The 135,000-nt window shown below is 46.4% G+C and overlaps 9 protein-coding genes and 4 non-coding genes across 22 annotated transcripts in view; 5 read left to right on the top strand and 8 right to left on the bottom strand.

Moving 5' to 3' along the window:
• Positions 1–14,744, bottom strand: part of LOC143483320 (paired box protein Pax-3-like) — a 27,682-nt gene extending 12,938 nt beyond the window's left edge. Inside the window, exons 1-4 of the mRNA XM_076982163.1 lie at positions 14,000–14,744; positions 13,154–13,389; positions 12,383–12,512; positions 11,773–11,916 (exon numbers count right to left, since the gene is read on the bottom strand). Coding sequence (XP_076838278.1) covers positions 11,773–11,916; positions 12,383–12,512; positions 13,154–13,389; positions 14,000–14,084 — 595 coding nt within the window. The 5' untranslated portion in view covers positions 14,085–14,744. The remainder of the gene's footprint in view (positions 1–11,772; positions 11,917–12,382; positions 12,513–13,153; positions 13,390–13,999) is intronic.
• Positions 14,745–28,574: 13,830 nt separating this feature from the next.
• Positions 28,575–28,645, bottom strand: trnag-ccc (transfer RNA glycine (anticodon CCC)). The gene has a single exon. It is a non-coding gene; the product is annotated as a tRNA-Gly (tRNA).
• Positions 28,646–28,941: 296 nt separating this feature from the next.
• acsl3b (acyl-CoA synthetase long chain family member 3b) lies at positions 28,942–44,695 on the top strand. Of its 2 annotated transcripts, XM_076981297.1 has the most exons (17): positions 28,942–29,156; positions 32,420–32,482; positions 32,597–33,112; positions 33,219–33,419; positions 34,009–34,186; positions 36,148–36,257; positions 36,383–36,521; positions 36,703–36,844; positions 36,946–37,069; positions 37,398–37,469; positions 37,581–37,720; positions 37,897–38,069; positions 38,252–38,326; positions 38,765–38,956; positions 39,095–39,209; positions 41,487–41,644; positions 41,770–44,695. In XM_076981297.1, exons 3-17 carry the CDS (start codon positions 32,963–32,965, stop codon positions 41,925–41,927), a joined length of 2,127 nt encoding a protein of 708 aa, XP_076837412.1. In that variant the 5' UTR covers positions 28,942–29,156; positions 32,420–32,482; positions 32,597–32,962; the 3' UTR covers positions 41,928–44,695. The 2 variants fall into 2 exon arrangements, with proteins under 2 accessions (XP_076837412.1, XP_076837411.1); XM_076981296.1 differs by lacking the exon at positions 32,420–32,482.
• Positions 44,696–45,965: 1,270 nt separating this feature from the next.
• On the bottom strand, positions 45,966–46,039 carry trnai-aau (transfer RNA isoleucine (anticodon AAU)). Its single transcript has one exon. It is a non-coding gene; the product is annotated as a tRNA-Ile (tRNA).
• A 5,479-nt stretch (positions 46,040–51,518) lies between these two features.
• Positions 51,519–51,590, top strand: trnaw-cca (transfer RNA tryptophan (anticodon CCA)). The gene has a single exon. It is a non-coding gene; the product is annotated as a tRNA-Trp (tRNA).
• A 272-nt stretch (positions 51,591–51,862) lies between these two features.
• trnap-agg (transfer RNA proline (anticodon AGG)) lies at positions 51,863–51,934 on the bottom strand. Its single transcript has one exon. It is a non-coding gene; the product is annotated as a tRNA-Pro (tRNA).
• Positions 51,935–53,186: 1,252 nt separating this feature from the next.
• snorc (secondary ossification center associated regulator of chondrocyte maturation) lies at positions 53,187–60,580 on the bottom strand. Its single transcript, XM_076981002.1, has 3 exons — positions 59,390–60,580; positions 54,788–54,952; positions 53,187–54,406 (listed from the first exon to the last, which is right to left on the bottom strand). Exons 1-3 carry the CDS (start codon positions 59,475–59,477, stop codon positions 54,297–54,299), a joined length of 363 nt encoding a protein of 120 aa, XP_076837117.1. The 5' UTR covers positions 59,478–60,580; the 3' UTR covers positions 53,187–54,296.
• Positions 60,581–60,718: 138 nt separating this feature from the next.
• gigyf2 (GRB10 interacting GYF protein 2) lies at positions 60,719–84,946 on the bottom strand. Of its 3 annotated transcripts, none has more exons than XM_076980993.1 (29): positions 84,849–84,946; positions 82,688–82,739; positions 82,269–82,407; positions 81,986–82,081; positions 80,643–80,751; positions 80,272–80,380; positions 79,583–79,623; positions 79,456–79,488; positions 79,150–79,332; positions 78,116–78,333; positions 77,803–77,947; positions 77,408–77,680; positions 76,643–76,938; positions 73,954–74,107; positions 73,667–73,833; positions 72,122–72,213; positions 71,677–71,784; positions 71,131–71,270; positions 69,355–69,443; positions 68,848–68,943; positions 67,716–67,868; positions 65,534–65,854; positions 65,019–65,135; positions 64,213–64,428; positions 63,027–63,217; positions 62,565–62,707; positions 62,292–62,476; positions 61,698–61,836; positions 60,719–61,535 (listed from the first exon to the last, which is right to left on the bottom strand). In XM_076980993.1, the coding sequence occupies exons 2-29, from the start codon at positions 82,723–82,725 to the stop codon at positions 61,468–61,470; spliced, it is 4,059 nt and encodes a 1,352-aa protein (XP_076837108.1). In that variant the 5' UTR covers positions 82,726–82,739; positions 84,849–84,946; the 3' UTR covers positions 60,719–61,467. The 3 variants fall into 3 exon arrangements, with proteins under 3 accessions (XP_076837108.1, XP_076837109.1, XP_076837107.1); XM_076980994.1 differs by having other exon boundaries at positions 79,270–79,332; XM_076980992.1 differs by lacking the exon at positions 84,849–84,946 and having other exon boundaries at positions 77,408–77,650.
• Positions 84,947–86,185: 1,239 nt separating this feature from the next.
• Positions 86,186–91,622, top strand: LOC143482602 (G-protein coupled receptor 55). Of its 3 annotated transcripts, none has more exons than XM_076980996.1 (3): positions 86,186–86,254; positions 87,450–87,570; positions 89,458–91,621. In XM_076980996.1, the coding sequence occupies exon 3, from the start codon at positions 89,465–89,467 to the stop codon at positions 90,386–90,388; it is 924 nt and encodes a 307-aa protein (XP_076837111.1). In that variant the 5' UTR covers positions 86,186–86,254; positions 87,450–87,570; positions 89,458–89,464; the 3' UTR covers positions 90,389–91,621. The 3 variants fall into 3 exon arrangements, with proteins under 3 accessions (XP_076837111.1, XP_076837112.1, XP_076837113.1); XM_076980997.1 differs by having other exon boundaries at positions 86,210–86,254; positions 87,516–87,570; XM_076980998.1 differs by lacking the exon at positions 87,450–87,570 and having other exon boundaries at positions 86,216–86,254; positions 89,458–91,622.
• Positions 91,623–97,446: 5,824 nt separating this feature from the next.
• On the top strand, positions 97,447–99,827 carry lpar5a (lysophosphatidic acid receptor 5a). Its single transcript, XM_076980995.1, has 2 exons — positions 97,447–98,689; positions 99,118–99,827. Exon 1 carries the CDS (start codon positions 97,616–97,618, stop codon positions 98,603–98,605), a length of 990 nt encoding a protein of 329 aa, XP_076837110.1. The 5' UTR covers positions 97,447–97,615; the 3' UTR covers positions 98,606–98,689; positions 99,118–99,827.
• A 9,658-nt stretch (positions 99,828–109,485) lies between these two features.
• On the bottom strand, positions 109,486–114,731 carry itm2cb (integral membrane protein 2Cb). Its single transcript, XM_076980999.1, has 6 exons — positions 114,534–114,731; positions 113,002–113,139; positions 112,501–112,689; positions 112,122–112,232; positions 111,228–111,378; positions 109,486–110,432 (listed from the first exon to the last, which is right to left on the bottom strand). Exons 1-6 carry the CDS (start codon positions 114,624–114,626, stop codon positions 110,341–110,343), a joined length of 774 nt encoding a protein of 257 aa, XP_076837114.1. The 5' UTR covers positions 114,627–114,731; the 3' UTR covers positions 109,486–110,340.
• A 3,399-nt stretch (positions 114,732–118,130) lies between these two features.
• hes6 (hes family bHLH transcription factor 6) lies at positions 118,131–119,710 on the top strand. Of its 2 annotated transcripts, none has more exons than XM_076981001.1 (4): positions 118,131–118,408; positions 118,507–118,593; positions 118,700–118,781; positions 118,886–119,710. In XM_076981001.1, the coding sequence occupies exons 1-4, from the start codon at positions 118,331–118,333 to the stop codon at positions 119,323–119,325; spliced, it is 687 nt and encodes a 228-aa protein (XP_076837116.1). In that variant the 5' UTR covers positions 118,131–118,330; the 3' UTR covers positions 119,326–119,710. The 2 variants fall into 2 exon arrangements, with proteins under 2 accessions (XP_076837116.1, XP_076837115.1); XM_076981000.1 differs by having other exon boundaries at positions 118,883–119,710.
• Positions 119,711–122,090: 2,380 nt separating this feature from the next.
• The window catches only part of per2 (period circadian clock 2), a 33,444-nt gene continuing 20,534 nt past the window's right edge, over positions 122,091–135,000 (bottom strand). For 3 of the 4 annotated variants that reach the window (XM_076980988.1, XM_076980990.1, XM_076980991.1), the window contains 12 exons: positions 134,698–134,806; positions 134,304–134,438; positions 133,681–133,756; positions 133,373–133,550; positions 133,055–133,182; positions 132,681–132,866; positions 129,700–129,960; positions 128,054–128,946; positions 127,162–127,372; positions 125,043–125,256; positions 124,614–124,764; positions 122,091–123,547 (listed from right to left, as the gene is read on the bottom strand). In XM_076980988.1, coding sequence (XP_076837103.1) covers positions 123,422–123,547; positions 124,614–124,764; positions 125,043–125,256; positions 127,162–127,372; positions 128,054–128,946; positions 129,700–129,960; positions 132,681–132,866; positions 133,055–133,182; positions 133,373–133,550; positions 133,681–133,756; positions 134,304–134,438; positions 134,698–134,806 — 2,668 coding nt within the window. In that variant the 3' untranslated portion in view covers positions 122,091–123,421. The remainder of the gene's footprint in view (positions 123,548–124,613; positions 124,765–125,042; positions 125,257–127,161; positions 127,373–128,053; positions 128,947–129,699; positions 129,961–132,680; positions 132,867–133,054; positions 133,183–133,372; positions 133,551–133,680; positions 133,757–134,303; positions 134,439–134,697; positions 134,807–135,000) is intronic. The other variant, XM_076980989.1, reaches the window with a different exon arrangement.

The raw sequence follows: 135,000 nt of genomic DNA, 5'->3' as shown, positions 1-135,000 counted from the left end.
AGGGGCTAAAAATAAAACGAAAAGAGAGAGAAACGATCAACAAGAGAGAGAGAGAGAGAGGGAAAGAGAGAGAGAGAGAGAGAGAGGGAAAGAGAGAGAGTTGGAGTCAGAGAGAGAGGGAGGGAGGGAGAGAGAGAGAGAGAGAGAGAGAGAGAGAGAGAGAGAGTCGGAGTCAGAGAGACAGTGAGCACCAGTGATTAGGTTGGGGTGAGGGGTGTGTGTGGGGGGGGGGGGGGGGGGGGTCCATCTGGGGCATTTACAGCCCTGGGTAGAGAGAGAGTTATCTCCTCCTGAGGGGCAGTTAAACGGCAGGGTAATTGAGCTAGCGACATGTGTTCAGCTAACGAAACAAAAGGCAGAAGAGACAAATGAAGCATTTATTTGCACAGTGGAGGAGTGCTGGCCCCCTGGACCCCTGGACCCCGGGGCCCCTGCCTGGCCAGGCTGGAGTATATTAAGGAGTATATAGAGGAGAATGGATACAGAGATGATTATGAGTCCATCTGGGGCCTTTAGTTAAGAGGGAGGAACAGAGAGCCAATCCACCCACAAAACACACACGAGTACCCCAGCTGCCATGGGGGAGAGAGAGAGGGAGAGAGAGGGAGGAAAAATGGAGGGAGGGAGGGAGGGAGGGAGAGAGAGGGAGGAAAAATGGAGGGAGGGAGGGAGGGAGGGAGAGAGAGGGAGGAAAAATGGAGGGAGGGAGGGAGGGAGGGAGAGAGGGAGGGAGGAAAAATGGAGGGAGGGAGGGAGGGAGGGAGAGGAGAGGAGAAAGAGGGAGGGAGAGAGAGAGAGAGAGGAGAGAGAGAGAGAGAGAGAGAGAGAGAGAGAGAGAGAGAGGGGAGGTGAGAGGGGAGCAGAGAGGGAGGGGGGAGAGAATAGAATGAGAGAGAAACTGGTGTAAGAAATATAGTTTTATGAGAGTTTGGAACATGCTAGACCATGTGAGATTTTTCTTTCAGACAACACCAACAAACAAACAACAAACAGATAACAGCTTTATAGCAACAGGATGCACTTAACACAATTCCAGTCTCACCACAAACTGGCATTGTGGGTGCACAGCATGTCATCCTCTCTGTGTGTGTGTGTGTGTGTGTGTGTGTGTGTGTGGTGTGTGTGTGTGTGTGTGTGTGTGTGTGTGTGTGTGTGTGTGTGTAGCATAGAAATAACTCCATCAAATCCAATGAATCAGCAAAGCCACACCCACACAAAGCAGAAAAATACACAAAAGGAAATTTCACACACACACACACACACACACACACACACACACACACACACACACACACACACACACACTTTCTATGTCAAAACAAATCGAACAGTTTAACTTTATAAAATGTCATTTCACCACAGAATGTTTGGATTTAAACTAAAGTTCCACCCAGACACACAGACACACACATCATATCTGAGTTATTAAAGCAACTCACTGAAAATACACAATCTGAAGTCAATAAGATGACAAAGTGAATAAAAGTGAGATAAAGGCAGCAAGTTTGAATCGAGCGTCACACTTCCACACAACTTCCCCACACACCTTCCTCACACTTCTACACACCTTCCTCACACTTTCACACAATGGAGGATGGGTTCCCGAGGTTTCTTCCTAATCCCCACCATCATAGGGAGTTTTTTTCCTCACCACTGTCGCCTTTGGCTCATTAGGGATCTGGACCCATACGATTGTAAAGCTGCCTTGTGAAAACATGTGTTGTGAAAAGCGCTATATAAATAAATTTGACAATTTGACATTCCACACACCTTCCTCACACTTCCTCACACTCCCAGCTAAACCTCAGCACTCTCTCCAGCAGTCAGGATGTTTTTTCCAGACTGACATTACCTGTGACTGCATGTCCAAACATTATCTTAACCCTGTTAACACCACCAGTGACCCACAGGTCCCCTGTGACGCAGCCCAGACACAGCTCTCCATCTCTGGGTGTGGGACAGTGGACACCCTGCCCTCCCTCCAAACCACCAGAGCACCAACTCAAGCTGCAGTCACTAGTTCCCTCTCTCTCTCTCTCTCTCTCTCTCTCTCTCTCTCTCTCTCACACACACACACACACACACACCAGTTCAACACATATGTTTCAGTTCCTGTTTCTTATGATTCCACCATCAACATGAATCAGCTTCATGTCACTATAATGAATTATCATTAAGCACATCTCTCTCACGTCTCACACATCTCTCTCACGTCTCACACATCTCTCAAGTCTCTCAGGTATCTCACTTCTCTCTCTGGAGATGAGTCTTCACCGTTGTGTTTTTCAGCATCTTTAATCACACATTTATGAACTCACTTCTTCAATCCACCAAATTACCTCCACAGCAAAGAAGCTAAACCACAGAGTATCATGTAGTATGTAGCATTCAGATCTATGTGATTATGCTTTATGCAGTTATATGCAACATACAATTATAAGTAGTAATGCAATTTTAAGTAGTATGCAATTACAATCAGTATGCAGTATGCAATTCTAAAAAGTATTTCATTATAAGAAGTGTCCATCTAATATAGGAGGGAAACAGAGCGTTCTTGTCCACTTCTCTGCTCTTTACGATGGTTTATAAATGTGTGTTTGTTTCTGTTATAAACCTCTAAAAAGGCTGCAGGCTTGTAGAATTCAGATCCAGAATGACAATGCAGATATTTTCTTAAGCCCAAACCGAAGCTACAGTACATTTATCTGGTCTGTAGAAAATCAGAAGTTGCGTAAGGTAGTGATAGATGTGTGTGAAGTGTTGTGGTGTGGTTTTCATGATGAGGCCGTAGTTACTACCGAGATCTTTCACAGATGTTTTTATTTCCTGGTGACATAAAAAACTCACTCAAAGTTAATCCTACTTGGTTTTCTCTCTCTCTTTCTCTCTCTGTCGGTCTCTCTCTTCCCCTTTCTCTTTCTCTCCCTCTCTCTCTCTTCCTCCCTCTCTGTGAGCATTGTTTTGAGGTGTGTTTTTGAGAGGGTTGTGAAGGTTGTGTTTTTATGGCTGTGAGGGTGTTGTTTGTGGGTGGAGGCGGTCTAGATAACCTGGTCTGAGCTTCAGAGTGGTTTGAACATGTGGACAGAAGGAGGAATGTCTCACTGCTGTCGTCTCACTGCTGTTGTCTCACTGCTGTATTCCTGTGGACCTTTAAGATATTGTGAAAAAATTCCAAGTGAAATGTTTCTATGGGCTTTGTGTCCCATTAAGCATTTGTGATGAATGATTAGACCACAGACTTCACTGCTATACATACACATGGGGTAAATGGTGTCAATCTCTCTCTCTCTCTCTCTCTCTCTTCTCTCCCCCTCTCCTCTCTCTCTCTCTCTCTCTCTCTCTGTGTCTGTGTGTCTCTCTGTGTCTCTGTCTCTCTCTCTCTCTCTCTCTCTCTCTCTCTCTCTCTCTGTGTGTGTGTCTCTCTGTCTCTGTCTCTCTCTCTCTCTCTCCCTCTCTCTCTCTCTCTCTGTGTGTGTGTCTCTCTGTCTCTCTCTCTCTCTGTCTCTCTCTCTCTCTCCCTCCCTGCTTCAATAATGATTTCCTCCTTTTCCTCCTAGTTAAGTAGTTGAGATTGTTGTTTAGCTTTTCTCAATTAACATCTCATTGTGTGTTTAATAGGCTGACAACGCCCTTTGACCTCTCCTCTCACCAACTCTTCATCTACTGCTCACAACAATATCCCCACACACCCCCACACACCCCCCCCACACACACCCACACACCCCCCCCACACACACACACCCCCACACACCCCCACACACACCCACACACCCCCACACACCACCCACACCCCCACACACACACACACCACCACACACACCCACACACCCCCCCCCACACACCACACACCCCCACACACACCCCCACACACCCCCACCCCAAACACCCACACACACCCCCACACACACCCACACACACCCCCACACCCCCCCCCACACCCCCCCCCACACCCACACACCCCCACACACCCCCCCACACACACACCACACACACCACACCACACACACACACACACCCCCACACACACCCCCACACCCACACACACCACACACCACCCACACACACCCCACACACACCCCCACCCACACACACCCACACCCACCCCCACACAAACCACACCCCCACCCACACACCACCTCCCCCACAACCCACACCACACACACCACCCCCACGCAACACACACCACAACCCCACCCCCCCAACCCACACACCCAACCCCACACCACACACACCCCATCCACACACAACCCCCACCCCACACACCCCACCACACCCACAACACCACACACACCCCCACACACCACACCCCCACACACCCACCCCACACCCCCCACAAACCCCCACACCCCACACCCCACACCCACACACACCCCACAACCCCACACACCCCACACCCACACACCCCCACACACCCCCACACCCACATACACCCCACAACCCCACACACCCACACACCCCCACAACCCCACACCCACCCCAAACACCCACACACACCCCCACACACACCCCCACACACCCCCACACCCACATACACCCACAACCCCACACACCCACACACCCCCACAACCCCACACCCACCCCAAACACCCACACACACCCCACACCCACATACCCCCACACACCCACACACCCCCACAACCCCACCCAAACACCCACATACACCCCACAACCCCACACCCCCACACACCCCCACAACCCCACACCCACCCCAAACACCCACACACACCCCCACACACCCCACACACCCACACACCCCCACAACCCCACCCCAAACACCCACATACACCCCACAACCCCACACCCCCACACACCCCCACAACCCCACCCCAAACACCCACATACACCCCACAACCCCACACCCCCACACACCCCCACAACCCCACACCCACCCCAAACACCCACACACACCCCCACACCCACATACACCCCACACACCCACACACCCCCACAACCCCACCCCAAACACCCACATACACCCCACAACCCCACACCCCCACACACCCCCACAACCCCACACCCACCCCAAACACCCACACACACCCCCACAACCCCACACACCCACACACCCCCACAACCCCACACCCACCCCAAACACCCACACACGCCCCACACACCCACATACACCCCACAACCCTACACCCCCACACACCCCCGCAACCCCACAACCCCACATCCACCCCAAACACCCACACACACCCACACACCCCCACAACCTCACACCCCTACACACTTACACCCCCACAGCCCCACACTCCCTCACACACCCCCACACCCACCCCACCCACACACATCCCAAACACCCCCCACACCCCCCTCACCCCCCCCCCACAACCTCACACATCCACACACCCCCCACAGACACCCACACACGCCACCACACCCACACACCCCCTGACACTGACAACCACACAACTCAAACACCCCCACACATCCCCACTAACACACACACCCACACAGACACATCCCCCCACACACACACATCCACCCACACACACACCCACACAGACACATCCCCCCACACACACACACACATCTCCCACACACACACACACCCCATCAAAGACACCTCACATTCATTAATTGTCCTTTGAATTAATACACAATGCGACTACCACAAGAGAAAGAAGGACCGATGAAGCATAGAGACAACTCTGTGTGTGTGTGTGTGTGTGTGTGTGTGCGTGTGTGTGTGTGTGTGTGTGTTTCTTTAAAAAGAAAGAGAGAAAACATGTTGAGAACCAGAACTCAGTCTGGAACCAGTCAGAGTAGAAGAGTTCTGGTGGGCCCGGTAACCACAGCACCTCTTCTGTGCCTCCTGCTTACAGCCCAACTGGAGCTGAAACTCAGAGGCTGATGGGGGGGGGGGGGGGGGGGGGGGGGGGTTTCACCTGAGGTTGTTAAAGCACATCGCTGCCTCACAGACGCAGGTACGTGTTAACAAGGGCAGCACACGCCATGTTCAACAATTCTCTATCACTCCATCATCATACAACACGCCTCATGACACTGAAACAACAAAATTCTTCTGCTCACCAGGTTCAGGATATAAGGCATATTTCTCAAGAGTAGGGAGAACAGAGAGATAGATAGAATGAGAGAAATAAAGAGAGAGAGGGTGGGGGAAATGGAGAGAGAGGAAGATGTAGAGAGAGGATGGGGTGATGGAGAGAGAGAGTGGTGGTGATGGGGAAAGAGGAAGATGGAGAGAGAGGATGGGGTGAAGGAGAGAGAGAGGGTGGGGGTGATGGAGAGAGAGGATGGGGTGATGGAGAGAGAGAGGGTGGGGGTGATGGAGAGAGAGAGGGTGGGGGGTGATGGAGAGAGAGGGTGGGGGGTGATGGAGAGAGAGGGTGGGGGTGATGGAGAGAGAGAGGGTGGGGTGAAGGAGAGAGAGAGGGTGGGGGGTGATGGAGAGAGAGGATGGGGTGATGGAGAGAGAGAGGGTGGGGTGAAGGAGAGAGAGAGGGTGGGGGTGATGGAGAGAGAGGGTGGGGTGATGGAGAGAGGGTGGGGTGAAGGAGAGAGAGAGGGTGGGGGTGATGGAGAGAGAGGGTGGGGGTGATGGAGAGAGAGGGTGGGGGTGATGGAGAGAGAGAGGGTGGGGGTGAAGGAGAGAGAGGAAGATGGAGAGAGAGGATGGGGTGAAGGAGAGAGAGAGGGTGGGGGTGATGGAGAGAGAGGGTGGGGGTGATGGAGAGAGAGAGGGTGGGGTGATGGAGAGAGAGAGGGTGGGGTGATGGAGAGAGGATGGGGTGAAGGAGAGAGAGAGGGTGGGGTGAAGGAGAGAGAGGGTGGGGGTGATGGGGGGTGATGGAGAGAGAGGGTGGGGGTGATGGAGAGAGAGGATGGGGTGAAGGAGAGAGAGAGGATGGGGTGAAGGAGAGAGAGAGGGTGGGGGTGATGGAGAGAGAGGGTGGGGTGATGGAGAGAGAGAGGGTGGGGGTGATGAGAGAGAGGGTGGGGGTGATGGAGAGAGAGGATGGGGTGAAGGAGAGAGAGAGGATGGGGTGAAGGAGAGAGAGAGGGTGGGGGTGATGGAGAGAGAGAGGGTGGGGTGATGGAGAGAGAGAGGGTGGGGGTGATGGAGAGAGAGGGTGGGGTGAAGGAGAGAGAGAGGGTGGGGGTGATGGAGAGAGAGGATGGGGTGAAGGAGAGAGAGAGGGTGGGGGTGATGGAGAGAGAGGGTGGGGTGATAGAGAGAGAGAGGGTGGGGGTGATGGAGAGAGAGAGGGTGGGGTGATGGAGAGAGGAAGCAGAGACACACAGGGTGGGGGTGATGGAGAGAGAGGATGGGGTGATGGAGAGAGAGAGGGTGGGGGTGATGGAGAGAGAGGGTGGGGTGATGGAGAGAGAGGGTGGGGTGATGGAGAGAGAGAGAGGGTGGGGGTGATGGAGAGAGAGAGGGTGGGGGTGATGGAGAGAGAGAGGGTGGGGGTGATGGAGAGAGAGAGGGTGGGGTGATAGAGAGAGAGAGGGTGGTGAAGAGGGGACATGTCTACATCTCTGAAGAGGTTCGACTGGGAGAAGCATTCTAGCAGGAAGACTAGGACTCTTGTTCATTGATAAGCAAAAATATATCTCTCAGTCCCTCTTTCACTGTCTCTCTCTCACGCTCCCTCTTTCTCTCTCTCTTACACACACACACACACACACACACACACACACACACACACACACACACACACACACACACACACACACACACACACACACACATCCAACCATTTAACAGCATAAAAATACTTGAAAAATTACTAAAGCATGTTCAAAAGTACCAGAACACAACATACACTCAAAAATGACAATATCATAAAAACCGTTCTGCAGTACCTCAGCTGTCTCAGACCGGAACTTCTCATAACGTTAGAGCAAGAGCTTTTCATCCCTACAACTCTCTCTCTCTCTCTCTCTCTCTCTCTCTGTGCCACTGTTGCTGTTATTTCTTCTGTCTTTAAATTCAGGCCTTCACCTTTCTCTCTCTCTCTCGCTCTCTCTCTCACTCTCACTCTCTCTATATCTATCTATCTATCTCTCTCTCTCGCACTATTGAGTGAGCTCCTTTCTGGGATAATGGTATGCCAGCACACCCCCACTTTATTTACACAAACAAAGTCCTCCTCGCTTTCCAGGACAAAGGCAGCTAAATCTTTCATGTTTTGTGAGCAGTTGATTCTCTCTGTCTTCCTGGCCATTGGCCGATGGATAGAACAATACCCTCCGCAGAAAGGCAGCAGATTGCTGGAATGCTCCTCAATGAAACCAATTATTACATGTTGACTGCGTTCACCATGACAGAGCTGAAAGAACTGAGCTCATTCAATCAGACACCGCGGGACTCCCTTTCAAAATAAAAGAAAGAAAGAAAGAAAAAGAAAAAAAAAAGGCAAAAACTTCATCCCTTTGACTGTTTGTATTTCTGAGTTTTCTTTTCTTGCCCGCTGTAGAAAGAAAGCTGTTGAGAGCAGGGGCCAGTGCTCTTTGATGACTTTAGTTACTTTTAATTAGCTAAATGAGGCTCAAGGAGTGTCTGTCTTCCCAAAGTTAACAGCACAGGATAATAAAGCGGATGAACCCAGCCAGGAGTGCTTTTGTCCCAATATTTTTATGGATTTGTGCATCGCAACCTTACGGGCACTGGCTGCAAACAGCCTCTCCACAATTGATTTTTAAAAATTTTCTTAAAGTTTCCTTCATCAATTATCATTTTGAAAAAAAATAAATAAATACAAAAAAAAAAATACAATTCATAACTCTGAATGTAATCATTCCGAATTTATTATTAATAAACAAATTCAGAAAATTGTTTAAATATCGCTTAAATAGATAAGAAGGTTGCAAGTTTTACCCTATCCAGTACAGGCCAATGAAGACGAAAGCCTGCATCCTCTCCAGACTCACACACGTCCTACAAACACAGCTCCCCTCCAGACTCACACACGTCCTACAAACACAGCTCCTCTCCAGACTCACACACGTCCTACAAACACAGCTTCTCTCCTGAGCAACAGCCATTAAATGTCAAGCAAACAGTATCCATCACATCAGTGGCGTGAAGTTAGAGAAACTCTCTGCTACAGTGCTGGGTTGCAACAGTCTGCCGGATCAGTCTGCAGGGTCAGTCTGCAGGGTCGGTCTGCCGGGTCGGTCTAAAGATCCTCTGTCTTGGGCTTTTCCCAGACAAATAAATCTAAGGACCCTCTCTTTGATCTCAGCACTTAAAGAGCGCAACAAAAGGAGTGAAGCAGTCACCCGAGTCAACATGGCGTTCCCCTCAACAACTACACTCAGCAAACACCTCCTTCATCAATACTTGGTCAGAACACTCACTCTTGATAGTGCAAAAAACCCCTTTCACACGTGAATATAAAGGAAGAAGACACAAGTAAAGTCGTGACAGCCAGCGAGAGCAGAGTGAAATAGTGCCCATGATAAACAGTGCAGCGGTACAAAGCGGAGTTTGCTGTCAAGTGGCGCTCAGCACACAGAGTATCACTCCGCTTTATTACCCGAACTCATTTGCATACCAACAGAAGGGCCGAGGTCATTGTTTGTTTGTTTGTCAGTTAGATAAATACAAACAATTAAAGTGTCACGTTCATTTTATATTCATATTCTTACAACCTAACGGACTTGTCTGTTACAATAATCTTCATGCATCTAATTGTTTCATTGCTTAGCGTTATTTATTTTTATTTTTTTATTTTTGTTATTACATGTTTTAATGCATATATTTTCCGTTTTGTTGGGGTATTTTGTTGTTGTTGTTTGGGTGGGTCGTTTTTTTGTTTACACAATGATTACATAATTCAATAAAAAGTCGGTAGAATTCTTTGTAGGTCCATGAAAACATCCCAGCAGGAGTCGTTCATAATTACTCACTAATTAGCCCGCGTCACACAATAAAAGCATCCTCAAACTATGTTCCCAAGAGCAAACAGTTTTGGTTCTAGTTAAACTGTATTTTAGTTGTTCTCTGCCAAGCCGAAAGGACTTGAACAGCAATTGAGTTCGGTACGACAAACGTGCAAAAATGGGACTCTTTCAAACATTCATATAAAATGTGTAGTCTACCTGAAAAAGAAACATACTGAAAGTCGTTTGTTAAACTAATTATTAACCGATCTGCGCTAGAAAAGCGCGAGCGAAAAGGCCCAGTGGAGGATGAAGGCGCCCCGGGCCGAGAGGAAGGGGCGGCATTTGTCCCCACATGAAAGTGGATACGAAGAAAGGGCTCGATTTAATCTACTAGACAGGGTTTTCACTGCGATCACTGACTATAATGTGCTGTGATTGTAGCATGGCCCACGACGCGAGGCGATGGCACCGTGTCCCGGACCGGCCCATCTCCAGTGTCCTCTAGACTGGACATCCAGAACAAACTCCTCAAGAATGTGACGAGTTGGAGGTTATAAAAACAGATATGATGTGAAAATTACACAACAGACCTGCATCTAAAACATCTTGGCATTAACATATAATTAAGTGAATATGTCTAGGGTCTATTTAAACCCATTACATGCCTAAATAAGTTTTGATGAAACACCACTAACACGATCTATCAAGTTCCTAAAGCCGTAAACATTTCACACTGTTATTTTCCAGCCGTTTATATCTTTGCATTTTATTCGAAGCTTAACTCGAATTAACTTCTACATACTATATATCCTAATGATATTTTTACAGTAGTAGCCTACTACTGAATTAGCTACTAATAACTCTTGGTTTGTATCATACTCTAAACATGTAACTAAATCTTCAACAGGTCGGTTATCAACAAGTGTTAAGGAGGGTTTTGCTCATTTTTGGTTTCAACTTAACCGCTTTCATAGAGTTATTGTTCCTCTGGATCTGAAAGGCATTTTAAGCTGAGAAGTCTCCATGGAGATATTTTGTAGATGAAAATAGACATTTTATCGAGGCCGCGCGGTGTAAAAACCCACTCTGAGACCAGGGCTATAGTCCTTTCTTGAATAATTCATCTCTCATTGGCCGTCCATAATGTCTTCTCTGCGTCTTTTGTTGGAGCGTTTTTTCTTCCTTTCTCTCCAAATTTTGAAAAGGTTGGTGTCTTTTGTAAGCACCAAGCTGCTGCTCGGCGCGCCTTTGTGCGCGTGAAACCGAAGCGTGAGCTCATGGACTCGCGCGCCTTTGTCTCCCAAGTTCATCCTCAAGTGTCCGATTGTGGACCGCAGGCCCGTCTTTTACCGAGCGGGATTCTTGGACAAATGTTTGATTAACTGATTCAGACAGTTCACCTCCTGGACCGTTTCGTTAACCTGCAAATTTCAAACCACTATCCAGAAGTCTATTTCTTTTTTTACATATAAACAGTTGCTTTAAGTCTACCATATGTTACATGAAACGGCAGTGAAACTTATTAGAAAATGTAAAAAAAAAAACATTTAATGTTAATCCTGCTGAAATATTTGGCCCCGAACTCCCTTTGAACATTTTAAGGGTTTAAGTTTCTCTAAGTTAAGTTAGATCAATATTCCTTTCACAATAATAGGTTTCCTATATATATTCAATTATAATATAAATAACATTATTATTACTATTGCTATAACAACAATAATAGCATTATTATTGTTGTTGTTATTTTTATTCGAGACAATAATAATAATCGTTAGGCAACGGTCATTTGTGGTGTTATCAAACCAACTTGTTGCACAACACTGCTAATGACCAACCAAACACCTGTAGGCGTGTTACTATGCACACGGTAAGAACCGCAAGACATTCACGTGAAGATGGAGATTCGTCAGAACTTACATCTATCCCCGAGTATACCATCGATGCTGTGTTTCGCGCGTCTTTCGTTTTCTTCCAACTCCTTTTTTTCGATCTCGTCGTCGTCGTCGTCGTCGTCTCCATTTCCACCAAACTTGCATCGCATGATTCGGCTGATGGCGCTCACTGTAAAGAACCAAACGTTGTTATGGCGCGACAAAGACGACGTTTCCCCCGGTGTTAATGCAGTTTGCACAAAAAGGTAACAAGATTTGCAGGGTTTCCGTTCAGCACTAGTTATAACCCGTTTAAGCACATTTAAAATAATAAACATAGTAAGTGTTTTTACATTTATTTTGATTGCTTCTTTTCGCTGTTATGTTTGAACGTGCTGTTCACGTGGTTTCACTAAGAAACACGCACAGTCTTGGACCTGTGAGTAAATAAGTACTAACTGAGTAAATACTAAATAATAACTAGGCTACTGCAGGATAGCCCTTCAAACCTGGCAGTGTTTAAACCCTTTAAAGCCGATAATGGAATATAGACGTTAACTTCTTATTTAACAGAGGGATTTTGCCAGATGCATGAAAATCAGAAGTATGATGTGTTTTTAAAAGCAAAAATGGCGAGCGAGCCGTCCCACGTTTACCTGAGGGCACGTTGTTCCTGTCACACATGCCGTCTTTCAGAAGTTTATCGCGGATCTCCCAACTGAACATCCCGGGGTTTTCTCTTTTGTATTCTTCGATCTTCCTATCCACGTCGGGACTTGTGTTTTGCTTTTAATGCAAAACACAACGATAACACGGAAGATTAATTTTACTGGTAAGAGGTGAGATGTAGCTGAATAATATAACGGGCTATCAACTAACCACCTGGAAGACCAGATATCAAATCCATCTCCAAAAGATTACTTTTTTCTGTCCAAGACTACAAAAGTAAAGGCTTCCTATATTTTAAACAGAACTTCTAAACTTCCTTCGTTTGAATGAATGTGCTAGATAAATAATGTATATTTTTAATTATTAATCGGTGTATAAATACATAAATCTAGCGTACAGAAATAAATTCTTAAATAACGCCATATGGTTTATGACCACTTAACGTTTACAATATAAACAGGTATTTTAAGAAAAAATGTGCAAATATGCAGAAAAGTGACTTTTACATTTTAGAAACGAAACATACACTCATATATAAGAAATTGAATACATTAATATTTTCAAGAATCTTTTGCATTTCGTAAGTCCTGTGTATAATACACTAACTACAACGCTTTTTGACTAGTGCGTGAGTATTAAAATAGAGCAAACTACGAGATTTTGAATAGCTGGTGTTAACATTTTCATTCTAAAGTTGATGCTGCGTTTCTTTCGTCTTGAATTCATTTGCAGCGGTGCCCGTGTGTGAGGACTCTTACCTTTGGCTTGCTGCCGCCGATGGCGCCGGGCCGGATGGAGCCCGTCTCCTGATACCTGCACAGAATCTTGGACACGCACCCGTGGGACACGCGCAGCTGCCGGGAGATGACGCACGGCCGGATCCCGTGATGCGCCATCTCCACTATTTTGTGGCGGATGTGGTTGGGCAGAGGACGGCCGTTAATGAAGACTCCGCCAAGCTGGTTGACGCGACCCTGTCCTAACGGTGTGGAGACTTCAAGAGAAAGAACAAATTTAAGAGATATAGATGTGATTAAATGCCCACTATGACCATATCAATAATGATTTAGAAATGTAATAATAATAATAAACAACAACAACAACAACAACAACAACAATAATAATAATAATAATAATAATAATAATTATTATTATTATTATAACAACAACAATAATTATTGTGTTGTATAAATCATTGTACGACGGTCCCCAATGAAAGACAGATTCTGACCTGTTGCTGTAACCGGATTCATTTAACTTATTCTCTAAAAAAACTATTTTAGAATTTTCCTGAAGTTTTGATTTTTTAATTTTGTTTTTCCAGGAGTGTTTCAACACGTTAACACCTCCGTCCTTGGCCAGTGCGCTGAAACGTCCCGCGGCGTCACGTTCACAGCACGTCCTTTAGTTCGGGCCAGAAGTCAGCGAACAACATTCAATCTGCATATTTACCGTTTGGTCACGTTTGATTTTAACGAGGCTGTTTTTGTCATTACAAACATGCCCCGCATAGCTGAGGATTCACCCACCGTTATAATGAGACTAGTAGATGAAAGACCAGCACTTTCGCGCTGCAACATTAGGACATGGGTGGTGTCTCCTACCTTCCAAAGAGTAGCTCCCCCTCGGGTAGTTCTGGGGCGGCGTGGGCCTCATCATCCTGGGAATGCCCCCTGCCAACGCGGCCATGAGCCCCTCACTGTCCGCCCCGCGAGGACCAGCGGACGGCGCGCGCACACCGGGACGGTGCTGCTTATGGTCAAGTGTGTGGACCCCGTGGGCTGTGGAGGTGATGCTTGGACCACGTCCTCACAAAGTCAAACTTCTGGAAGAAAAAAATACTTGGGCGCAAATCCTTCGAGGTTCAGTGATATCCAGACGGTGAGACGTGAGATGGTGCTGATTCTGAAACAATTTCGGAAGCGCGTGGCGGTCTCCGCGGATGCTGACACACTTGTTGTGGATTGAGTCGGCGGTCACTCGGGAAACATTTTATCACTTGTTCACTTCTAGGGTCCTTCGACGCACCGAGGTCTGTGATTGGTCGAAAGTAGGAGGGTCCCGAGACCTGACGGCGCTTTCTGATTGGTCAAATTCCCTGAAAGTTTCTTGCGCTATGACCTCGAGGGTTCAAGGCGATGTGTCGCTGATAAACACAAAACTACTACAAACTAGGCTGCAAAGAAGAGTCCTCCTCGATCTAATCATTAAGGAAAATAGCTCCTAGCAAGGTTGTCTTGTGCGCGTGCGTTAGATCTGGCAGGATTGTGAACTAAAGCTACTGGTTTGTCGGCAAAACACAAAATACATGAGATCTACATCCCCAGATTAGAGTAGCTCTCGCGCCAGACTGTGGACATCCCAGTTGTAATCTAATTATTGGCGCATTAACAGCGTACAGGGCCGCAATACAGCGGCGAAGAGCGCGAGGGTCTCAGCAGGGTATGACGCCGCGAGTGCCGTAAAAAGTGTCTGTAGGAAGAGATTCAATTGTGAGGAGCCGTTATTTATAACGTCGTGACATTCAATGGAGCTATACACCTTGCTCCTTCAGTCCGTCTCTTTGTATCTTTAAGTTAGTTGGTCTACGCATGCAACTCTGTCCCAGTTTGTTTTAACTCACTCTCTCTCTCTCTCTCTCTCTCTCTAAGTTCCTCTCTTTTGTAGTTGCAGGAGCCCATTGAGACCCTCACGTCAGTCAAATGGTCCCTGTTCATTCAGGATCTCCTGATCCATCACTGCTCTGGAAGTGTTCGCTTTCTGCCTGTATCACAAAGACCGCACCAGCACAGGACTCCATCCAGCGGCACTGTACACATCGCGAAACTTCTTTTTTCTGTTTAATTTAACTTTTTAGTAGATTAAACTGGTAAATTTGATTGGAGCGACATCTAAGACAGAAAGCATCTGTATTGTATTTGTATTTCTTGATATATTTTCACGATAAAACGGTTTTCAAATATATTTTCTCTCGTTCGTGTGAGACTAATGTGACAAACACGTTAGCTGTCAACGTGTTTAATATACAGAGACACGTCGACAGTTAAAGCGCGGCGTCCTGGTCTCTGGGGACCCGGCACCTCGTGGCAGAGCGGAGACGCGTATGATCGGCGGCGCGCTCGGACGCTCGTGGATAAGCGCGAGCTCTCTGCGCGCGCTGCAGTCCCAGGTGCTCCATAACTGGATTAGTGTTGCGTCACGGCGCGAGGAGCCCGCGCGCCACAGGCCTGGCTGGCCACGGAACAAGAGTCGCTTTAACTTACCGCGCAATGTGATGAATCACACTGCTGTGAACACACATGCATTAAAAAAGCAGTTTAATTCCACAAAACCATCAGATAGTTTTTTGTTTGTTTGTGTTGTTGTTTTTTGTTTGTTTGTATTTTGTTTTTTTGTTATGTTTATAAAATAAGGCAGAAAAACTTAAATGAACTGTAGTAAAAGCTGTTCAAATGTTTTATAATAATAATAATAATAATAATAATAATAATAATAATTATTATTATTATTATTATTATTATTATTATTATTATTATTATTATTATTATATTACTTGTTGCTGTGTTGTGTGCAAAACCAGTGGGTGAAAATATTTGCTTGCTTCACGCTTAGCTGCATGTGTTGTAAAAGATTTCGGAAAGAGATCATGAGAGCAAACAGCACGACAGAGAAAGATGGAAAGAGGATCTCCATTAAGCAGTGGTTCGCTACATTAACATCTCTCCCTCTTTGTGGACGTCTAAAGGAACTTCAAATGTTGTCTTACCACGAGAACACGAGGACAATGGCGCGCGGGAGGGAGAGATGGTAAGAACACAGGAGTCCTTTCACGTGCTAACACACAACTTGTTCTTATTCTAAAACCAAAACTTCACAGGCGAAAACTTCTGAGGGTCGCTGGTGATGTTACTGATGCGGTATATAAGGGACACCGGTGACCTCGGGGATCTGCACAGGTCTGACCTCTGACAACTGACTCCGTGGTTTCGTCGAGTAGTTATGATGGCATATTGGCCTGCCAGTCAATTAACAAACAGAATAATTTTTCTATCATACTGTAGGAATAATGTTGATATAATGAAGTATAGAAACCTTTAGGTTTGGTGGGAGTTTAAAAACATTTAATATTTAACATTTGATATTTGAAATATATTTGATTTAAGAAAACGTCAAATTACATATAACACAAGCGTATGTGCATATGCTAAATTATACTGCAATCTAAATTATACTGTTACTGTGTTTGTGATAATGTTTATTGACCTGTGTGGTGTATAGTGTAAGTTAACACAATGCTCGAGAGACAAAACTAAGGTTTTCTTAATGCATTTGGTGTGTGTGTGTGTGTGTGTGTGTGTGTGTGTGTGTGTGTGTGTGTGTGTGTGTGTGTGTGTTGGGGGTGTGGTTGTGTTTGTGATGGAAGGGTGTAGATATAGTTTACCTGTTCATGCAACAGATTAATTGTTAGCAGTTTACATGTCGGAAAAAATTCTAACTTTCTAACTTGCTCGACCTAAACAAATCAGTGATTTGATTTTAAATCACCTAGCGTTTACCGTAATTTTGAACGTTTAAATGTTGTTTTGTGTAATTTTATGTTCACTTAGTGTTTATTGCAGCGTTCTTAGAAGGAGTAATAAACACTCCTGAGATGTTTTCAGCTAGACAACTAGGCCGGGCTGCTGAAATACAGCGGTCTGTGGCTGTAACTCAATTCCGTCATAAACCGAGGGGCTGATATGGAGAGAGAGTCCGTTTGATTGTGCTTAAAGGGATATTGGATATCCATGTCAAATCAATTCTCGAGTGAAAAATCCAAGTCAGAAATTTTCTTCGTCAGTGGAAAAAAACATCATAAATAATGGAATAAACGTCACACGTGGTGGGGGGGGGGGGGACAAACGCGCACGCGCGCGGTTTACTTGAATCTAAACCAAAATAACCCTGAGATGTGTTTTGCACAACGCTGGAAAGACTTTATTAAATTCAAACTCTTTGACTTTAAATCTCCTACGCAAACTGCACATACAGGGATATTACACAACAGCAATATATTGTTGATCTTATAGGAATTAAGTCCGATTGACATCCTCATACTGAATTACATGTTTAAGTGTTACATTTTAAAACAGTATGTCGCTGTAAGCACTTTATTCATGGTATCTAATTAATTAATTCCTGGTGTAGTCTTTCAGCGTTTGTCCCTGGCACAGACTGGAGACTAACGGCAGAAAGCTGCGAGACATGTTTAGATTTTTTATATGTCAATTTGGGAAAGTCACCGTAAACCTAAATTATTTTACAAGCAACAGTTGGTCCACAATGCAATGTGGACTGTTTCTCATTTTTAAACTTCCTTTAAGTTAATATTTATAATACTCTACACTTTGCAGTGTTGAGAAACGTCTTAGCCGTGTCACTGATTTGACAATATGCTTTACACACGTATAAACTTACTTTAACTCTATCGACATGATACGCCACACTGTAGCTGAAACATCCCGTCGCGCTATGGGATTAAATAATGCGGCTTTACCGATGAGTCTCACTGTGTTCCGTATGGCGGGCAATCAAACAGGTCTCAGTTATTATAGTTTCTTTCAAATTATTAACTTCTAAAGTAATTAATCCATACTTGTATTATTAGTGTTGTTGTTATAACGGTATGCAAAGAACAGCACAACTATTTATCAACACGAGTGCATTATTAATGAGGTACTCGCCATAAACAGGTTTGGAGCGACAGAAAGCACAAAACTGTATCTTGGCCTTTCAGGATTTCAGCTTTTAAAAGATTGTTTTGGGCTATTTACCCGGTTTAACACTCAGCCACGGTTGTCTTGCCCATTGCAATTTAGGTTTGCTGTTACTTCATTTCTAACTTTAAACTGTGCGCCTAATGGCTTTAATTACACGTTAGGGGTGCAGCTTTGGTGTTTCTGGGTTATTCGTCTCATCGAGGCTGTTAGGATATTCAAAGGACTACAAGAGAGAAAGAACCGTTTGGGGGGGTTAAACTAAAGCGTTTGTTTTGCATGTGCCCCAGGGCATGCTGATGGCTTTACATGATGGTAGGGGGACACGGAGTTTATTGCCCCCGCGGTGAACCGGCGCCCCGGGCCAGGATCGCGTGATGTCGGGCCCTCGGGCGACAGAGGAGTCCTGCGGAGATCTGCCCAACAGGTGGTGAATGAGACTGTAGCAGCAGCTTACGGTTCAAAGTGATCATTCTGAATTTGATTTTACATTGTCAGACTCTGATATGCGAGCATTTCTACACCGAACTACTAATCTTAATCTAACCTAAAGAGTATGTTGACATCTGGTTATTGCATCTGGGCATTCTTCTGACCTGAATGTATCACCGTAGGAGTGATATGTTCGTGTTCAACACAGCAAAAGTTTAAGTTGTGTTGAATACGTACGGCTTTAATGTGTCCACGAGAGGGCGCATTGTGGACCGGAGCAATATTAGAAGAAAAAAATCTCACGAATACACACTGACGCACACACACTGGATGCAAAATATCGAAAACAAGTCTCTCTCTCTCTCTCTCTCTCTCTCTCTCTCTCTCTCTCTCTCTCTCTCTCACACACACAGACACTACATGGACATAAAGGATTGAATCTTCCCAATTATAAGCGACAGTAATAAGGAGGCCAAAGAGACATTAATTTTAGAAACAGGCTACAACTTACTCTACTCGGTCAGGCGGTTTATTTATGTGTCTGCAGGCTGCTGCTGTATTTGTGTTATTGACAATATACCAGATTTATGACAAAAGCATAATATTGCTGTGATATGCATGTATTACTGTGTTTCTCTTAACGCTGGCCACTGGACACAATAACCACGTGACAACAGTGGAGACATTGCTAATACACTTGCTACGGAGAAGCAGATATGACCTACAGGCGATGGAGGACTATTAAAGTTATGTACAAATATCAGTCCTGTGATTAGCAACACCAGCATGGACAGGAACGCAAAGGTGGCGCAGACAGAGCCTGTGGTAAACACCACCTGTTTGCACGTCTGACAGCTAACACAGCCTGGCACGTCGAGAACCGGACCAGACGCCGCGGTATCTGGCGCCCCTAGTGGTGAGGTCGGGCACAGGCCGGTGCTGGTACCGGAGTGTGGAGGAAAGTCATGGATCAGTTTGGTGTTGTTGGGTAGGTTGTGTCCAGCGCTCCGGCACGGGCGTTTTGTGGCGACATATGGGGCATGATATGCGTCACGGTATCATCATCATCATCATCGTCGTCATCATCACGGACGCTCCTCTCGGCCGTACAACGTGCGTAAACATGTGTGCGAACAGTCCAGAAGTTTGGGTGTGTGACGGTCCAAATTGAAGTAGTTGTAACATATTTTACACTCGTACTGTTCAAAAGGAAAATATTCGCACGGCGTTGCGACGTTTTGGCAGACAGATCCGTGATGTGCCGCACATTTATCTCCCCTCCGCGTGCTTACCAAACACTGCACGCGGTGGCGCGCGGAGGTGCAGCTCCCGTACGCACACACACACACACACTCGCTCTTCGTCTCTTCGTGGTGTGAATAATCCATAAAGCGCTACATACCGCGTCTGCAACATTACCGTACTTCCACACCGCCTGATGCTTCATTAACGGCGGGACCGGCGTCGAAGCTTGATGATGTCACGGCGGTGGACACGGTAGCGCGAGTCAGTCATTCGGGCACGTGTCGGTGTGCACGTGACCAAACAGGTCAGTAGAGCCTGTGAGTCTGAAAAATGGTCAAATGCTGCAGAGAAATCAAGCAACATTGAGAGTTATATATCTTATATGTAATAGTCCTAAACCTTATATGTAATAGTCCTAAACCTTATATGGAATAGTTCTAAACCTTATATGGAATAGTTCTAAACCAGGGGTGCTCATTACGTCGATCGCGATCGACGTGTCGGTCGATCGCGAAGGAATGTGCGTACATCGCGTCACATAAAATAGTAGTAGATGAATCGCACGTCTGCACTGACGGTTGTATTTTGATTGACATTCACGGTAGCCAATCTGCAATCCACTCAACAAATTACGTTCTCCACCCCCCGCTCAACGAATTACGTTCGCCGCCACCCCGGTAGATCTTTCTGACTTGGTCATCCTATAAGTAGCTCGCAAGCTGAAAACTGTGGGCACCCCTGTCTTATATGCAATAGTTCTAAACCTTATATGTAATAGTTCTAAACGTTATATGTAGGCAAACAGTTCTATACCTTATATGTAATAGTTATTTACCTTATATTTAACATTTCGTTTAAAAGTTTATTCCAAGTACTCCGAGATATTTGGGGAGTGAACATTTTTTGTACTCATGTTGCTCATGAAACCACAAAGATGTACTAAATATGCTTATTCTTTGAATATGGAGACAATATCTCGAGTCCCCCTCTGTTTTATTCCATTATGTCATAATATGCTGGTGTGATTTTTAACACGGTTATTTAAAGTGTGCCCGCAGGTTTTCAATTGAGTGTAAGTTGATAAAGTTATGTACTCACTAGTGTGGCTTTACTGTCATTTTATGAAATTCGACTACACTTAAGCAATGGTGTGGCTAGTACAACATGCACTTCACCCATGGTAATAAATCCATAATCAATCAATAATCAAGCTACTGTCACGGTTGGCGTTCCCTAGCGTCCTGGTTATCGTGTCTCGTGTTATTTTGCGTTTACGTCCTGGTTTTCGTTTCGTTGTTACGCCATTCGTTTGAGTTTCCTCTGCTTTCAATAGATTTCATAAAGGTTGTTCCTTTGGTAGTTTAATATTTATTAAACTCTGTGTTTGCTCGGTGTCATCGATGGTCCTCGCCTCTGTCGGTTGTCTAGCCCTGTCGTGACGCAGCATGAATCTGGATTTGCCCTTAGTAATAAATCTCGCTCTTCTCACCAAGATACGACATAAACACGCAACACACGCCCAGTTAAGAGCCGTTTAACAAACATTGTGAGGATGGCGCCATTAAATACTGACACAGTTATACACACGCACGCGCGCACATATTCACTCGCCAAAAAAGAAACCAGGCGCGTCTAATGTTCAGCACTGTAGCCGGTGGACAGCTCCCGCGCTCTCGATATGCGCGTGCTGATGGCCCACCTAAGGGGTCTCAAATCCTATTAGGAATAAGGCTTTATTTGAATGATTGAATGATTATTTGATTTATTGGAATTTAACAGCTGTAATTTTTTTTTTATCAAACCAAAGTTTTTAACAGATATTTGACATGTTTGTACACCTACACTGAATGTGTCTGCATTTTACACTGCAGTCATTTCAGGTGCACCAAATGACTTGAATCTAGCGAAATTACATTTCTTTATAATGTATGCAACAATTTATATGAATGTATATATAAAAGAATAAAGTTTTTATAAATATAAGTATAAATATACTGCTTTTTTTTTTTGGTGAAAGCAGTAGCCACATTCTCTAACCAGCCAACACAGCCTGCTAAACACTCCTCACTGCTAAACACTCCTCACAGCTAAACACTCCTCACTGCTAAACACTCCTCACTGCTAAATACTCCTCACTGCTAAATACTCCTCACTGCTAAACACTCCTCACTGCTAAACACTCCTCACTGCTAAACACTCCTCACTGCTAAATACTCCTCACAGCTAAACACTCCTCACTGCTAAACACTCTTCACTGCTAAACACTCCTCACTGCTAAACACTCCTCACTGCTAAACACTCCTCACAGCTAAACACTCCTCACTGCTAAACACTCCTCACAGCTAAACACTCCTCACTGCTAAACACTCCTCACTGCTAAACACATATTGTATTGACTTCTCATCCTCTCTGCAAAATTCTAGATTCACGTTGTCTCATTCACAGGAAAACATAAACTACCCGCTTCACAGATGCAGAACACCACCTGTGTTCAGTTCTAAACATGCAGAACTCCACCTGTGGTTGGTTCTATAGTGGTATGGTTATTTTTTTACCAATGTACAATGCTATAGGATACTTACTGTAATTCACAAAGACTCACAATAGTTACAGTAACTATTATATATATGTATATATACACCTGCAGTGTCAGTGTGTGGTGGTGAGTTATGGACACATCAGTACTGGGTTCTGACCACAAACGTTTCCATGTATGTTTCTAGTAGGTCTTTTTTCAGATAATTTTGCAAAGGGATACAGATACAATCTCTCAAGAGTGTATCTTCATAGATGGGGCTGATTTAACCTGAGAAAAGCAAGAAGGGGTCTCATCATTGGCTACAGAGCTGTTCTGAATGTCCCGGGGCTGCGTGGGTCACAATGTGCACTGTAATCACACAATTATGTGGTTGGAGCTGCTGGTGTAGGGATACAAGACCTGGAGCATTACAACACTCAGCAAGGGCTCATGAGTTATACAGCACATGTGAACACAGCACACGTGAACACAGCACACGTACAGCACATGTGAATACAGCACACGTGAATACAGCACACGTACAGCACATGTGAATACAGCACACATGTATACAACACACGTGAATGCAGCAGCACACGTGTATACAACACACGAGAATACAGCACACGTGAATACAGCATATGTGAATACAGCACACATGTATACAACACACGTGAATACAACACATGTGAATACAGCACACGTGTATAGAGCACACGTGAATACAGCACATGTGTATACAGCACACGTGTATACAGCACACGTGAATACAGCACACGTGAATACAGCACACATGTACACACCACACATGTATACAACACACATGAATACAGCACGCGTGAATACAGCACACGTGAATAAAGCACACGTGAGTACAGCACACGTGAATACAGCACACGTGAATAAAGCACACGTGAATACAGCACATGTGTATACAGCACACGTGAATAGAGCACACATGTACACACCACACATGTATACAACACACATGAATACAGCACACGTGAATAAAGCACACGTGAATACAGCACACGTGAGTACAGCACACGTGAGTACAGCGCATATAACTACAGCACAGGTGTTTAGTCTTGTATTTGTGTGTTTCTAAAACATTGATTGCCTTCACAGGGTGCGATTTAGATGTGATTTTGTATATTTTGGCACAAACGTTACTTTGTAACAACGAATGCTGTCACAATGTAACCAAGATCAAGTCTACTAATGAGGCGTCGGAGTCGTCAAGGGCAACGGTGGCTATGCTCAGCAGAAGCCAGAAGACTCGGAAAACACATCGTCATTCAGGACAAGGAAGCGAGGAGAAACAGGAGGACTCTTCACTCTTTGTGAGGACGTATAAATGACTTCTGTTGAGATCTGAGGCTTCAAGGGGCTTTTTCTAAGACTGCCTGAGGGAGAGATGATCTGGTGTTGTCTCTTTAACCCCCACCGCTCCACACGCCCTCCACCAGCCTCCACCAGCCTCCCTGGAGCAGCATGTGTGCTCCTCCCCGGCCCCTGGAGTTGGGTGGGGGCGAGAGGTGGAGGGAGAGAGTTGGGTGGGGGCGAGAGGTGGAGTGAGAGAGCGTGTCTGACCTAAAACTTATAGTGGGCTGTAAATTGTTTGGTTCATGTGAATAGGCCATAAAACTGTACTGGAGTGTGTAATAGCGGGTTGTCATGAGGACGGCGTGACTCCTTTCACTGTGTCTGTGTCAAAGGTCATGACCTCATCCCTCGTTAAATGACATTTCTAACAGATTATTGGAAGGTGAGGTTGGGGGGTTAACTAAAGGATATAATGTAATTCATTTAAAATAAATCTGATCTATTTTATCATCTACCATGTGTGGTTATCAATACGACAGAAGGCACTGACCCATATCTGTACCTCACGTTAACCAAAACAACTTCAGTTTGTCCAAAACATCAGCAGCAGAGAGACACAGTGTGTGAGTGACACAAGAGAAGAACCTTTAACCCGCAGACACACTGCTTTAGCCAGACAGCTTTAGCCAGACTGCTTTAGCCAGACAGCTTTAGCCAGACTGCTTTAGCCAGACTGCTTTAGCCAGACTGCTTTAGCCAGACTGCTTTATCCAGACTGCTTTAGCCAGACAGCTTTAGCCAGACTGCTTTATCCAGACTGCTTTAGCCAGACTGCTTTAGCCAGACAGCTTTAGCCAGACTGCTTTAGCCAGACAGCTTTAGCCAGACTGCTTTAGCCAGACTGCTTTAGCCAGACTGCTTTATCCAGACTGCTTTAGCCAGACTGCTTTATCCAGACTGCTTTAGCCAGACAGCTTTAGCCAGACTGCTTTAGCCAGACTGCTTTAGCCAGACAGCTTTAGCCAGACTGCTTTAGCCAGACAGCTTTAGCCAGACTGCTTTAGCCAGACTGCTTTATCCAGACTGCTTTAGCCAGACTGCTTTAGCCAGACAGCTTTAGCCAGACAGCTTTATCCAGACTGCTTTAGCCAGACTGCTTTAGCCAGACAGCTTTAGCCAGACTGCTTTATCCAGACTGCTTTAGCCAGACTGCTTTAGCCAGACAGCTTTAGCCAGACTGCTTTAGCCAGACTGCTTTAGCCAGACAGCTTTAGCCAGACTGCTTTAGCCAGACTGCTTTATCCAGACTGCTTTAGCCAGACTGCTTTAGCCAGACAGCTTTATCCAGACTGCTTTAGCCAGACTGCTTTAGCCAGACAGCTTTAGCCAGACTGCTTTATCCAGACTGCTTTAGCCAGACTGCTTTAGCCAGACTGCTTTAGCCAGACTGCTTTAGCCAGACTGCTTTAGCCAGACTTTAGACGAAGGGTCTGCACCATTGCACCACTACAAAGTTGAAGGCCCTCAGAATTCAAACACCTGGGACAGAATTGGCCATGAAGCTTAAATGCCTCTCCAAAGTGAAGAGACGATGTGAGCATTATAAAGAGATAGGAGGGACTGTGTCATGGAGAGAGAGAGAGAGAAGGAGGAGGAGATGGTTTCTTTCCATTGCGGATAGTTTAAATACAAAATTAGAATCAAATAGCATCAATCATAAATAAACATTTAATCATAAAAGCTCTAATGACGAAAAAGGGCATAGCAGAATCATGAAAACAAGAGAGCTGACAGTACTAATCCAGAAACACACGGCAATGGGTTCGTTCAAGTCCGCCATTGTGTCATTGAGCGGCAGACGTCTTGTGACACCGGGTGGCCCGTGGGCCCAGATCCACCCTGGCCTGCCGTGAGGGGCTGCCCGCACAAAGCAGACGTCTGTTCTAGCAGACTGCTGTTTTCAGGGGGACAGACACAGGTCCAGAGTTGATGTCGCCCTCTTTGGGGCCATTCAAAGGCCCCTCTCAGCCCTCCGCTTAGCCGGGCCATGAATAAATCCCCCAAAGTGCCACAGGGACAAAGGTGGGGGGGGGGGTGCAGATGGGGCACCACTGGGAGTAAAAAGCAGTGTGCTGACCCGAGACACTGCAGGGAGGAGGCAGCAGGGAGCCCTAACCCTGTCTGTCTGCTCTTGAAGCTTACCTTTGAAATGTGCACCTCACCTCTGCCCAGTCTCTCCCCTCACATCTCCCTATACTCATCTTCCCATCTCTCTCTCTCTCTCTCTCTCTCTCTCTCTCTCTCTCTCTCTCTCTGCTATTCTACTCTTCAATTTTCTCTCCCTCCATGCTTATGCAGCTCTCTCCTTCTCTTATATCTCATGCTCTACTTTGTGCTTTTTCCTTTCAATCTCTCTCTCTCTCTCCTTCTCTCTCTCTCTCTCTCTCTCTCTCTCTCTCTCCATGCTAAGACCTGCTGGTTGGTGTAAAGCAGGGCAGGGATGAGCCTGTGGAGAAGATCCTCTTTGATGACACAGAAGACTCTCTTTGTTCACTAATCCTCTCTCTGCTCGCACCCATTTCAGATCCTGCTGCTGGAGGCTCCGTCACGCTGGACACATTCCTCGCCCGGCTCACCCTCCCAGCGCGCAGGAATTTCCCCTCTCATCCTCCAGCCACTCGCCCTTAATTACAAAGTGCAGAGCTCCACCCACCTCAGGCTGCCCCTCCCACCTCAGGTAGCCCCTCCCACATCAGGCTGCCCCACACACCTCAGGTAGCCCCTCCCACATCAGGCTTCCCCACACACCTCAGGTAGCCCCATCCAGTTCAGTGTTTCCCTTGTCATTGCTAGCTCTATTAGACCACGGAATCATGGGTAAACTAAAATAAATATGTCATATATGTCATATATGTCATAAATGTCATAAAAGTCGACTCAGCAGATTGTCTCACAGCCTTTGTTCTGATGTATGAGCTGTCCCTCTGGTCTTCAGTAAGGTAGTGGGGTTCTCTGTATGTGAGCAAGTGAGACACTGTATGTACAGTCCAGGGCTGGAGTGGGCCACTTTTTCAGCCCGGGAAATTCATGTCCAAATCTGGCCCAAAATTATTTTTCCCTCCCAATCGGCCCAAACTAGAGACTGACATGAGCCGGCCCATCGGGAATCCTCCCGAATCTCCCGATTAGCCACTCCGGCTCTGGTACAGGCATGTCTACATAAAGAGGAAGGCTGAGCGTGTTTGTTTGTGTGTGTGTGAGCAGACACCACCAAACACACACTCACTACCCACAATGCATCTCTCTTCAGATATTTTTCATAAGTTTTAATGTACGTATTAATGTTTACATGTGGTATACCATGCACACATGGTTTTGAATGTTAATAATGAAGTTGAACTGCATAGATCAAGACCTCCCTGCCCTGCACACTAACATGCTGATAACAAGCTTGTCCAAAACCCAGAACAAACCTACCTATCTTGAGAGAGCTGAAGGTGTGGAGTGAACAACCAATCACGATCCAGAGACTCACGACTCACCTGGAGCTTCAGGTGTTCGTGCATCAGGTGTTCATGTGTCATTGCTGAATGTGCCAATATGCCATGTTGGCAGTTAGATTTGAGGTATGAAATGATGCTTTATTACAGGTTTTTATGGTTTGAAACCTTTGAATCCTTTCACCTGTGTTCACCAGTCTGCCCTGCTGCCTGTTGTGATGTATCAGTATGGCCCTGACTAAAATCTAATTCTCCTCACACAAACAGATTTGTTCCTATTGGAAACATTGTATGTCTAGCCTCTGGACATTTAAACTCTCAAATTTGAGCTGGTATTTCTTCTTTTGATTCATTTTTGCACTATCGCAGTATGTGTCATGTGCTCTGTTAATTTTGACATCTAAAATCACCCTAGGTCACTCTAAAAAATTATCTTCATAAAACAGCTATCATGTTGAAATGACATACAACTGGAATGAATTGAAATAGTAAATATTTTCCAAAAAAAAAAAATTTAAATAATTATCTGGAAGAAGGATGCAGGCTTCCGTTAATAATATTAATAATAATCTTGATTTGTATAGTACCTTTACATACATGCAACTCAAAGTGCTTTACAGAATACATTTTAAAAAGAAACATTAAAAGGAAGCAAAGATAAAGACAAAAGAAAATATTAAGAAATTAAAGATAAAAAGGAAACAAAACAATAAAATAATGTAATAAAGTGAATAAAGTAAAAAAGATTAAACAGATTTAGGATTGTTTAACTAAAAACTAAAAGCAGATCTAAACAGGAAGGTTTTGAGACTCTTCATAAAGCTGTGCAGGGATGAGAGGCTTCTGAGCTCATCGTTATACTCCCCCTACTGGCGAAATACAAATATTCTTTAATCACAACTCCATAGCAACAAATCTCCATCAATCACTCCTGTAACAGCTCATAACGCAGATCCGTAACAACTTGAGAGCTCATTAATTAAACACGACATTTTAACATCTCATTACATCTTAACATCTCATTACTTAACCTCTCACACATCAGGCTTATGGGAACAGGCAGTCAGAGGAATGCATTCAAAGATACAGTCAAAGCAATACATCAAAACCACGGAAGGAGGGATAAATCATAGATAACCCTGATCACCACTGAAAAAATGGTCAAAATGCTGATATTTCTCAACAAAGAACTAGAAAACCTATAATTCTGTGACTTCAAGTCAATCGTGCTATGGTTATTGTTTTTTTTTCATTTGAACTCTGATGACTGATGAAGGATTATGCATAGTGCAAATAAATAATAAATTGCACATTTGTAATCATTAGTATCAACAGTGACGACAAAACTGATAGACTTGACCAGAAAGACCGAATTGTGAACACCTTTTTGTAGAAAAGTAAGTGCGCCGCCCGGGAATCGAACCCGGGTCGCAAGAATGGGAATCTTGCATGATACCACTACACCAGCGGCGCCTTCCGGAAAACCCGGGATTATAATATAACAACCGAGGGCGGTATGACAAAACCACAGAAACCTCTCAAACCTAAATCTAGTGTAACGTACTGAAAGTATTACGACATTTATAAGAAAATTCATAAGAAAATCACACTAAAAAGGCGGTTTATGAACGTCTCAACCATCGATCAATGGTCTCAACAGCGACCGACGGTCGTAACCGCACATAACCCCGCTGTCGTCACTGTGGCATCCAGCACGCGCCACCTTCAGTGAACCAATCAGATTCGAGAGCGTCCACGGCGTCACTTCCGGCCGTGATAATTGGGGCCGGCGAACAGAAACAGGTCGACCCAGAATTATGGTGTTATTTCACCGCCGTGGCGCGTGTGAGACTGCGGTGTTGTGATTCGGGCCGCTACGCCTGATCGCGGTTCTCCACGTTTGTTCTCCGCGCGCCCCGACCGGCGTGTCTGTCTCGGCCGTTTCCCCGCGAAAAGGGCGCGAGGACATCTGGGCTAAAATAAGGTGAGCGCTTATTGTCCGTGTGCGCTCGCGCAGATGTGCTAGCAGGCTAACGTGCTAACAGGCTAACGTGCTAACGCGCTAGCAGCTACGACGTGTCGGACTTTAAACGGTGCTTCATCCGTTAGCTGACCGTTACCTCTCACCGTCAGCGCGAGCATCGCATTCCAGCGCGCGGCTGCTGCTGGTTAAGATTATGAGATTATCAGATTGAGATTAAGAGATTGAGATTGTGAGACTGAGATTATGAGACTGAGATTATGTCACTCATTTTAAGATGTGCTTCGTGATTAAACGTCACGCCGCTGTGCGAACTGAACGGGAGGAAACGCTGCTATGGAAACGCGCCGTTCCTTCCGCTTTTAGAACCTCCCCGTCCTGCTCGCGCGGAAACCGAAGTAGCGAAACGTGCCGCGAGGGGCTCGAGCTCCGTCAACGTGGGAGCTGCGCGCTGAATGAACGCGTCGGCACTACTGCGCATGCGCCTGCGTGTTTGTTTACACGAGATCGTCCAAGATCTTCGCGTCACTTCAAGTGTGTTTGAATGCACGGCTCATTTTTGGTCGTGTGCGACCCGAAGGTTCTCGAAATCCGACCTCAAGGTGTTTCCACGCCGCATAGTGTGAGTGTGTTTGCTGGTCCCTGCACACAAGCTCACCACACTTCACTGTTGGTGAGCACCACAGTCTGGAATCCCGTTTGGCTTGGAGAAGAATCACGTTTCCTCCTGTTGCAAACTTTACAGTTGCAAACCACGCTAGGCGTGCTAAACTGCTCCAGGAGAAACGTTCTGGGTCTTTGTGTCCTCTCACTTCGTGCGGCTGATCGTATGTCTTTAGTGGCTGATCTGCAGTCAGCAGGTATTCAGCTGCTAAGTTTGGAGACCACACGTACCAACATCTGTCAGATCCCAGGACAGTACCTGCGGGGCACAGGTTCAGAGTGGTGCCTGCGGTGGGAGGACTGACCCGTCTTTCAGGTCTGGTTGCGTGCAGGGTGGATGCGTGAGAAAGGATCTTGGCACAACAGAGCTGTGCGTTTGTTGTTATAGTGCCATTTGCACTACGGTACACACCAGTCAACCCTCGACCAATCACAAAGAGTTTCCCTGTGCGCCGTGGCCATCCCGTCCAATCTCTGGTGAGCCACACAAGGGTTCATTCACGTGATGGAAGGAACACGCAGTTTGTGTCCAAACAGTGCAGTCCACTCAGTTTGATTTCATGTATAGTGAATTTCAAGGAGCATCATCACACTGTCATTCACAGTATGAATACGTTATACATATTGCTCCATATTTCACTACGCAGAGATTGAGAGATAGTTTCAAGTTTTTAGTCAGCAAATAAGCCCTTTCTGCAAAATTCCATTTTTCACCAGTTTCTGTGGTGTGTAGAGAGAGACGTCACAGTTTGCTTGAAACAAAAACCCTGTTCTGTTTGTGGGTGAATTTGCATAAACCTCCAGAACACTATAGATAACACAGAGGAGCTCTCTAGCACAGAAGGCCCAGTGTGGCATCAGAAGGAACCGCTTCTCTTCCCTCGGGTCCTGGGCCGGGGCGCAGTGGAGCCGTAAAACAGGGCAGAGCTGCTATACTTAAACATGCCGCTGTATTTGGAGACGGAGGTGCGTATTTCCACTGTATTAAGACATGACGGTGAGGTCTTAAACTGACACGTTTTAAACAGGCTTGTGCTGGATCAGATGAAGCCCACATGCCCACAGATCTCATCTGATCACCAACATGGATCACACGAGGCTGGCCAGTGTGCTCACAGCACAAAAGACAAAAACGTGAATCATCGGATCAGAATCTCCATCTGAACCTCCTGCCTGTTCTCATTTATCCTCCCACTGGATGAATCGGTCTGAGTTTCCCGTGTGTTTCATATCCATCCTCCCTGGGTCTGTCTGAACCACCTGCTGTCTATGGGAGGTGAACCAGATATGAGGACCTTCACTGGTTCGGTTCTGCAGGGGACCGGTGGCGCTGATGGATCTGATGGCCGTCTGGGTCACTGCTCCTGGCTGCAGTGCTGGTCACAGTAATGGGGCAGGAAGTGGGACTAAAACAAAATAAAAGTCCTACTCCAACCTCATGCGGGGGAAGAGGAGTGACCACTCCAGCCCATGACCCTGCTCTGACCTTTCATTCCTCTGAAGACTGCAACATTCCACGTCCAGGCCAGTGGGAAACAAGTCAGTACGTTGGTGGGAAATTCTGCGTCTGCCTTTTGTGAACACTCACATGACGTTTCGGTCACAGCACAGACATGAATGGTACGGCTTAACTAGTAAGAATCTAGTACTTGGTGTGGCTGGGGTTTTAAAAATCTCAATATAATGTTCGTTTTCCGCTGTAAAACTATTTAATCTCCTTCTGCTGGATGTTTTATTGACATTTTATTGTTCTGATCCAAAACCCGGCACTGCAGAGACCGAGTCTCCACTCGTACGTCAGCTAGGAGGCCTGTGATCTGTTGTATCTTCCAAAGTAAACTTGATTCAAGTAAACTTGATTGAAATCTGTAAAGTCCCAGATATGATTGATTGAAATATGTAATCTATGCCACAGAACTGGTTAACTCAGTGATATGTAGTTTTGTTGTCTTGTAGGTCTTCCCATAGATCAAAGCGACCGGCCGTTTTAACGGGTTTCTACAGAACAGCTACTACAGGGGTGTGTGTTCATTCCAAGATAGAAGTCGGAGCTCTGTTGAAACTGTTACTGTTGAAAGGGCTGGGCGGGGTCGGAGGTCGTTGTCAGGACGCCCGTGGAGAGTCGTGCTGATCCTGTAACCCCCCTGAGTGCCGTCAGGTGGGGCAGGAGGGGCTTTCGTTCACACACACGCCCTCGGTCAGCGTTCTTGCCCTTGCACTGCGGTGTCACGTTTTTGCATCGTCACGTTGGAGTGGCTCAGTATTACCTATGCGTGCGCACACACACACACACACACTTTCATTTTTCACACACTCTCCTTTGCCCTCAGAGTGTCTTATTGACGGGGGAGTCTATTTCAGTAGCAGTGTCTTCCGGCCTGATGAAACAAATGATGCCTTGTATACACACACACACACACACACACACACACTGCTGTTGTGCCAGCCTGAACTGAGCTGTGTGGTTTAATGGTGACGCTGGTCTTTGAGATGTGTGTTCAGCTGTGGTAGCTAATGAAGCTGGTTGTGTGTGTGTGTGTGTGTGTGTGTGTGTGTGTGTGTGTGTGTGTGCTGTGTTGGCTGAGCTGCTGTGGCGTCTACAGATTCTTCTCCGTTTGACACACACTGCAGATGTTGTTGCGTTCTGGGTCACTCCACTGTTTGCTGTGAGCTCATGGATTTTATTTGTTTGTATGTTTGTTTGTTTGTTTGTTTTTTAGTAGCTGTATGTAGTATTTTCTTTTGAGCTTTACCCGTCTCGTTTTCACTTCTCTCTTCAGGGAAGCTTTTCTCTATTCCGAGAAGACCGAAGCAGGAAGTGGTGTGGTGGGAAGAGGACGGAGGTCGCCTGGTCGCCCGGTGTGGATATCAGGACGGGTGTAGTACCACGAGACAGACGGGTGTTGTACTGTAGTACCACGAGACAGACGGGTGTAGTACCACGAGACAGACGGGTGTAGTACCACGAGACAGACGGAGGGGGAAAGGAAGAGCAAAAGGAAGCCAAGAAGCTTCACCAAACTGAGCAGGAACCAAAGTTCCACCAGCTCCTCCCTGCCCTGCTTGACTCCGCCCCCTCGTCTGGAGGCACACACACCGGCACTCTTGCGTCCGGCCTCTCTCCCCTCCCCACACGACCCGTCAGGATGAAGCTGAAGGAGGAGGTTCCTCCTCTGCTCCTGCAGGTGTTCCGCTCCGTGGTGTGGGTCTACTCCGTCATCACCTTCATCCCCTGGTACCTCATCTCAGGCACCAGTACCAGGCAGGCCCTGGCCAAGCGCGTTAAAGCCCGCTCGGTGAGTCCAGCCACACCACTCGTATGTTGGGTATCGAAACCCCACCAATCCAAGCACCAGGTGCCAGTTAAAAACTGAATGTCGAGGTGGGCTGGTGTGTTGGCAGGTGAGTGGGAGTCCGGCCGGGCCGTACCGGGCCATGGACAGCCAGCACCAGCTGGTGTCTCAGCTCCACGCGGAGATGAAGACTCTGGACCAGGTGTTTGGCTACGCAGTCCAACGCTTCCCTCTCAGACACTGTCTCGGCACCAGAGAGGTTCTGAGTGAGGAAGATGAGATTCAGCCCAATGGCAAGATCTTTAAGAAGGTTTGACATGACCACACACACACACACACACACACACACACACACACACACACACACACACACTGGGGGTTTTGGGGTTGGGGGGGTGTTGGTGGTTTTGCAGGAGCTTGGCCATCTCCACATTTGGGACTGAGTTTATTTTAGATGTCCTATAAAAACAGGAACTTCCCTGAGGGTTTCGTGGAGAACTATTGTAGGTTTCTCAGTGTTGGGTTGCTCAATACCAGCCTGTGCAGAGAGCACCTGCCACTCACTCAGGTGTGATGAGGGCGACTCTCAAATCCAGCACGCCTGGAGTAGAGCAGCACTGCATGTTGGGATATCTTGTCCTCTGGAGTAATAACAGCACCGTGTTGCCACACTGGTTTTGAGAGGCTCATAAATCACAACAGTGTGCACCAGACTGTCACCAACAGGCTGGGAAAAAATTGTTGTTTTGTTATCATGTTATCTCAACAAGTCATGTTGTTATGGACAGAATTATAGGTGGCCTGTTTAGTTCAATAACATCATACAGATATCGGCCAATACTGTAGTACTTGTTTATAGTGAAGTTAGCGTGTGTGTGTGTGTGTGTGTGTGTGTGTAGGTGATACTGGGGGAGTATAATTGGCTGTCGTATGAGGAGACGTTCCACCTGGCTCAGAGGTTCGGCCGTGGTCTGGCGGCTCTGGGCCAGAAGCCCCAGCAGAACATCGCCATCATCTGTGAGACACGTGCGGAGTGGATCATCGCAGCCCAGGCCTGCTTCATGAACAACTTCCCCTGTGAGTGCCCAGAACACACACGCGTGGAGACCCTGGTGTAGGACGCATGTACCGTATCTCAGAGGCTTCTCTTCACCCAGAGCCAGTGTGATACCAGCCTGCACACCGTCTGTGCAGGAGGTCAGACTCCCCTGCAGTATATAGGGATGTGTGTGTGTGTAGGGATGTGTGTGTGTGTAGGGATGTGTGTGTGTGTAGGGATGTGTGTGTGTGTAGGGATGTGTGTGTGTGTAGGGATGTGTGTGTGTGTAGGGATGTGTGTGTGTGTAGGGATGTGTGTGTGTGTAGGGATGTGTGTGTGTGTAGGGATGTGTGTGTGTCTGGACACCGCGCTGTAGGGATGTGTGTGTGTCTGGACACCGCGCTGTAGGGATATGTGTGTGTCTGGACACCGCGCTGTAGGGATATGTGTGTGTCTGGACACCGCGCTGTAGGGATATGTGTGTGTCTGGACACCGCGCTGTAGGGATGTGTGTGTGTCTGGACACCGCGCTGTAGGGATGTGTGTGTGTCCGGACACCGCGCTGTAGGGATGTGTGTGTGTCCGGACACCGCGCTGTAGGGATGTGTGTGTGTCCGGACACCGCGCTGTAGGGATGTGTGTGTGTGTCCGGACACCGCGCTGTAGGGATGTGTGTGTGTGTCCGGACACCGCGCTGTAGGGATGTGTGTGTGTGTCCGGACACCGCGCTGTAGGGATGTGTGTGTGTGTCCGGACACCGCGCTGTAGGGATGTGTGTGTGTGTCCGGACACCGCGCTGTAGGGATGTGTGTGTGTGTCCGGACACCGCGCTGTAGGGATGTGTGTGTGTGTCCGGACACCGCGCTGTAGGGATGTGTGTGTGTGTCCGGACACCGCGCTGTAGGGATGTGTGTGTGTGTCCGGACACCGCGCTGTAGGGATGTGTGTGTGTCCGGACACCCTGCGCTGTAGGGATGTGTGTGTGTCCGGACACCGCGCTGTAGGGATGTGTGTCGCTGTAGGGATGTGTGTGTGTCCGGACACCGCGCTGTAGGGATGTGTGTGTGTGTCCGGACACCGCGCTGTAGGGATGTGTGTGTGTGTCCGGACACCGCGCTGTAGGGATGTGTGTGTGTCCGGACACCCTGCGCTGTAGGGATGTGTGTGTGTCCGGACACCGCGCTGTAGGGATGTGTGTCGCTGTAGGGATGTGTGTGTGTCCGGACACCGCGCTGTAGGGATGTGTGTGTGTCCGGACACCGCGCTGTAGGGATGTGTGTGTGTGTCCGGACACCGCGCTGTAGGGATGTGTGTGTGTGTCCGGACACCGCGCTGTAGGGATGTGTGTGTGTCCGGACACCGCGCTGTAGGGATGTGTGTGTGTCCGGACACCGCGCTGTAGGGATGTGTGTGTGTGTCCGGACACCGCGCTGTAGGGATGTGTGTGTGTCCGGACACCGCGCTGTAGGGATGTGTGTGTGTCCGGACACCCCTATCTCGGGGCTAATTAAACCATGTACAACTGAGTTTAAGTTCGTACGGGAGCTTGAAATCTTTGACAATGATTGAATTAATGTTGCATACAACCGAGAAATGTCCCGCCTCTTGTAACACAAGCGTGAAACTTGAGAACCTTGAATGTGCTTGAATTTTAACTCAGAAAAGGTGTATGAACCCAACATGTTAAAGCCAAACAAGTAGTTATTTTAGAGCAGGTGTAAACGTGCCAGTACAGCAGATTTAAACACCAGTAGAGTGTTTAGTACACACACAGTACACACACACCAGTGTTCCTTCCTGGGGTTCAATGGGATTGTTCTTGTGTTTTATTTAGGATTTGTCTTATGCAGGGGTACAAATAGAGTTTGTGGGGGGGTGTAGATGGCAAACATACACAGGTGTGTCCTATAGGAGTACAGGTGTATCTTGTGTCAGTTCACTTAAGTATTAATTTCTGCATCTCTCTCTCTCTCTCTCTCACACACACACACACACACAGTGGTGACTCTCTATGCTACATTAGGAGGTCCAGCTATTGCTCATGGTCTCAATGAGACTAAGGTCACTCACATCATCACCAGTAAAGACCTGCTCCAGACCCGCCTCAAGGTGAGCCAGGCATTCTGGGAAATGTATTTCTTTGCAAAATGGTGTGGCCATGTTAGTGATCACTCATGGACTCGTTTACAATCTCTCTATCTCTCTATCTCTATCTCGCTCTCTCTCTCTCTCAGGAGATCCTTACAGATGTTCCCAGACTGCAGCATGTCATCCTCGTGGATACGAAGCCTGGCAGCTGGCCGGGTCTGCCCCGTGGCATTCTGGTCCATAACATGGCCTCTGTGCAAGAGCTGGGAGACACGACAGCCAGCAGTAAGGCCTTTAGCATTAGCGTGGTCAAATTGAGAACTTCTCCTCCTATACCTGAGGAGATTTGGCCATTTGGAACTGGGAACAAATATGTACATATTTCTCTCTCTCTGTCTCTCTCTGTCTCTGTCTCTCTCTCTCTCTCTCTCTCTCTCTGTCTCTCTCTCTCTCTCTCTCTCTCTAGGGTTCCCTCAGCCCCTCCCCTCTGATATCGCCGTGATCATGTACACTAGCGGCTCTACGGGGATCCCAAAAGGAGTCATGATCTCCCATAGCAACATCATCGCTGCGGTAACCGGCATGGCTCAGCGTATCCCAGGCCTGGAGTAAGGATGTTTGTCCCGTCACTGGTCCGTGTGTCCAGCGCCAGTCTGGTCCTCAACTGTGAGGTTGTGTGTTCTGACTGTGACGTTTTTTGTTCGGGCAGTGAGAACGACACCTATATTGGCTACCTGCCACTGGCCCACGTGCTGGAGCTCAGTGCCGAGCTGGTGTGTGTGTCTCACGGATGTCGTATCGGATACTCCTCACCACAAACACTCTCAGACCAGGTACACACACACTCTCACACACACACTCTCACACACACACACAGTCCTCCTCACCACAAACACTCTCAGACCAGGTACACACACACACACACACACACACAGTCCTCCTCACCACAAACACTCTCAGACCAGGTGCACACACACACACACACACACACACACACACACACACACACACACGGTCCTCCTCACCACAAACACTCTCAGACCAGGTACACACACATACACTTACTCTCACTCACACACACACACACACACACACACACACACACACACACACTCTCCTCTTCCCTTGGTGATGTCAGAAAGTTCTTTCTCTCCCTCTCAGTCCTCCAAGATTAAGAAGGGCAGTAAAGGAGACACCAGCATGCTGAAGCCCACCCTGATGGCAGCTGTGCCGGTACACACACACACACACACACACACACACACACATGAATGCCCTCTCCTGCTCTCCTGTACTGACATGGTTCCGGTCATGTTCTGGTTCTCCACCCGTGTGGACCTGTAGGAGATAATGGACCGCATCTATAAGACGGTGATGAGGCGGGTGGAGGAGATGAGTCGTGTTCAGAGAACCCTGTTTGTTCTGGCCTACAACTACAAGATGGAGCAGATCTCTAGAGGATACAGCACCCCACTGTGTGACTGGTACATGTCTCTCTGTCCTACATGCGTGTGCACACACCTTCACACACACACACACACACACCCCTGATCTCGGGCTTGGTGTGTTAATGAACTTTGTTGCTATGTACATTGTGTAGTATACATACACTAACTGTAAGTGTGTGTGTGTGTGTGTCTGTATATATGTGTGTGCGCAGGCTGGTGTTCAACAGGGTTCGTTCTCTGCTGGGGGGACAGATGCGGGTGTTGCTGTCGGGAGGAGCTCCACTCTCTGCTGCTACTCAGCGCTTTATGAACATCTGCTTCTGTTGTCCTGTGGGTCAGGGCTACGGGCTGACGGAAACCTGCGGAGCTGGGACCATCAGTGAGGGTGAGACACACACACACACACACACACACACACACGGGCAGGCTGCCTCTACTGTAGAATGAACTTTGCAGCAGTGTTGTGCTGTAGTAGCATAGGTATTACTACGTCCTCTGGATGTGACTGTGTGTGTGTGTGTGTGTGTGTGTGTGTGTGTGTGTGTGTGTGTGTGTGTGTGTGTGTAGTGTATGACTTCAGTACAGGTCGTGTCGGAGCTCCTCTGGTCTGTTGTGAGATCATGCTGAAGAACTGGGAGGAAGGTGAGTTATGCTCACACACACTACGCGCATTACCGATGACACACTACGCGCATTACCGATGACACACTACACGCATTACCGATGACACACTACGCGCATTACCGATGACACACTACGCGCATTACCGATGACACACTACGCGCATTACCGATGACACACTACGCGCATTACCGATGACGCACTACGCGCATTACCGATGACGCACTACGCGCATTACCGATGACGCACTACGCGCATTACCGATGACGCACTACGCGCATTACCGATGACGCACTACGCGCATTACCGATGACGCACTACGCGCATTACCGATGACGCACTACGCGCATTACCGATGGCAAACTATGCGCATTACTGATGACAAACTGCACTGGTCACATGATTTTAATGTTAAATTAAAATTAATCTGTCTTATTTTCCTGTGCCCACCCCTGTAAGGTGGTTACTATAGCAACGACAGGCCAAACCCACGAGGGGAGATTCTGATTGGTGGGCCCAATGTTACCATGGGTTACTATGAGAACGAGGTGAAGAATAGAGAGGACTTCTTCGTGGACAAGAACAACCAGCGCTGGTTCTGTACAGGAGACATCGGGGAGGTACACCAGGACGGGTGTGTGAAGATCATAGGTGAGGACACACACACACACACACACCAAACATCGAGGAGTTCCATGCGTAAAACACGTACACACACAGATTAACATGACACATACACCCCTGATGGAACAACCTTGTGTGTGTGTGTGTGTGTGTGTGTGTGTGTAGACCGTAAGAAGGACCTAGTAAAGCTGCAGGCGGGCGAGTACGTGTCTCTGGGGAAGGTGGAGGCTGTGTTGAAAAACTGCCCTCTCATCGACAACATATGTGCATACGCCAAAAGGTGAACAAGCACACACAATACACACATAATACACACACACACACACATAATACACACACACATAATACACACACACATAATACACACACACATAATACACACACACACATAATACACACACACATAATACACACACATACAATACACATACACACACATAACACACACACATATAATATACACACACATACACACACACACACACACACATATAATACACACACACACATACAAATACACACACATACAATACACATACACACACATAACACACACACATATAATATACACACACATATACACACACACACACACACATAATACACACACATACACACACACACACACACATATATAATACACACACATACATAATACACACACACATATATAATACACACACATATATAATACACACACACACATTAATACACACACACATACATAATACACACACACATACATAATACACACACACATACATAATACACACACACATACATAATACACACACACATACATAATACACACACACATACATAATACACACACACATACATAATACACACACATATAATACACACACACATATAATACACACACACATATAATACACACACACACACACACATATAATATACACACACACACACACATAATATACACACACACATAATACACATATAATACACACACACACACACACACACACACATAATACACATATAATACACACACACACACATAATACACATACACACACATAATACACACACACACACACACACATAATACACACACACATAATACACATATAATACACACACACACACATAATATACACACACACACATATATATAATACACATAATACACACACACGCATACATACACACTAGGGCTGAACGATTTTGGAAAATAATCTAATTGCAATTTTTTATCTATAAATTGCGATTGCGATTTTAAATCGCGATATTTTCCCACTGTTTTCAGGAAACTGTTCCGGTATTTTTTATACAGCTCAGATACAGGGTTGCCAACTTTTCAAGATCGCTTGGAGTGAGACTTGAACCTGGAGTGGGTGGCGAACGTAATTTGTTGTTATGGGGGGGGGGGGGGGGGGGGGGGGGTGTAAAATGGACTAAATTTAAGTATTATTATTATATCGTGATCGATCGATCGCCTGTGGTTGGCGCCAGAGCGAACTAGTAACTTTTTAGTCTAAGACGCTCAATGCGTGAGAGTTGGCAACCCTGCAGGTATAGCAACTTGGCTAAAATATGTACGTGAGGGCATTTGGTAGCGCATATCCAGTGTGTTTAACAAAGTCATGAAGCCGGGCTTGTTCACTATATTATCGGGCATCATGTCTTTCACTATGAACTCCGTTACTGCCCAAGTTATTTCAGCGTTATTTCTTCGAATTACATCCATAAGGAGTTACACTTTCAAACGGTTCGGTCAGTGAACCCTGTCTGCTGGACCGCGGTCAAGCTATCCGCGCTTTTGCGATTCATCCGTGCTTTAAATCTTATTGCGCCTTTATGCGTGATTTTACGGTATTTCGCTGCTCACCGCATACTAAGGCTGTATAAGCGCAGAGAAACACTTTGGCGTATTTGAAGACGCAACACTGGTCGTTGGCATTTTAGCCTTACAAATATCATACGAGGCTTTGTGGTGTTTTTTAAATGCTGAAGAAGGTTTGTAGTGTTACCTCGCGTCGTAGCAACAGTAGCAAGGCACGTTTTGCAGGGTACCTGACGTTGAGCAGCATCTTTTTAAAAGTCAAAGTAATTTCACACAACTGATGTGCTGCCCCTCTTTGGTATTAGACTTTCAGTAGTGTCAGCTTCTGTCGAGCCTGAAGCCATTGTGCAACAAGGTAAAGTGCGCTGTGTTAACTTCACTTCTCCACCTCCCTGCCTCCTGCTCGGGTTTGCTCCGTTCGTCCTCGGCTCGGCTCGCTCCCAAGTCACGTGACCAGTTTAAATCGCAGCCTGTGCGATTAGAGAATCTCGTTTTAAAATATCGCGAGATTATCGCAAATGCAATTAATCGTTCAGCCCTAATACACACGCATATAAACACACACACACACAAATACACACATGCTCGCGCCATGTTCCAGATACTTACAGTGGATGAAGACGAGGATAACAGACTCTTAGAGTCCATGAAGCTTCCTCATCTGAACTGATGTACAAAAGTTGTAGTAACCAGGTTCTCTCTCTCTCTCTCTCTCTCTCTCGCTCTCTCCCTATGCCCCGCCCACAGTGATCAGTCATACGTGATTGGTTTTGTGGTACCCAATCAGAAGCGTCTGCAGGCCCTGGCTGTCCAGAAGCAGGTGTGCGGCTCCTGGGAGGAGATCTGTAATCACCCTGAGATGGAGCGTGAGGTGATCCGTATCATCACAGAGGCCGCGCTCACCGGTGAGACCAGCAGGGTGTTTGCGTACACGGGCCAGGGCAGGAAGACGCACCCTGGGGTAGTAGAACACACACACACCCCGTCTCACCATCTCCTCTCTCTCTCCGTCTCGTTCCTCTCGTTCTAGCCAAACTGGAGCGCTTCGAGATCCCCAAGAAGATCCGTCTGAGTGCGGAGGCGTGGACGCCGGAGACGGGCCTGGTCACGGACGCCTTCAAGCTCAAGCGCAAGGAGCTGAAGTCACACTACGAGGATGACATAGAGAGGATGTACGGGGGCAAGTGAGGGGCGGGGCAATGGGGGCGGGGCCTTCACCTGACCCGCCCTCCGCCTGGAGCCAAATTGAATCCAGAACACTTGAATTTTGCTAAAAGTACCGACTCGACCCAGGAGTAACACGACACGCGCGGAACACAAGTGACTGAGAGAAGTGTCAGATGTTTAGAGACATCCCGGAGACGCAAGACAATAAGCCTCTCTCTCCCTCTCTATCCCTCCCTCTCCCTCTCTATCCCTCCCTCTCCCTCTCTCAGACGAGGCTTTGTAAACAGCCTTGACTGTTTTGTTTTCTGCGGGACTTTTTCCCCCCGTTGTGTGTGTGTGTGTGTGTGTGTGTGTGTGTGTATATATATATATATATATATATATATACACACACACACACACACGATATATGATAACACACTATTAGTATTAGTCTGCGTGTGAATTGCTATGTGCTGGTGTGTGTGGTGGTCCGTGTGTAATGTCACTCTGTGCTTCTTCACTTCAGGAGGTTGAAGTCGATAGACACTTTCCCCCCAGACTAATACTGAGGTGAACAAACACACCAGAGCACCTGTGTCTCCTGCTCCCTGGTTCTCGTGTCCCGCGTGTGTGTGTGCGCGATCATTCCTGCTTCTTTACTTTGTACGAGTTCTTGTTTTAATTGTGGGTCTTTGAAGAAGATCGTGGTGTGTTGTTTGGGGCCAAGTAGCATTTAACCCTTCCGAGTTTACTTTGCCCTGGAACACTGGGGTTGTCCTGCCACAAGGGGGCGCCATTACTGAGCTGATGAGTGCTCATTGGGCGATGTTGACAACCGACCAACCAAATCTCTGCGTCTGTGCTGTAGCTTGTCCTCTGGGTCTCTGGGCGGGGCTGTGGTGGTCTTCTGCCTGTGTTCTTCCACGTACCTCTGTGGGATTACCCCCATCTGGGATTACCCCCATCTGGGATTACCCCCATCTGGGATTACCCCCTCAGGCTGATTCAGAGAGAAACATGACCTCTACACAGCATATATATATACGTTGATCTGAGTCTGTGCATGCGTCATAATCCTTCATTCCTATTGAACTCTAGTTATTCCTCAGAAATTGAGCGGCGTGTTGCATGTTTACTACGGGGGTGATGATCTTTGATGGCTGATTCGTTACCCTCTAACCCCTTTAGGTGTAATTAGGATCACGTTTCTGATAAGTGCTTTAGTGACGGCCCTCTGTTTTACCTTTGTTCATCAGCAAAAAGAAAAGACTGAATTGAAAAACTGAAATTAATGTGCAGTAGTTCAAAATTCAGACCCTCTAAGAATAATCTAGACCTTCTGCCCTGCAGCAGAGGAACTGTGTGTTGTCTTCATACATTTCAAATGACGTTTTCTCAGAAATACTCACACACAAAGTGTCACCTGGGCTTCGAGATCCCTACCATCACTCCATCACGTGATTCTCTCTTAACCAGACAGAGCAGTGCTCATTTTAGGACAAACAGCTGTTGGTGTTTGGCCACTAACGATACTAAAGTCATAGCAATGTCCAGATTTTCTGTAAATATTATTCTTTCACACTTTCACAGTTTTTAATCCTTTTTTCTATGAGCGTTAAGTGGTCTTCTAATGGGGGATTGTGCAGTGTTTCTCCACGTCTGGTTGTGCCTGAATGAGTGGGCTGTCCATACTCCGGCGGTCATGAGCATGAAGCTCCTCCCCTAGCAGACCGACGCCCTCGACCAGCGTGTTGCACAGACCAACCGCGAGCAGAGGGGCGGTCCGGTGGCCTGAGGCCACGCCCCTTGTAGCTGCTAATCTCTCTGACTCCCTCCTTAAGCACGTCGGAGTGGGCCTCAGATATTTTGTAGGAATTGTACAGAGAATTACTGAACTGACTTGTTTTCTTACTGTTACGTAGGCGAATCCCAGGTGGAGACTGGCCTCTGAAATCTCCACCTGTTCTGAATCCAGGCCATTTTTACATTGCCACGGTAACTGGATACAATAGGAGGGGCCTGATTTAAACTGTTAAGACTGAGAGTAGCCAATCAGACTGAATCATGGGCCCTCTTCCATGAGTGCCTGAGAGTAGCCAATCAGAATTATGGGCCCTCCTCCATGAGTGACTGAGAGTAGCCAATCAGAATCATGGGCCCTCCTCCATGAGTGACTGAGGTGTCACTCCAGTTGAGCAGGACGGTCTGTGTGGTTGGGTTTACACACCAGGGTACTTATGAGTTTGTTACGTTTCATTTTTTACTCTATTATCTGAATTAATCTGTTTGTGTAAGCAAGCTACTGCCTTTGGGTGATCCACAGACGATAATGCACTCCGATCTAATGCCAAGGTTTGGGATCACGTGGATATCGGTCACGTGAGGAAAAGCACAAGAATTCTTCACCTGTCTGCTCCACCCGTGCGCTCCACCCGTGTGCTCTGATACAGGGACTGCTGTAAATGCCAAACATTCCTCACCTGTGTGCTCCACCCGTCTGCTCCAGACACTGCCGTATGAACCCAGCCAGGGTGGGGGTGGTTCTGTGACTTCCACTCTTTTATCACTCCTGTTGTACATAAGTTCTGGTCCTTATTCCATTACATTGCCAGATGTAAAAAAAAAAACGTAATACCTTCTTTAAATGTATTTAGTCTTTTCTTATTGTTATTTGTTTGTTTTGTATTTTGGGGGTCTTATCTTGTTGGTGGGGATTTGCTAGCCATGGAGAGTCATTACTGTCTCTCTCTATTTATTTGGAACTTTGTAGTTACATCGAAGAGTAAAGCTTTGACCATGCTAAAGGCTGACCGCCTCTGCTGTGTGTTTCATCATCATAATCAACGTTCTTCAACGTGCAACGTGCTTTACAGAAAATGGAGAATTCATAGAAGGATAATGGTCATTAGATCCTGACACGTACATCAGCGAGGTATTTTCCAAAAGTAAAGTTACACAAACAGTTACATTTAAATAGGACTGATTTAAACACTAAAGGTACTTTGAATAATAAAATAAACACATTAAAGAAAAGTAAAGGACTTTTAATAAAGGCCCATCGGGACATGAAGCTACACCTGCATCACGTGAGACAACATGTATAGTTCAAAGTGAATGCAGTCATTTAAAAATGGGTAAGATTTAAAAATATTTACTGACAATTGGGGCAACACACATAAAAAGATTAAAGCATTCTGAAGAGTTATTAAGCCCAAATGAAAAGTCACATTTAGTGACCTTTAGTTAGGTCACATTTAGTTACTATTTAAGTACAGTACAGGCCAAAAGTTTGGACACACCTTCTCATTCAATGTGTTTTCTTTATTTTCATGACTATTTACATTGTAGATTCTCACTGAAGGTATCAAAACTATGAATGAACACATGTGGAGGTATGTGCATAAAAAAGGTGAGATAACTGAAAACATGTTTTATATTCTAGTTTCAAGAGGTAGTCACCTGAAATGGGTTAATTAGCCTAATAGGTTAATTAGTGGTAGCTCATGTATTATAGATTTGCCATCATAGATACTAAGTCCATTAAAATCATCAAGGAGAAGAATGTATTTCCTGTTTTCATTGTTAACATTCTTCAAATTTTCACCGGCCCCCAGACTCTGTTGACCACAGCATTTTATATTTCACCACAAGATGGCAGTAGACAAAAAGAGCTATTTTATTTTTCACCACAAGATGGCAGTAGACAAAAAGAGCCATTTTATTTTTCACCACAAGACGGCAGTATAGGCAAGGCACCACACGCTCTCCATTACACGCAGACCCCCCCAGGTTAAATGTTCGTGCCCCACACATGCTCACCTCACCAAATGTGGCCCCCACTGCAGAAGGTTTGGACACCCCTATGCCATATGTCCAACGTATTAGATTGTACAGTGCAGTTGCTGAAAAACTAGGTCAATCAATGACTGGCAATTATTAAAGTCAGACCATCAAATTTGAGCTTTTGAAAGGTCATAACTCGTTGCCTCTTGACTACCTTTGCATACACGCATACCTCATGCAAACATAATGTTAATACAAACTTTGTAGGTACACACACGGCGACGAAAAGGTGAGTGGCCCGTACGGGGATCGAACCCGCGACCTTGGCGTTATTAGCACCACGCTCTAACCAACTGAGCTAACCGGCCATGCGGGGCCTGCCTCACCCGTTATTACAGGGGTGTCAAACGCCATATGTAACTTATAAATGTACCTACTCCCTCTGAATTTATTACTTATTCAAGTTACAAATATTACAAATATATTTGCGTAAATGTAAAAAAAAAATGTTTGCTTGTTGCTCTGTTATTATAAAATAAATATTTTAAATTTATTAGGTTATGAAACCCACATTACTCCATCAATCAACGACTATCCAAGTGAATAAAGAAAAAAAAAGATCAAATATATCACATTTACTTTGTTCAAAACTTGAAATATCAAATAACGCTCCTTCTGAAAAAGACGCGGCGATTTATTCAGCCAAAACTAAACTACCTTTTACTGCCGTTTGTTGTTGTGAACACATTCTGTTGCGATCGCTGTTTGCTTTTTAATTCTTTGACAATTCGTCATTTTTCTTGATGGTTAATTTTGGCATACTTAGCTCCGTGTTTGGTCGCAAAATGCCGACGTATATTGTACTCTTTGACAACCGCCACCGCTTCATACCCGTTTTTCTCCTTGAAGCGCAAACATCGCTTCCCCATCTTTCTTGAAACACCTTCTATCTGCATCATTGTTTCTCTTCCAGGGGGGTGTTCCAAGAAGCGGGTTAAGCGAGAAAACCCGGGTAAGTTAACTCAGAGTTCACGGAAACTCGAGGTTTTCTGTTCCAGAAACCGAGCTTAGAGAAAACCCGAGTCAGTTACTATAGCAACTTATGCTCTGAAGCTAACCTGCTCGCTGGCAGGTTAACTTGGACCTGACCCAGAGTTACAAACACGTCATCATGACGTGTCCTTTCCTCTAGGATCATGTGGATATTTAAACTCAGTTTATTCGCTGAGTTCTTCGTCGGGAACGCCTTATAAAACCCCGAATAGACATAGGCCTACTATCATTTTCGGATTATTTTTATTACGTTATCGTCTTTCAGCACAATCCATTACTTGTGTGGCAGAGTGAGATTTTTGGGGGTAATCTCACTAATTCCCTCCCTAATTACAAATTGTGGTGGAGCCGTGTGAGTCGCGGGGTAGGTGTATCCTGGGGTTATAAATAGCAGGGGTGTGGTTATGTGGGCAGATCCCCTGCTGTCATCAGGTTTTTCCAGCACCTCTAATGGTGGCGAGTCATCATTGTTGGACCAGCTTAATACCGTCGAGGTATGGCGCTTCTTTTGGGCGTCTGATTATCAGTAAGTGCTGTGCGCGGGGAATTGACATGCTCTGCTGTTTCGTCGCAGTTCGGTGGGCGCGTCAAGAGAATTACTGTGCTGATATCTACCACGGGTGGGCAGTTGCTATTTGAGAACAACCTGGTTAGGTAAGGTGGGATTGCTGATTATTGGCACTTTTAATAAAGGGATTTGTTTTTAATTCATTTTCCTTTGTTTAGTCATCGCGCTGTTGTGAAGAATTCGCCGTGGCTGTTGGAGCAACCAGCGGATTCCAGTCATAAAGGGGAGAGAATACAACAGCAACTTTCACCCAAAAATAAAGTTTGCGCGTGGTTCCAGTAGCCGGCAGTGCTGCTGTTTTGTTTGGGCCGTTCGTGATTCACGTCGTTCGAGTGATCGTGTGTTTCGTGTTTTCTATTTGTTTTCCCTGTTACGTGTTTAGGCTCAGTTTGGCGGCGACCTTCTTAGTTTTACATGTTTGATTTGGTTGAGTGTCTGGTTTTTATTTCTTTATCCCTTTTTCGTTTGCAGTGATTTGGTGGTGTGATTTGTTTCGTGGTTTCTTTAAATAGTGTTGGTGCCAAACTGCGCTGCAAAGCGTTTGGTTTTTTGGGTTGTGTTTGTGACTTATTGGTCTTCTTATTGTCCGGGTTTTGTTTAATTATTTGATTGTTTGTGCAGGGCAGGAGCTGCAGGCCGGACAGAGGCAGATGTCCCAGGTGGTGGAATCTCGTGCACGGGTGTGGTAGTGAGTGAAGAGTATTGAGTGTGAAGTGTGGTCACGGTGAGCGTACAGTATAGAGGTGATCTCATAGCTCTCATCTTATTTACCAAGGCCGCAGCCCTGTTCCCTCTTGTTTTACTTGTCATTGTGAGTCTGTGCAAATTATATATTTTTATATACGATCCATAAAGTGGTCGAAGTATATTTTTATATTAAAGAAATTATTGAAACTACCTCTCTGGTCCAGTGGTCTTGAACTTGTGTCCTTTTCGTTAATGGTTTTCGTTTGTGCTGAGGCTTTCATTTGCCCCAGTATAATTCCTTGGGGTGAAATTCCCCTAGGTGGCGTAGTCGTGCATCTTCTTTTTGGGTTTTTGTTAGTTCTGCTCGCCACATTTGCATCAATAAAATTATTAAGCGTCACATTTCAAATATTACACATCGCGGATCAGCCCTCAATTCTCTCCAGATTTTTATACATCGCTCTTCGTTTTTTAGCTAGTGGAATTTTTTTTATAGTGGAGATACGGGATCTGTCAGCAAAGCTACTGTATGTCGGTCTGTCCGAAAAGTCTGGCATTAAATTGACTAGTGCCCGGTTTTGTGGTGTTTCCTGGGCATAAGCCAGTTATGGACATCAAAGAGGAATTCCACTGCATCGTTGGTTTGTCTTTAATTCACACGGACAATAAATAAATTAAGCAAAGGAGAAGCAGTATATAACAAACTTCATTCCATTTACATTTTAAGGATTTTCTAGAGTGATTGGCTGCATTGATGGAACCTACATATGCTACCTATTCCAGCACCATTAGAACATGAAAATTCATCCATAGCATTAATGTACAGGTACTAACCTTTAATGTACAGGTACTAACCTTTATAATCCTATATAATGTACTTATCTTTAATGGTAACAAAAATAACGTAGCTATTGTAACTGACCGTTCTCCCCATCAAGATCATATGTGATGCTTCCCACCTCATCACAAATGTTGAAGCCAGATGGCCAGGATCCGTGTATGATTCCACACTGTACAACAAATCTGAATAGAGTAGGCCTGAGGTAGTGCAGTGTAATAGTTAAATCAGTGTAATGCAGTGTAATAGTTAAATCATTGCAAACCCTAGTGTGATATAGGACACTATGACGGCCTCCTTCATGGAGACAGAGGGTATCCCTGCCTGTCGCGTGCCACTGATTATGCCTCGGCGTGCCAACGGTGGCCCGCGTGCCATAGGTTGGCGACCCCTGCTGTAGAGCCTTTGAATATTAAAACCATTGTAGAAATTAAGTTCAGATGTGACCAGCAATGGAGCGCAAGTAAAAGAAGGACGCGATCACACAGTCTCATTGAAAATGTAGGATTTAATGTATAAAGTGCACCAACGCAAAACCCGTGACATAATCCCAATAAAGTTTGAAGACCAGTATTTTTTATATAATCAGGCATTGCTTTTAATCGTCATAATTATGGAGAGCTAGCTAGCTATCGTATGCTCACCGTGTACATCTTTCGCCAAGAGAAATTCGTGGGCAGAGTTTAATTACATCTTTGCGGGAGTCATTGAGTTGGATTAACTCTGATTTGATCAACTCTGTCCGATAACTCCAACACTCCATCGTCATTTGATTATATCAAAACAATACTGGTCTTCAAACTTTATTTGGATTATGTCACGGGTTTTGCGTTGGTGCACTTTATTCATTAACTCCTACATTTTCAATGAGACTGTGTGATCGCGTCCTTCTTTTACTTTACTTGCTGAGCTTAATTTCTACAATGGTTTTAATATTCAAAGGCTCTACAGCAGGGGTCGGCAACCTATGGCACGCGGGCCACCGTTGGCACGCCGAGGCATAATCAGTGGCACGCGACACACTGGACCAGCATCGGCAAAAAATCAATAATGAAAAATAGAGCACGATCCTCCAATCGAAATCGCTCCTCAACACTCTGCTCGGCGGAGGCGTTTATACTTGGCGATCGATCGCGATATAATACTTAATTTGTGTCCATTTACACCTCCCCTCCGCTAACAATTTACACTCGTCACGTATATATATGATGTACAAATGATGCAATACGTGCAATAAAGGAAAAAAACATTAAAGTGCCGTTCCAGAAAAATAAGTGAGAAGTATTTTAAACTTTTATTTAAAAATGTCTAAAGTCATGGCTCTTCTAATGTTTTTATTCAGCTACTTTTGTGCAAGAATGGCATATACTTCTGTTTAAAGAGCTTCTCCGTGCAGTTTCCGCCTTCATTTGGCAGATCTGTTAAGATGATTGGCTGCAGTAAAAAATGATTGACAGCTAACTCTGGCTGATAATTGGCTTAATAAAAATTGATTGACAACAAAAGTCTAGTATATGATTGGCTGCATTCGAAAATGATTGACACATGCTCCGCCCTTTACCCACGCCCACCGGGGCTCCGGCCTGCCCTTCTTCTGTCTGGGTCAACCTACTCAGAGTTGAGCGACCCTGATTACTTTAACTCCGATCCGCCGTTTTGGAACCGAAAACTCTGTCAGATCGGGGTAAGACAACTCCGAGTTCAGGGTTAAGTTTAGAGTTTGTTAACCCCGCTTTCTGGAATACCCCCTGATCATTCTGGGATCATTATTTGTATTTCTCAATTACAGTTATTGGGAAAATCGCATCGATATGGAAACACTGCAGTGTCGAGATGACGTCACTTTGCGGGTAACAATTGTGGGAAATGTAGTTTTTGCTCACTTTTACTGCTTTTATTGGGACAATTTGGCTTTTTAAGCTCTCGCGGGCCACATAAAATGACGCGGCGGGCCACATTTGTCCTTGAGTTTGACACCTGTGAATTATTAGGTTACATGTTACACCCATTTAATTTACCTTTCAGCTGCATTTTATTTAGCTTTTAAAACCCAGCTTAGCTGATGTAAACCTCAACTTCACGGTTTTCACGATTCACTTGCACACTCGTGGTGCAAATAAACACACTCAAAACTCTAAACCAGCGTTTCTCAACCTTGTACATTAAATCATCCTGCGGCACAGTAAAGTGAGTGACGGACTCACTGTAGTTACTGCAGCACAGTGACTGTATCTCTGGACTCACCCAGATACCTGCAGCTGTCTGGCCACGAGTTCAGACACAGGCTGGTGTTGAAACTCTCCTTCTTCTGTCCAGGGCGCAGTTCAGAGTCTGAAACACTCCTCTTCAAACTTTCATCCATGGTTGTTGCGCATCTCCACCTTCTTCTGTAGTGTTCACGGCACCTGGCGTCCTGACCGTCGGTCATTACGGTGGTGCTCCCTACCGCCACCTGCTGGTACACACGGGTGTTTCATTACTTAGTCAACACGGGCGCTGCCACAGACGCGCAACAGCGCCAAATCATTTGTAGTGAGTGACTAAATATTTTTTGACCAGTTAAGTGAAACTTGACAATTTCATACCTGTCGATCTACCGCGGCGCGCTGGTGTGTCGAAGCACCGTGGTTGAAACTCGCCGCCGCTAAATGATCTAAAGTTTTTACGGGATTTGGTAAAGCCTGAAAAAGTGTGAGCGCGAGACCTCGTGGCGCAACGGTAGCGCGTCTGACTCCAGATCAGAAGGTTGCGTGTTCAAATCACGTCGGGGTCAAAGCTCTTGTTTTAAGATTCATATTCCCTGTTTATAAAATAAAATTTTAACATTACTTTATTTTTTCTACGTGACAAAGCATAGTTAGCAATGGCAGGCTAATACTAGCTTCATATAACCTTACAGTTCGTTTCAGATTAGTTATAGACATTTTACTTTTCAATATTTTATAATGCTTTTGTTTTATTTTTGCCAAAAAGTACATATTTTGACGATACACTGTTCTTAGGTAATTTTCTGACTTCACTACAGAGTGCAGGCAGTGAAAAGGTGGGCTCGTCCGGGATTTGAACCCGGGACCTCTCGCACCCTAAGCGAGAATCATACCCCTAGACCAACGAGCCAGCGCTGCACACGGAGTCACCACTCACGCTTACAACAACAATCATCTTAATATAGTAATCTTTACAAAAGTAAACAATTTGCTACCTCTCAAACCACCACGACCATCAAAAGATGAGACATGAGTCTTCTGTATCAGCACAGGGGGATCTGATGATATTAATATCAGTGCGTCTTCTACAAACTAGCTTTATACCATGACTGAAATGTTAAGGGGTATCAAATGTAAAACCATTATTTGTTAATCTTTCGTCTTTTATAGACGATATTTTTGTAACATTAAGCTCAATTTCAGTATATGCACAGACAAAAACATATTACTATTGAGATTTTTACAAATACAAAAAGTGTCATGCAAATATAAATGTCATGCAAATACTAAATGTAAACATTAAGTGTAAATGTAGAAATATATTTAGGAAACATGTAAACACGCCTCTTATTACGGAACAGATCTCCGTAGAAATGGGTCGCGAGACGCTCAGGTGTGACCGGAAGTGAAGATCCACCTGCACAGGTGACACGTGTCCGCCGACATGTCGCGCAGACGTGTTCGTGGCCGATAGTGTCTGTGCCTGTTCAACCGACAGGACCTGCGTCAGTTGGCACATTTTCGGTAGGTTATCGATGGTCAATACACCATCTAAGCTCTTCAGCAACACGTGTGAGCCACTGATCTGATCTTTCTAATGTCTGTCGGCCAAACCACGTTTAGAAAGTGGCCATTACTGAACTAAAGTGCGTTAACGTGAGTTTAAATCAAGACTCTGTATGTGAACCTACATGAGCTACATTAGGTCGATACAGCAGACGGCCGCTGGGTGGCGCCCTGCTGTAAAGAGACCAGCGCTGCCTGTACACACAGACGCACACGTGGACTAGTTTGGTCTAGGTGGATTTTCGCTTTGCCTTTCAGTGTAACCACCCCTACGCACATATTTACATGTTTCTATATAGGTTTCATATCCTATATTTACACTTAACGTTTACATTAAACATTTGTTACATTTTACACCTGTATTTACATTTAACAGTTACATTATAATTTTGAAACATTTGTTAAACTCTACAGTGAATACTGTTTTTTTTATTCTTTGTGAAACTATTATTACTACTACTACTACAAAACAAATAAACAGTTGAACCTTGTGGTCTAATCTAGGGGGCCTGCGTTTTTAATCACCTACAGCATGAAATTCTGAGCATGTGCAAAACACAGAATGAGATTATATGGAGTGAAGTAGACACGTTAGACTTGTTTAATTCACATTTATTTCATTCATGTGAATCAGATAATAATCACCTTCTCAACACATATAAGCCAAGACTTAGTCTGGAAGAGTAACAAATACTTCAGGGTTTTCTATTTCAGTAATTAATTTGAAACTAATTAATTGAAGAATACAGTTGAAACATGGTTGAACACACACACAAACATACTAGTTAAGAGAAAGCAGGGATGAAAACAGTAATAACGTCAAACTTGCTAGTAGTTGCACTAATCTTACCTGTAGCCTATTCCTGGATCACAAGTGTAACATCACTATCATTTTACAATAATGGTGACTAAGCCCACTGTCCAACATAAATGTAACCATAACAAAACAGAAAAATCAATGTTTTTAGATTATTTTAGGATACATCATGTGTATACACACAACTAACTCCATATTCATGTAGTTCTGGTTATAACCGTGTTAGTCAAACAATATCTTGTCTGCTATAACTTTATACAACAGCTTGGAAGATGGTGGTTGTGTGCGTCATGCTTTAATGTGTCTGCTTTAGAATAGTGTTCCAGTATTAGTGCGTTCTTCCATATTGGAGCAGACTTGTGGTACATGTAAACTCATTTAATCTGATCATGACATTTATAGAGCCAAAGGGTTAAAGGTATGCAAAAGGAGTTAGAGTATCAGAAACGCTACAGTCTCTAGCTCAATCATTCTTCTTTCCTCTAAATCCTAGTGACCACATCATAATACAAATAAAACCATCAGGACCCGACTGACTTAAGAATACTTCACATGGGCACAGGAAAAACGTTAATTACGGTATAATTGAAGTTTTGTCAACTCAGATCCAAAACATTTGGTAGGCTTGAGCGTGAGCTGCACAGACCAACCAGTACAGCGTAGACTTAACACTCAGTATTAATGTCTCGTCTGACATCAGGACCTGGGATCTAATAATGCCAAAAGCATTTGTGGTAAATGTGTGAATCATCCTGTGTGTCACCACCAGCGTTCCCCCAACCTCCCCCCCACCAAACCCTGGGGGCACATCAGGACTCTGTCACAGGAGAGACAGGAGAGAGACAGGCGAGAGAGAGCGACAGACAGAGGGGAGAGCGGTCTTCTCTCTCTAGGAGGCGATGAATTTTCGGAGTGTGATGACCACGAGGGCGAGCAGGACAGAAGCCCCGAGGAAGACTGCGATGACGATGGCCGTGATGGCGCCTGGCCCCAGAACACCTGTAGGGGGCGCACACAGCACAGATGTTCACTCACTCTCGCATGTGGGCATCGCATATAAACACTCCCAATGCATCTTGATCAGGGCCTAAAAAAAAGTCTAAACACGATGATAAAATGCCCTACAATGGACCCCATTCCTAGAACATTCTACCCCCACAAACTACTCCAGGAGTGACCCTGAAAATCCCACATTTATCAGATATGTAATTTAGAGACCTTTAGACATTTAAAGCTAGAAGTATTAAAATTTTTATGTTGTAAATCTACCATTTTATTGTGAAGAGAATAATAAACGACAAAAGGTGAATTAATGTCAAATAAAAAAACAACAGAACTGAGTTTGAACCCTAGTCGAGTCCTGCTTGGTGATAGACTCACCGATCTCGTCCACAGGCCGGGACTCTGTGCGGTCCTCATAGTCGATGGTGTAGGTACTTTGTGTCTGCTCGGGAAAGGGCTCTTTGGTCGTGAGGTCAAAGCCTCCTGCTCCAGACGGATCATGGTTGTCACTCTGCAGTGTCGGAGAAGACCCGGCCACGGTTTCTGAAACATTCAACATCCCGCACATGGAGTTTGCGTTGGGGCTTATTTCTTTAACAAAACTCAACAACGAGTCTATACAACTGCTGTACATTGGTTCTAAATGTAAGCTGCTAAAACAGCGGTACATTTTTATCAAAAGGCATTGCAGACAAAGATGTTGCAGCCAGGCACCAGTAAATGAAGGAAGGAAGGACATCGTAAACACTTCTACAGCCGCTGTCTTCACCACGCAGCTCTCTGACTCCACACTGTTTGGGCTGTGTGTTCATCGTTTAGGACTGACCCCACCATTAGGACAGCTAGGTGTGACGGTCAGGCAAGTTTTAGCAAAAATCAACACCACCAATAAACAGCCACAAACTAAATAATCCTGATTTTAAAATTAGTCCAGGCTGGAAACTTTGGACAAAATAGCGACGTTTCCAGTGGGCAGCCCAACAGGGTGTTTACGGTCAAGTCTTGTTTGCCTGGACATTTAGAAACGTGGGCTGGGAGGTTCTCGGTGGTGGTACGACTTAGTCTTACATGACCTCTGGTGATGCAGACAGACTCGGCGACCGGACGCATAAACGTGTGTGTGTGTGTGTGTGTGAGAGATCAACCTCACTGCTCATGGTTCTCACTCATTTGTGCCACAGGCCACTGTGTGGGCCCGCCACGCGACTTTTCACACCTACGTGGTAGCCATGGAAACGTGACCCCCCCCGTTTCCCGTCATGGGCCGTGTGACCAGTTCCCACAGTCCCAAAGTCCACCGTGAGGAGAGGGTCCACCTCACACTGACCAACGACTACTGAAGGGCACAGCCAGACCAAGGGGTTCTTCTTCTGGACATGCAGTTCTAGGGTTCTCCACAGGACTAAACACGTTAACACGGGCCATGGTTGGCCTTAATTTCACTGACCCATTTGTTGCAAATTTCAGCACAGAAACAAAACCACCCACAGGCCCAACAAATCGCAAAAACAGGCGTTTCCTGTTGAACACATATTTACAACGACCACCTCCACCACGGTCATACACCCTTAGCTCTAGAACTAGCCGTAATATTAAAAATAAGCGTAATATTACGTGAAACGGGTGTGCAGTGGACACGGGCAGTGTGTGAGTATTTTTGTACGTTTGCTGCTGGTGATGAAGTGGTTTCTGTGTGGCGAGGACTGTATTCGGAGCGTGAACAGGCACGGGGCCAGCACGCCATCAATGATCCCTTCACGCTGAGGTACAAAGGCCGTTTGTAGGAGCAGAGAGGGCAGCCTGGAGACGCACGAGTAACGGTCTCAACACGGCGCGTGCACTGGACGCTACACAAACCTGCTTCTGAAGCTGCTGTGGAAAAGCCCTCTTGGCGCTGGGCTGTGGGGCAGCTTCACGGGACGTGCGTTTGAACGCTATTGGATTACCTCGAGCCTTTTCATCCTTCACAAGTAGGACAGCATGAGATTTGGACCTGGCGTACAGAAACTGTGGCACGGTGACGCAGAACGCTCCTCAATGTGCGCATTCGTGGTGGGCGTTACGATTTGAACGGTGACAGGAGACCTGCCTCGCCCACGACCGGCCACACAACACCGTGCATGTGACTTCAGACACTCTGAAGAAAGAAGCCGTAAACTCCGTAGGCTTAGTTGCAACGTGCATCTCCACTCATGTCACCTTTCTTCAGTTTGGACACTTGCGTGAGACACACTCAAACGGTCGGGACTGAGAGGCCCACGTGAGGAAGACGTTTGAGTGTTGAGGTTGAGTCGTGATGTCTCTGGACATCGTGCGCGTTACATGACTAAGATTGAAGTGGAGCGTGTCAGTGCGAAACATGAGAACAGTCATGAGCATCAGTAAAAACTCCCCTTTAGTGGTTCAGTGATCGAGAGTGTTTTCACATTATATCATTGTATGAAAATCGGTCAAACCAGAAATAAACTCACGGTTTGTTCATCAAGTCATAATGTTAGGGGAGCATCAACCTCAACTTAAGACACTTTCAATTAACAGTAAAATGTGAGCACATACATCATCCAGTTGAAAGTTGAATCGTTCCTGTGCCTAAAAAAAAAGAACCTTTGATCCCATTAGCTGCATTTACTCTCACAGTGTTTAATATAGTATATAGTACTGTAGTAAAGTACATAGTAATATAGTACAGTATATAGTAATATAATGTATAGTAATATAGTAAAGTATATAGTAATATAGTACAGTATATAGTAATATAATGTATAGTAATATAGTAAAGTATATAGTAATATAGTGTATAGTATATAGTAAAGTATGTAGTAATATAGTATATATTAATAGTAAAGTATAGAGCAATATAGTATATAGTATAGTACATAGTAATATGGTAAAGTATATAGTAATAGTGTATAGCAATATAGTAAAGTATATAGTAATATAGTGTATAGTAATAAAGTATATAGTAATATAGTATATAGTAAAGTATATAGTATATATTAATAGTAAAGTATATAGCAATATAGTATAAAGTATATAGTAATATAGTACAGTATGTAGTAATATAGTATATAGTAAAGTATGTAGTAATATAGTATATAGTAATGTAATAGTATATAGTAAACTATATAGTAATATAGTATATAGTAAAGTATGTAGTAATATAGTATATAGTAATGTAATAGTATATAGTAAACTATATCAGTAATATAGTATATAGTAATATAGTAAAGTATGTAGTAATATAGTATATAGTAATAGTAAAGTATATAGTATTACTAGTATATAGTAATACTATATAGAATATATAGTAATTCTATACTAATTTTGTAATTATATATGAATATAGAATATAGTAATTATAAAAAAGCCAGGTTGGGTGGTGAACAGTGAGACTTCAGTCGTTCTCAGGTGCCGTGTTTACGAAGCGGGCGTGTCAGGAACACAGCAGCGCTGGGCTGTAGAACCTGTTGAGGTTCTAACACTGGTCAGGATCCATGAGGAACACACAGAGGATCTAGACTTGTTTGGGTGTGGATTTATGGAGTTCCCCACTTGCTGTTCAGGGCAGACTAGACTTACAAACCACACAGAAAACAGAGCGAGCAGGTATACAGTAAAATGCTTTTAGGAAAGTTTGAATGCACTGTAATCTGTATGGATTAGGACAGTGACCATGAATCTACTGATTTAAGTAAGCAAGCATTTGAATCCTAGACGGTACATCCACTGAAGCGCAGGTGTAAAAGTGAACAGCGATTTAATATAATTTATACAGCCATTTAGATTCGTGCTGTGGAGAGAAGTGGTGTTGTGAACTTGTGGACTGTGCTGTAATGGAGATGTTTCAGTCACAGTGGAATCCATTAACTTGTGGTGGCTGCATGAGAAACTTCATTCAGATACTGTCAGAACTGACAGTTTCTGATTTAAAAAAATGTACCTCTGCCAGTTGGTTGTGGTAGCATATCAGATTAACAGTAAACCAATGCCTCCAGTTTCCATCACATCAAAGACTTGTTTTTTCTTTTAACCCCCCTCCGACCACCATGAAACAAACATGCCACTCAAGTGTCTAGCACATGCACGAGGAATAAGGACTACAAGTTAGAGTGTGATCTAGTCTGCTTTAAGAGCCGTGTCTCAAGGCTGCTTGTGTGCTTTGCCTGAGCGGGCGTGCCTGGGTGCTGTCTGTCTGTCGGTGGGTCGCTCTCTCAGTGTCCCACAATCCCAGCCTTTGTCTCACTCTGTGCTGCACCCACAGAATCAGCACCAGGGTGTGAGAAATGTGTGAGACACTGGTGAGTCACTCAGTGCAACACCTATGTCTGTAAGTGAAATGTCAGGACATAACACTGACCACAGACATTTTTTACCAAAACGATTATGATGACCGGTTATGAATAGGTCTGTATTTAGCTAGGCTTTTGGTTAGTGTACTGGTCATTTTGACCTCTCCTACAAGAGTTTTGTGTGTCCTTTATAAAACCCCTTGACTTCCAAATTGAGTGAGTTTACAGTCACAAAATAAGCGAACCATTAGAAGTGTCAGTGAAACGATGGCTCCCTTCAGGTACCCTCCCCTAATGCTACTGAGGGACCCGTCAGACAGCCGTCCTGCACAGATAGGCAAGCGTTGACCTGAGGCCTCACAGCGATGGCATTTAACCTTGAAATAAAAATAATGTTTCCCAGATTGATTTGATTCCAGCTTCACCAGGGTCTCCTCTCTGTTAGTGTTGGAAGTCTTACCATTAAGAAAAGATTTAGCAAGTATCATCAGGCAATTTATGCAAAAATGACTTGTATGGTGGCTCATAACTATGAACACTGCAAGGAATTTGTGAATATCTACAGTTCAGCTTCTCCTCACAGCCTTGCGGTGAAATCTTTGCATAACCCACCTGAAGCTCCAACAGTGACAAACAATTTAGAGAACGTCACCATGACCCAGTGCAGATGGCCAGGAGAGTCTTCTCTTACCTGTCCGCACGAGACACATCCCAAGCAGAGCGACCAGGAGGGGGATCAGAAGCCTGAGGTCCGTCTTCAGACTCCTGCACAGAGCCATGTCGTCTACGCTGGACAGAAGCTTCTCTCCACTCTCACAAGACCAGGAGCTCCACCGTGGGGGGACAGGCAGGGCGAAGGGGTGGAGGACGAGGAGGAGGAGGAGAGAGAGAGCAGGAGAGGACGAGGAGGGAGGGGTCCGTCGGCAGGACAGGGCAGATATTGTCACAGCACCTCCACTTACGGCCCACCTACTTCTGGACCACTCAGAAGCTGCACAGATCCTACCAGGTGAGAACAGGACCGGCCCCCTCAGCCTTCAGGCCCGGGATCTAGAGCACCACTTCAGACCCTGAGAACCAACGCTACACCATTTGATGTTCTCGCTCCCCTCAAACACACAGCACAGCCAACAATAAGATACAAGAACTTAATTCTAAAAGTGTGAATAACAGGATGATGTGGGATGATTATTTCTAAGGCTTTTACAGTTCCTCTGCTAAAGGCTTAAGTCAGCTCACACAGGACTGGTGTGCAAAGAGACTCAGTTCAGCAGGAACTGCAAACATTTGCAGTGACTTAAAAAAACAAAACAAAAAGGGCCAGACTACATAGTGTGAAAAAGCACAGCTGAGCGTAGAGCACAGTGGAGCGTAGTAGAGCTGTTTCCCCCCTACACTCCAAAAAACGAGACTGAAACAAAGTTTATTTTTCATGTTGAAACCGTGAAAGTGTATGAAGGAAACACCTCGTCAGTTTAAGGACGCCTCCCTGGGTTTCTGCGGCCTGATAGTGGTCCGATCACTACAGGGTGTTCAATTACGTCAACATATGTGAAGAGCTGATTAGCTGTGATCATCTGTCCAGCCTTCACCAACCAGAGAAAAGAATCACTAAGCAAATCTTGAAGATGGAGAGGTTGCTTAGATCAGCACTCATGCAGATTATTCACATTATTCTAGAGACGTTCATGGGGTTCTGTTCTGCAGTAACACTGAAGTAAATACAGGTAGTCAAATGTAGCCGAACACAGAATGTAGTAATCCAGATAACTACAGTCTGAAGACCAAACCGCCAGGAAAAATGGCCTTAAGAGAGAAATCCAGTTTCTAGAAAAGCCTGAACAGAGTCAAACGTCAAGACCGACAGGAAGCCGACGGATATACACACAGAACAGGAAGTGACATTTCATGTACGACACACAACCCACAATCAGAGCACATTTTTTGGCTCAGCTAGGCCAGCACCTGGATGCCGTCAAAACTGCGTCCACGGAGACAGAATGTGCTCGAGAACAGCCCACACAGGACAGTGTCTTTTATTCAGTTTGGGTTGTTTTTTCCCTCATACTGTAATAAAAAAGTATGACTCCATAAGTTTGTCATTGCCATATATTATTATACAGACGCAGAGTTGAAAGTTTATTCTTTAAACAGCCTAATATTTTACAAGAAATGGATTAACTACTTGGAACTTTCAAACTTGTCCTTAAAACAGGACTGCGGTGGTGAGACGTCCTTAGGTCCTATATGGTTACTCTGCCAATACAGGGCAGTGTAAAGAGAGACAGACGGACAGGGAGACAGACAGAGAGAGAGGGAGAGAGAGAGAGGGGAGGAGATGGGGAGGGAGCAGAAATGTTTCAATAAATAAAAAAAACTAAAAAAAAACAAAAAAAAAAAAACAAAAAAACAAGAAAAGTAAATAAGATTTGTTTTTCTGTCAACCAGGTTTACTCCATTAATGCGGGTTTAAAATAATGGGTGAAACGCCTGCCCCTCCCTCACCAACAGGCCCCGCCCCTCCCTCACCCCCAGGTGAGGGAGGTGCTATTTTACGGGTGGAAGGGTCAACAAATTGAAGGATTCTGGGTAATTCCTCCCATACCTTCTCCTCCTGGCTGCAATCAACATACAAGAACTGAATGGGGGGGGTGGTGGTGACATATTTATATATTTTTTTAAAAAACAAATAAAGAAAAGATTAGTCCCCAAAGGCCAGAATGGCAGGAGTAACGGAGGCAGCAGGGGGCGTCGAGGGGTCAGCAGCTCTCAAAAGTCCTCCAGGGTCTCGATCTCACCCATGTTTAACCGCTCCGACGATGCGTTGACTGAAAAACCTGCGGACAGAACAGAGTGCGTAGAATTAAGAGCGCGTAGAACTGCATAGGCATGTCTGGCGGTAAATTACGAAATCTGAACGGTTTGGTGCACACTTCCACCAGGGCGCTACGAAGCTCCAGACCTTCAGCACGGTGGCACGTCAAGACTCCTCCACTCACCTAACAAGCTCGGATCCGCTTTCACCATCTTCTGTTTCTTCTTCTTCTTGCCAGACGTGACCGTCTCGAAGCGTGGTTGCTGCTGCGTGGTGGAGTGGATGGACTGGAACACTGTCTGGTTCACTCCCCACACAGAGTCCTGACACACACACACACACACACACACACACACACACACACACACACACACACACACACACACACACACACACACACACACACACACACACACACACAGGATGATGGGATAACTGCAGACACTGCCCAAGGCTCCCTGCCTAGTGACGCCCTATTCACTACCAGTTCATGTAAGTGGTTCAACACACAGGGCATAAATCTGTGGACCTGGTTTCAAGAGCCTGTGAATCCAGCAGCTGTTACAGTAGTATACATGTGTTCTGGACAGCTGTAGCAGGCCAGAGGGTTGCTGACAGTGAAGTGTGATGCATTTCAGACATTTTTACACCACCCTTCACCATATCATTATTATATGACCCGCCCACAGGCCGGTCCTAGCTGCCCTGACCCCGCCCGCAGGCCGGTCCGAGCGGTCCCGACCCCGCCCACAGTAGATTCCCGACCCTGCAAGCTGACCTGCTGGTGTTTTTGTGGTTGGCTTGGAGGAGGTTTTTGCTGGTTGGCATTCTGTTTCGTGCGGCGGTCCAGGAACTGGCGTGCAAAGTCCTTGGCCTGCGGTGTGTCTCCCAGATATGCTCGCACGTAATCGTGCACCTCGTACGGGGAGTCCACCTCCTTCAGGAACGACGCAAACGTCGGAACTAGGGAGCATGATTGAGATCGTTAGTGTGTGTGTGTGTGTGTGTGTGAAACTTTATGAATGCGTGGGTGTTTGAGCAAACTCCTCACCGTCGAGGTTGTTGGCAGTGTTGAGTGTGTGTAGCGTGTCCTCACACCACTGCATGAAGCCGTCCTGAGTCTTACTGCCCCCCTGGAAGAGCTTCAGAAGTTTCTCCTCCTCCTCCACCTTCTTACTGGACCTGCTGCTGTTACTACAACACACAGTTCTTCACATTTAACACACACACGTACTCAACACTCCTCATCACAGATTATAATGAAGCCGGCCAACATCGTAGCTACTGCTGCTACACACTGGGATTTGTGAGTACGGTTGTTCACAGACGTGGGCCAAGTGGGGGCCAGAAGTGGGCCGGGGGGGGGGGGGGGGGGTGCAGATGTGGGCCGGGGGGGGGTGCAGATGTGGGCCGGGGGGGCAGATGTGGGGCGGGGGGGCAGATGTGGGGCGTGGGGGCCAGAAGTTGGCCGGGGGGCAGACGTGGGGCGTGGGGGGCAGACGTGGCGGGGTACCTGAGGTTGGCGTTGCCCTTGCTCTTCTGCGTGTGGCTCTTGCGTGAGGGTGGAGGTTGAACGGTCTCCTTCATCGCCTCGTCCCAGAAGCCCACATTCGAGTTCTGAGCGTCACCCCAAACGCTGCTGTAGTCTGAACTCCACTGTGAGCTGGTGTTACCCACCGAGCCCCATACTGAAGCACTCAAAGCCTGCACAAAGTGGGGGGGGGGGGGGTGTGGTTTAATTAAAGGCTGGTTGGAAACAATAGAATGTGTGTGAATGTTTAAGGTTGAACTGTTTTAGTAAGGGAAAAGACAACCAGAACCATACGTTGCAGTTGGTTTAGTCTGGACTAACATGAGGTGTTCCGCATTGCAGTTTAAGCTAGGTTTATAATTGACGCATCACGACTGGTGCAAGGGTCTGCGTGCCGAAAATGATGTAATCGCGATGGCTCCGCACGTGGGCGAGGGTCTCGTGCGCTGTCGCTTCGCGAGGTCGTGCTCCTCTCAAATTTTGTAACTTCGTGCGCTTCAGCGCAATGAACAAAGTCATGTTTTCAGGGTTCATACACCTTTATAAGGTGGAATTAAAGCACGTGTACGTCACTTTAAAGGTCCATTTCAATATTTCCCAGCACGTTAAACTTAATTAAGTTAAATATTTATACATATACTTGAAATAATTCACTTTTTTAAAATCACATTATTTATTGGTTGTTTATTTTCAAAACGCCCAATCTTAACGTCTTCACGTTCTCTCATGTATCGTCCTGGAATTACTTTGTCAACGTAATACAAGAGAACTGTTCAGTCAGACAGATATTTGTTGTGAAACGAAGTAGTTATAATTTCAAGCATTTTCAATTCGTCAGGTTAATTCCCCTGTTGAGGCGTGTTCTTTACACTACCACATATCGTTTCCTGTTCTGTGTGCGGCTGGTTTAGTCTGGACTATCACGAGGCGTCTCACTCACAGGCCTGTTCTGCGTGCGGCTGGTTTAGTCTGGACTAACGTGAGGCGTTTCACTCACAGGCCTGTTCTGTGTGCGGCTGGTTTAGTCTGGACTAACGTGAGGCGTCTCACTCACAGGCCTGTTCTGCGTGCGGCTGGTTTAGTCTGGACTAACGTGAGGCGTTTCACTCACAGGCCTGTTCTGTGTGCGGCTGGTTTAGTCTGGACTAACGTGAGGCGTTTCACTCACAGGCTTGTTCTGCGTGCGGTTTTGCTGCGTGACTACAGCCTGCTGCTCCGTCTTCTTCTTCATCTGCTGAGCTTCCTCCTGCTGGATCTCCAGGAGGGACTTGGTGGCGGCCGGCTGCTTGGCCACACTGCCCCACCCCGAGGGCTTCGTCTGGGGCTGCTGGGAGTGCTGCTGCTGTTGGTGCTGCTTCTGGAGCTCCTGCTGTACGCGTCTCTGCTACGGGGGACACGGGGAAGTTCAGGTTTAGTCCACTGTAGTTCACTGAAACACCTACAACATGCTCAAATAAGTATTTTTAGCAAGCAAGATATTCTGTGGGTGTCTGAACCGCTGAAGGCCTTCACACCCTCTATATGTTATTGTTAACATAATATATTTTTTCCCCTATTACACAAATTAATATTACCAAGCTTTCCCAGCTAAACCCCAAACTAATTTTGTTTCAGGTCAAATTACTGGAAGGTGTAAATGCAGATAAAAGCTCTGAAGACATCATCTAGAATCACATTATCTGGAATTTTACCTTAAAATTTGGAACTGCAAATTCAGAAAAATCAGAATCCGCAAACATGCTGAATCTTTTCTTTAGCCAGTTAAGTAAACAAATCTGACCCACCTAAGGAAAGACCTAAACGACCCTTTAATACATCATCACCCATCATGCAAAAGCTACTACAACAGAAGCACATTAAGCTCTATTCTGCTAAACGCATTTGTTTTTAATTATTCCTTCATCTGCGGACGGATGGACTGAGGTGGGCGGGGCCAGAAGGAGGATGGACTGAGGTGGGCGAGGCCAGACTCACCTCTTCCCGCCTTTCTCTCTCTTCCTCCAGTTTCTGGATCTCGCTGAGGGACAGGGGGCTCTGTGATTGGCTGAGGCCTGCCACTGACTGCTGGCCCCACTTGGAGGATGATGGAAGCTGCAGAAGACAAAAAGGATGCCTCTTAGTGTTGTCACAATACTAAGAATTACAACTTCGATACGATACTTTAAAAAGAATCGATACTTAGAGAAACGAGTATTGTACCATTTCAGAATGTTCAGTATTGATACATATCGATTTGTTTGACAACACTAATGCCTCTTAACGTCTGAGAAACACATCAAGATTTAGGATTTGTGCAAACAAAGCTCAAAAGGCCACTGTCTAAAGCAGAGATGATACCACCACCTAGACAGGAGGTCTTCAATAGACAATTTAAGGGTTCGAGCTGATCTAAGATGAATCCCCATACATCCTTCGCACAATATCTTTTGTTGTTATAAATTGATGACTGCTCCATTTGATTGGCAGTTCCCAGGGCCCCTCCCCCTCACCTTCATCTGGGCCAGCTGTTGCTGTTGCTGGAGCTGCTGAAGTCGACGCAGTGCCTCCTGTTGCTGCTGGCGCTGCCTCTGGAGCTCCTGCTGCCTCTGGAGCTCCTGCTGCCTCTGGAGCTCCTGTTGCCTCTGGAGCTCCTGCTGCCTCTGGAGCTCCTGCTGCCTCTGGAGCTCCTGTTGCCTCTGGAGCTCCTGCTCTCTTAGCTTTTGCTCCTCCTGCTGTTGCCGCACCAACGCTGCCTCCTCCTCCTCTAGACGCCTCTCTTCCTCTAGTCTCCTCTGAGCTTCGAGTTCCTCCTGTTTCCGCCGCTCCTCTTCCTGAAAGACACGTTAATATTGTGAGGAGTGTGTGTGTAGGATTTCTCATTTACTCATTACTCATTTCAGCCGTTTGTATTCGCGATCTCATTCTTTCTGTCACTACCCAGAGCTTGTGACCATCGGTGGGAGTCAGAACGTAGATTGACCAGTAAATCGAGATCTTTGCCTTTTGGCTCAGCTCTCTCTTCACGACGTCTGCAATACTGCAGCCGCAGCACAGATATGCCAGTCAATGTCTCGTTCCATCCTTCACTCACTCATGATCAAGAACCCGTGATAATTAAACTCCTCCACTTGAGGCAAGGACTCACTCCCGACCCAGAGAGGACACTCCACTCTTGTCCGACTGAGTACCATGGTCTCAGTTTTAGAGGTGCTGACTCTCAGCCCCGCCGTCTCACACTCGGCTGCAAACTGATCCAGCGAGAGCTTCAGGTCTCGGCCCGATGATGCCAACCGGACCACATCATCCACATAAAGAAGGTGCGGAATCCGGAGGCCAACAAACCCCCTCCACCACTTGGCTACGCCAAGAAATTCTGTCCATAAAAGTTATTTACAGAATCGGTGACAAAGGGCAGCCCTGGCGGAGTCCAACTCCCACCGGGAACCAGTCTGACTTACTCCTGGACATGTGAACCAAGCTCCTGCTCCGTTTGTACAGGGACTGGGTAGCCTGTGGCAGCGGGCCCCGTACCCTATACTCCCAGAGCACCCCCCAGAGGAACACGGTCAAATGCCTTCTCCAAATTCACGAAGCACATGTGGACTGGTTGAGCAAACTCCCATGCACCCTCTAGGACCCTTGGAAGGGTGAAAAGCTGGTCCAGTGTTCCACAACCAGGATGGAACCCACATTGTTCCTCTTGTAACTGAGACTTGACTATCGACCGGACTCTCTCCTCTCTTCACATGAGTGTCCAAGACACACGGTCGCAAGTCCGACGACAAGATTACATAATCGATCACTGAACTGCAACCCAAGGTGTCCTGGTGCCATGTTCACTTATGGCCACCTCGGTGCTCGAATATTGTGTTAGTTATGGACAGACTGTGACGAGCACAGAAGTCCAATAACAGAACACCACTCGGGTTCAGATCAAGAGAGGTTGTTCCTCCCAATCCCGCCCTTCCAGGTCCTACTGTCATTGCCTATGTGAGCATTGAAGTCCCCCAGCAGAACAAAGGGATCCCCAGAAGGGGCAACTTTCAGTATCCCCTCCAAGGACTCCAAGAAGGCCGGGTACTCCGAACTTCCATTTGGTGCATAAGCACAAACAACAGTCAGAGCCCGTTCCCCAGCCCGAAGGCGCAGGGAAGCAACCCTCTTGTCTACCAGGGAAAACCCCAACACACAGGCAGCGAGCCAGGGAGCTATAAGTAAGCTCACTCCAGCCCTCCGCTTTTCACCCTGGGCAGCTCCAGAAAAGAATAAAGTCCAGCCTCTCTCTCTCTCTCGGTTCCAGAACCCAAACTGTGTGTTGGTGAGCCCAATTATATCTAGTTGGTATCTCTCAGCCTAGCACACCAGCTCAGGCTCCTTCCGAACCAAAGAGGTTAAGTTCCTTCGGCCACCGCCCAATCCACAAAGCAAAGAACCCCCATTACTACGTCTCCCACAGGTGGTGGGCCCATGGGAGAGTGAACCCACGTGTCTCCTTTGGGCTGTGCCCGCCCAGGCCCCATGGGTGGCCCCCCCAAGCCTGGCTCCAGGATGAGGCCCCGGTAACCCAGATCCGGACAAGGGTATCTGGGTCCTGTTATTTCAAAATACCATAGGGGATTTTGGATCGCTCTTTGTCTGGCCCATCACCTAGGACCAATAAAAACTAATCTAATAAAGAAATAAGCGAATCACCTGTTTGCGGAGAAACTCTTCACGTTGTCTCTTCTCCTCTTCCTCTCTCCTCTTCTCCTCGAGTCTACGCAGTGCCTCCTCCTGGGCCAAACGCTCCTCTTCTTCCTTCTGTCTCCGTTGGGACTCCTCCTGCTCTCTCCTGAGCGCTTCCTCCTAAAGCGCGCACACATAGACACACACTCGGGTCAACCATGGGGAAGGAGATGAGTGCACTACAACCCCACGTGTCTGAGCCTACAGACGTTTGTAAAGTCCAGCCGCACCCAATAAATGCTCATGTCAGCTAGCTTGTGATCACTATAATGAGAAAGACTGAATCCACTGTGTTGGACTTGGCCACAGAACCCTGATCGAGTCCTCAGACACAGCCAGCTCGTGTAAATCTTTACTCAGACCCAGTTAAACATGTCTGCACCAGGGAATGACAGTTCCAGGTCGAGGGGATGAAGCAGAAAAAAACCCTGAACTAGACTGTTTAATGGACTGGGGAACACGACAGGAAAATGTGCATACCTACGCAAATGCGTGCGAAAGATACCGAGCACTACTGCTTCTGTTGGGCAACGGCCAGCAGACAGTACTGGTGCTCTGAAGAAGGTGGAGATCACAATCACACTGATCCACAACTAGATCTGGGTGATCAGACACTCAACAGCCATCCAGATTTCTCTGTTTCTCTCCTCCCGCTTCCTGCCAAATGCTGACACTTTTCACATCCTTCAGTAAAGTGTCACAACTCTGCACTGTCTGCAAATATGCAACTTTGGGGATTCCCCCCCCCCCCCCCAATTTGGTTTAATCTGTTTAGCATTTTATTCTACAGGTCAGGAAGTGTCTGCGGTTAGTAATCTGGGGCCAGTTCATCACCATAGTGCTTTTACAGCAAAGCTGGCACAAGCCACAAAAATAGTCACAGTGACACATTCCCAAGCAGAACTCTCCACTGAACAAACAAGCCCATGACCCCGCCCATTTCCCCCACCCATGACCACGCCCATTTCAACACCACTCCATCTCTTTCCACCGTGTCATCTGCGTGGAGCATGCGCTGCTTATGTTGCGCGGTGCTACAGTGATGGCGGTGAACCATTCAGAGGCGTGTCTGCGTGAAGCCCCTCCCCGCCGCTCTGACCTGTTTCCGGCGGGCCAGCTCCTCTTCCTCCAAACGTTTGCGCTCCTCCTCCTCCCTCTGCGCCCGAAGCTCCGCCTGCCTGCGCTCCAACTCCAGCTTAGGGGACAAAACGGTATTTCATGCAAATGAGAGCATAGTTAACCAATCAGGGCACTGCCCAACGCAACAGTCAACATTAGAATGCCGGTGTTTCTTGGTGAGGGTTGGGGCAGCCTGCTTTGGGCTTCAGGGCTGTATTATTTAAAAGCAGTTTTCTCAACACAGAGAGTAGTCCAGTGATACAACTGCAGTGTGTACGGTGAATCATTGCTGAGATGTTGGTTTAAAATCTTGGACTGAAAGAGCCCCGTGTTCCAGATTGAGGTAAGACAAATTTGTGCGCCCAAGACATGACTTACTAAAAAATACTATGAGAAATCTACTGCCCAGCTCACTAATTCAAACAAAATGCACATGATCGGTCAGCCTGACCTGCTGTATTTGTCAAAGCAGGAAACCAGAGCTCACCTTGTCAGTCTTGGCCGTGTCCAGCTGGATCTGGTCCATGGAGGCCCTGGCGTCCAAGGGCAGGTCCCACACACTGACACCGTCCCACGCTGCAGAGGACAAGAGGGACTGTTGGAGCGAAGGTACTACAACGTAGTGAACCGACCCCTCCCCACACACACACACACACATTCACACACACACACACACATTCACACACACACACACACACACATTCACACACACACACACACACACACACTCACACACATTCACACACACACACACACACACGCACGCACGCACGCACGCCCAGACTTCAACAACCAACACTGCGGCCCACACTGCACTGCTTTGGGTCTATTTCTAAAGCTAGTCAGCCGTTGCTAAAACCACACGGCCACCGGTTCTAGGAACGTCCTGCAAGGTTCCTCCCCTGTGGTTTCATTTCATTCACACAACAATCCGCGATAAGAACTCTATCTGAAAAAGTCTCTCCTTCAGGTGTGAAGAGAGAAAGCTGTGTGGTTAACAGCTTAGCTTATGCTGCACGGACTGAACGTAGGGCGGCTACAGCGGGACACAGACCGGCTACAGGGCGACACAGACCGGCTACAGGGCGACACAGACCGGCTACAGGGCGACACAGACCGGCTACAGGGCGACACAGACCGGCTACAGGGCGACACAGACCGGCTACAGGGCGACACAGACCGGCTACAGGGCGACACAGACCGGCTACAGGGCGACACAGACCGGCTACAGGGCGACACAGACCGGCTACAGGGCGACACAGACCGGCTACAGGGCGACACAGACCGGCTACAGGGCGACACAGACCGGCTACAGGGCGACACAGACCGGCTACAGGGCGACACAGACCGGCTACAGGGCGACACAGACCGGCTACAGGGCGACACAGACCGGCTACAGGGCGACACAGACCGGCTACAGCGGGACACAGACCGGCTACAGCGGGACACAGACCGGCTACAGCGGGACACAGACCGGCTACAGCGGGACACAGACCGGCTACAGCGGGACACAGACCGGCTACAGCGGGACACGGACCGGCTACAGCGGGACACGGACCGGCTACAGCGGGACACGGACCGGCTACAGCGGGACACGGACCGGCTACAGCGGGACACAGGGGGACAGGCTGCCACAGTACCAGCACATCTGTCTTTGATACCTCTGAAGTTGTCAACTTCACCGACTGTATGGTAGCAGAAAAAACACCAGACATTCAGCTACTCTGCTGATGGAACAGATTAAACCCTTGCAGGAAATGACGAAGATTGTGCCAAGTCACCACGACAGCATGAGAAGCCTGAGAAAGCTTCAGCAGGTGTACACAGATTACAGACGCAGAACATTTAACCAACTGTAAACACCAGCCAGCTTCTCTACTGTAGCACAGTCCCTACGGGTGGGAAGTGTCTTCTGTTCTGTGTTTTAGAAACAGCTGCTACAACACCACACTTCACCACACCAGCATCTGTGCAGACAACCTGATGCAACAACATTGTTGCTAATTAACAATGTTTACTTCGTGTGACAGATTTGACTTATCAAATAATTCATTATTGATGAATGAATAATCAGATTTGTTTTTTTTTTTTAACAAATGTTTCCGTCACAGCTGTTAAACATAGCCGGTCTTTGGTCCTCACGCTTAAACGAACGTGTCAGACGGAGGGTGGTGTCTGATTCTCGTTCTCTGATGGAGGCCATGATCTAGGTCTGCTCTGTAGCGCGCGTGAGTTTAGAAACGTTTCAAAAACGCAGACGTACTCTCAGGAGCTGCGGGCTGTATGGTGTTGGTACAGGAGGCTTGGCTAGGCGGGTTCTGCATGTCCCAAACTGAACCCGAATCTGGAACAGAAACTGGATGCGTCACCGGTGGCAACAAGCTCTGTTGCTGCTCTGGAGTTCTAGATGCAAAGAACATAAAAGTGGGTTGTTAGAACAAGCAGGTGTGAACCAGGAAAACACACAACACTATCAGCACACACAATCTCACAAGACACCCAACTTTAGACATTTTTAACCCGAGACTGACTACCTACATAACTCATCTCCACACACACACATATACACACACACACACACACACACACGTTAGACTGTCAGAAGCCACCCAGAGATTAAAGAGTTTTTAAACCCCGACACTGGGGCAATAGGACAGGGGCAGGTACAGCAGGGAAACCCTGACACTGGCTACGTTTGTTATGGATGCCGTGACCAGGAATGAGTAAGCAGGACACTTGCAGTGCACAGGATGCATAGAGGGCGTGGCTTAAGGGCCGAGAGGGCGTGCCGTAAGGGCACCTGGCACACCTGAGCTTGAGGGCCTGGTGCAGGAGCAGGTTGAGCTGCTGGGTGTGGGGCGGGGCCGGAGTCAGCACCGCCTTCTGCTGCGCCAAGGCCTGGGCATACTGCTGGTGCCTGTGGGCACACGCACGCGGGCACACGCGGGCACACGCACAAATCCAAAAGAGGTAAGCATGAAATCATTCCCTAAAATGAGTGCGAGTCAGTCATTATTATTTATTTATTTGAAGCTTAACGTAAACAGTATTTGGGGTTTCTTCTGTAAAACAAGCTGCTTAAACACATCAGAAACACCACGTCTTATTAACTACAAGAGCTCAGTTTAGGTTCTCTAGACAGGCAGGGCTACACGATTCTGAAAGTGTACTATAACTCCAGGGTGTGTGTGTGTGTGTGTGTGTGAGAGAGAGAGAGAGAGAGAGAGAGAGAAGGGGAGAGAGACAGGTCGTACCTGAGAATGTACTGATACTGCAGCTGTTGAAGTTGATACATACTCAGAGCGTTGAGCTCCTGCTGTCTCAGTCTCTCCTGGTCTGCATCTCCCTAGAGTTCACACAAACTTCATCAGAGGAGAAACTTTTGTGCTGACTACAAAAACAAGCAAACAAACAAACGAGAAAACTATTTAGGAGAGCAGCTCCAAAAATCCCAACTTGTACCAAGCACTGAAACGCTGCGTCAACGTTGAGGAGCGAGTGGTGCTCAATCAAACCTCGTCAACTGCATGTGAAGACGTGTGGACAGAGAACCAAACTACAGTCCCTCAACATCACAGAAGCAGCTAGTCGGCCTCAGGAGCTCAGAGCGCTGCTTCACCACGCAATGTTCTTGCATCAGATAGTCAGAAACCTCCACCCACGGGTGCATCCGCTGTAGGGCACATGCGTTTAGGTCTGGTGCACCTACGGCATTCACACATGACCTGATCTATACCACCACGAGCCCTGTGTGTGTGAGGTGTCACACGTGACCTGATCTATACCACCACGAGCCCTGTGTGTGAGAGGTGTCACACGTGAGCTGATCTATACCACCACGAGCCCTGTGTGTGAGAGGTGTCACACGTGACCTGATCTATACCACCACGAGCCCTGTGTGTGAGAGGTGTCACACGTGACCTGATCTATACCACCACGAGCCCTGTGTGTGAGAGGTGTCACACGTGAGCTGATCTATACCTCCACGAGCCCTGTGTGTGAGAGGTGTCACACGTGAGCTGATCTATACCTCCACTAGTCTCGTGAGTGAAGAAGTTGCTGCTACTAACTCGGGAGTGCAGAGCTTTTGTGGCCTCAAGCACAGAGAATTCGTTTTCCATCATTTGGCAAACACTGCTGAGTGACTTGCACACAACATCTACATCAGCACAAACCGTGAGATCCCTGGGAACCCACGACCTTTGTGCAGCAGACGCCCTGATCCCACGACCTTTGTGACCCCATGACCCTGCTCCTCCTGCCCAACCAGATGAGTGACGGGTAGACCAGTGAGTACACACACTGTTCCCGATTCACAATTCTGCACACCAGCGGCCACATGCACTGACTACGGTGCTGTTGGAGAATTTCAGGACAGGGTTAGAAATGCAAGCCTTCGGAGGGAAAAGCAGCATCTTAAGCTGGTTACAGAGAGGACAGATGATCCACTGTAGATCTAGGAGCTGCTTCATGTGCAGTGTGGGCTGTAGTTGGAGAGATTTCTCTAAAGGTCACTCGTTTTTCTGCTTGTTTGAAGAACATGCAGCGTGTGTTTCCTTTTAAGTCAGTGGAAGAAAATTTGGGTTCTGCTTTATCTTCACACAAACTGAGTCACGTGTGTAACTGCACCCACAGATGCACTGAACTTACATTTTTGATCTATCCCGGTAGAAAGAGACAAAGAAGAAACCCCCCCACCCCTGCAGAAGTGTGCAGACACCACAGCATTACACCACACTGCAGCAAACCTACAGCACGCCACCAATTTAGGAAGCAACAGCCATAAATCTCATCACTACCAGCAGGGGAGGGGGCGTGGGGCCTGGGGCGAAGGGTACTCTTCCCCACATCTTAAAGATCTCCCCCAGGGGGTGGAAACCCTCGTCACAACCCCTCCTGACGAGCAGCGTGATGGGGAAGTAGCCGGCCTGGAACCACTCCGACATCTCCCGGTTACTGAACGGTCCTGTCGCACAAAAGATACACACAAAGTGAACGAACACAAAAAAAAAAAAAAAAAAAAAAAAAAACCTCCACACAGAAGCTTGTCTGGAGTGTGTGTCTGCGCTGAAGGGTCTGTGCTCACCCTGAATCTCTCCCTGAGGGTCCTTGTAGTACCATTTGAGGGCTTCTGCGCTCAGCGGTAGGACGGGAGCGGCGGGACGCTCAGCGGTCTTGGTTGCCAAACGTTCGTCGTCAACGGCGCCGTCCTGCAGGTATGCCACCATCTTCTCCGCCTCCTGCTCCCGGCCGAGCGGACATGGCACAAAAGGCACAAATCAGTCCACGAAGACGACGACGACGATTAAACACGCAGGAAAGAAAAGCTCCCAACGTTAGAAAACAACCACTGTCCTGTCGTTTTACGTCGACCAGCAAAAATGGTCTAAAATTGCAGACTGACGGGACTTTTCTCCTGTGTCAGATGTACACGGTTTTCAACAACACGCTCACAACGACGTAATCCCACATATGTGAGGATAAACCCTCCCTGTTCACCCAGACGATGAACCCTGCGGCACATTAAACTGATATAATCTGTAGTACTAGATGTAGGTCAACAAATCTCCAGTGGCACGTTCAGGTTTTGTATTTGAGCCAAGATATAACTTCACAGGAGTGGACTGTAGTTACGTCAAAAACTACAATTCCCAGGAGTAGGGCTGCCATGATTAGTCGACTAGTCACGATTATGTCGACTATTAAAATAGTCGACGACTAATTTAATAGTCGATGCGTCGTGTTTTTTTTCTCTCCAAACTGCTGCGACAGTTGACAGGGTAGACAGTTGACGACATCCCAGGACGTTATACAGACTGGTATCGTGGCTACCCGTTTGCACACGTTTCGGAACCCGGCTACAGAAAATGATCCCACACTTGAGTTCCGAAGCCGGGTTCCGAAACGCGTGCAATATCTGCAAGGCAGAACTTTCTTTCCACGGCAGCACAACCGCGATGTACGAGCACCTGAAGCATGTTGTGGTTGATTGTGACAATGATGAAGAGGGACCGTCATCTCTGTCATCTAAATCGCTAATTAGCTGCTAAAGTTAGAGTAAACAGAGCGTTAACTTAGTACTTACTTACTTATCGTGGTAGCTGTAAAAGTTAACATTAGTGATGGCGATTTGTTTCATTAGCCTTAGCATGCACTTGTGTGTTTTCTGTAACATCAGTGAGACCAAAACTTTATTTTTGTGAATAATTCCTGTTTCAGGTCCCTACCTCAGGATTGCCAATTCTCATGCATTGAGTGTGAGACACACGCATTTGACCATCTTCACACGCTCACGCCACACATCCGTTTTCTCACGCTGAAAAAAATCTAGTTTATTTCTCTCTGATCCACATCTATGATTCAATGAGTTACTAGTTCGCCAACCACTGGCGATCGATCGCAATAATACTTAATTTGTGTCCATTTTACACCCCACCCCCCACCCCTCCAATAATTTACATTCGCCCTGCAACCCTGCTACCTAATTTGATTTAAATGTAGCTAGGTTTGATGCCAGAGACAAATGAAAGGAAGAAAAACCTAAAAAAAAAAAAATGTTTCTTTATTAATGTATTTATTTTTGCGTTAAGCCAGTGCCTTATACTTATTTTAATAATTGTTGCAAAAAGCTGCATATTTCATTAAAGGTTTAATGAACTATGATCTTAATTGTTTTTATTTTTAGTTATAGCTGAAATCTAATAATGGTTATATAATAGCAGTTGCATTCTAGTGTGATAAACTGTATGTTTTATATTCATTTAACGTACAATCCGATTAGTCGACTAATCATAAAAATAAATCGGTGATTATTCGACTACAAAAATAATCATTTGTGGCAGCCCTACCCAGGAGATGGTAAAACAGTCATGAAGTCTGATGGTAGACGTCTCCTGCAGTAATGCTTGAGGAGAGAGGATGGTCTTGTAGTGCCAGTTATTTTAGTGGCCATGTTGATCAACACTCCAGACTACAGTCTTACACTTATCTGATCAACACGTGGTCTGTGCAGACACACACTCACGTGCTGCTGCCACAACTCAACTCCTCCTCCGTCAGAGCCCCAACACACACGTGAAACGCAGCTCCGTTTTCTTCATCTACTTCCTGCATTTGCTCTAGTGGTCAATCTTAATTGGCTATTGACAGGACAGTGAGTCACTGACCAGTGTGCACTACTAAATCACGCGCAGATGCTGGTCAGGGGAAACAAATACGTCTGATATACTCCTACTGCTCTGACATCCAGGAGGTCGAACATCAGGGGCCCACAGTCCGATTTTGGGCTAAATGGAGCCATGCTCAAACGGCAAAATGCATTTTGAATTTATCATCATAACATCAGATAACTCATGGTTACAGCTATCAAAATAAATAACAACTACGGCCAATAAATACTATAATGTTCTACAAAACAGATTAAAACCAAAATAAACCGAACACAAATAGAAACTAAGGGAAACTACACCAACACACTTCCTCTGGAGCTTCCCTCTTGTACACAGGGGGCGATGTCACGCAATGTGGTCTAGACGTTTCAGGATTTGGGAACTGAATATTATCAACAGCAAAAAATGCTACATAGAACTCGACAGAAAAATAAAATCCCAGAAAACAACCATCTCAGCACACACAAGTCCCAACGGCTGGGTATCTGCTCCGCTATACATGGTTTGCTAAAGAGAACTCATCTGAAATATCGGCACTGTAACCCTGTGATAATTAATGAATGATGTATGGTTTAGCAAGCAGGCCACACGAGCACCCCCACCCACCTGCTCAAAGTGCTTGAGACCCTCGTCCTCGTCCGTGTCGGGGGGCGGGGCTGCCTGCTGGCCAACAGGGGGCGTGATGTTCTTGGAGAAGGGGAGAGGGGCGGCCAGGGCAACCGGAGGCACAGCAGAGGGCAGAGCTGTGGGCAACCCCACGGGCACGCGCACGGGGACGCCCACGGGCACGCCCACAGACACGCCCACAGACACGCCCACGGGCACACCCACGGGTTTGTGTTGTAGTGGTGGAGCTACTACTGTTCGTGGTGGTAACGTCACAGGAGGCGTGACAGGCAGTTCTGAAACACAGGAATGAGCATGTTATCTGAGCATGGGGTCACATGACTACTGAACAAACTCACTACATCTGAGCACGGGATCACATGACTACTGAACAAACTCACTACATCTGAGCACGGGGTCACATGACTACTGAACAAACTCACTACATCTGAGCACGGGGTCACATGACTACGGAGGGCAGCAGGCACACAGGACACACTGTTACAACCACAAAATCTGATTGGTTGAAAAGGCCTCTAACCATGACGGATATGACTTCACTACATCATTCCGATTACAACCAGCTGCTAAGTAACCGAGTCTTAACCTGTAAACTGATTTAGATGTTTTATTTATTTTTTTAATCTTTGGTTTACCTTGTATAAATTATTTTGCAAACCTGTGGTAAACACGACACGGTCTAACACTGTGGTGAATGTCATCATGGCAGTGATGTGAACACAGGCAACAACACTTTGTGTTCACCTGTGCGTGCACCCAGAGTGCTAGTGGTGTGCGGTACTGAAATGCAGCCGGCCAACGAGCCGGGGAGCTGAGGTGGCATGTCCCTCATCTCGGGGGCCGAGCCCCTCTCCGCGGGCCGGTCCGGTTCTTCCACTCGCTCCGGTTGGCTGGAGGGGAGAGACGCTGCCAACGTCTGCTCCGGCGTGGGGACGGCCGCCAGCCTCGGCCTGGCAGGGGGGGAGGACTCGTCCGCCTTACACCCCTCTGGACGGACGAGAGCACACGTCTTAGGTCCTGCAAATACGTTCAGTGGTGATATAGTAGTAGTGACATGCACGTGTCCACGTTCCCGCTCCTATTAGCAGAACGGAGGACATTACAACAGAAGCACAACTGAGCGTGCTCGGTCTCGCTACCTTGGGGCTTGGTGGGCGGGGCTTTGCCGTCTGGTTCTTTGGTGTTCTCTGATTCGCTGCCATTTTTCTCCAAGCCCTCCTCACACTCTTCCAGTGGGCGGAACTCCAATTCCACCTCCTCCAGAATTGGCTCCTTTGGAGCTTTCTGATTGGTTTGTTAAAAATAATTAATTGATATGCAAGCAATAGTAACACAAACATTCAGAAGTGTGAACTCATGGATTACACGACAGAGACCATCTTATCAAATGATTACAGGAATAACTGTACATCTGGACGGTAATGTTTGACCAGCGTGGACGGGTGAGCGGACCTTGAGGGACAGGAAGGCTCCGGAGGAGTCAAACGTCCCCGTCTCCTCCTCTGCGTCCTCCAGACACCACTCGGGCAGGCTGTCCCGCTCCTCCTCCACGCTCATGCTGCCCGAGTGGGGCCTGCGGAAGCCCCCACGCTCCTCCTCGCCCCGCGAGTCAAACGGGAACCGGCGCCGCTGCTCCGGATGGTCCCGCCACCCGGCCGACCGAGGCCCGTCTGGACCGGGAGAGAGAGAGAGAGAGACAGAGAGAGAGAGAGAGACAGAGAGAGACAAAGAGAGACAGAGACAGAGAGAGACAAAGAGAGACAGAGACAGAGAGAGACAGAGAGAGACAAAGAGAGAGAGAGAGAGAGACAGAGAGATTTTGATTTGGTTGTATCACTTCAAGAATTCTATTTATTTATTATTATTTTTAAATAATACTTTTTTTTTTCTAATATTGCTTTGGCAACAATTGTTATTTACAATTCATGCCAATAAAGCCATTTGAATTTGACTGGGGGAGAGACAGAGAGAGAGAGAGAGAGAGAGAGCTGAACATGATCATAAATATCAACCAAGATCACCGGTATTTAAATCCTCCATTCTTCAATCATCTTCACACACTCAATAAGTCGGACGCGAGCTTAATAACGTGAGGAGCAGCCCAGCTGGAGGGTGGACGTGTGTGTGTAGGGGTATTGTTGTGGGTGGATGTGTGTGGAGGTGTGTTGATGTGGTTGGAGGGGTGTTGATGGGTGGACGTGTGTGTAGGGGTGTTGTTGTGGGTGGATGTGTGTGGAGGGGTGTTGACGTGGGTGGACGTGTGTGTAGGGCTGTTGATGTGGGTGGATGTGTGTGGAGGTGTGTTGATGTGGTTGGAGGGGTGTTGATGGGTGGACGTGTGTGTAGGGGTGTTGTTGTAGGTGTATGCGTGTGGAGGGGTGTTGACGTGGGTGGACGTGTGTGTAGGGGTGTTGATGCGGTCGGTTGGGGTGTTGAAGCGGCTGGGTGTGGTCGGAGGAGTGCGGGACACACAGCGGGGTCCACACCTGGGCTCGGGGGGCACCATCGTTCACTCTCCCGCCGGGACCCCGCCAGCCGCCAGCCGCCCCCCTCCTCGTCCTCGCCGTTCTGCTCCTCACGCATCACGCGCCAGTTCTCACTCTCACAGCGTGTGAAGTCGTGCTTCCGCGCCAGACCGCCAGGAACAGCCTCCTCGTAGTTCGCCCGTACTGAGAGAAAAGAGGAAAGAGAGAAAGAGAGAAGGATGGAGAAAGAGAGAGAGATCGGTGGTGTAACTACGACTTAGTTAGCCAACATGTACACTGCAGTGTTGGTGCTAAAGCAAGACTTACTGTGATTGAGCTGAAAATGGGCTGGGACTCCATCTAAGAGGGCGAAGGGTTAAACACAATCAGCTCCGACACACAGATCACCTCCACGGTTATAATAGGTAGAGGGAGCAAAAACGCCCACACCAACCTGGATCTTTTCGACTTGGCTTTTCAAATCTTCTATCTCCCCTGGACAGATGTGCAGGACAAAGAAGAACAAAACACACAGATCAGGACGACGTGGTCTTAAAGGTGCAGGGTGAACTGTGTCTGCAGCCTGGTATCTGTCATTATGTGGCATGTGGAGATGCCCTGGGAGAAGTGGATGTCTCTGTGCTGGTCCTGGCCACTGTATTCAGCAACTACAGATCCTTCGATTTGTCCAGCTGCATTAACGAACCAGATAACAGCTGTATCTGCACATGGTACGAAGGGAGGGTGAGTTGTGAGTGTGCTTATCTCTGGAGAGAGTGCCTCTCACACTGAGAAACTTCAGTACGTCTGACAGAAGAGTCTAAGAACTGTAAAATCTTAACATTGTTGACTTATCAGGTTTGACTCAACTCACAACCAGACAGAGAAACAGACTGTACAATAACCATTACAAAATCTTCCACTTCTCATATTCCGCTTCTTTCCTTTGCAAAAGTTCCTCAACTGAAAAGACAATCTGTATGTCATCAACCTCACCCTAGATCAACTCTCACCACGTGGACCTCTGGCATCACTATTTAACTAAACGTAGGAACCTGGTTAGGCATCAGCCCATGTGAATTTGATTGGCCAGACTGGTTTGTGAGATCGGTACTCGTCCGTGTATCCTGTGTGAAGGCGCACCTCTCCTCCCAGCTCTGAGAACGATGCATCTCGCGTCCTCCACGGCCGAACCCTCCCTCAACATCGTCAAAGCTTCTTTGGTAAAACCCGGCCTCGCCCCGGCCCCGACCTGCATCCACCACACACACACACACACACACACGCACACACACACACACACACAGTGAGACAAACACCAGGGTGTGCACACAACGGTTCTTCTACCCACAAAGGAAACACGTACGACCACCTTGACAACAAAACAAAGGAAATGTCATAACACTCAAAAGGTTGTGCAACACATTAGGCTTTTTTTTTACTGACAGTGCACTGAAGCTCGTTAGCAAATATATTTATTTCTTTCTCATCGATTAAGAAGGTGTGAAACTCACCTCGTCCCCGAGAGGTACTTCGACCTCGAGGAGCCCCCGCCACAACCCCGCCCCCTCGACCGGTGAGTCGCAACACAGCCACGCTATTTACAGACATGGAGAAATTTCTCTGTGGCACACACACACACACACACACACACACACACACACAAACACACACACACACACATCAACAATACAGTATACCAAACAGAGGATGAAAGCAAGTTCCTCACTGCTGTGTGACACAGAGGGGGGTTCAGGGGTTGCATGGGGGGTCAGAGGTCACGTGAAGCTTGAAAGCAGTGTTAATTTCGTTGATGAATGATTTGTCAGTTTTCGTCAACAAACCTTTTTTTCATGACGCAAACGAGACGATAACTATATAAAAACTATATAAAAGGATAAAAACTATGCCGAAATTAATGGACATTTTCATCAACGAATAAAAACGAGACGAAAATATTGGCCAGCGACGACATTCAATCAGATCTGATTTAGTTTAGTGAAAGGTAGGGATAAGTTAAGAAGAGATCCAACCGTAACTACGTTAGCGTACAGGGAGAGGCGGGACAAACTGGGTATCCGTCCAATGACATCGCACAGAACCCGGTAAGACCATACCAGCCTGTGAACTGTGGCCACTTGTGAAATTCAACTCAAAGTTAACTCGACAATGTCAGCAGGGAGAAAAATGAGTGACGATATATCGACACATTTCTCCTTTGAGAAAAAGAAGACGGTGTGTAAACCATGTGGGACGATGATGTCGGGAACAATACGACAAAAGAAACGACATCTGCGGTCTATGGCATTGCTGTTTTTACGGCACCCAGTTTTATATCGAATGTAATATGCATTGTTCATAACAAACTCCATATGTTTTCAGGTAGAGCGGGCCTACTGGTCATCAATGTTTTGTTATTGTTATGCTCACTAAGCATAAGTTCAGGTAAATAAACCTGTTTGTTTTTGTGTATATTGCACTTACAAACAATAATATTCTATAACTGGTTAATACAGGTTTTGTGTAAGTGTATATAATGACTATTACACCATTTATATTTTAGCCAACTAAATTATTTTGATAATTAGTTGACTAAATTCTAATGATAACTAGTCGACTAAACTAGACTAAAACTAAAAACAACTCCAATTACTAAATTATGACTAAAACCAAATGTCATTTTAGTCAAAAGACTAAGACTAGAACTAAATTAAAAATTGCTGTCAAAATGAACACTGTTTGAAAGCCCACATGATCACCAGCTTCTGCTACAACTACTTCACAATCAGAAGGCTGAAGGTCAGGTGATTAGAGGACCCAGGTGGTGCTCCCGGGTACCTGCGTGTGGTGAGCTCACCTGTTCTTCCTCTGTAAACGCTACCAGGGCCAGAGGCGGGAGGGGCTCCTCTTGTAAAATAGGCAGGAACTCCTTGTCATGTAGGTCTACCGGAATCTGGAGGAGTAGCAACAGACCAAAACGTCAGGACTGATAACAGCTGTATCTGCACCCCACAGAAGACCCCAGAGACACACGCACATCTGGACACGTCTTCCACCACACCGACAACTGACGATCTATTTTACCGTTTTTATTATAACACACTGACAACCATCACAAAGTTTTACAGCAGTGTTCTTACCTTATTATCCTTTACATAAAGTGCTAGCATCTCCTCTCTCCCATATCGATAGTCTGCGAGTTTATACTTTGGCAATGCAGGTGAGAGCGGAGGAGAGACCACGCTGCTGCCCCCCCCTCCCCCAGACAGAGCACGGAGCCTGGGAGGAGATATGGAGATGAGGGGGAGGAGATATGGAGATGAGGGGGAGGAGATATGGAGATGAGGGGGAGGAGATATGGAGATGAGGGGGAGGAGATATGGAGATGAGGGGAGGAGATATGGAGATGAGGGGGAGGGGAAAAGGAAGATGGCAGGGAGATGAATTGGAAACAAGGATCAATAAAAGCACATTTCTCTCTACAATAGGAATCCAATGATGAGCTTGTCTAGACACACACGTGTGCTAGGCTGACAACAGCCACTACAACAACACTTACCATTCTGGTCCAAAGTTAAGCGTCTGGGTTTCTGCCATTTTCCCTAGAAAGTCTAAAGAGAAGGACAATGCTTCAGTACCAACATCAGATGCAGTGTCTCCTGCATGTGGAGATCATTCTACGTGCTTTAAACTATCACAGGTACTCCCAGGCTACCATAGTGTTAACAAACGGAGCGACTACAACCAACTTTTCCATTTACATTTGGCACAACAGTTTATAAACATGATGTAATAGGCAACAGTATTTCTGCATAAAATGTGACACGAAATATAGAACAATACTGCTGGTAGCTAATAATAACCACAGCAAAGTATTGAGTAGAGTTCACAGCAAACTTCACCACACTGTACCCACCATTGTGATTCTAATGGAGAGTAAATATCACCCTGCATTTACCTGAAGTTCATTACAGCCTGTTTTGTCCTTGCCTACCATTCAGGGCCATTTATACACTGCTAGCCTACTTTAACCAACCTTACGATGTAGGCTATGTAAGACTCCCTCATGAGGGCAGTCTCCTTCATGCCCAGTGACCTAACCTATACATTAAAATGAATCATCTCAAACAGGTCTACACCTTTAAGTCTTTTAGAAATCTTTTGAAGTTTGTTTGAGGTTTTTTTTTTGTGGAGCACATACCTAATTCAGTGTCATCTAAACTGCGATCGCAATGCAGTCCTTATCCTACTTAGCCTGTGCTGCTACAACAGCCAAAGCTATTTTAAGGACGCTCCCAATTTAGGAAGGGTGTTCTCAGACATCCTTACTGAACGCAGGCTGCTACGTTTGCTTGCGAACCCAAACTAACATGCTAGTAATGAGATGTTCGTTATGCCAGTTTCAATGTGCATTCACATCACTGGTTAAGAGCGTGCAACAGGGGACCGTCGAGATTTGTTGACTTCACCCGACAAACACGGAACTAGGGAATCAAAGATTGCTCTAATGAAACATTAATAACAACGTCTAAATTTTATGCATCCTGTTAGTAAAACAAATCTGTGATTCCCTTAAAAGAGCATCCTGTGGTTATTTACGTTTTTATTATAAGTCACATTAGGCCCGGGGTTGCTTGACACTCACTGGATTTTAAACCATGTGCTTGTCTTCTGTTCTGTTTATTAGTTATAAACTCCCCCAATACACATTATTGTATGAATATAAGAAAACTTTAGACGAAGTTGGATCAATGAGGCTCGTGTACAAGTTCAGTAGCTGGATGAAACCCCTGCTCTTACTCTCACAGCCTAGAAGTCCCACATTCACAGCTGAGCCCCCCTTAGCTCGGCTAACGAACAGCTAGTTAGCAAAATAAACAACATACCAGTAGATTTCAATGTCAAAAACACATAGATGCGGCGAGCAACCCATCCTACATACACCTATAACACATTAGACAGCCGGCTGCTCGTGTAGCCATCGCTAGTGACATCTGGGGTTGGGAAAAAAATCACTTTTGATCCAGTGTGTCTCCAGGGGGGCCTGGTGCCTGCTGGCCCTGCTGGTGTGGGGGGTTCACACCAGTCACACTGATCGTCCCACGTCAGCAAAGTGCGTAAACTGGTTAATAACGCCATAATTCGCGTGGTTTTCAACACTGAGAGGGCAGTGACCCGTTGGCACCTCACTGGGCACGTTAGTTTAACTTACCTCCTGACATAGCATAGCCTAGCCTAGCCTAGCATAGCATAGCATAGCATAGCATAGCATAGCACTCCCACCAGGCACAGCTAGGCCGGCTAGCTAAACGGCCTTGCCAGTTTCTTCACTAACTTTAGTCTAACTATCACACTCGGTATATATTCGGAACAAAACTCGCGACATTTCTCATGTAGTGGAGGGTTTGCCGACACGAATGAGCCCCCAACCCGCCTAGTGCGGCCTGGTTCGGGGGCTTATGGCCACACCAGTGCTAACGTTAGCATCCCGACTCCACCACCGCCTCTTCCCCGTCCTCGAGGTAACCCTATGCGGCAGGCGAGCGAAATCGAGACCGCGGCGGACAAGGCCAGGCAAAACCATGCGGGGTAACACCTTGACGAAGCGATTTCAACCCTTTGAGTTGTGGGGGGGGAGGTCTATGTCACTGAGAATTAACGTATCACTAGTCGCACTTTATTTTACCGCGTAACTATTTACAGCAACTCCGCTGTCTTACCTCTGCTTTAAACTGACAGCGCTGAGTTTGTGTGCGAGTTGTCTCTCTTTTCGTTATCCACAAGATGGCTGAACAAGTGTCACATGACCACGCATGTACCAAAAAAATGCCCGGATGCTTCTGAATACGTCGACCACATTTTTTTCATTCTGAGGATATTTTTAAATATCGCTCACACACACACACACACACACACACACACACACACACACACACACACACACACACATTGTTCTTTCTTTCTAAACTGATTCTCCTCACACAGGTTTTGCAGGTGATGTCATTACTAATATTCTGTTTTGATGATATGATATTGCATATTTGTGAGGCCAGTCGACTTCTTTAGAAAATCAAAATGGCATTTGTTCAGCTCCTCTGACATTGTACCTCATTAACTGGATGAAAGTGAAAGGAAACGGTGTGTCTGCCTTACTCTGGCCCCCCAACGCTATAAATGCAGAACTCACGTGATCACATTGTTCAGCAGAGTGTATTCCACACAGTGAAGTTGTAGCTCACTGAATCCACAGGACATCACATTCAATATGAGTTTATTGTGATTTAGTGTTGAATTGGGCCATGTAACATAGACCTAAAATGGCAGTGGTAGGCCACAGTAGTGGATTGTAATGCTGATGGTGAATAGCTACGACCCTAGAAGCGTGACTACATGTAAGGGGTCCAGCAACCCCCAGATTAAAACTGCTTGAAAGTATCTCGAATCAAATAAAAAACCCAATCATTGCTCATCACATATTTACAGGCTATTATATCCTAATTGTTCCTAATGCAATTTAATTACTCCACTCCTTCTTTAAGTTGCTTAATCAAAAGTAATGAACTATCAACTACTGTCATAGGAATGTTTAAACTGAAAACTGACTGAGAATTCTGGTAAACTGGACTATAGTCTTCCTTTCATGTCGAGAGAGGTGATGAAGTCATTGAAAATTGTGCAGACGAGGATGACATTGGCAAGCTTCTGTTAAAGGATGTGACTACATGTAAGGGTTCCAGCACCCCCCAGATTAAAACTGCTTGAAAGTATCTCAAAACAAACCAAAAACCCAATCATTGTTCATCACATATTTACAGGCTATTATATCCTAATTGTTCCTAATGCAATTTAATTACTCCACTCCTTCTTTAAGTTGCTTAATCAAAAGTAATGAACTATCAACTACTGTCCTGAAAACTGAAAACTGACTGAGAAATCTGATAAACTGGACTATAGTCTTGCTTTCATGTCGAGAGAGGTGATGAAGTCACTGAATGTTGTGCAGACGGGGATGACATTGGCAAGCTTCTGTTAAAGGATGTGGTTTATAGAAGCAGGTTTTTTATCTGACGCCACAGTCTGTGTTGAACAGAGCGAGAGACATTCACATCCCCGCACAATCGTTTTGGTAAGTGGCCATGATCCAGAAAATATATATATATATATATATTTTTTAAGTATGCTAAATGTATGTACAAGTATTATTTGTATTGTTACAAACCAACGGGTTAACCCTTCAGATCACAGAGGGAGGCTTAGCTGCTTACAATGCAAACACAAAGCAAATGTAATTCAGTATTTTTGCAAAAAGGTTTTTACAAAACATTGTGAATAAGTGGAAATATTTTCAGGACTGCATTCAAACATTTCCAAGTGCCTGACACGCGGCAGTCGACCATTCAAAGCATCATTTCTTCTACGCGCAAAACATGTAAACAACAGTGTAGAGGTGGAGGGGGACAGAAGGCTGGAATTGTCTGAGCTTGAAGTCTCTTTTAAAATAAGCTATGGTAAAACCTCAAAAGAAAAAGCTTCTTTTTAAGACAAAAATTCTACAGTAGACCCTATTACTTCTATTACACTATTACCCTATTAATCAGATGAATAATTACAATAAACAGTCAGTAGTTTTATGATCCATAAGATACCAATCACACAATATATCTGAGAAATGAAACTTGTGTATGAGAAGAGGAAGACAGTTGTTATGAAGCAAGTCTCTGAGGTATTAATCAGCTAACAGATATGTGGGGGGAAAGTTTCTGAGCAACTTATTATAAGAAGGGTTTTATTTTGGCCAGGCAAGCTCACAGTCAGCTATATTTTAATAGCAGCAAATATGGGGATGTTTGATCAGGTCGCATGCGACGCATCTTGCAGGCTGTGTGTGATTTAAATCTGAGAAAGCACATTGAGCTCACGGCAGTGGTACTTTCTGTGGTATCAACCCTTGATTTAACCCCCCTGACACTGGCGTGGGTGTGTCGACAGGAAGAAGGCACACATAGCCTCATTCTCACATCACTGCCTGCATTCTTGTCCCCTCTATTCTCAACTTGGTGTGCAGAAAATCATTATTATTACATTAAAGCATTACAGTAAAACACAGTACAGTAATGATAAATACATTTTACAGATGTAAATACTTAAGGGTGTAAAAAATGTGTAAATAGTTAATAGTTGATATATATGCAGAAACAAATAACTCAAATCAGTAAACGTACAACACAGACAAGTAAGAAACATATCCCCTGTAATAACCAGCTGTAATCCACTACACTTCAAAGTAGAAAGATTACAGAAAGATGTTGTATCTTGTTAAGGTGTGCCTGGTAAAGTCATGGCAGACTGCTGAAACGGATGACCTGCACTCCTGCCTGTGTTTACAGAGTGCTGTGTGTGTTCGTTTATCTCCACTGTCCTAGCGTGAACTCAACAGCAGAGGTGAGAAACCTGAGAAATATTGAATGACTTGGCTGTGAATTCTGTACATTACAAGAAAACTTGAAAAACAGACTTAAATATTTTATCTGTGTATATCATAACACACATGAACTAGGCTATGGTAGGGAGGATGAGAACAGATGTAATTTGTTAAGGGAAGATGAAAATATCTATTTTATTTAAATGGCTTTGTTTTTTAAAACCCGGTAATTATAAACCCCGTGTTTTAAAATAACACATTACTCATAACAGGACAATGTAGCAGTAAGTTTATAAAGGTATGCGTACATTCACATATTTTACTTTTTTAAGAAGTAATGTTTAAATAATGTTATTATATAAATGAATGTTTAGTAGTGTAGGAATGATTCCAGGTTTTTTTGTGTAGTTTTTTTTTGTTGCTAAATTCATTGCTCATCATTGCACAGTTTGGCATATCCAAGGAGGATTAATACTCAGATTAATACATGTTTCTGATATTAATTTATATATAATTGTAGTTGTATTTATTATTTTATTATATATTAAGTAATATCAGAAACATGTATATTATAAATAATAATATATAATAATAAATAATATATATAAATGTATATATAATAAATAATAAACTCACATTAAAATCAGAAACATATATATATATATATATATATATATATATATATATATATATATATATATATATATATATATATAATATATAATTGTGTTAATGTCAGAAACATCAGCAGCTGTTTTGTTATTACTCTATGACATTTTTCATACACTCCTCATCTCATTTCTACAGCTGTCGAAATGTACAATGATGTTAAATAGTAAGAGTAAGTGTTAGTAAGAGTTAGTGAGAGTTAGAGTTAGTAAGAGTTAGTAAGAGTTAGAGTTAGAGTTGCTTAGAGTTAGAGTTAGTAAGAGTTAGAGTTAGAGTTAGTAAGAGTTAGTTAGAGTTAGTAAGAGTTAGTAAGAGTTAGAGTTAGAGTTGCTTAGAGTTAGAGTTAGTAAGAGTTAGAGTTAGTAAGAGTTAGTTAGAGTTAGTAAGAGTTAGTTAGAGTTAGTAAGAGTTAGAGTTAGAGTTAGTAAGAGTTAGTTAGAGTTAGTAAGAGTTAGAGTTAGTAAGAGTTAGTTAGAGTTAGTAAGAGTTAGAGTTAGTAAGAGTTAGAGTTAGAGTTTGTAAGAGTTAGTTAGAGTTAGTAAGAGTTAGTTAGAGTTAGTAAGAGTTAGAGTTAGAGTTAGTAAGAGTTAGTTAGAGTTAGTAAGAGTTAGAGTTAGTAAGAGTTAGAGTTAGTAAGAGTTAGTTAGAGTTAGTAAGAGTTAGAGTTAGAGTTAGTAAGAGTTAGAGTTTGTAAGAGTTAGTTAGAGTTAGTAAGAGTTAGAGTTAGAGTTAGTGAGAGTTAGAGTTAGTAAGAGTTAGAGTTAGAGTTAGTAAGAGTTAGAGTTAGAGTTAGTAAGAGTTAGTTAGAGTTAGTAAGAGTTAGTTAGAGTTAGTAAGAGTTAGAGTTAGAGTTAGTAAGAGTTAGAGTTAGAGTTAGTAAGAGTTAGAGTTAGAGTTTGTAAGAGTTAGTTAGAGTTTGTAAGAGTTGTCACAAAGCAACTTCACAAATGGTTGTGTTCAGATATCTTACGTGCAAGTCAGAAGCCACCACCACCACCACCTCCTTGACTGGACAATCTGACTGGACAAACATTTAACACTTTTTTGTCTTATATATGGTGTAAATGCCACAGAGCTGTTGAGCCGATGGTGATTCTGTGTGTGAGTGAGTGTGTGTGTGTGTGTGTGTGTGTGTGTGTGGGCGAGAGGAGGAGACACTGAGTGAAAGAGAGAGTGAGACTCTCAATAATCAGATTTAAAACTCCTTTAACGTGTGTATCACACTTCTTTCCTGCCAGCTTCACGATGAACTGTTCGTTCGACAAGACGGAAGCCATCATGAAACCCCTGGAGCTGGTCATCTACGTGCCTGTCTTCGTCTTCGGCCTGCTCCTCAACTTCATGGCGCTGTATGTCTTCTGCTTTGTGCTGAAGAAGTGGACAGAATCATCCATCTACATGACCAACCTGGCCCTGATGGACCTACTTCTAGTGCTGCCTCTTCCATTCAAGATGCATGCTGGGAGATTCAAATGGTCCCCCAACAAGAAGGTCTTCTGCTCGTTCCTGGAGAGCCTGTACTTCATGGGGATGTACGGAAGCATCTACACTATCATGTGCATCTCCATCGACCGCTATATCGGCATATGCCACCCGTTCCACGCCAAGCACATGCGCTCCGTAACCATCGCCCGCGTGGTCTGTCTGCTCATCTGGGTCTTCATCCTGCTGGTCATCTCGCCGGTCTACACCTTCCGCACAGAGGTAACGGAAGACTTCCACTGTTTCCACGGCTTCTCGGACAAGAGCTGGCAGGTGGCCATCATAGCCAGCCTGGAGGTGTTCGGCTTTCTGCTCCCCGCCCTGGTGCTGGTGGTCTGCTCGGTGCAGAGCGTGCGGGCGCTGCGTGACACCAGGGGGCGCAGCAGTCCCGAGAGACAGAGCGGCGTGCGTATCATCTACAGCAGTATGGCCGCCTTCCTCATCCCCTTCACGCCGAGCCACGTGGCCATCTTCCTCCAGTACCTGGTGCGGAGCAAGACCATCACAGACTGTGAGATAAAGCAGAATATCTCGCTGATTGTCCAGCTGACTTTGTGCTTGTCTAACGTCACGTGCTGCTTGGACGCTCTGTGCTATTACTTCATAGCCAAGGAGGTGCGGGCGAGTACCAATGTCTTGAGGAACTCCATCATAAGGGTGAGAAGCGTCAGTACCTCTGAGGCATAAGAACGTTTTGGTTGTGAGCTGAGTAACCACGGCGGGCTGCTGCAGGCTCTTCTCACGCGATGGGAACGTGGAGGAACTCCAGAGATGAGCTGTCAGACGCCAAACACACTCATTCACACCCGCCACACGCTACTGCTGTGATCTCTGCGCCCTCGTGCTGAACCGTGTGTTACACACACAGCAGCATCCAGTGACCGTCGAGGTGAGCACCACCACTCACCCCACCTGGACACCCCTCATCTCACCCCACCTGGACACACTTCATCTCACCCCACCTGGACACTCTTCATCTCACCCCACCTGGACACTCTTCATCTCACCCCACCTGGACACTCTTCATCTCACCCCACCTGGACACTCTTCATCTCACCCCACCTGGACACTCTTCATCTCACCCCACCTGGACACCCCTCATCTCACCCCACCTGGACACACTTCATCTCACCCCACCTGGACACTCTTCATCTCACCCCACCTGGACACTCTTCATCTCACCCCACCTGGACACACTTCATCTCACCCCACCTGGACACTCTTCATCTCACCCCACCTGGACACACTTCATCTCACCCCACCTGGACACCCCTCATCTCACCCCACCTGGACACACTTCATCTCACCCCACCTGGACACCCCTCATCTCACCCCATCTGGACACACTTCATCTCACCCCACCTGGACACACTTCATCTCACCCCACCTGGACACCCCTCATCTCACCCTATCTGGACATCCCTCCTCTCACCCGTCTGTGGTAGGGTGATACTCCTCACTCTGTCCCTCACAGCTCTACTGTATTCTCACCAGGACTACAAGGACACACGTGTGTGAGTTCAAATGTCAAGCTCATAATATTTTTATTTTTCTTGTGTCCTGGTATTCCAGACTAGTTTTATTTTTTGAATCTACACTGTATTTATTATTTTTTTAATATTCAAAAAAAAATGTTGGCATTAAAATAGCATTATAAAGGCGGGGATGAAATATTTTTAATAAAGTAAATATGGCTAAAATATAATGGTTACATGCTCATCAGATTATTTTGAAGCAATAAAAAATAAAATGTATCAATAAAATGTAGGAAGAGCGTCCTTAGTATCCTAATGTGCTTCAAAACAACTATGTTAATCGTGGTAGTGTTTGTGTGTGTGTGTGCGTGTCTTGGATAACATACACATACAAAAGTTATTTTTAAAAATGCTTTAGTTTATCGTTATTTATTTATGTTTTGTAGTGCATACAAATAAACACTTGTGGTCTAGATAAATACAGTTGATCACTTCCTATATTCTTATATAACACCATCACACAGTATGTTGTGAAGTCAACCGAAATAATTCATTCTATGAGTAACTGCAAATGCAAAACAGAATATAAGACTCATTTAAATTTTCCGTTCAAATCTCCAATAGGCCTAGTAGTATTACTACGCTTTGTGGATTTAAAACACAATAAAGTTATTCTTAGTTTCTCTGTGGATGCCGGTGTGAACAAATAATTTTTGACGTGTTTATGTTAAGAGAAACTACGTAAGATCATAAATGAACATTAGAGTTACTTTCCCCCCTCGTCTTTGGGCGGGGGGCGAGCAGACTGCACTGTAAATGCTACATAACGAGAAGGCGGTGGGTGTGCACCGGTGTGTGAGCTAAAGCACGTCGTCTTGGCTGACAGTCGTGTGCGCTTGAGTGTGAAGACTGCGGTTGGTGTGAGCCACGCAAACACAGGCGAGGTTCACACCGGGGACTGGACGCATGCGCGACTCGCACCTAGCGCCGTGACTGGACGGGCGCTGCTCTACGCTGCCCCCTCGAGGCTGACCGCGGTAACAACAAGTAAATAATTTATGACATAAATTGTGTTTCTCCCCTGAGTAGATGGAACATAATAAACTGTTTAATTAAAATTTACCACGCAGAACAAAACTCTCCAGAACAATCCAGCTTTATTCTGAATAATGTCCTGCATATTATCGGGCGGCGCGCGCGCGAAGTTACAAAATTCGAGAGGTGCACGACCTCGCGAAAGGACAGCGCGCGAGGCCCTCGCGCACGGGCGGAGCCACAGCGATTACGTCATTTTCGCCGCGCGGACCCTCGCGCCGCTCGCGGCGCGTCGAGTATAAACTAGGCTTAAGCCTGGTTTAAGCCTAGTTTATACTCGACGCGCTCGCGGCGCGTCAAGTATAAACCAGGCTTAAGCCTGGTTTAAGCCTAGTTTATACTCGACGCGCCGCGAAAATGACGTAATCGCTGTGGCTCCGCCCGTGCGCGAGGGCCTCGCGCGCTGTCCTTTCGCGAGGTCGTGCACCTCTCGAATTTTGTAACTTCGCGCGCGCGCCGCGCTTCAGCGCGATGGACAAAGTCATGTTTGCCGGGTTCATACACCTATACAAGGTGGAATTAAAGCACTTGTACGTCACTTTAAAGGTCCATTTCAATATTTCCCAGCACGTTACACTTAATTAAGTTAAATATTTATACATATACTCGAAATGAATCTAAATAATTCGCTTTTTTATCACATTAGTTTATGGTTGTTTATTTTCAAAACGCCCAATCTTAACGTCTTCACGTTCTCTCATGTTTCGTCCTGGAATTACAAGAGGCTCGTATTTGTTAACGTATCGTTTCGGACAACACTGCAAAGTCATATTTACGTTTGATGCCTGATACGGTCTCGCGCACGGGCGGAGCCTCAGCGATTACGTCATTTTCGCCGCGCGGACCCTCGCGCCGCTCGCGGCGTTTCAAGCGTGGCCATACGTCAAGTACCTATACTTGACGCGCCGAGGGTCCGCGCGGACTTTACTTTTAAAAGGAGTAATCAGTAATCAGTAATCGGATTACTTTCTCAAGGTAACTTAGCCATCACTGGTGGTGTGCACCTGACGGTCCTCAGTCCTGAGTGACGCAAGGCCTCCTATAGGCCACACCCACTGACAGAATAACGAGACAACAACAACAACAACAACATCAACAACAGGTATTTGGCAGAAACACTGCAGCTGGCAATTGTGCAAATTTGTGGACCCAATAATTGGTAAACAGTTATGTATTTAGTTAATTAGATGTCAGTTTTCAAAGATGTTTGGTATAGTAACTTGGTAGAAACAATTTATCGAGATCAATCTGATCTTGCGCTTCAGAGAAAAGAAACAACAATCGTGGATTAAGCTGTACACTGTACATATTAAAATAAATAGATCAAAATAAAATGTATATATATAGATGTTTATGATTATTGGTTTTACACACACTTGCAAACAAACTGTTCATATTTTAACCATAACCGTCTACTACAGGGGTGTCCAAACGTTTTGCAGTGAGGGCCAGGTTTGGTGAGGTGAACCTGTGTGGGGGCCGAACATTCAACCTGGGGGGGTGTGATGGGAGAGCGGCGGATACGGGACTGCAGTGTATACTGCCATCTTGTGGTGAAATATAAAATAGCTTTTATAGTCTACTGCCATCTTGTGGTGAAATATAAAATAGCTTTTTTGAGTCTACTGCCATCTTGTGGTGCAGTCACTTCTCACGCGATGGGAACGTGGAGGAACTCCAGAGATGAGCTGTCAGACGCCAAACACACTCATTCACACACGCTACTGCTGTAATCTCTGCACCCTCGTGCTGAACCGTGTGTCACACACACAGCAGCATCCAGTGACCGTCGAGGTGGGCACCACCACTCACCCCACCTGGACACACTTCATCTCACCCCACCTGGACACTCTTCATCTCACCCCGCCTGGACGCACTTCATCTCACCCCACCTGGACACCCCTCATCTCACCCTGTCTGGACACCCCTCCTCTCACCCGTCTGTGGTAGGGTGATACTCCTCACTCTGTCCCTCACAGCTCTACTGTATTCTCACCAGGACTACAAGGACACACGTGTGTGAGTTCAAATGTCAAGCTCATAATATTTTTATTTTTCTTGTGTCCTGGTATTCCAGACTAGTTTTATTTTTTGAATCTACACTGTATTTATTATTATTAAAATATGCATTTTTGGGGCATTATCTTCTGGTGACATATAAAATAGTTTTTTTTGGTCTACTGCCATCTTCTGGTGAAATATGCTGTGGTCACCAGAGACTGAGGGCCGCACTTTGTACACCCCTGGGGTACTATGAGTATAGTTTCAGAATACCTTCAGAAGAAGTCAGCTTCTTCTGGAGACCAGGAGATGGCGCCATTTGTTCATGGGTCTTAACATATACTGTATGTGCATGGCTCGATTTGAGGCAGGCTGTGAGAAGACGAAACCCCTTGCACTTGTTAAAGTCCCACGTATCATGTAAGATGTCTTTTATCAATGTGTTAATTCTTTGTACAAAGTCGTTCTTCAAACCAGTAACAACTGGGTCAAAATGTTAACATTCATATTGATTGCAACACCTATATATAATGCGTTGCGTATACAGTACAGGCCAAAAGTTTGGACACACCTTCTCATTCAATGGGTTTTCTTTATTTTCATGACTATTTACATTATAGATTCTCACTGAAGGCATCAAAACTATGAATGAACACTTGTGAAGTTATGTACATAACAAGAAACAGTGAAATAAAGAAAAACATGTTTTATATTCTAGTTTCTTGAAAATAGCCACCCTTTGCTCTGATTTGCACACTCTTGGCATTCTCTCAATGAGCTTCCACTAATGAACCCTAAGGCACACCTGAAACCACGTGGACCATTTCAGGTGACTATCTCTTGAAGCTCACTGAGAGAATGCCAGGAGTGTTTTCAGTTATTTCATGGTTTTTTTTAAGTACAGTTGTGATCAAATTTATTCAACCCCCAATGCTGCGAAGGGTTTTATGGAATTCAGTGCACATTTGTAATTGTGTTCATAATGAAATCTTACAAGGACTTGTTAAAGAACTAAATGCAACTAAGATAGCATAAATTTTTTTTGTCATAAAGTATTAAGTGGCCTTTTTGTGATTTCTTCATTGACACAATTATTCAACCCCTTTACGACTACCACTCCTAAGAACAGAGGTTCATTCCAGTGTTTTCCATCAGGTATTGAAAACATCTGTGGATGTCAACGAGCAGCAATCAAGCATGATAAGCACCAATTAGGCAGATTTAAAAGGACTGTGATACTCAGCTCCTTCTAGACATCTACTGGTGTGTTTCCAAGCATGGTGAAGGCAAGAGAATGGTCCCAGAAGACAAGAGAAGAGGTTATTGCTCTTCACAAGAATGGCAATGGATATAAAAAGATTGCGAAGTTGTTAAATATTCCAAGAGACACTATCAGAAGTATCATTCGCAAGTTCAAGTTAAAGGGCACAGTGGAAACGTTACCTGGTCGTGGCAGAAAGAAGATCCTGACCGCGACTGCTGTGCGCTACCTGAAGCGTAATGTGGAGAAAAATCCCCGCGTGACTACTAAGGAACTGAAAAAAGACCTGTCAGATGTGGGCACTGAAGTTTCAGCTCAGACAATAAGGCGCGCACTGCATAACGAAGACCTCCATGCCAGAACGCCCAGACGCACCCCCTTGCTGACTCCAAAGAACAAGAAAAGTCGACTGCAGTATGCCAAAAGTCATGTGGACAAGCCACAAAGGTTTTGGAACAGTGTACTGTGGTCAGATGAAACTAAATTAGAACTGTTTGGGACAATGGACCAGCGCTATGTTTGGAGAAGGAAGAACCAGGCTTATGAACAAAAGAACACCTTGCCTACTGTGAAGCATGGCGGGGGGTCAATTATGCTTTGGGGCTGTTTTGCTTCTAATGGTACAGGAAAGCTTCAACGTGTGCAGGGTACCATGAATTCCCTTCAGTACCAGGAGATCTTGGAGGAAAATGTGATGGAGTCAGTCACAAACCTGCGGCTTGGGAGACGTTGGACCTTCCAACAGGACAATGATCCGAAGCACACATCCAAGTCCACTAGAGCATGGTTGAACATGAAAGGCTGGAACATTCTAGAGTGGCCATCGCAATCACCAGACTTAAATCCAATTGAGAACCTCTGGTGGGACCTAAAGAAGGCAGTTGCAGTGCGCAAGCCTAAGAATGTGACTGAACTGGAGGCTTTTGCCCATGAAGAATGGGCTAAGATACCCATAGGTCGCTGCAAGACACTTGTGTCAAGCTATGCTTCACGCTTGAAAGCTGTCATAACTGGAAAAGGATGTTGTACTAAGTACTAAAAAATAATGTCACTAGGGGGTTGAATAAAACTGATAATGATGTGAGCACAGTAAAGACAGTTGTGGTTATTCCATCATAAATATTATGTTATGTTTGTCTAATTTATAAGTGCCTCTTTGATATAATTGTAAATAAGATGACTGAAATGATCAAAATCAATGTCAAACTGGCCAAAACACTTTATTTCAGTGGGGGTTGAATAAATTTGATCACAACTGTACATAACTCCACATGTGTTCATTAATGGTTTTGATGCTTTCATATACCCATATACACATATATATTCCCTATATAGTTAAGCATTTGGTACAGTGTGTCCTGCATCATGGTCTTGGTTCATGCAGGCATGAGCTAGACTGTTTGATCTCTCAGTCCCGGACACACATACATCAGTAGCTCAGAGAAGCTGGGTGCTGTTTGGTAAACCACAGTGGCCTACATCTTGTGGTCCTGGTTAAGAAATGTCAGTAAGGGCAATTTGAGTCATTTCTGATGTCTTGCAAAGCTAAGAGAAAGTGCCACACCTTGTAATTAATTTGTAAGTGTCATTAATTTAATTTCTGAAATCTATGAAAATTACTTCAACACAGATGAATATTTACTGTACATTTTGTTTCACATTCCAAATAAACCCTTTAAAAAACACAATCTTTTTAAACACAACATGGAAGAAACATAACCTGAATCAGTGACCAAAATGCGAAAGCCGCACTTTTGTTCACTCAAACATCCATGTGAGATGTGGTCAGCTGACCTAGTCTGCTGGCTCCGCTCTTCTTCACTGGGTTCTTCACTGGAGGAGCGAAGAGTACCGGCTTCCTCTTCCTCCACTTCCTGCACCTGCGAACTGCAAACACAAGCAGAACGAGAAGCGAGACCACACCGCCTCCTCGCCTCCTCGCCTCCTCGCCACGCCTCCCTCCTTTCTCTCTCGCCTCCCCCAAAGGCGCCTCTTCTTTCTCTGGTTCTCACGTCCACTCGACGCGTCTCGACCTCCTTCCTCGGTCCTTTCTCACGCCCTTGCCTTCCAGTCCCGCGGCAGATGAACGCGTCTGTGAACTTGTTCGACAGCGACTGCAACCTGACCCACTTCAGATACCCTCTCTTCAGGATCACCTACAGCCTGGTGTTGCTGCTGGGTCTGCCCCTCAATGCCGTCGCCCTCTGGGTGTTCGTGCATCGTCTGGGCCTGCGCAGGTCCGTGCCTGTGGTCTACATGGCCAACCTGGCGCTGTCGGACCTGCTCTTCACGCTCTCCCTCCCCTTACGGATCACCTACTTCACCACGGGCCGCTGGACGCTGGGAGACGTGGCCTGCATGATCCCAGGTACCATGTTCACCGTGAACCTCTACTCCAGCTCCTTCTTCATCATGCTGATCAGCGTGGACCGGATGTTGGCCGTGGTGTACCCGCTGCGTTCCCGCGTGCTGCGCACGGTGCCGGTGGCCTGGCTGGCGTGTGGTGCGGTGTGGCTGGTCATCGGCGCCCTGGCGGTGCCCGTCGCCCTCAACCACAAGTCGAGCGCAGACAAGGTGTGCAACGTGACCCGCTGCTTCGAGCACTACACTCTGGAGAGCTGGCGGTTCGGCTTCTACATTCTGTGCGGCGTGACGGTGGTGGGGATCGTCGTGCCCTTCTCCATCATCCTGGGCTGCACGCTGGCGGTGGTCCGGCAGCTGAGGGTGGTGGTGTCGTCCGTGTGCCCCTCCGCCCACCACGGGTTCAGCAACGACAAGATGGTGTGGCTCTTCGTCTCCAACCTGCTGATCTACGCCGTCTGCTTCATCCCCTTCCACGTGGTCTTCATCCTCTACGGCCTGTACAAGCTGAATTATCTGCCACACAACTTCTTCGACGTGCAGACGGTCACCATGTGCTTGGCGAGCACAAACAGCTGCCTGGACCCCCTCATCTACTACTTCAGTTCTAAGAGCCTTCAGAGGAAGAACTCCAGCATGTCGAGGGACACGAAAGATCAGGCGTCGTCCCCTACAAACTTCTCCGTCTCGCTGAGAGGGCTCCTGCAGTGACGAACGTCACCCTCACAGTCTTGCAGGAGGTTTGGAATGAAACTCTGTCCTGTACTGTGCATGACCACGTTGTCCCTGCTGGAGGTGGGTGCCGACCCGGCTACGGAGGTCCGTCCTGTCTCAGGTCCAGCAGACTTCGTGTATCATGTTTTTCCTACTTTAATGAGCCAGATAATCTGAAGTAAATTCATGAGATTATTAAACCCATGAGTCTTGCTGGTTCTGTGAGGACAAAACTGTATGTACACCTATTATCAACATTCTGCTTTTTGTAATGTAAACATCCCAAAAATCTCATTTGAGTCTTAAACCCAAATCAGAGTGGAGTTCTGGGCTTCGGGACAAGTCAGTTTATCTGCCGTACCACATGTAGCACATAACATGGAAAGAATTGACGTGTAAACGGATGTATTTTTGTTTAGCGCTTGTTTCTGTCCTTGGGTGCTGTGTAGTTTTGTTGCCGTTAGGCACCACCACAAAGTAGATGTTTAAAAGCAAGTCTTCCTCTACAGGCCATGTGAATGGAGATGTGTGCACCGATGTCTAACAGGAATAATGCAGATCATCCAGAAAATCCAGCCATCCTCAGGTCATGACCTCTTCAGTCCTGCTCTCTCCCTGCAGGGTCAAGGGTCACAGTGTGTACTGGACTGTGGTGTGCAGTAGTGCACAGTGATCGCTCCGGCACAACAGGGTTTCTGGTGCAGCACCCGCTCGTCTGACAGAGAAATCGGGCAGCACAGTGTCCCCAGGCCTACTGGTTCTGGTACTGGTACTGGTACTGGTTCTGGTACGGGTACTGGTTACAGCTACCCATGCTTGTAATGATGCTGGGGCCGAGGAGATACCGACCAGTTGATGATACCAGCAACAGGAGATACTGGCCTGCTGGTGATAGATTTCTTTGTTTGTTGCTATTAATCTTAAATATTTAATTTCTTTAATCTGCTTGTACAGTCTACAGCATTATTATCTGGACTGATGCTGGTCATCTCTTGATTGTTGTATTAGTATTAGCTTACATACTTCTGTGTTTCTCACGAAAGCACTGTGTGGCTTTCAAAACGCTCAGATATTTTTGGTGAAAACACCTTGTCTTAAACCTTTTTATTATAATGTTTATATTGTCCTTGAGTTTGGGATTATGGGTACAGTTGTACAGTAGTCTCACATGTATTGTTTAACTTACAATAAAAAATGACAAAACTATAAAAGTCCTCAAAAACTATCAAATTGCCCGTAAAAGTGCCCATTGTTTCATGAGATGCAGAACGCTTATCACACCCAAGATGGTTTTGCAAGGACCAACTGAAAAATCCCTTGTGCAATATCAGAGAGGAAGTTTGGCCACCAGCTAGAGGGGGGGGGGGGGTTGGGGGGGGGGGCAACAGCCTGCAGTAACGGTCCTGCAGACACACGCTGGGGGGCCATGATGCTGGGGGCACATGTTTCTCAGGCAGTTTCCCCAAAGTAACCGCATTCATATAATAACCTTTGTGATTGTATTTATTATGTTGTTTAATGATTCGTGATGAATGCATTGACTGTTATGCAAACTGTCAGGCCGCTGTAATCTAATCTGTATGCAGATCGGACCGGCACCGCAGATCTGACGTCTTGCTTTTCTCAAGAGTTTGTTCTTAGCTGTTTTGTCACGAACGGAGAGCTCTACTATCGGACAGTCAGTGGCAGTGCTGTCTTATTGTCATACTGTGGTTATCTGTAGGCAGCCTCTCTGCAGGAAGTGAAGATTAAAGATAATCTCGCAGATTTAATCACTAGATAAAATTTGCCATCACACCACTCAGCTAATAGCGGAAGCCACAACGAGGAAGTGTTTACATGAAGACGGCAGCATGGACACTGTGCAATCGAGCCGTGTGAGGAAGGGTGTGTGTACGCTCACTGGTGCCCTGCCAGATGGTCTGGAGGTGGTGCAGGAGATGTTGGAGGTTGTAGCAGGGAGGGTGGAGCCCGCGTGACAGGCGCCTGCGATGGGGGAGGCAACCCGTGGGTGGAGGAGTGTGTGCAGGGCCCAGTCTCCCCACACTGCTGGGGTACAGGAAGTGGTTCACAGCTATACTGCTGTCAACTCTGCCCTTTGTTTGTGTCTCCCCGTAACACTTCGGTGTTTTCTGCTCCGCTCACGTGACCCTGCTGCCCCCCGCTGGGTGCAGCCTGACGACACTCCTGCAGGTCAGAGGGTCTGGTGTGCTAATGTCACACTCGTACATATGGGTGCCCTCTCTCAGACCACAAGCTGGTCTGTCTCATGCACGTGTACTTGGTGATGACTACTGACTGCAAGACCACAGAGGAAGTGGTCATCAGATGACCCAACGACACACACACACACAAGAGGATTGTAAAGCTGCTTTGTGACAACGTGTGTTGTGAAAAGCGCTATATAAATAAATTTGACTTTGACTTCATTACTGCCTGATTGTACAGCAGCGGAAACATTTCTCAGCCAGTAGTAACATCAGCGGGAGCTGAGAGAGTTCTGTGTGCTCACGCTCTTACAGCAGCATGCCACACATCATCACCGAGTATTTCAGGGGTTTTCTGACCTGTTCGTAGGAGCTGTGGTTAACACGCTCATTCTGAACCAACCGATGAGGGAAAAAAAGGTTTCGTTTCCCTGCACAGAGCGATTCCACTGTAAGGCCATCCTGTTGTGAGAAACTGTTTCCATCACATTTTCACATAAACACTGCTTGGCATGGAACACTTAACCAGCTCACGTGGAGCACCTCATCCTTGATATGGCTTCAACATATAACACTACCACACACACACACACACACACACACACATAGGCAAAATGCAGAAGTTAGAATGAAAAGAGGCTGATGAAGTTGTGTATAATGGACATCATAAGACACCAAACACTCCTTAGCCTACTCCACCCAGACGGTCCTTAGGTTACTCCACCCAGACGGTCCTTAGGTTACTCCACCCGGACTGTCCTTAGGTTACTCCACCCGGACTGTCCTTAGGTTACTCCACCCAGACGGTCCTTAGGTTACTCCACCCAGACGGTCCTTGGGTTACTCCACCCGGACTGTCCTTAGGTTACTCCACCCAGACGGTCCTTAGGTTACTCCACCCGGACTGTCCTTAGGTTACTCCACCCAGACGGTCCTTAGGTTACTCCACCCAGACTGTCCTTAGGTTATTCCACCCAGACGGTCCTTAGGTTACTCCACCCGGACTGTCCTTAGGTTACTCCACCCAGACTGTCCTTAGGTTACTCCACCCAGACGGTCTTTAGGTTACTCCACCCAGACGGTCCTTAGGTTACTCCACCCAGACGGTCCTTGGGTTACTCCACCCGGACTGTCCTTAGGTTACTCCACCCAGACGGTCCTTAGGTTACTCCACCCGGACTGTCCTTAGGTTACTCCACCCAGACGGTCCTTAGGTTACTCCACCCAGACTGTCCTTAGGTTATTCCACCCAGACGGTCCTTAGGTTACTCCACCCGGACTGTCCTTAGGTTACTCCACCCGGACTGTCCTTAGGTTACTCCACCCAGACGGTCTTTAGGTTACTCCACTCAGACGGTCCTTAGGTTACTCCACCCGGACTGTCCTTAGGTTACTCCACACAGACGGTCCTTAGGTTACTCCACCCAGACGGTCCTTAGGTTACTCCACCCGGACTGTCCTTAGGTTACTCCACCCAGACTGTCCTTAGCTTAGGTACTGTCTGCTACCTTTCACCTGTTCAGGCCCAGTGTGTAGAGCAGCTGTGAGAGATGTGAGAGATGGCTTAGAAGATACTAATTAACAAATGTTAAACGTCATCAGAGAATTTGACACATATTTGTCTGCACCTGAACAACTGCTCTTATGACTTTCACACTGCAGCCGGACACATGACATGGGCATCTCAGGGTTATGATGCAGTATGGAAGACCAACAATACCCACACAGCTTAACAACATTTTCCTGTGTTGGCAATTATGAAGAAATTACATATCTACAAACTCAGAACTCAAATTATAATGGTGTGCCAGAGGCAAAGACCTGGAAGACACCTGGAGGACACATGGTGTGTTTGTGATTGATGGGATGTCTTCTGGAAGCGCTGACAGGGATCATCTGTGTAACATCTGCCATTCAGAACAACACATCAGCGTTTTTAACTGGGCTGCATGTCTAGGTTAAAGATTGCTGTGCTGAGACATCCAAAAAAATGAAATAATCATGTGACCCAACTGGTTGAAAAAAACACAAAACATTGGTGTGTTGCGACATTCTGCATAGGCAACTTGAAGAACCCAGTTCACCCAGTAATGAACTCTAAATGAAATATAATCAAATATAGCTCATCAGACTGTAATGTCTAAATTTATGGTTACCACTACTTTCAGCAAAATCAAATGAAGAGGAAGACTACAACTCCTCCAAGGTGGTGTGAAGTCACACTCAGGGCTCAAAAGACCGGGTGGGATTGAAGTTTTAAGTGCGGCAGGAACAGGAAATGGTCTAGGAGTGATTAACATCTGTCCCTCTACGACTGTGTGCAGTACCAAACACATTTACCACCATAAAGTAGCAAACAAGATTTTTGCATTTTTACAGTACAGCTCACAGAAGATGAAGAATGAAATAACACTCAGCCCCACTGGCCCCCTGTGACTTCACGACGACTTCACAATAACTCGAATGACTTCAAAATAATAAGGCAATCACTGCTATGCTAATAAGCCCCAGCCACATAGCTCACTATCGTGAGGGTGGTGGTGTCGTGGCACATGTGGTCAGCTGGCTAGCTCCCCTGTGCCCATGGTGAGTTGTCAGACCAGCTAACGGCAGTATCAATGCAGTCTTTGGTCAGAGCAGAGAGCGCTAGACACACACACCTACACACCTGTGGGGGGCAAAGGTCAAACTGCGACAGGCAGTGGTTCACGTCTTGTGGCTTGCGGGACCACTGGGTGTAAATAACTGTGATGTTGCAGAGAGAGGTGGATTGTGCATCAGTGGAGGGTGAGAAACCACCACCTCTAGCTGTTGGGTGTCCATCACGAGAGCAAGACGTCACCTAACATGATGAACACTACTTTGTTATCGAGAGGCTTCAAACAGGATGTTCTCAGATGGAAGTGGCCACTGAGCTTAGAGTGTCATCAGCAGGTTGCAATAGAGATACAGTGAGACAGGAAGAGTCACAGGCAGGCGTACAAGTGGACATCCTATGGCCACACGCCACACTGATGACTGCTTCATTGTGAACAGTGAATTGCGGAACCAGATGAAGAATCTCACACGACTCCAGACACATTTAAGGGGGGTAAGATGCACCCAAGTGTCATGTCAGACCATTCAAAACCATTTACACCAGAGTGGTCTGCGTGCTAGATGACCTGCAAGGGTGCCTGACTACACCAGCAGACACAGGTCTCCGTCCTGGTCTTGCCATGGAGCATTTACGCTGGACGAGGGACCAGTGGGCCTCTGGGCTGTTTACACGTATCAGCTAAAAGGCACTAAGAGGAAACACACAACACAGCCCCTGATGTAACTGAACATCACTGTGTGGTCATTTCCACCCACCGCATTTCATATCTGAGACTGACACTAGACTCAGCGCCGGTCAGGGTGAGCTTTTAGACAGAGTGGGAATGATTGCGAGGTGCCCGGGGGTCCGGGGAACAACCTGGTCCCTTTCCAACAGTGTCTCAGGTTGCTGAGGGTGGAGGCCTCAGTCAAAGATGTCACTCCACTGGGAGACATGATGATGAGAGATCTCCTCGGCTGGCTGGACGCGCTGAATCAAGACCTGTTGCTTCATTCTCCACTGAGAGGGAAACAGGAGGACAGGTACTGACACTGGACAGGAAGGTACTGACACTGGGCAGGTAGGTACTGACACTGGGCAGGAAGGTACTGACAATGGGCAGGTAGGTACTGACACTGGGCAGGAAGGAACTGACACTGGGCAGGTAGGTACTGACACTGGGCAGGAAGGAACTGACACTGGGCAGGTAGGTACTGACACTGGGAAGGAAGGAACTGACACTGGGCAGGTAGGTACTGACACTGGGCAGGAAGGAACTGACACTGGGCAGGTAGGTACTGACACTGGCAGGTAGGTACTGACGACAGACAGCTCCCCCATCTGGCTGGGGAGGCAACTGCAAACAAATCATTACAAACAGAACAGGAAATTTGTATGCAGTATTTTACATGAATTAAACGGCTTTAATAAAAACGTTTCTAGGGTCCAGTGGCAGTGTGTGGTGTGTCCCCTCCTCACCCTTGAGCAGCAGAAGGACCCTGGTGCTCTCAAACCTCCGTGGAACCTGATTGGAGCGGTTCCAGAAGATTCCTTCACCACCGTCTCACCAGAAGAGTTGAAGACGTGCTCATTGCCACGGGAAGTCGTACATTTTTTTTTACATTTTTGTTTGTACCTATTTCCTGTATTTTCTGTGTGTGTTTTCTGAAAACACGCCTCTTTGTTGAAGTTCTACCTCCACGTTCCACGTTTCTCAGTCCTACTCAATCAGACGACCAGGGCCGGACGCCCAGTGATTTTTCCACGCTGCATCACCAGGGACGGTGTTGATGAAGACGTGTGGTCCAGCACCAGAGACAGGACAGATCCGTTAGAGTTAAGACAATGGCAGTCCTCCATCTTGTATTTTGTAGATTAGTACAGTATTTTGGGAGGTTTAATACCTTAACACCTCTGCTCACTTCTGTCTCTAACACTGTACTTACACTGAGGATTTTTTTTTCATTCTTGAGTTTCTCTTTGTTGGACTGATGATTGTACTGTGAATGCAGTGAATCATGGATAACAGTAGGAATCCTGTACCATTGTACAGCAGTACGAAAGAACCGTAACACTTTAGAACCGGCCACGGGTGGTGTTCAACGTCTTTAGAACTGGCCACGGGTGGTGTTCAACGTCTTTAGAACCGGCCATGGGTGGTGTTCTGCGTCTTTAGAACCGGCCACGGGTGGTGTTGAGTGTCATTGAGGCAGGTATTTCGTATTTTGTCTGTGAACGTGATAATGAATGTTTACTGATCACAGGTTTACTGATAAACGGCTGCATGTTACTGTTCTGAGTGAGTTATACTGTATGAGTTCACTGTTTTAACTACAGTTTAGCTGAGAGAAGGAGGACTTCTGTGGCATGTGTTTGTGTTTTAACTACAGTTTAGCTGAGAGAAGGAGGACTTCTGTGGGGTGTGTTTGTGTTTTAACTACAGTTTAGCTGAGAGAAAGAGGACTTCTGTGGGGTGTGTTTGTGTTTTAACTACAGTTTAGCTGAGAGAAAGAGGACTTCTGTGGGGTGTGTTTGTGTTTTAACTACAGTTTAGCTGAGAGAAAGAGGACTTCTGTGGGGTGTGTTTGTGTTTTAACTACAGTTTAGCTGAGAGAAGGAGGACTTCTGTGGCGTGTGTTTGTGTTTTAACTACAGTTTAGCTGAGAGAAGGAGGACTTCTGTGGCATGTGTTTGTGTTTTAACTACAGTTTAGCTGAGAGAAGGAGGACTTCTGTGGGGTGTGTTTGTGTTTTAACTACAGTTTAGCTGAGAGAAGGAGGACTTCTGTGGCGTGTGTTTGTGTTTTAACTACAGTTTAGCTGAGAGAAGGAGGACTTCTGTGGCATGTGTTTGTGTTTTAACTACAGTTTAGCTGAGAGAAGGAGGACTTCTGTGGCATGTGTTTGTGTTTTAACTACAGTTTAGCTGAGAGAAGGAGGACTTCTGTGGCATGTGTTTGTGTTTTAACTACAGTTTAGCTGAGAGAAGGATGACTTCTGTGGGGTGTGTTTGCGTTTTAACTACAGTTTAGCTGAGAGAAGGAGGACTTCTGTGGCGTGTGTTTGTGTTTTAACTACAGTTTAGCTGAGAGAAGGAGGACTTCTGTGGCATGTGTTTGTGTTTTAACTACAGTTTAGCTGAGAGAAGGAGGACTTCTGTGGCATGTGTTTGTGTTTTAACTACAGTTTAGCTGAGAGAAGGAGGACTTCTGTGGCATGTGTTTGTGTTTTAACTACAGTTTAGCTGAGAGAAGGAGGACTTCTGTGGCATGTGTTTGTGTTTTAACTACAGTTTAGCTGAGAGAAGGAGGACTTCTGTGGCATGTTTGTGTTTTAACTACAGTTTAGCTGAGAGAAGGAGGACTTCTGTGGCATGTGTTTGTGTTTTAACTACAGTTTAGCTGAGAGAAGGTGGACTTCTGTGGCATGTGTTTGTGTTTTAACTACAGTTTAGCTGAGAGAAGGTGGACTTCTGTGGCATGTGTTTGTGTTTTAACTACAGTTTAGCTGAGAGAAGGAGGACTTCTGTGGCATGTGTTTGTGTTTTAACTACAGTTTAGCTGAGAGAAGGAGGACTTCTGTGGCATGTGTTTGTGTTTTAACTACAGTTTAGCTGAGAGAAGGAGGACTTCTGTGGCATGTTTGTGTTTTAACTACAGTTTAGCTGAGAGAAGGATGACTTCTGTGGCATGTGTTTGTGTTTTAACTACAGTTTAGCTGAGAGAAGGAGGACTTCTGTGGCATGTTTGTGTTTTAACTACAGTTTAGCTGAGAGAAGGATGACTTCTGTGGCATGTGTTTGTGTTTTAACTACAGTTTAGCTGAGAGAAGGAGGACTTCTGTGGCATGTGTTTGTGTTTTAACTACAGTTTAGCTGAGAGAAGGAGGACTTCTGTGGCATGTGTTTGTGTTTTAACTACAGTTTAGCTGAGAGAAGGAGGACTTCTGTGGCATGTGTTTGTGTTTTAACTACAGTTTAGCTGAGAGAAGGAGGACTTCTGTGGCATGTGTTTGTGTTTTAACTACAGTTTAGCTGAGAGAAGGAGGACTTCTGTGGCATGTGTTTGTGTTTTAACTACAGTTTAGCTGAGAGAAGGATGACTTCTGTGGGGTGTGTTTGCGTTTTAACTACAGTTTAGCTGAGAGAAGGAGGACTTCTGTGGCATGTGTTTGTGTTTTAACTACAGTTTAGCTGAGAGAAGGTGGACTTCTGTGGCATGTGTTTGTGTTTTAACTACAGTTTAGCTGAGAGAAGGAGGACTTCTGTGGGGTGTGTTTGTGTTTTAACTACAGTTTAGCTGAGAGAAGGAGGACTTCTGTGGGGTGTGTTTGTGTTCATGGTGCAGGTTGGATCAGGCAGCACTGAGCAGGGTGTATTAGCCAAAGTGCAGAGACGGAAGACAGCAGAGTTGTTGAAGTCACAGTGATGGTAATCTCATAGGTGGAGCAGCTGTCTGAAGGGTGGTGTAGCATCCGGCAAGCAGAGGTGTGAATTCCAGGTTCAGAAAGTAAAAGTCCTCACCAGGATTTTGCTCAGGCTTCCTGGATTGTGTTGATTCCACTTATTTTACCTGGATTGCACTAATTAGAAAATCCAGCAAGCTTGAGCAAAATCCTGGTGAGGACTTTTACTTTCTGAACCTGGAATTCACACCTCTGCTGACATGAGGGCTGATGTAGAATAGGCTAAAGAAAACAAATTTGGTGTGTGTGTGTGTGTGTGTGTGTGTGTGTGTGTGTGTGTGTGTGTGTGTGTGTGTGGTGTGTGTGTGTGGTGTGTGTGTGTGTGTGTGTGTGTGTGTGTGTGTGTGTGTGTGTGTGTGTGGTGTGTGTGTGCGTGTGGTGTGTGTGTGTGTGTGTGCGTGTGTGTGTGGTGTGTGTGTGTTTGACTGATGTGCGTTCATAGAGGGAACATCTCTGTCCACCGTAATACTTGTCAACACATTCAGGTTTTGGATGAGTTGGTGTGTCTCTCCTCTGGCTGTTTGACTGGAACGCTGTAGATTAAGCGTCATCTGGCACGTAATCTGTGAGCTGTAGTAATGTGTGAAACCATGAAGCACTGAGCCTCTGTGGGGCATCATCTCTTAAGACACATTAGACACATTGCTGGTCGTTTCATTTTAATAAAGACTCCGTTCGTTTCAAATCCCATTTCATTCAACTCAGACCTGCCAAAAAGGTTCTACGAAAGAACGTAAGCGTTTCTATATTTAGAGTATTAGAAAAGCTTTGAGTATTTAGAGTATTAGAAAAGCTTTGCGCTGACGTGTCTGTCAGAAATGAGAGGTTGTAAGTCTGGCACTTGTTGAACAGTCCTGCTTGTGCGGACGGCCAAAAGACACCAGCTGTTCATCTGACAAGAAAATCATCGACACAAAGCCATGAAGGGTTCACCATTCAAGTACTAATGCTGGAACTCGGAGAACGGACCAAGTGGGTTCAGCAGTCTTTGAACTCCAAACACGTCTCAGTTCACATCCAACTTGGGAGTAAGGCTGAAATTATATATATATATATAATGCTTGAAATATAAACATAGGTGTTTTAAGTTGACATTTTATTTACCTTAAACAAGATTTTGTTGTGTTCAGTAATGGGTCAGTCATCAGTAATGAACCGGAGCCCTGCATGGATTTCAGTAGTTTATTGGTCAGTCGTCATAGTACAAGACAAACGACATTTTACACAGAGGAAGCAGACTGAGACTCAGAGTTCAGAACGTCGCTCCGAGTCTCTTTCAATAGCAGCTCATTCTTTCGCCGCACTCCCTTAAAAGATTTCACTGATGGAGATGTGTGAGGGAATACAAGCAAAACGCAACAGTCCAACTACAAAAGGCCCCGTTAACGGCTCCGTGGTACAGTGGAGAGATAAAAGATAATGGGATCCATCACTTAAGAGTCAAACCAGATACAGATAGTAAAGACTCAAGACGACCCATGTACACCCCCAGGACTGTGGAGGTGGACATTAGTTATCGTTGAGTTACTGAACTAGTAAGTGTGTCAATGACGGTTCTAGTACCAGATCACCGGGAGAAGCCAAAGACTCGCGGGGAGACACGTTTTCTACCCCATACCGGAAGTCATCTTCATTTTTCTAAAAACTTTATTCACAGATAAATCACAAAAGAGACACAACTATGAAATGTCAAATATGAAATCTGAGATAAGAAAACTTGCTTATATTGCTTAAGTCACATTGAAGAAAAAAAAACACAATGTTGGAATTAAACACTAGGCCATTCATCCACGTGGAACACATGAGGTATACCTTTTTTGGCATTAAGACATTTTTCCAGTTATGGATTTCTTGACTAACGCAGGGTAACAAGTGCTCAAATGATACAGACAAAAAAAACTAAGAAATAATAAAAAATAAATAAAATCAACAAAAATCTTCACAGACAAATGATAAAGTCAGTGCATAGTGCATGCCAGTTTCAACCCAATATAAACAAAAACACTCAGGACGGCACTGGTCTCAAATTAATATAACCAAAAACAAAAGGACAGAACAGTACAGACGCCAGAGAAGCAAGACATCAGACGCATCTGACGTCTAAGCGATCAGACGAACGTGTTGACATTTATCAGACTCTCACACGAAGGTCACCAGGCCCCTCACATTCAGTAGAGGAAGCCCAGAAAGACCCTCAACATTAAGATAAAGTATACAAGATATATAAAGATCAACATATCTAACCAAGATAAATAAACAGAGGAGCTAAACATTAAAACAGTAAAATCATTTAACCTGGGACATCCCAGTACAGGGAAAAGAAAGGAAAAGTTACAAATTTACAATCTATCACAATGTTGACTAAAATAAACAGAATGCATTGAGACAGTGTTTACAGGAGACACACGCTATAAAGTGCAGTGAAAGCTAAAGGCGAAGGGGCGGGGTCTGCTCAGTAGGGCTGGGAAGAGGGCGGGGCCAGAGTTAAACCCAATCACAGACCATCGTCTCCACCACAAACGTGTTCTCGAAGTGACGGATGCTGTGGCATTTCCTGGCCTCACGCTTTTCGATGCCTGAAGAGGGAAGGTAAGGTCAGAGGTCAGATGGGCACGCAGAAAATACATTCACACTTAGGGTACGATGACCAAAACAGGAATAACCAATAAAGAAGGACCACAGAAATAACCTGAACAAGTGAGCAAGTGTAGCATGCACGGGACAAACAGGACATTCTCGTGGGTTAAGAAAAACTAATATTCTAATAAAGATAATTATTCAGAGACACCGCGGCTCATTTCAGACAGGAGATGTCTGGGTTGCATCTTCGGTATGGCACACATGCTGTCGAGGCAGACATGTCATCTGGCCTGTTACTGCAGTGCAGTCTGTGTAGTCGTACAAGGGAGGAGAATCCTCCATGAGCCAAACTACAACTCCCACGCTGCACCTCACCTCGCCATATCTCGCATCACTTCCTCCTCCCATGAGAGACCCTACTTGGAGAAGCCTGGCCTACCCTGGGCTGGTGAATCATCCACACGTGGATTAATCACACAGTGGACAGCAGTGCTTGGGCACATCCTACACACACACACACGCACACGCTTGTGCGCGCGCGCACACACACTCATCCACTGATGACTACGCTGCATCCACCTACACTAGTTTCATCCCCGGGTTTCCTCTCACACTTCTCAGCTACAGCGGAGGCAGACCACACACACACACACACACACACACACACACACACTTTTACATGACATCAGGAGGTTCAAAGGTGCCTCCTCGCTCACAGACTAACGTCCTGTCACCACAGGTTCCACGCTGGTCACGTGACGCCCACACGCGGCTGAGACAGAGACACTCACGTCGGCGAGGCGTGCGGCGTTTCAGCCTGTAGGTCTCTTTGCCGTAGCACAGGCGGTAGATGAAGGGGCCGAGCTGACGCACATTCTTCACACGACCCGCCACCACCATCTCCTCCTGCACCATGTAGGTCTGGGGCAGGTACATCCCTCTCTGCACCACACACACACACACACACACACACACACACACACACACACACACATTTAGGGCTCAATCACAGAAAGATGTACTGAAACTACTGTCTCAAAATCACATTAATGCAAGGCAGAGCACTGTTGGTTGAGATTCAGGTTTTCACAAGATGAATGTACTTGTGGTTAACGCACTACAATTTGGAAGGAAAACCTCCATCAAGGTGAATGTGGTCTCTCACTATTACCACTATTACACTTTTACTTTGCTATTGTTTTCTTACTTTTATGTTTGTGCAGCCAGACTGAGGCGTGTTCCACATCACTGCATTCTTCGTTGAACTGTTTCAGTCACACCTTCCTGAGCTCAGACCAATTTAATCCCTCTCTCTGCACCCCCCCCCCCCCTCCACACACAATTACATTTAGGGCCCAAATATAGCATGAAGTACTGAAACTACTGTCTCAAAACCAAGTTTCAGGTTTTATAAGATGAATATGGCACAAGTTATAAGTTATGCAAGTTAGAACCACAAGTACATTTGTCTTGAAAAATCCGAATCTCAATCATGCAGTTGAAATGGAAGCCATGAGAATGTAATTTCTCAGATAATCCCACATCCTTGGGAAACAGATCAGGAAATCCATACAAGGATCAAGACACAGGACAGAAGGAGTGAGTCAGACATACGGAGGCTCAAGGTAAGACCGTTTCTCAGGTTCTGTGATGAATAAATAAATAACATTAGCATAAATGGCTACCTTGACATTAACGAGCAGCTCCCACAAGCTTCTGGGCGGCATGACGATAGTGCCGTTGAGCTCCGTGATGTAGCACTTATCCAACGCAATGTCGTGATAGGCTGTGAGACCCTGCAGCCATGAGAAAAGGCCACAAATTAGCGACGGCTTCAAAGCAAACCAAAGCAAGAAATGCATGTTTTTAAAGTAAACTACCTATAGCTTATTTATCCTGCAAAAAAGGAAACATCCTCAATAATGTTCAAATGTACTGGGCCATCCAGTGAAAGTGCACTTGTGTGTACAAACATGATCTGGGCCTGTACACGCGTGTTCTGGGCCTGCACACGCGTGACTCCATCTGAGCACAGACAAGCGTAGTAGGAGACTCCCGGCCTACCCTGTGGAAGTCGTGGATGATGTCAGCGGGGTCACTCCCCCCAAAGCGGGGCACGGGGACACTAATCTGCTCGTAGTTCTCATCCAAGTAGATCCCCACGTTCTCATGCAGCTCTTGTCTCCCTAGCAACGGAGCGTGCACCGAGTCCTCGTACATCACCCGACAATGGAACAGGCTGTCCTCGGGGACCTGAACGGAGGGGTGAGAAAGAGAGGAGGGTTAGAAGAACGTGTGAAGGACGAGAGAGAGAGAGAGAGACAGAGAGAGAATATCACAGACAGAGGGCAGACGCTTTAGGGACAATTGTGAAAATGAGGGAGAATGGTGGCTTGGTGAGTTTGTCTAGTGAGACGGAGTCTGTCCTGGATTTTCACGCTCACACACGGAGGAGGAGAAGTGTGAGCTGACCACTCACTCTCGTCTGTTCCGTCTTGGCTCGGACATAAACGGGCCTTCAGAAAGACACGCCGACACACCGTCTGCTAGTCCAAAAGTTCTCACCTGAGCACTGTAGTAGTAGTGGTACACGCAGACGGACACCACGATCAGGCCAGACGTGAAGATCACCAGACCAAAGATCAGGCAGCAGATACTGTTTATGGGAGACTTCTTAGTTCTGAGCGGGAGCACCATCTCCTCCTGTGGGGAGCAAGGAAGAAAGTTATCACTATTTTCAATTATTAAATGCTCATTTTAATTGTGATCAAATGCAGAATGAAGTGTCTGGACCGCCATTAGGACTGATGGGAGGCACCCGGTACATTTTGCTCATTAACGACCTTCATTTCTACCGGATCTTGAAATAAAACTCTCCAGCATCAGACGGGCGCTAGTGGCACATCGTTTCTGTCACCCCCCCCCCCCCCTCTCTCTCTCTCTCTCTCTCTCTCACCCCCTCCGTCACCACACAGTTCTTTATGTAACTGCCAAGACATTAGTCACGCAACGTCTCAAGACGTCAGGCCGCGCGCGCTCTACCGGCCCGTCCGCCCCCGGTCTCTCAGACGGCGCGAGGACACCGCTTGGCTCGTGCGGTCTGCGCTACCGGAGCCACTGGCCGTCTGGCGCAGATGCGCGTTAATCTAGATACTGTACTCACAGTGTTTGGATATAACTCGTTTCTACACGCCGTGTGTAAGTGACGGACGCTTCTTAGAGAGCGGGGGAAGAAATACCGACACAGAAACAAGTTTAAAGAGGCAATACTGCGTCCTTTTAGACTCATTTAATCCCTCAGTTTATCTATTAATAGCAGGACTGAAAATGGACCCGTTTTAATATAGCCCGGGTAATGACGTCATGTGGAGGCCGTGGGCGACATTACAATAGATGTAGCATATTAATCTTACCGCATTACATTTAGGTTAAGTCCATTACATTTAGGTTAGGTGCCATCCACATGAAAAATAAATTAAACCTTATCGAACTTTAATCTAAAGTGTCAGCAGTGCAAGTTAATCCGGTTAATCTAGTAATTTATCTTGCAGTGTGATCGCTTACATCGTAATCCGATACATTTCGTCCTGGTGCATAATCACTAAAGTTTCCCACATTCACATCGACAACATAATCAGTCATAGTTTGTATCTGCAGTAGGATCGCGTTTGTACATACCGATGTAATGTCAATGTCCCATGTTCCGTGGGGACTTTTAATGTTGCTTTACCTCTGATTATTGAGATAACTAAATGATTATTCTCTTAGATTATGCAGATCACTAAATATATAATTGCAGTGTATTCTAGTCTAGGGTTTAGCACACAAGACTGTTCAGCATTGCAAAGGATGCTGAACACAGCCCGCTATTGAGTCGTACCTTTGGGGTATTACCAATAATATAATATTGTTTTCTGCAGTTTATTTCACGGAAACATAGTAAGTAATTACAATATACCATAAAGTAAATGCATGTTTTAAAATGCAATAAACACTGAAGGTACGCAGTGTTATAATGCATCAAACAGATCACCAGACCGTCCCAATAACAAAGTAGTCTTTCACCCGTTTCCTTTTGTATAAGGGGATAAACTCACGTGAGGATATGGCACGATAATCTCCTCCTTGTCTTCATCATCCTGCTTTTCGGACTTCTGTGGCGATACGGTCTGAAACGATATCTTCACCATTTTCCCCCTTTTTGCTTGCGAGTTTACTTGTGCCGAACAGAACCAGACACCCCGCTGCTGTCGCCACCAAAGACGCTTCTGACGCTTCTGAGACTCCTAACCGAGCCCGAACTTAAAGAGGATTCCCCGGCTTCCGGTACATTTCAAAGTAAGAGTCGTCCAATCATCAACCACGAGCTATAAATAACGTCGCATATAAATATCGATCGGCGAAAGAACACTGGAAATTCCTTGCGAGCAGAAGTAAACTTTTGTTTCACGAGAGAACGTGAAGTTAGAGTACCAGAAAATCTAAAAAGCCTAAATGATCTTATAATCAAATTAAGTATTTGGTGGAGAATGCCATGGAATTATTATTATTATTATAGACCATGTAATTATGATGCAGAACTAGAACCGCAGATGCCTGATGTTTGAGACACACACACACACACACACACGAACACACCCGAACACACACACACACACACGAACACACACACACACACACACACACACACACACACACGAACACACACACACGAACACACACACACGAACACACACACACACACACACACACACACACACGAACACACACACACGAACACACACACACACACACACACACACACACACACACACACACACACACGAACACACACGAACACACACACACACACACACACACACACACACACACACACACACACACACACACACACACGAACACACACACACGAACACACACACAAATATATTACAGCTACTATGCCCTCACAAATGCCGTGTCCACGTACGGTGAGGAAGACAGTCATTCTGCAGCGTCAACACACTCTCCAGCCTGTCTGTTGTTATCCACCCTCCTGTGTCTGTGCTGTCTGTTGTTATCCACCCTCCTGTGTCTGTACTGTCTGTTGTTATCCACCCTCCTGTGTCTGTGCTGTCTGTTGTTATCCACCCTCCTGTGTCTGTACTGTCTGTTGTTATCCACCCTCCTGTGTCTGTGCTGTCTGTTGTTATCCACCCTCCTGTGTCTGTACTGTCTGTTGTTATCCACCCTCCTGTGTCTGTACTGTCTGTTGTTATCCACCCTCCTGTGTCTGTGCTGTCTGTTGTTATCCACACTCCTGTGTCTGTACTGTCTGTTGTTATCCACCCTCCTGTGTCTGTGCTGTCTACAAACGAGAGAGCAGCAGTTCTCACATGTGCCTCTTCACCGGATTATCAAATAGCCAGACAGTGATGACAAGCCTAATAATCTCAAGTGGGATTATCTCCTGGGTTCTCGCGATACAGTTACACTTGTTATGACTCCACCCTTATGGTGCTTATGGTGCTATGGTGTCTTAACAGATATCAGAGCTACAATCAACTTGGTGGAGAGGAGCTCTGGGAAATTAAAGTGGACATGCAACTCTTGCCTTAAATTTAATAATAATTATTTTAATAAAAATTAAGAAGAAGACATGTACAAACCTATCAGGAATTAATATTTGGACCTGGCCAATCAGCTCATAATTCATGTGAGCACATTTTGTAATGTGTGTCCCACTTCAATAAAAAACAATTCCTTGATAAAACAGGGATTGTATGCTTAAGCAATACACATGCCAGGTGTTTCTAAAAAGCGATACCTTTTAGTTTCCAAGTTTTCTCTGTGTAATTAAATCATTAGCGCTGAGTGTCTTAGTGCGCCTCCTGTTCGTACAGCTAGGGCTTTTAACATGAAATGTTCCAGAAATGGTTGTGCCTTCCGATTCTTATTTTAGCCATTTTACGATGTACTACGCATTCAGATTTGCATCAGCTTTCCGGAAGTCAATAAATAACTTGACATGTAATAATGCTTTATATGGAAAAATCATCTAGGCTGTGAAGTACTCCTTCCTAATCCTTCAGTTTATCAAAATGCCCCGGAGCTAAGTTTGAATTGCCAAACGTCAGGAAGATTTATTGAGTCTAGGCTTTTAGCCTGATATCACATAATAACCCTTATTATGTATTGTGTGGTGTCGGGCGCAGTTATTCGATACCTCGTTAGATTACACTTAACGGGTCTGTGGTGTCTCTAGTCTGCCGGGTTTTGCTCGAAGGGTGACGATTCCACTTTGTTAATAAAATATTCTTTTGACAAGTGATGGCAGTTGGGTGTTTTTTTTTACGTATTTCTGACAAAACGCAATTAGATCATATTAGATTACCTTTATTGTCTACCGCTGTGGAAATGTATCTTCAATTTCTTTTAAATACGACATGACACGGTTAATATTGTTGTAAAACAACTGATGTGCGTTATCATCGCCACCTCTCATTCCAGTTGAAGGGCGCTACTTTAAACTACTTAAAGCTAAAACAGTGCATGGAATAAAAAAGACTGAATTGCTCTAAAGACCTTAAGTCGTCGGCCAGATGGAAGTAACTCAAATTTTAGTGATGGTGAGAAGGTTCTGTGCGTTCCTAAGCTGCCTGCTGTTAAATATATCACTAAGCAATTTATGTCGCCTACAATCACATTCCTAGCCAAAGTCACCATCCGCCGAGCTTTCTTTAAAACTTTTACTAAAGACACAATAAAATAAATGTTATGAAGTATCATTTCGGCATAAATACATAGCCTATGAATGTATGTAGTATTATGTATATATTAAAACGTCTTCAATACCAGGCACATTCTAGCTTAGAATAAAAACGTCAGCATAATACCATATAATAAATTATGCTGCCCCCGAAATCTGCGTAATTATGACTCGCGCCGTGGAATGAGACACCGACGCACCGACGCACCGACGCTGCGCGTGCGGGCGGAACGAGCGCGTGTTGCACCAGCAGGGGGCGAACGACGTACGAACAGGAAAAGTTCAACTGGATGTCCAGATATGTTTAAGGGGCATGTAATTGCAGGACAACAAAAAGTCAAAAAGTTTATTTTATGTTATGTTCTCTTTTGTACTCACATTTGGACTTTTTCCTGTTTAGTTGCGTTTTCTTCGCATGTATTAACGATCAAGTTACAGGAAAACATTTGTTATCACAGATCATGATATTAGTTAAAAGTCTACACTGCGACTGAATAACACTATCCTTGACCCATTAAAGGCGACACATCAAGTTATGTGAGAAATACCTGTTAAATGTTATCTGCTCCTCGAGTGTTGGGCTGTTGTGATGACCTAAGAAGTCATTCACAAAGCCATCTAACAAACTGCCTAATATACGACACCCATCTACTATATAGGCCTATATTAGTTCTAACTTCATATTGATGTGATTTATTTCTTATAAGACTTCTGTCAAGTAGCGCACCTTAATTTCATAGTACACACAGTACAATAAAGAAATCGTATCTAATAAGCTACATTATATTATTCATATTATTGTTAGTCTAGTGTAAATAGTAAATAAAGTGTCCAGACAGTGATCTGCGCTTTCAGTGGGTTTGGTGTTCAGACTGGCGGACAAAGCGCGCGCCGCTGATTGGCCGCGTGCACCCGTCAGGCCCCGTCCGCTCTCAGCACAGTCACTACTCGCATTCACATGTAAATCAGTCCTCATAAATGCCCCCCTCACTCACACACTTTGCACAATACACGCCTTGCTCGTTAGCGTCCTGTGTAGGCCTTTGTTTCTTACTGAGCTCGCCGGCCATCTGTCCTATTCAAGAGTGGCGACGGTGCTGCGCGCATTGAGTGCGGCTCGGTTCTGGGTTTGGGAAACATCACAACATGGCCCCTGCAGCTCGCAGTGACAAGAGTGAACCGTGCAAACGGGAAGATGACTACGGGATACGAGGAGACCGAAAGGTACAACACTTCTGCGCGCTCGTGTCATACGTGTTTGCTGAGCAACACGCTTGTTTGTTTGTTTGTCTGATGTAGTTTATAATATCTCACACACGCAGACGAGAAAACCTCTGGTGGAGAAGATGAGACGCGCGCGCATTAACGAAAGTTTGCACGAGCTCCGTCTGCTGCTGGCCGACTCGGACGTAAGACCCACTTCTCCAAATTACACGGCTCAGTGTGATGACGAAACCGTGTGCTGGGCTAACCAGTACCGACGGAACCGAGACCTTACGGTGTTTATGTCCGCAGGCACAGATAAAGATGGAGAATGCCGAGGTGTTGGAGATGACCGTGAAGCGTGTAGAGAGTATTCTCCAAACCAAAGCCAAAGGTGAGCACCTGGATATCACTACAGACCCCCTTCATATGAAATCTGGCACGAGTATGATTATGATTTTGGTCTTAATCGTGTATTCTGTCTTGTATCTTCAGCAGCTGACAGCACGAGCCGGGAGGCGCGCGAGAGATTCGCCGCCGGTTACATCCAGTGCATGCACGAGGTACACACGTTCGTGTCCAGCTGTCCGGGAATCGACGCCACGGTCGCGGCCGACCTTCTGAACCATCTCCTGGAGTGCATGCCGCTGAACGACGAGAGCCGCTTCCAGGATGTCCTGTCCGACCTGCTGATGGACCCCAGTACCTGCAGCACTTGGTCAAGTGAGGGGACACCGCGCTCCCCGGGGTGCACGAGCGTCTCCGGCGTCCCCTCCGGCGGTTCCCCGTCGCCCTCCGCCACATCCAGCTACGATCTGTCGGACGTGGACGACACGGACACCGAGCACAGCCACGTTTCGGTGGACGCCGTGGATAACCGGGACGTTCAGGACGTGCCAACGACCGTCTACTCCAAGTCTGTGTGGAGACCGTGGTAGAACCGGCACCGGCGTGTAGACTGGTGGTGGGACATTCAGAATTAGACGAGGACGTTTTGGACTCGTTTTAGGCTGTGAGGTTTTAGCCGTCGACGGAATGGTCTGTGACAGGAATATTTTGAAGCTCTTCTTGGTGTGACAGCCACGTTTTAGTCCAGTAGCATCGAAACATTTTTTTATACCAGCATCTTCGTATTTAAATGTTTTGTGTAAGCTAAATTAAGACTGTTAGGATAGTATTTCTCGCAAGCACATATCTGTATCTTATTGTAGAGGAGAATGTAAATACGTCATTATTATTGAAGATATATGAATGAATATGTTGTTCTTCATTAATAAACCCATGCATTGTGTAGACAATTGTGTTAAGATCTTTAAATTGTGAATTGTAATGTTATGTTGAAGTAATAATAATATCAATTTTATAAATAAATGTGTGGTTTTAATTATTATGACGGACACCTTTCATAACAACAAGACAAATCTGTCAACTATTAACTGTAAATACCACACACAGTGTTGTGGGACAGGAAGTGTCACTAAAGGTGTGCAGCACCTCTGCTGTGCAGAACACTTCAAAGCGAGAAGGTGCGCGTGCAGCTTCCTTTTGTCCGTCTCGTGCGTTAAACCCGACACCTCGTGGTCGTGCAACCCCGACCTCCTGCACCACTCCGTCTGCAAAGGCCTTTCACTCTTCCGCATCACGACTTGCGTTTTATCCTCCCCGGTATCCTCCAATAGTATACGGCGCGAGACTGGGAGACTCTCTCACCATGGCTCTCTCATCCTGGCTGCACCGCGCTGGTGAAGTTCCGTTATAGTATCGCGTGATAGGAATTTCTAAATAAAAGTAATAAATGCAAATTTACCGTTTCTACATAAATAACTACATATACTAGTTATACCTTCACTCTTTGTATTTACGAAACATCCCATATGGCATTATAAGGATGTTTGCAAAGGATTTGAGAACTTCAATGCACATTAAACTTAATGTTTTGCAGATAAAATTCAGGTAGAAATACATGAAAACAAACAAACAAAATATTTCCATTTAGAACTTTATTTTTGCAAAAGCCGCATGGCTTCCCCTCTTTAAACACTGTTCAATTTACAGTTGATTGGTATTCCCAATTTGTCAAGCATTGTTCATTGTTCCCATGCGAAGTTTACAATGCAGAGAACTTAACAGGCTATTCTTAAATGTTTTCCTCTCCATAAAGTAACTTTATGAACATATACACTGCCAATACAAGACTAGAATGTAAGATTCGTTTGTCTACAAAAACGAGGTATTTTAACTTACACTAAACGCTGGCGTCGGCCATCGTTTTGCACACGAACGAGCATGCGCGAGATCAGGAACGCGTTTGTGCCATGGCCAGGCAGCCACGCACACGCAGCCACGGGGAGGTGGTCTCTTTTCTCGAGCCGTACCCTCCTCGTAAAAAGGGCAATACACCGTCATCTAAACTAAAATGGGTTATTTGGTCTCAGGTCAAAGGGGACACATGTCTCTAGTACTATAATGTCTAATACGCGAGTAGTCTTGGACCACTTTGAAAAGTCTGCACTGTAGTCTTTATTACTAGGATAGTAAACTAGAGGTTTAAGACTGAGCCCAGGCTGTTATGACATATCGATAATACTAAAACAATTAGCCATATTCTTCACTCTGAACCCCAACGTCTCATATCTTTAAACATGCGGATAGGCTAGACAGTAACTTTAAGGATTAATGAATAGTAAATATAGAAATCACACAATGTAGGTCGTGATGAATCATAAAACCCAAATGGGAATATTAAATATTCTTTCTGCTTATGGTCATTTTAAACACATGTTCAACAATTCACACTCTGAATCCATGAGCAGCAGACCAACTTCAAAATTTAAGCCAGACACTAAACTTTAGAGAAAGGATAAGTCTGGGGCAGAGTGCGGAGCGTCACCCGGACCAGCGTCACCAGGACCAGCGCTACCAGGACCAGCGCTACCCGGACCAGCGTCACCCGGACCAGCGTCACCCGGACCAGCGTCACCCGGACCAGCGCCACCAGGACCAGCGTCACCCGGACCAGCGTCACCAGGACCAGCGTCACCAGGACCAGCGCCACCCGGACCTGCGCCACCGCCTCCATCACCGCCACCTCCCCCTTGCACGTGCTGGGTGACCAAAGACGAGTCGTTTCATCTTGTTAAGCCACGGATGTAACAAGGACGCGAGGGCGAAATAAGGACGTATTCATCTGAGTCCGCGGACTGTGGGCTGGTGAAGGGACCTCATTTGTCGGATTAGTGGCGTCGGGTAGGTGTTGGTTTTAGGGGGAGGCGGGGGTGTCCGGGGAGTTAACACCTCGTGCCCAAACAGGTGGAGGTGCCAACAGCGCGGTGTAAATAAGGCCCGTCGCGCTCATCAAAGGCTTCCGAACCGCGGCGCGTCCTCCCCACAGCTCCCCTCTTCTCCCGGGTCACATTTACGGCTGTCACACACAACGGAGGATGTGTGTCGGATGTGTGCCGTAAAATACGGGCAGGAACAGTTCGGCCTAAAAGCGCCGGGTTCAGTTTTGAGCATATGGTAGCGGACACATGGCTACAACAGCCGCTTTGCATCACATACTAGAGTTAATGAGGTCTGAGTATTTGGTCGGAGCTGCAGCCCAGACTGTAATAAAGACAAAGCTTCCTGAACTCAAAACAACTCCATTGGAAGTAGGCTACATTTTAATTCATGAGCTTAACTGACAATCACAACCCAAAACTTAGTTTTCTAAAAAATACGATTTTATTCCAAAACAATACGTACTTGTAATGGGCAACATGCAACATTTGGTGTACAATTCTTAGACGTTTTAAGAGTAACATTTGAAGTGTTGACTGTAGTCTTATTAAGACTAGAGAAACACGTCCCTCCTATAATGTATAATGTATTTTGTACTTCACAATACTATCTGTCACATGCGAAACCTGTGACGTATTCTATTATATACTCAGCAGAAACATTCTGATCTTGTCTGACTCTGGTAGAAACTGCTGTGGTTACTGATATGACACCATTCTCTGATCCACCAGAGGAAATACAGAATATGTAAAGATCAAATTTTTCTTACGGATAATCTGAGAGTCTCGTAGGTCTGTTCTTGTTATAAGTTACACAGCTGAACAGGAGACATTTGAATACCAAAGTGATCTTATGGAATATAACTAGAGGACTTTAACAGTAAGCACCTTCTTTGAGAGATCTCTACAACTTAAACCTCTCTACCAAGCCTACTGGTTTATACAACAAAAATTACATATGGGAAATTTAGACATTTTTATTGCAACATTTTATTATTGGTTTAATTCTTCAGCATCGATTTGTGATGCAAAATTTTGCATTTCTTGGTCCAATATATTCCATTTTAGGTATTTATTTATCTCCTTCTGCTCTACATTAATAAATATGTTTAATACATTTATCCAGATTCATTAAAAAAGCTACAGTAAAAAAATAAATACATATTTATAACCTCTTCCAGTAGAAATTGTTCTTGACCATCTTTTCACATCCAAGCCACAAAAGTACACTTGAAAATTCAAGCCACAGTTATCCCAGTAATCCCAGTACACTTGAGAATCCAACGCTGGCTACAGTTCTACAGCACAAAATGTAGAACATGACAGAGGAAATGTTTTGATCCATTAAAAAACAGACTAAAACAAAAGAACAAAGACTATATGAAAAATAGTTTTTAGTAACAATACATACGTCATCAAAGGGACCAAATTCTGTACATGAGACATTCGATGTTCACAAAGTCTGTATTACAAGGGCTTTTTTTGTAAGAATAGTTTTGAAAAAGATTGTCTGAGATGTAATGAGGCTTTGAATTGTTGTCCCAACAAACACACACACACACACACACACACACACACACACACACACACACACACACACACACACACACACACACACACACACACACACACACAATTCAAAAATTCTAAAGCCTGTGACTGCTATACCTAAAAGTAACATAAAACAAAAAACTACAAAACCATGGAAATGTGTGTGTGTGTGTGTGTGTGTGTGTGTGTGCGTGAGAACGTTTCAGGTTCTTTGTTGCAGCTGGTGGGGGTTTGCTGTGATGTCATGGGGCTCTGACTCCCCCATGTTCAGGTCAGGAAGATCGTCTTCTGCCATCATCTCCATGAAACCTTCACAGCCAGCACATGCCTGCACAGAGTACAACACACACAGGGCTTAGGGTGAGGGTTAGGGTTAGGGTTAAGTGATGGTGTTAGGGTGTGAGGTGAGGGTGATGTGGGGGTGATGGTGTTAGGGTGTGAGGTGAGGGGGTTAGAGTGAGTGTTAGGGTGTGAGGTGAGGGTGATGGTGTTAGGGTGTGAGGTGAGGGTGAGGTTAAGGGTGAGGTGAGGGTGGTGTGGGGGTGATGGTGTTAGGGTGTGAGGGTGAGGTTAAGGGTGAGGGGGTTAGAGTGAGTGTTAGGGTGTGAGGTGAGGGTGATGGTGTTAGGGTGTGAGGTGAGGGGGTTAGAGTGAGTGTTAGGGTGTGAGGTGAGGGTGATGGTGTTAGGGTGTGAGGTGAGGGTGAGGTTAAGGGTGAGGGGGTTAGAGTGAGTGTTAGGGTGTGAGGTGAGGGTGAGGTTGAGGGTGGTGTGGGGGTGATGGTGTTAGGGTGTGAGGGTGAGGTTAAGGGTGAGGGGGTTAGAGTGAGTGTTAGGGTGTGAGGTGAGGGTGATGGTGTTAGGGTGTGAGGTGAGGGTGATGGTGTTAGGGTGTGAGGTGAGGGTGAGGTTGAGGGGGTTAGAGTGAGTGTTAGGGTGTGAGGTGAGGGTGAGGGGGTTAGAGTGAGTGTTAGGGTGTGAGGTGAGGGTGAGGGGGTTAGAGTGAGTGTTAGGGTGTGAGGTGAGGGTGAGGGGGTTAGAGTGAGTGTTAGGGTGTGAGGTGAGGGTGATGTGGGGGTGATGGTGTTAGGGTGTGAGGGTGAGGGGGTTAGAGTGAGTGTTAGGGTGTGAGGTGAGGGTGATGGTGTTAGGGTGTGAGGTGAGGGTGAGGTTGAGGGTGGTGTGGGGGTGATGGTGTTAGGGTGTGAGGGTGAGGTTAAGGGTGAGGGGGTTAGAGTGAGTGTTAGGGTGTGAGGGTGATGTGAGGGTGGTGTGGGGGTGATGGTGTTAGGGTGTGAGGGTGAGGGTGGTGTGAGGGTGGTGTGGGGGTGATGGTGTTAGGGTGTGAGGGTGAGGGTGATGTGAGGGTGGTGTGGGGGTGGTGCGGCTGCTCACCTTCACGTCTATGGCCTTAGGCAGGCCTCCCCTGCGCATCCAGGGGTGAAGGTCAGCCAGCTCTCTCCTCTGGTCCTCAGAGAAACGGGGCTGAGACTTGTGCATCCGTCTCAGCTTCTCACGGTCCTCACGCAGCACCTGCTGAATGTCACTGAACACAGAACACACACATTACACACAGACAACACACCCTTAACTCAGCAGGTAACTGTTAACCCTAAACCTAACCCAGTTAATTGAACTGATTGGTCGTGGTTAGGTGGAAAACGAATACACCTGGACCAGGATTGCTGGGATTTAAACTGCTATGTTCTACGAGCGATAGTGTTGGATACACTGAACACCGATTGACAGGGTTCCTAGTATTGGGGTTTAACATGGTGGCTTGAGGGGGGCGGGGCTTGTTTTCTTTTCTCTCCTCCCACTCACCGAGATGGCACCTGATAGGTCATCATAATCGCCTCGTCTGCATTGGCTGTGAGGAGCCACAGCGGGTCCTGCAGCACATACTTGATCATCTCACTCCCCTCCATGTTCACCGGCCCTGAAGCTCCGCCCCCCAGGAGCTTGGCCTTGTGGGACTTCTGGGAAGAGTCAACACTGCCAAAGTAGTTACTGCTGTTATTACTGGTGTTACTGCTCCCTGGAGAGAGAGAGAGAGAGAGAGAGAGAGAGAGAGAGAGGGTGGGAGAGAGAGAGAGAGAGAGAGACGGAGAGAGAGAGTGTGAGGGAGAGAGAAACGGAGAGAGAGTGAGAGAGAGAGAGAGAGTGAGAGAGACAGGGAGAGAGAGAGAGGGTGGGGGAACACACAAAGAGACAGATGAATCAGAATCCTTGTTAACACCTGACACTCAGGTACCCACATGAAAACCCACGAGGTGGGCGGGGCTAGTGGTGAACAGGGTGGGGCTGTCTGTCTGTCTGTCTATCTGAATGTACCAGGTGCTCCCAAATCAAAGCACGAGTTTTGCTTATGTAAATCAGTGTAATGGGTGCAGCAGTAAAACTCTCTAAAAGATTTGATTTTTTTTCTCAGGTTAACAGATTTACTTATGGAAATTAGTGTAATTACAGCACCAATAAAATGTTTCAAATGGATTTATGCAAAGTAGCCAGATGGTTGGGTGATGTACAGCACAGCGGTCCAATCACGTGCTTGTGTTCATGTGAGCACGAGCAGACCGGGTTCTGCAGGATTTGTGAACACTCTTAACTGTACTGCATGAACCTGTCATAAAGCCTGCAAACATTTCACCTTCTTTATAGTGATGATTTACATAAAATCACCCCCGAGGGGTCTTCAGGGGAGTGATACATAACTGAAGCTGTATTTACATCAGTGTATCTATCCAGATGGCTTCCAGCTTTCACAAGCACAACCCATAGAACATGCTCAGAACAACTCCAACAAGACATTATTAGCATTATTATTATTATATTTATACAGTCAATAGTTCTTATTATCTTATAATAGTGTTTATAATCTCTCTTATCTTATTCAGCTGTGCCATTGTGACTCCAAATTCAAAGTATACCGAGATTAAGGGGCACTAAGACCTGGGGGAGGTGCTGAAACCTGATACACAATTTGAGTCTGGAAGATGTGATGTCTGGGCCATCTGTGACACCATTGTGGTCACTGTGCTGCTTTTCTAAAATGTCAACCAGTTTGTGTCGCGCTATGCGTAAGAGCGACTGTCTGTGCGTCACAGAATGTTGATGAACACTCATCATAAAAGTAAAGAATACACAATTTGGATGTATTTTACAATTGTCCCAAATGAAATCACACAACATACTAGTGAAAATCCCATTAAGAGGAATCTTACTCTAGAGGAACCCTGACGAATGGTCAAATGTTAATAAAAAAAAAAACATCTTCAATGTTAAAGCAGCATTTAGTGCAGGTGTGGATGGATGTATGGAACCTGCACTCTTCCTGCAATAGAACTCGCTGACTGGACTGAGAAATGTTCAGAAACACCTCCCAGTTGGGACCCATCAGAGGCAGCAGGCCTGTGTGCATCCTTGGCATTTAGATCACACTAATGGCACATGACTTCCTGCAGAATCTTAGAATGTACCAGTGTTAAACTGTTCTAGAACACATCTATTTTAGAATGTCTAGAATACATTTATTTTGGAATGTCTTTGACCTGTGTTAGAGTGTTCTAGAATGCCTCTGTTTTAGAATGTCTTTTACCTGTTTTAGTGTTCTAGAATGCCTCTGTTTTAGAATGTCTTTTACCTGTGTTAGTGTTCTAGAATGCCTCGGTTTTAGAATGTCTTTTACCTGTATTAGTGTTCTAGAATGCCTCGGTTTTAGAATGTCTTTTACCTGTGTTAGAGTGTTCTAGAATGCCTCTGTTTTAGAATGTCTTTTACCTGTATTAGTGTTCTAGAATGTCTTTTACCTGTGTTAGAGTGTTCTAGAATGCCTCTGTTTTAGAATGTCTTTTACCTTTGTTAGTGTTCTAGAATGTGTTTACTCTAGAATGTGTTTACCAGTGTTCCAGTGTTCTAGTGTTGTAGTATTCGTAACACTCACTGGTCCCGCTAGCAGATACACCACTGGCCGACGTCCCGCAGGCCGACGTCCCGCAGGCAGACATCCCGCAGCCGTTGGAGGCGGAGCCCATGGAGCCGGACGTGGCCGAGCCGGTTCCCGAACGGGAGTCTTCGAGCAGGAGGACGTCCATGAGGTCACTGGACGAGGAGAGTGCATCGCCATGGTGATCATCACCAGCACAGCCCTCACCCTGGACGAGAGAGTTGATGTGAGGAGAGAAGAGACAGTGAGAACGTCTGAAGAATGTCTTAAAAGTCTTTAAAAAATGTCTTAAAAACCCTGAGCCCTTTTTTGTTTTGTAACCTCTGTCATTTTCCACTATAAGACTGGACTGCCTGAGTTTGACTCTTTTGAACACATAAACTTGGTTTTTCAGAATAGCTAGGAGCTGCTGGGATTCTTTTAATCTGTGTAATCTGTGTAATCTGTGTAATCTATGCTAATCTATGTATTCCTTATTCCTGTGTATAAGGAAGGAAGATGGTACTATGAAATCTTTATCAGAGTATTTCAAATATGATCTCTGTCTTAGATATACAGAGAGGCACTTTATGTGATATATGCTGGTGAATCTTTCATACTGATGAAGTTTCTTTGATTGTGAGGTTTATACAGTACAGTGTCACTGTGACTGTTAAGACATTTATTAGTATACCTGTCATTTTGCCTGTTAAATGTCAAACTACTTATCAAACGCTGCAAACTACAACACTGCCACCTGGTGTTAAGAAGTAATGATTACAGGTGAAGAGACAGAAAGAGATAGATACACAGTGAATGAAAGAAAGCAAAAAGGAAAGGGGTTTCAAACGAAAGGCTGAATAAAAAGGAACAAATACAAGTGGAGATTTCTGTGAAATGATGTGCGTACCTGCTCTTTCTCGGTCTTGGCCGGTGTGCTAGCGTTCCTTCCTTTCTCTGTTGCAGTGCTGCAGTTCCCCTGAGCTCCAGCAGAGGGCGCACAGCTGTCCTGTCTCTCCACAGAGCGCTGGGTCTCCTCCAGCTGCAGCAGGTTGAGCTGCAGGGGGGAACTGCAGCGAGACTGGAAAAGGGGCGGAGACGACTGGTCCCGCCCACCCACCGACTGAGGGGTGGAGCTCCGTGACGGCCCCTCCCTCAGTTCCGGCTCGGTGGGCGGGTTGTCCGGGAGCGTGAACGGGAACGGCTGAGCAGGGAAGGGTGCTGATTGGCTGAAAGGGTTCTGTGTGGTGAACTGAGTCTGCACGGGGAATGTGGTGGGGGGCTGGAATACGCCCTGGGGGGGCAACAGAGTCTGGGGGGGCAACAGAGTCTGGGGGGAGAAGGGTGCTGGGGCAGTGAATGGTCCTTGGACACCTCCTATCTGGGGGTACATGTAGCCCGGCAACACCACAGCCACCATGGGTGTGATGAGAGGGGCCGTAAACGGAGTCTGCACGGGGCAGCGTGGGTCTTGGCTGCACTGGGCGTCCCCGAAGCCGGAGAGGCAGGCGTCCACCCCGGGGGTGATGGCGCTGGTCCCTGGGTACACCTGCAGGGGGTAGGCAGGCATCATGGCTGGGTAGGTGACGGGGAAGGTGGACTGGGAGGTTTCGGAGGGAGACCAGGAGGTCTGGTTCAGGCCCTGCAGCTCCTGCGTGGGCACACGGTGTCTGCGGTGGGACACGGTGCTGTCGGACGACTCGTTCTGACGCACGCGCTTGGGCTTGGTCTTCCTGTTGCGGCCGCCACGGCGAACCGCGGGCTCAGCTGTGTCTCCGGGCTTACAAACACGAGCAGGGCCAGCTGTGGTGGAGAGAGAGAGAGAGAGAGAGAGAGAGAGAGAGAGAGAGAGAGAGAGAGAGAGAGAGAGAGAGAGAGAGAGAGACAGGGAGAGAGAGACGGAGAGAGAGTGAGTTTCCCCCTCCTCCTATGACGGCACCATGAGGAGGTGTAGTTCCATCTCTAACACAAATGACAGCTATGATCACATGACCCCGGAACAAGCAGGGCAGGAAGTGACACGCATGGTTACCATGATCACCATGGAGCATACAGGTGCCTTCATGTCACGTTGATGTTATTATTCTCTCCATCTCCATGTGACACAGCGGCCGTTTGATACACACTTCCGCTCTTCAGAGCGGTAGAATCGAACTCTTTTTTAACTTTTTTTTATTCTTTTCGTCCTTCTCGCTCTTCCTCGGCTTTGTGATGCAACGTTCTGGCACTCAGACACTAACGCTGGGAGAGGGTGACTCACCGCTTACGCTGTCACACTGTTTTCACTCTTCCACGCGTGTGTGGGCTCAGAATGGGTGGACTCGGCCTTCGGGGAGAAAGACCTCTCCATACTCGCCATTCATGAGTTTTACATAAAAAAGGTCTCGCTAACGCAAACATCCATCACTCTCCTGGCTGCCGGTGTGAACTACGCCACCACACTTCACGTTTTTTTCTCAATTCACGAGGAAGTGAATGGAATCGGAACCGAAACGGTCTGAATTCACAACTAATTCAGGACTGGACCGAGACGTCCCAGAAGGCGTTTGCGTTTACCGTCGCACTGGACGTGTCCCTTCTGCCTCTCCAGGTAGAGCGAGCAGTCTGCTTTGAAGGCGTGGACCCCCCGCAGGTCCCGGAAGCGGCTGAGGAAGGCCTGCTCCTCCTTCTGTGTGTGGGCCGCCAGCACTTGCTTGGTCAGGCCCAGTTTCTTGTAGGCCTCCCTCTCCTGGTGGGGAGGTGAAACTGCAGGAGGCGGTGGGGGCGGGGCAAGGCCCTCCCCTGCATCGCCCGCACTGGGGCCGTCCTCCGTCATCTCTGAGGGAGGAAACCGGATTACCTTCAGCAAGAAGAACAGTAGGTGCTACTATAATACTAAACACTGTGAGGTCTAGAAGAGTAATAGTTTGGCATTCTGTGGTACTACACAGTATGTAGCATACTATAGTATAACTATGGTTCTCTGTGTAGTATTGCATGGAATTAAAAGTACTACAGTAGTATTATAGAATTAAAAGTACTACAGTAGTATTATAGAATTAAAAGTACTACAGTAGTATTGTAAAATGAAAAGTAGTATCCGTTTAGATTAGTTTAGAAACTTGAACTGATCGTGTTGTTTATCGCACTTTCTCTCGCTGTCTGGTGAACGTGCATCACTTTAAAAAGGCTCTGAATGAAGACTCCCTGTGTGTGTTGTGGAGGGTGGAGGTGTTGTGAAGGGTGGAGGTGTTGTGGAGGGTGGAGGTGTTGTGGAGGGTGGAGGTGTTGTGAAGGGTGGAGGTGTTGTGGAGGGTGGAGGTGTTGTGGAGGGTGGAGGTGTAGTGGAGGTGTTGTGCAGGGTGGAGGTGTTGTGAAGGGTGGAGGTGTTGTGAAGGGTGGAGGTGTTGTGGAGGGTGGAGGTGTTGTGGAGGTGTTGTGGAGGGTGGAGGTGTTGTGGAGGGTGGAGGTGTCGTGGAGGTGTTGTGAAGGGTGGAGGTGTTGTGGAGGGTGGAGATGTAGTGGAGGTGTTGTGCAGGGTGGAGGTGTTGTGAAGGGTGGAGGTGTTGTGGAGGGTGGAGGTGTAGTGGAGGGTGGAGGTGTTGTGGAGGGTGGAGGTGTTGTGGAGGGTGGAGGTGTCGTGGAGGTGTTGTGAAGGGTGGAGGTGTTGTGGAGGGTGGAGATGTTGTGGAGGTGTTGTGAAGGGTGGAGGAGTTGTGAAGGGTGGAGGTGTAGTGGAGGTGTTGTGGAGGGTGGGGGTGTTGTGGAGGGTGGAGGTGTAGTGGAGGTGTTGTGGAGGGTGGGGGTGTTGTGCAGGGTGGAGGTGTAGTGGAGGTGTTGTGAAGGGTGGAGGTGTTGTGCAGGGTGGAGGTGTAGTGGAGGTGTTGTGCAGGGTGGAGGTGTTGTGCAGGGTGGAGGTGTTGTGCAGGGTGGAGGTGTTGTGCAGGGTGGAGGTGTAGTGGAGGTGTTGTGCAGGGTGGAGGTGTAGTGGAGGTGTTGTGCAGGGTGGAGGTGTTGTGCAGGGTGGAGGTGTTGTGCAGGGTGGAGGTGTAGTGGAGGTGTTGTGAAGGGTGGAGGTGTTGTGGAGGTGTTGTGCAGGGTGGAGGTGTAGTGGAGGTGTTGTGAAGGGTGGAGGTGTTGTGAAGCGTGGAGGTGTTGTGCAGGGTGGAGGTGTTGTGAAGCGTGGAGGTGTTGTGCAGGGTGGAGGTGTTGTGCAGGGTGGAGGTGTAGTGGAGGTGTTGTGAAGGGTGGAGGTGTTGTGCAGGGTGGAGGTGTAGTGGAGGTGTTGTGCAGGGTGGAGGTGTTGTGAAGGGTGGAGGTGTTGTGCAGGGTGGAGGTGTAGTGGAGGGTGGAGGTGTTGTGGAGGGTGGAGGTGTAGTGGAGGTGTTGTGCAGGGTGGAGGTGTAGTGGAGGGTGGAGGTGTTGTGGAGGGTGGAGGTGTAGTGGAGGTGTTGTGCAGGGTGGAGGTGTAGTGGAGGTGTTGTGCAGGGTGGAGGTGTAGTGGAGGTGTTGTGAAGGGTGGAGGTGTTGTGCAGGGTGGAGGTGTAGTGGAGGTGTTGTGAAGGGTGGAGGTGTTGTGGAGGGTGGAGGTGTTGTGCAGGGTGGAGGTGTAGTGGAGGTGTTGTGCAGGGTGGAGGTGTAGTGGAGGGTGGAGGTGTAGTGGAGGGTGGAGGTGTTGTGCAGGGTGGAGGTGTTGTGCAGGGTGGAGGTGTAGTGGAGGTGTTGTGCAGGGTGGAGGTGTAGTGGAGGGTGGAGGTGTTGTGCAGGGTGGAGGTGTAGTGGAGGTGTTGTGCAGGGTGGAGGTGTTGTGCAGGGTGGAGGTGTTGTGCAGGGTGGAGGTGTAGTGGAGGTGTTGTGAAGGGTGGAGGTGTTGTGGAGGTGTTGTGCAGGGTGGAGGTGTAGTGGAGGTGTTGTGAAGGGTGGAGGTGTTGTGAAGCGTGGAGGTGTTGTGCAGGGTGGAGGTGTTGTGCAGGGTGGAGGTGTAGTGGAGGGTGGAGGTGTAGTGGAGGTGTTGTGCAGGGTGGAGGTGTAGTGGAGGTGTTGTGCAGGGTGGAGGTGTAGTGGAGGTGTTGTGAAGGGTGGAGGTGTTGTGCAGGGTGGAGGTGTAGTGGAGGTGTTGTGCAGGGTGGAGGTGTTGTGAAGGGTGGAGGTGTTGTGCAGGGTGGAGGTGTAGTGGAGGGTGGAGGTGTTGTGGAGGGTGGAGGTGTAGTGGAGGTGTTGTGCAGGGTGGAGGTGTAGTGGAGGGTGGAGGTGTAGTGGAGGTGTTGTGCAGGGTGGAGGTGTAGTGGAGGTGTTGTGCAGGGTGGAGGTGTAGTGGAGGTGTTGTGAAGGGTGGAGGTGTTGTGCAGGGTGGAGGTGTAGTGGAGGTGTTGTGAAGGGTGGAGGTGTTGTGGAGGGTGGAGGTGTTGTGCAGGGTGGAGGTGTAGTGGAGGTGTTGTGGAGGGTGGAGGTGTAGTGGAGGGTGGAGGTGTTGTGGAGGGTGGAGGTGTTGTGCAGGGTGGAGGTGTAGTGGAGGGTGGAGGTGTTGTGCAGGGTGGAGGTGTTGTGGATGCGCGTACCGGACTCCGGCTGAGGCTTCTTGTCTCCCACATGTACGATGGTGCTGCTGTAACTGCACTGGCTGGTGATGGAGACCACGCTCTCCGCCTTGCTGGGCAGGGCCAGGGGGGTGAGGGAGGAGCCCACCACCGCTGAGGCCGACGCCTTCTTGGACAGGTCCGCCTGGGCCTTCAGGTGATCTGACTCTGGAGGATAAACAAGTGTTGGAAGATGAATGCTGATTAATGTGGGTGTTAATATTTTGGAGTTCACTCATGGTTCTGGTAACGGTAATTTAGCCCATGACTGGTTCATCTAGTGTGTTTAAGACCCAGGGTGAAACATCTCCACTAACGTGCAGGGTTAGTGCTTCAGTGTGTGTGGGTCTCACTACCTTCCAACATCTGAACGGAGCTCTCTGCTGCCTTCTGCTTGTCCTCGTCTGAGGTGGAGGACGTGGTGTTGGAGGAGGACTGACACTTCCTCTTCACAGTGACAGGAACGTTGCAGCTCTCTAGATACCTGAGAGAGAGAGAGAGAGAGAGAGAGAGAGAGAGAGAGAGAGAGAGAGAGAGAGAGAGAGAGAGAGAGAGAAATGTGCAGTGATGTGCAGTGTTGTGGTGTTGTGCAGTATTGCAGTGTACCTGTGTTGTGGTGATGTACGGTGTTGTGGTGTTGTGGTGATGTACAGTGTTGCAGTGTTGCGGTGTACCTGATGACGCTGTCCAAGCAGCTGATCTGCTGGTAGGAATAAACCGTCTGGTCTTTGAAGGCGAGTTCCTCCTGCACAGACTGGTTCTCCACACTCTCTCTCCAGTTCACAGGGGGGGCGGAGTCTTTCACAGGGGGGGCGGAGTCTTTGGGCCGCACCGCCTTCTGGAGCAGTTCTGCTAGTGAAAGGGGCATGTGATTAGACTCTAAATGACACACACACACACACACACACACACACACACACACACACACACACACACACACACACACACACACACACACACACAGGTGTATTTCTGTACTTACTTCCTGAATTCTTTTTAGACTGCTGCTCCTGGTTCTTCTGCATATGCACACCTTTACAAATCTCCTGAAATGTTCTCTGTGGAAACACACACACACACACACACACACACACACACACACACGCATAAAATATTCGGCACAGCTGTCAGCATCAGACGTCTAACCTACGGAGGCCATGGGGATGTTAAATATTTGCATTAGCAGCTTTTGACCTTTGGTGAACACACGCGCGGGGTGTGTGAGTCCCACCCATATTAAAAAAACTTTTAAAGAGCAGGTCAACACACTTTAACACCAACATCTGTTACTGAGGCACATATGGGAGTTTGTGTGTGTGTACATATTAATATATATCAGGGTTGAATTTGGAGAAGCTATAAAGGAGTGACCTAAAAATAAACATCTAACTATCAGGTCAACTAAAAACACGCTTAGCCAAGATCTGTCTGACTGTGAATGTGTAGTTCAAATCCAGCGAGACATTACAGTGAAATTAGTGTGCAGTTATTGTTTTGAGCTCTAGTGATCTGTGGTTAAACATGCCCTATCAAACTGTGGTGACAGAGTCATGTGACACACAGAGCAGCGGTCATGTGACACAGAGCAGCGGCCATGTGACTTACGGGTTTGGCTCTGCTGGTCTCCTCGTCGTCGCCGCGGGGACGGTTACCGTTGCTCTCGCTGGACGACGGTACGCTCATCAGGTGATCATTACTGCCCAAGCTGCCATAACCACTCGAGCCGTTATTATGGACAGGCTGCAGGCATAGACACACACACACACACACACACACACACACACACACACACACACACACACACACACACACACACACACACACACACACGGGTTAGTTTATGCTCTTTCTCACTCTGGGATGACATTGGTGTGTAAATGATGTTGTTGACACTGGAATTAATTACTTTTTACAATTCCTCAGACAGAAAATGTCATAATTTCTTATGTCTTCCCCTCTCTCTCTCTTTCTTTCTCACTCTCTCTCTCTGCGAACTGACCTGCAGCAGTAGTCTGTGTATCTGTTCAGTTATTTCCTGGATGTCAGAGTCCATGGCCTTCCCCTCCGCTGTGGGCGGAGCTGAAAACACATCCTCGTTCACGGGGCCCCTGGAACAGACCAGACCAGCACAACCAGTTCAGGGATCAAACTCCAGTTCAGGGATCAAACCCCAGTTCAGGGATCAAACCCCAGTTCAGGGATCAAACCCCAGTTCATACTCATTACAATGGAACCTAAATAAGCCTGCTTAGAAAATTAACCCCAAACCCGAACTGCAAATGTACAGACAGGTAGATACAAT

This window comes from Brachyhypopomus gauderio, chromosome 19 (assembly GCF_052324685.1).
Source record: "Brachyhypopomus gauderio isolate BG-103 chromosome 19, BGAUD_0.2, whole genome shotgun sequence".
In the NCBI taxonomy this organism is placed as follows: Eukaryota; Metazoa; Chordata; class Actinopteri; order Gymnotiformes; family Hypopomidae; genus Brachyhypopomus; species Brachyhypopomus gauderio.
This window is presented reverse-complemented; position numbering and strand designations above follow the sequence as displayed.

Coding starts and splice junctions, on each gene's coding strand:
- acsl3b (XM_076981296.1), top strand. CDS start 32,963: ATGAAGCTGAAGGAGGAGGTTCCTCCTCTGCTCCTGCAGGTGTTCCGC. Junction 36,258..36,382: donor TGCTCCAGACCCGCCTCAAG/GTGAGCCAGGCA, acceptor TCTCTCTCTCAG/GAGATCCTTACAGATGTTCC. Junction 41,645..41,769: donor CACAGAGGCCGCGCTCACCG/GTGAGACCAGCA, acceptor CTCTCGTTCTAG/CCAAACTGGAGCGCTTCGAG.
- snorc (XM_076981002.1), bottom strand. CDS start 59,477: ATGGCTCTGTGCAGGAGTCTGAAGACGGACCTCAGGCTTCTGATCCCC. Junction 54,953..59,389: donor GATGTGTCTCGTGCGGACAG/GTAAGAGAAGAC, acceptor TGAATGTTTCAG/AAACCGTGGCCGGGTCTTCT. Junction 54,407..54,787: donor CCGGCCTGTGGACGAGATCG/GTGAGTCTATCA, acceptor CGCCCCCTACAG/GTGTTCTGGGGCCAGGCGCC.
- gigyf2 (XM_076980993.1), bottom strand. CDS start 82,725: ATGGCAGAAACCCAGACGCTTAACTTTGGACCAGAATG. Junction 80,752..81,985: donor CGTTTACAGAGGAAGAACAG/GTGAGCTCACCA, acceptor TGTGTGCCACAG/AGAAATTTCTCCATGTCTGT. Junction 71,785..72,121: donor CAGTATCAGTACATTCTCAG/GTACGACCTGTC, acceptor GTGTGCCCACAG/GCACCAGCAGTATGCCCAGG.
- LOC143482602 (XM_076980998.1), top strand. CDS start 89,465: ATGAACTGTTCGTTCGACAAGACGGAAGCCATCATGAAACCCCTGGAG.
- lpar5a (XM_076980995.1), top strand. CDS start 97,616: ATGAACGCGTCTGTGAACTTGTTCGACAGCGACTGCAACCTGACCCAC.
- itm2cb (XM_076980999.1), bottom strand. CDS start 114,626: ATGGTGAAGATATCGTTTCAGACCGTATCGCCACAGAAGTCCGAAAAG. Junction 113,140..114,533: donor TTATCGTGCCATATCCTCAC/GTGAGTTTATCC, acceptor TGCTCCCCACAG/GAGGAGATGGTGCTCCCGCT. Junction 112,690..113,001: donor ACTACTACTACAGTGCTCAG/GTGAGAACTTTT, acceptor CCCTCCGTTCAG/GTCCCCGAGGACAGCCTGTT.
- hes6 (XM_076981000.1), top strand. CDS start 118,331: ATGGCCCCTGCAGCTCGCAGTGACAAGAGTGAACCGTGCAAACGGGAA. Junction 118,409..118,506: donor GGATACGAGGAGACCGAAAG/GTACAACACTTC, acceptor TCACACACGCAG/ACGAGAAAACCTCTGGTGGA. Junction 118,782..118,882: donor TCTCCAAACCAAAGCCAAAG/GTGAGCACCTGG, acceptor TTGTATCTTCAG/CAGCTGACAGCACGAGCCGG.